This window comes from Sander vitreus, chromosome 15, assembly GCF_031162955.1.
Source record: "Sander vitreus isolate 19-12246 chromosome 15, sanVit1, whole genome shotgun sequence".
NCBI classification, from domain to species: Eukaryota; Metazoa; Chordata; class Actinopteri; order Perciformes; family Percidae; genus Sander; species Sander vitreus.
In genome coordinates this window covers 6,102,587-6,246,765 of record NC_135869.1, presented here as the reverse complement: position 1 = coordinate 6,246,765, position 144,179 = coordinate 6,102,587, and the positions used below count along the sequence as shown (strand labels likewise).

The 144,179-nt window shown below is 40.2% G+C and overlaps 2 protein-coding genes across 4 annotated transcripts in view; one reads left to right on the top strand and one right to left on the bottom strand.

The window, feature by feature from the left end:
• Positions 1-16,181, top strand: part of LOC144530715 (junction plakoglobin a-like) — a 136,637-nt gene extending 120,456 nt beyond the window's left edge. Inside the window, exons 14-17 of the mRNA XM_078270415.1 lie at positions 759-880; positions 1,722-1,761; positions 13,934-14,073; positions 15,925-16,181. Of these exons, the coding sequence (XP_078126541.1) occupies positions 759-880; positions 1,722-1,761; positions 13,934-14,070 (299 nt within the window). The 3' untranslated portion in view covers positions 14,071-14,073; positions 15,925-16,181. The remainder of the gene's footprint in view (positions 1-758; positions 881-1,721; positions 1,762-13,933; positions 14,074-15,924) is intronic.
• Positions 16,182-47,334: 31,153 nt separating this feature from the next.
• On the bottom strand, positions 47,335-120,484 carry rbfox1 (RNA binding fox-1 homolog 1). 3 transcript variants are annotated; one of them, XM_078270104.1, is made up of 13 exons: positions 120,380-120,484; positions 112,525-112,818; positions 99,255-99,401; positions 99,023-99,076; positions 96,291-96,383; positions 92,287-92,347; positions 87,078-87,131; positions 84,426-84,558; positions 76,122-76,161; positions 68,514-68,578; positions 59,277-59,352; positions 50,533-50,638; positions 50,141-50,215 (listed from the first exon to the last, which is right to left on the bottom strand). In XM_078270104.1, the coding sequence occupies exons 1-12, from the start codon at positions 120,416-120,418 to the stop codon at positions 50,588-50,590; spliced, it is 1,107 nt and encodes a 368-aa protein (XP_078126230.1). In that variant the 5' UTR covers positions 120,419-120,484; the 3' UTR covers positions 50,141-50,215; positions 50,533-50,587. The 3 variants fall into 3 exon arrangements, with proteins under 3 accessions (XP_078126228.1, XP_078126231.1, XP_078126230.1); XM_078270102.1 differs by lacking the exon at positions 50,533-50,638 and having other exon boundaries at positions 47,335-50,215; XM_078270105.1 differs by lacking the exons at positions 50,533-50,638; positions 96,291-96,383 and having other exon boundaries at positions 47,335-50,215.
• Between the last annotated feature and the right edge of the window lie 23,695 nt (positions 120,485-144,179).

Here is a 144,179-nt window from a genome sequence, read left to right as displayed (position 1 = left end):
GCTGCAGCCGTCGTGGTGCTGGGAGGGTGTAGCCTGTTTTCTTAGCTTGTCAGTGGTCAGTGAAGAGAAACTGATAATTTCTAGTGGCTAGTCCACTAGCGTGCAATGCTGGGAAGCGCGGCGACCCCTGCCATGAAAATAAGCATATATATGGGCACTCTGTGTGTATCTTTCCTCTGTCTCGTTGCTCCACCGGACAGCAGCAGTAAGGTCTCTCCTTCTTTTCGCCCTGTTTACATATGTGTGCGAGAGAACTCTCTCGGGGGGCGAGTACTCTCTCTTCCTATTGGTCAATGTCAAGGAACATGTCGTAGAACATGTCGCACTAGGCGGAAAAAGACAAAACATGTCGACATGCTAGACTTTGTGCGTCGTGGTCGTGAAGCGTCCCAGACTTTAGATCGCTGGTCTTTGATTATGTCACACTACAAGAGGTAAAGACAAGATCATCGGGCACGACTTTGAACGTTTGTCTGCGACGTGTCTGTCGGGTCAAAATGAGGCTGAACCCTGATGTGTAGTCTGATCCTGGCATTATATAATCTGCCCCTCTTTCACAAAACATATATTAACAAAACAATTAAATAATACAGCAAACTGATGATAAATGTTAGGATGATTATTAAAAAAATTGTAATAGTTCTTATGATCCATTTTTTATAATTCTTATGAATTGTTGCAGGAACTGAATATTCATGTTTTGGGTGAAGTGAGTGCTTGGCCTTTTGACTGACGGTAGCGTTGCCCTCTCCCCGCAGCCACGTACGCAGCAGCAGTGCTGTTCCGAATTTCGGAAGACAAGAGTTCAGACTACAGGAAGAGAGTGTCAGTGGAGCTCACACACTCACTCTTCAAACATGACCCTGCCGCCTGGGAAATGGTAAGCACGATGTGTTCTCACGACTCAAAGGTTTAACTTTGACAACACCCTGAGAAGGCACTGCTAAATTTGGATTTATTACTTAAACTCCGCCAATCAGAATCACACAGGTGTTAGTTGTCCGAGCTTAAAGTCCAACTAAAATGAAATGTCATGTTTTTTAGTTTCTTTGTTATTGGGTTTTTATCTACAGCATATATATCTGATCTGTAAACCACATGTCCTGTCTCATTTGAGAAATTGGTATTCCGTTGTATTTATCTGTTGGAACACATCAAAAGCTGATAGTGAAACGAGTCATTTCACAGGGGTTGTAAAGTACAATGAAATTAAGATTGCGACCTCCAATAAATGCTATACAAATACATAAATTAATTGGGTAAAGATAAAAATTTAAAATACGGCTAAAATAATGACAGCAATCAAATGACCGTAATTCCCTTTTTGAGTTGTATTCTAATCAGTTTCTTTGTTCTTTCTTTTATGTTTGGTCTAAATAAGAAACCGTGTATTTGTTCAGCATTTTCAAAGATATGAACTGTCTCCAAGTTTATTTTTTCATCCATTCGTGTTTTCCTGTGTAAGCAATTATAGTTGTTTAGTGGACTGACGTTTGCTCTGTGTGAGAATTGTTGTATTTGGTCAGTAACATTGGTTTGCAAGGTTTGCCTGTGTGTGTGTGTGTGTGTGTGTGTGTGTGTGTGTCTGTGTGTGTCCACCTTCACAACCTCAACTGTGATAACTACTTTATTGACCCGTCTGCTTTAGACTGAAGCCGTGCTACCATAGTGCTGTACAAAATCATTGATTATTTTGTTCATCTCTGTCTGTTCCTCAACAGGCCCATGCAGTTCCTTTGGAGCCTACATACCTAGCTGATGGTAAGTACTTTGATTGTCAGGGGAACACTCTGAAAACACTGGTAATGCAACTACAAATACACATATTTAACATTTTGTGTAGCTTTAGCATCTAAAACACACAAGACTCATGACTGGCCTTTGGACCTCTCACTGACGTAATCTATAAGACCAAACCAACAGTGACATTTTTTCAGCAGTTATTTTATTAGATTTGGCGATAGTTATTAGCCACGACAGTGACACTGTTATTGTTTTCACCACTTAACGCCCCTGGCCCGAATTAGCGCCGTGGCTGGTGTGATCCCATCACAAGATGTTCTCTAGTTATTGAAACACTGTTCTCACCACATTTATGGTGAGAACACAGAAACATCACACATATGTTTGTTTTGTGTGATGTTTGTCTCTTGTTTTGTGATTGTTTGTGCTTGTGTCACTTCATGTTTCACTGTTTTTACCTCTATGAATACTGTGTTTAGTGCATTTTAAGGCGACCTTGGGTGTCATGAAAGGCGCCCTAAAATAAAATGTGTTATTATTCTTATTATATTCATCATCATCATCATCATCATCATCATCATCATCATCACTGCAACTGATGTCCAAATCCAATTGGGCAAAGAAACAAAGACTATCTAAAATACTTTTTTATGGACGTCAAAATGAAAGTGAACACAACCAAAATGTTGTCTTGGTCTTGTTGAACTACAAAAACCCCACAGCCCAGTTGTGGTCTTAAGAACCATTTGGAAGGGATTAACTTTACAGGCGAATGTAGGAAATGAAATATTATAAAATATGCTCCTTAGTAATTTAACTCATTCTGGACGGCATTTTAACCATGGAGAAATACAGAATATGATCTGTTATAGACATGGCCATTCAGCAAGACAAAGAAGATTATTTTTTTGGGGGGCTTTTTTCCCTTTACAGTATTTCAAAGTGACAGTGGATAGACAGGAAAGGTGGGAGAGAGATGGGGGATGACATGCAGCAATGGGCCGCAGGTTGGATTTGAACCCGGGCCGCTGCAAAGGCCTCAGCCTACATGGGGTGCGGTATGAAGTATGAAGAATATGTGCAATGCACAATCGTGTGTTAATATAACACATGATGAGTTAGATTAGATGAGTTAGATTCGGAGACTGTGAACACTGTAGACAGCTGATCAGCAGTGTCCTCCATCCGTTTAATTTCTAAAAGCACAGACTATTTTTGGTCCCCTTAGTGTACTCCATCAAACACAAGCTGGTGTAGAGGGCCTCAAACAAACCATGCAGGCTCATCAGACAGAAGTCCCAGGGCGAAACTGAGCTGTCAACACAGCAGCAAACACAAGAACACCGTTAAAATAAAGCTGGACATCAACGTGCACAACAATCTCAGCCTGTACACCTACAGAGAGCTATTAGTATCTCACATACACACACGCACACATACACATACACACACAGACACACACACACACACACACACACACACACACACACACACACGACTCCCTACTGTTGACAGAATAGACTTGGGCTATGAAGCTGCTGCTGCACCATAGGGTGTGTGTATTTGTTTGTTTGTTTGTGTGTGTGTGTGTGTGTGTGTGTGTGTGTGTGTGTGTGTGTGTGTGTGTGTGTCATACAGAAGGATAAAATGTGTTATGGAAAGGAAGCAGGAGGGATGGATGGTTAGATGAGAGAGTAAAGTACAGAGTAATCATGATAAATTAAAGGATGACGATCAACTTTGGTATACGGAAACAATCACATATACTAGTTTCTGGCAAAAGTCTTTTTTATTTCATATTGCCATTTGGTAACACTTTATAAATAGTAACTTGATATTTAATTAAATTTAGGTTAACAGTTAGTCTACTGTTAAACAATGAAATTATGATTTATAATGTATACTATTAGTTATGTTACATTTTATGTTATTTTCACAGTTTATTGTTGCACACATCATAACATTTTATATATTGTATGTAGTATTTATTAATGATGACCAAATTATTTGTCAACCTTTAAAAAAATACTTTGTAAACCGTCAATAAACAATATTTGGATTTAGTTATTATCAGTGCACAAATAATCAATAATCATCTCTTCAATAGATCACTAAAATAAAATGTAATGGGACCAAATTAATGTTACTTGAAGCTGTATAAATCACTTATTACTCAATAAATAATAAAGATAAGCATTGCAACTTTATAATAGCAATCCAAATAATGTTTAGACAAAACAATTAACATTGACAAAGTATTAATCTACCTACAGTTATAAACTAGTATTTAATATTACACTAAACTAATGATAAAATAACATTAAATAATTACTAATCATTTGTAAACATTATAAAATCATAATTTCATTGTTAACAGTAAAATAACTATTATCTAAAGTTGAATTAAGTATCAATTTACTATTTTGTTAATATTAATTGTAATTACCTAAATAAACCCTAAATAAAATTGTTAATGATTATTAAAAAGTGTTTCCGCCATTTCTCCCATTTAGGCCTTAATGTCCAACCCAGTCTCACGGCAGTTCGTGAAATGTTCACGTAATTTAATCTATTGATTCGTGTACATGGACACGTTTATCTCTGGGTTTTTTTTCGTGATGGTCAGCACGTTTTTTAAACTAATGTATTTCAGTGGGAAGCATCTTTCGTGATCACAGCACGATTCTTTCTGCCAGTCGGGCTGCAGCAGAGAAGCTGTATACAGCTTTGCTATTGTTGGTATTTTTAACCCAATAACTGCTGTTTTAATCAACATTTATTCACGAGACCTTATCATGGTTTATATGTATTTTGTTTAATGTTATTATTTCGGTCTTATTACCAGGGAAGCTGTATTGCTTTGTCGTTTATTGATATTTAAAAAAAACTACAACGCTACATCTATCAACATTTATTTAGATGTTGGGTTAGGGTTAGCGCGGTAATTACTACGTCACTTCCGGAGTATTCTGCTGATTTTTACATTATTACGGTGCATAACTTACTGGAACAAAGCTGAGCAACGTCTTGTTGCTGGTGACAAAACCGCTGATTAAATATGTACATTGAAGCGATACTGGCGTTAAAGACCCGCTGATCACTGTCCGATTCTCTGATATGAATGCCGGCATTGCATTGTGGGATATGGGCTTCGCGTTCGCCCCGCTCGGATCATATCGTAGTAAAAGGTCAAGGTACTTTATTGTCACATACACATAGCAAAATTCATTCTCTGCATTCAACCCATCCCTCAAGGGAGCAGTGGACCGCCATTTACAGCACCGGGGGACCAACTCCAGATCTGAGCCAGTGTCTTGATCAAGGGCTCTGACTGGAGAACCTAGTACATGTTTTTTGATGGTGGGGGGAACCAGAGCACCCGGAGGAAACCCACGCAAACATGGGAAGAACATACAAACTCCACACAGAAAGTTCCAGAACGACCACCCAGAAACCTTGCTGTGAAGCCACAGTGCTAACCATTGGGCCACCATGCATCCATAGTGTTCCGTCTTATGGCATACTGTAATATTTCACCGGTAATAAGACCGAAATAATATTATTAAAATAAAGAAATTAATACCATGATAAAATCTAAATAAATGTTGATAGATGTAGCGTTTTCAGCAATTCAGCTTCCCTGGTAACAAGACCGAAATAATAACATTAAAAGAAATACCATGATAAGATCTGGTGAATAAATGTTGATTAAAACAGCAGTTATTGGGCTAAAAATACCAATAATAGCAAAGCTGTATACAGCTTCTCTGCTGCAGACCGACTGGCAGAAAGAATCGTGCTGTGATCACGAAAGATGCTTCCCACTGAAATACATTAGTTTAAAAAACGTGCTGACCGTCATCAATAGATTAAATTATGTGAACATTTCACTGAGAGACTGGGTTGTCATGTCATACGGTTATTGACAGGGTTGTCACCAGTGTCTTTTTGAACTTTTTGAACCCAATCAGCACTTAACCAAACCTGATGGGCATGAATCCATTAAAAAAATAGATCTGAAAGGGAGCTGAGAGCAGTCAGACAAATCCAACAAATTGAACAGTCCCAAACAGAGATACAACTTGAACACTGGCAGCAGCATAATGCTCCACCAATTAATGAGGTGAAATGCGGTGAAAGAAATGCAGCAGTACATGTCATTTTTCCTTCACTTCACAGTTCACACTCTGTCTGTCTGTTTTCTCCTGTGATGTTGATGACAATACTCTGCTTGATCAGAGCTGACAGAGAAGATCCACTCGGGTAGCAACATAATGACACACATCTGCAGCAATAGAACAGGACCCTATCCAACCTTTAAACTAAAAGGAATATGTACTGTATTTCATTTCCTTCCTTGTTTTGGTCCACATGGGCTTCAATACATACCAAGCCAAGTTATAGAAGTATGTACAAACAATTTCCATCTTATTTGCTGTAAATCTTGCTGCGTAAATCTGATCTTGTGGACACTTTGAAGACAGATTTGGTGTGCAGATTTGATGCGGTAACAACAGATCTGACAAGTTGCAATGTGAAAGTTGTATATCGTCTAGTACATGTTGTAGCATATCTAAAACATCAAAGTGCATCTGTATTTTTTTTTATAAATTTGCAATACTACAGCTGTAACAGATGATAACACGATTCAGACACAAAGGTAATTTAAAGTGCATTACATAAGCATACACATACAAAGCAAATAGGACATACAATTCAACAATCATAAAAACAGAAACAAACAAACAGTACATTTAAAAGACTTAAAAAACATTAAGGTGTAGGAATGACCATCTCTAAATGACCTCAGGGAAAGCAATGTCAAACAGAAAAGTTTTTGATTTAAAAGAACACAGGGTTGGGGCAGATCACAAGTGTTTCTCTAAGTCCTGTTGAGACATGAGTCCTTTAAATCTTGTGTTGAGATGGTAGTGGGCTGATTTTGTAATTCTGTTGATGTGGGTTTTGAAATTGGAGTCAGAGTCCAGAACTACACCAAGATTCTTGACATGGTTTTTGAGCTTCTAAACATTAGGGTTTCAAGATGAGCACTAACATCTGATTGTTGATTTTTGGCACCAAAAATAATTGCCTAAGTTTTGTCATGAGAAAATGATGGGACATCCAATCACTAATTTGTTCAATACACTTATTCTGTGACTGAGTTGATTCTTAATCCTCTGGGTTCATGCTGATGTTAATCTGTGCGTCGTCTGCATAATTATAGTACGATATGTTGTTTTTCAAGATGTGACCTATTGGGAGCATATAGATGTTGAAGAGGGCTGGACCAAGAATGGAACCTTGGCGAACTCCACATGTCATTGCCGTTCATTCAGATTTGTAAGGACCAATTGACACAAAATAGTCCCTTTAGTGATGTCCAAATGAAGCTTCATGATCCATGAGTTGTATTTGTTGACCCCACTTGATGATGCTCTTGGTTTAAAGAAAACGGCTCAAGGAATGATAGTTCACTGTACTTTCAACCCTTGAAACAGAGAGTGCCATCTAGTGGGCTCAGAAAATAAAGAAAATTCATGAAGCTTCTTGTAAATACTAGCTATTTTCCAATTCAAGTCCTTTAATATTGGGTATCTGCTAATACTAAGTCTGATCTGATACTTATATTTACCTGAATATTGAATGAAATCATGTGTGATGTGAAAAATATATTTGTGTGCACCGCTGATTGACTCTGAGTTTAGACTCTGAGGTTGGCAAAATGCACAGATTTGCTCAAATATGTGTCTAATTATCATTAGCAAAGATCAGTATAAAAACCTTTAAGGAGGCAGCTTCTCATGTTTAGCAGGTGCTGAGTGTCACTTTCACTGTCAGCTTTAAGCTGATTACAGGAATCCATGTTTTACTGTTAACCTTTTTTTCACATTCTCTCAATAATGAAACTTTTTTTTTCTAAGATAATTTTTTGGGCATTTTTAGGCCTTTATGCGACAGGAACCCAGCTCACGGTAGGAACCCGGGCCCGCTGCGTCGAGAAGTAAACCTCTATATATGGGCGCCTGCTCTACCAACTGAGCTTTCCGGGCGGCCAATAATTTAACTTATTTTTAACCAGGACCATTAGTATTTGGATCAAGTAGCTCATGAAAAATAAGGTGTGTCAGATAAAGTAGGCTGCAGCTGTTTTTTCAATGTGTCAGATACATATTTATTCAATAAATGAATAAATTTAAGTATGAGATCAGGCTTAGTATCAGCAGATACCCAATATTAAAGGACTCACTAGTATTTACAAGAATGACACACATTCAGTCTTGTCTTTGGATGAAAGTTAGTGTTTAAACTACTAAATATAAGCTATAAGACTATACAGCAGTATGCACCAATATTGTGTTATATCAGTACAATACGGCAATACAGAAAGTACCACAATTTATTTAATTGATATTTATAACTTTTAAACTACTAAACCCAATTCTAGCTATTAGCAAAAAATAGGGTATGTACTATAATTGAGGACACTGCAGGAAGAAATGAGAGGCACGACGGGAAGATTCAAAGAGGGATACAGAAGAGGAGAGGAAGAATACAATAAAGGAGTGGAGGAGAGAACTGAAAAAAGGATGTAAGCAGGTGGAAAGATAGGAGAAGAAGAAAGGAGAAGTTGAGGAAAGAACTTTGAACGAAGGAGAAAGAGAAGGAATGATCAAAGCCAAGGACAGAACACCATTCTCCCCTCTCGCTTCTCTCGTCAGTTTTTCTCCCCCTCCACTAAATTGTTATTTTTCTCTCATTTCCTCTGTGTACATACTTTGTGCAAATCCCTCCATCTAACCATCTTTAATTAATGCTTTAGTCTTCATCCTGTGTGTGTGTGATTGAGGAGGGTATTGGTCCTATTTAAAGCCGGGATATGCATGGGTAATTTTTTCCAGATGCATAATCCACCACAGCAGTGCACGCACGCACGCACGCACGTATACTCAGCTGTCAGTAGTTGTGATGTAGGTCAGTTGAAGGTGCCGATATGATGATTCATAGTGCAGTTGTCGGAGCCAAGTTAACTCATTTTTTCTAAGGTCTCTCAGTTACACCTTCCATACACACTTCTATTCAACCTCCACACATTCATCCATAGGCCTATGATTTTTCAGCCTGTTCTCATGAACAATACGTTCGAAAAGATAAGCACTGTAATTTTTTGCTGCGTGCACGACATTGACTGCCGCTGTATAAGAACATAGCTGGCCACGTAGGGAGCATGTCGGGGTGGATGGGTGGGGGTTAAAACATGGGACTTTCAAGCCAGGGAGCGGAGTTTGCTTCCTGAGGAAAACAAAAGACTTTCACCCTGGAAATGTGTGTTCCTTGCGAGTGTTTTAATCCAAACCACGATATTTTCCTAAAATTGACTAGTCGTTTCGGTGCCTAAACTTGATTTTCACCGCCGCGTAACGCACATTCTTGACCGTAATCTCCACCGAAACAACCGGCAGCTCGCGGTGCTCTGTACCCGGCTCACAGTCACCTATTCTGGCCCTATTCTCTGCCACTGACCTGACGTAGCACCATGCGGAGCACCGTAGCCGGCGTCACAGAGCTCTGTAGCGGCTAGCAACTGCCACTCGGCGTCATAGAACTCTATAGCTGATATCATGTGACCATCCGGCGGTCTCCTAGTTTTTGTATGTCATCATACGTTTTAGTGTGCATAACTTTTCGTTCGATATCATACGAAGCCGTTCATGAGAATGCGTTGGATTTTTACATTGCTAGTTTTGAGTGCCCACAGAATGCTTTTCACAATGCAGTCAATAACCAGGATTCACGTGTCCTGGAAAAAATTGAAAATCTGGACAGATGTGGATGAGTTTACTTCTCGCTGGAAAATGGCAGATTACAATTGTCATACATTTTACATTTCTGCTGCCTGATATACCAGAACGTACATTTAAAATCAACACTAATTGCTGCACTGTAACTAGTTACCATCTGTACTTATCAGAGATGGGAGTAAGTCACACATGGGCAAGTCACAAGTACGTCTCAAGTCTTAACCTTCAAGTCTCAAGCAAGTCCAAGTCATTTTTTGCGACAATCAAGCAAGTCAAGTCAAATCATAGCTTTGGTCAAGCAAGTCAAGTCATACAAAAGTTTCCATTTTTAAACAAGCTAAAGAGAGTGGTTATGCACTGCTGGAGTTTTATTTGCATTTTTCCCTACTCAATATTCAAAAGGCATTGCGTCCAAGCCACCCACATCTGAACGGTTTAAATGTATACAGATAAAAGCACAGCCTAAAACTGATATTAGGCCAACAATAAATCAACATACGTATTTGTTCAATATGCCTCAAACATGACATCAAATCATGAAATTCATTCAAACAATTTAAGTATAATGGTTTCTAGTCAAATAATATTCTTCAAACATGCCTCACTTTTATGGGACAGAAACACATCCTTTAACCTTTCCTTCTCTTAAAGAAAAAAACAAACATATTCTTTAAGTGTAGCTGAATCCCACCACCTTTTGTGTAATTTGGAGAGATTGACTGAGTTTATGTATCACATGGAATGGATAGCACATGTTAATATTTGTCAGTGTATTTGTGAGTGAATGTGTGCGTGTGTGTGAGAGAGAGAGTGAGTGAAAAGTTATTAATATTGGTGAGTGTATGTGTGCATGTGTGAGAGTGCAGTGTTGGGTGTGTATGTGTGTCTAGCTTTATTCACATACTTACGTCTGTGTGTGTGTGTGTGTGTGTGAGAGAGAGAGAGTGCAGTTTGTGTTGTGTGTAATATGTATGTGTGTGCCTAGTTTTATTCGCTCTTACCGCCACCTTGAACAAAGAGGGGAGTTCTGTCCATCACAAACGTCCAAATAGTGGTTCAGCTGAATATGGGGACTGGAACCGGAATCTCTCCCGATGAAATTCGACGTGGTGGTGGTTGACGTCGCAAATTGTTGTACTGCAGACAGTTTGTTTCTTCTTTGCCTGGTCAGATGTGTAATCCTTAAAGCCAAACTTTATTATTTTCGGGGCAGTGGGATCCATGACGTTAAGTTACTAGCCGTAGCCAGTCTCGTTTACTGCAGGTCTGCCGCCGCGTGCCGCGTCATCATATCAACGTATCAATATGGTCTTTGGTGTTTTTTGCCCCCAACGTCTCCTCCCAGGCAGCGCAGCAATGGTTATGTTTAGGGTTAAGGTTAGGGTTAGCTGCCTGGAAGGCGCCGTTGGAGGCAAAAAAACACCATTGAGCCCTCAATATCAGAGGGGAAAAAAAATATATTTATTAAACAAAATCAAGTCATTTCAAGTCATTTGACTCAAGTCTAAGGCAAGTCTCAAGTCATGAATATCAAGTCAAAGTCAAGTCTCAAGTCATGAATATCAAGTCAAAGTCAAGTCGAGTCTTTTATGAATGTTTATCAAGCAAGTCTCAAGTCCTAAAATTTGCGACTCGAGTCAAGTCATGTGACTCGAGTCCCCCATGTCTGGTACTTATGCTATAACTTAACTGAGCTGACAGTAAAAATGTCATCTTTTGGAGCATTAGAAGAGAGAACTTTTTTCGATTGCTAAACGACAGTGGTAACACCACAAGCTACATTTTCAAAACCACAGTCTGGATTACCAACAGTCATCTGAGCATAACCGTTCACATCACCTGCAAAACTCATTCCAGGCAACACAATTCTTCACACACATGTCTCAGAACAGGCTCAGTGCAGCCAAACACTATGAACAATCCTCACTGAGATAACACACACTGCCACTCAGAACACACTGAGAGTATAAACACCACCATCAAACACCAATACAGAAATTACCATTTTTTTTATCTTCACAGTTTGAATAATTTGAGTGACTTAACACAAATTGATATTTTCTTTAAGAAGAATGCCTTTATTTATCCCGCGAGGGGAAATTCAGAATTTTAACTCTGTTAGTACAGTTGCACACACATTGAACACAGGCCTGAATTACAAACATGCTCAGGATCTATACATGCTAAACACACTAATGGAGAGATGTCAGAGTGAGGGAGCTGCTCCTTGGAGGAGCGCCCCGAGCAGTTGGGGGTTTGGTGCCTTGCTCAAGAGCACATCTCTCCAGCTACCAGTCCACACTCCGTACTTTGGTCCGTACAGGGACTTGAACCAGCGACCCTCTGGTTTCTAACTCAACTCCCTACGGACTGACTGAGCTACTGCCACCCTTTAAAGAAAAGAGAGAAATTCTTGTACATAGAAATCTTTATTTTATAACATACCAGTTTTTTAGGTCAACAGGAAGGAATGAAAATCAGCAGTTTTCTTCAATAGATAGTATCCATAGTAATAAACGTAATTACTGAATACAAACTATAGGTACGTAATAGTAACAAAGAATTGTGGGGCTAATCCTGCCTCTCTCCAGCATTAGGCCACACATTTTCGTCAACATCGCAACGGATGTTCTCTCTTGCCAAGCACCTAGGGAACAACTTGTGTCCCTGCATCCAGCACTCATAGCTTCCAATCGCGACATTTGGTCATGTGGGTGGTGAGCCTACACATACTTTCCACCTCCAGGCAGAGAAAACCTCTGAAAAGGCAGGTACAACACCATAAATCTGCAGTGTGCTGCAAACCTCTCTGTGACAGCTGCAGCGTGGTGAAAAGCAACATTATCGCAGACTATCACAAACACTTGGGGGGTTCTTTCTGGTTCCCCTTGTTCTGCTGTTACTAGCTGAGCGTAAAGCTGTTCTAGGAAAGCTGTAAGTCTTTATGTGTTGTACTGGCCAATGAGTGGTGTGTTGAGAAGCAAATCATCATTGGCCATTGCAGCACACATGGTGATATTCCCCCCCCCCCCTTTGGCCTGGAACCTCCACACTGGCCCTCGGTTTTCTTGCGTTGTTGGCAACAACCATGTCAACAATAGCATTTTCCCTGCGCATGTGAAAATATCTTTCCTCTTCCTCCTGTTGGGGGCAGCCTTTGGGTCCTATTGTAAAAATACATTGACAGTAAAAACTGTTAGGCTATAGCTGTGTAAATATCCTCTAATTGCAATACAGAAATCAATTGCTGTAATGTTATAATTTACTGTTAGGATGCAACTCTCACCTGTTTGTTCGGTGGAAAATTCACATAACAGATGCAACTGTAGATCTTTGCAGATTGGGTTGCACCCTCAACCCTGCCTCTCTCAATGAGAGACCATGATTCACAACATGCTCTATAAGTGTAGCTCTTATTTCATCGGAAATTACAGCTCCTTGTCTTCTTCTAGGTCTTCCTCCACGCATCCGTACTCTCCCTGCCACTCTTCTCCCTCAACCAACCTACCGTCCTCGGTCCATTTCCAAAAAAAGTCTTTTTGAGCGTTCCCTATGTAAATTATATACCGTCACTAACAAGTCTAAAACAAGACACCTGCTTAGGCTTTCATCTGAAATTACGATCAGCAGTGTTTGAAATGCACCAGGCTGAAATGAATGCGTGAATGTGTGGTTAACAGTTTTGACAGCAGTGTGTTAGCATTTGAACAAAGTGCTGTAAATCCACAGTGTTGTGCAGGTTGTGGTTAAAGCCATGGAATAAATGTAGACTTTGGAAAACTGTGTTCCTTGCGCTATTTTCAGATGGTTGTCTTTTAAAGATTTTTCCTTTCTTCATAATGTGTACTCCTTTCTGTTATTTGAGTAGTTATCTAATCTGAGTTTTACTTCAAAACACACACACACTTTGTGCATTAAAACGGTGGTGGCAGCATCATCAAAGGTGTATTGAGGAAATGAAACAGCTGATTGATCTGCATCAGCGAGGGACGTTACCAGCAACTCGACTGACGTCATCACTCCCTCTGACCAATGCTGTAACTTCATCACTCACACAGCGACAGACTCAGCGACAGAGCAACAGAGTTTAGTGTTTATCAGTTTCTCTGGTCCAGCCAAAATAAATAAAAAATGCACCTTCCAACACCTCTAAGCTCACTAATGAACACATTCTATCTCATTTGTTTAAGCTATACTCAAACAGTAATGTAAAAACAACAATATGTGATTTTACAGGTAGTTAGAGATATAGTTGTGGCTACTATCATATCTCACCCACAGCTCATTCATGGAATATACACGTCACCAGTATGTTCTGGAGGATGTAGAGTGCATCTGTTAAATACATTTGGTTGATCAGTCTCTGCTCCTCTGTGTCTGTCTCTCAGAGTTAGATGGCTCTTACCCTCCCTATGGCTACGCTGATCTGTCTCTGGACAGCCTGCCGCTAGAGCCTGACCTCCACGAGCCCTACATCCCCGACATGACCTATGACCCAAGACAAGCCTACCCTGAACCACTCTAACAGGTAAAGACACACACACACACACACACACACACCCACCCATTGTGTTGGCAGTTGTACAAGTTTAATTCTCATTTTTGTAAAAACTTGGTGTCAAACTTGGTGTCAAACAACAACAACACTACTACTACTACTACTACTACTACTACTACTACTACTTCTACTTCTAAGGGGTGGCTGTCGCAAGGTCGGTCGTTCGATCCCTTGCCCTGCAGTCCCATGTGTCCTTGGGCAAGACACTGAACCCTGAATTGCTCCCGATGCTGCGCCATCAGTGTGTGAATGTTCATCTGACGAGCAGGTGGCACCTTTGATGGCAGCCTTGGCCACAGTGTATGAATGTGTGTCAATGGTGAATGGTATCTGTACTGTAAAAGCGCTTGAGTAGTTGTTAAGACTAGAAAAGCACTATATAAATGCTTTACATTTACTACTACTACTACTACTAATAATAATAATAATAATAACAATAATAATGTGTATTTAAATAGCACTTATTAAAATCAGGTAATTAATTACAAAGGCAATAAAATAATTCAAGTGATAACAGTGACATCTTTAGAATAAAAAAATGCCTTACACACTTTAATTAGGTTTTTATTTTAGCAGAACATAAACACAGTAGAACATGAACTAAAGTGTAGGTGAATGCAAATGAGAAACCAGAGTTGGAAGAACCTCCCAAGTTATCCATGTCATTTAGATCTTTCCTTTGTAAGTGTTATGATTTCCCAGTAAGTTATAACCGTTTGGTGTGTCCCTGGATCTATAATGTTTCTTCATGTGTGCATCATATAAACAAGCACACACTGCAGGAATTATCCACTGCCCCGACAGTTGCTCTCACCATTGACAGATGGACCTTGACTGCCACTTCATCTCAGAGCTGCTGCTGCTTCTGCTGCTGCTAGGGTAGGCATCTTAGAAAAGTAGGGCTAGTGTAGCTGATTGGTGTGACAGAACCTTAAAGGTGCTCTAAGCGATGTCACACGTCTTTTACACTACAACATTTTTTGTCACATACAGCAAACATCTCCTCACTATCCGCGAGCTGCCTTTCCACTGAACACACAAAAAAAACATGGTCTCTGTAGACAGCCCAGGCTCCACACACAGCAACAAAAACAAACTGGCCAACCTGCACCACCAAACATAACAAACAGAGTTCCAGTGTTCCAGCCAATAACCGACAAGAAGGATTTGGGGGTGGGGGTTGGGGGGGTTAGTGCGCGGAAGCACGGAACGGAGGGGATGAGGATGTGGGAGGGGCGAGCTAGCGTCGTTTTGTTTGAAAATACTTCGAACAACAAGTAGTGCTGTCCCCCAACATCGCTTAGAGCACCTTTAACCGATGTCATAAAGGCAATAATAGGTTTTGTTGTTAATATGGTTCTTTTTTCATTGTATTTTTTGTAATTGTGTTTCTTCTTATATTCTCTAAGAGCAATACACATGAATTAGTACTAATGTACTTGTGAAAATGGCAATAAACATTTTTTTCTATTCTTTTAGATATACAGTACTGTACTGTCCCTGCTTCAAAATTGTGCTTTATAAATTACAATAGAACACTACTTCATTATTCTTCTGCATTTAAACTCACCCAAAAACCCCATACACAAGTGGTTCCCAACCTTTTTCCTGCAGGGCCCCCTTTTTGTAGATGCAAATATTTCCTTACCATATCTGGCAACCTGCACTTTAGCCAGATGCAAATTAGTTTTTCCTCGGATGTCAAAGGAATTTCCCGCCCTTATTCTGCCTCTGATTGGCTTACCTTGGTATTCTTATCCTAACCAATCTGACATATTTATTTTATATTTTCTGTTGTTGTTTTTTTTTTTGTTGTTGCAGGAGAATAAAACAGAAATGCTGAAAGAAAACAAGAGAATGAGCAAATCACAGGAAGAAAGACTGGAGGAATGGATGGAGGAAGAAGGAGATTGGAGTTTTTAATCACAAACGGAATCAGCCCTTTCCAACGGGAGGGGGAGAAAAAAAAATCCCATTTGGCAATCAAGAACTATCAAAAGAGGTTGCTTATTAACAAGAGGTTTATTGTTGCTGTAAATGAAATATGTAACTTTGTTATAATGTTTTACTGTGGGGTGGAAGTGTGTGTGTGTGGGGGGGGGGTGTCTGAAGATTTGAGGCATTGTTACACGGGTAACTTTTTGAAGCAATCAAATTAGGCAAGAATGCATTATATTAACAGTTTGGGACGTGTGGAGCAAACAGGAGGGGCTTAACCAAACTCAGCTGATAATCCTTACCAAATGTTTTAGCATTTTATCTGTACAGGATCTACTAGTTAGAGAGAATTTTAATTTGCTGAAATATTACAACATCAATGTTAAAGCGGGATGTCAGTGATGCAATGCCTGTTGTAACATTAGCTGTGATATACAGATATTATTTTTCCCACATGTTGATACCTCATGGGAAACACCCATAATTAGTCAGTAAGAAGTTCCATTACATCATAGTTAACTATAACCCCCAGTTTAACCAAATGTTTTATTGACATCACTAAAACACTCACTATGATAACTTTTCACAACTTTTCAAAGCCGGCAGCATTTTACAGAATAGATTTTTTTGCTACCAAATGCTACCCGTGTATCCCAGCCTTTGGCTGCTGTCTTTTAGATGTCTCCACTGTGTATTTGATGGTGCACATGTCCCAGGGTGTCCATGTGTGGTTGTTGCATGGTAGTATTGTGTACTCATGGAAATATTCTTTACCTTTACATACTGAGAAAAATAGATATCCGGGTTGTACAAGCCAATTTGGATTACGCCGGCCATTTGGAAAACCTCAGTGAGGAGCAGGACTACAAATCCCACCATGTCCCAGCCTCACTTTCACCAAGTGGATATTCTGTTTAAATGGCCATAGGAAATGGACTACAAATCATCTTGGCATCTTCGGCATCAGACTACACATCCCATCACTTTTCAGTAATACCCAGTTGGACCAACATCTCCACTGGAAATGGACCACAGCTCTTTGATCAGTTTGTACACACCTTTGTGGGTGCCATGTAGTACACTGCAGAGTGAATTTGCAACTTGCACCATGCTTACACATACATTATGACAAATGGCTTTTGTACTACTGTGGGCGGATCATAGAAATTTGTTGATAACTGTATGTCACTGGTCACTGTCAATAGAGGAGTAGGGGGTGCAACCTCTAATACAACATATGTGCTGCTGCTCACAGCATGTGTTAAGATTTAGTCTTTGATTAATGTGCAGCTCCTTTTCTATCTTACCATCACATCATATTACAGTCTACATGGTCTGCATTTAAGTTGCTGCAGTTGGAATGTGGACATCATGGCACCAGGGGGAAATGTACTTATACAGTACAAGGCTGCTGTTGTCGGTTGCAATACGACAACAACTGCATTAGCCTGCAATGTTAAGAAAGCACAACTGCAATGACTAATCAATTGCTAAGGCAATCTACCACAACTATACTGTTCCTGAATCATTAAATTTTGTTATTTTCAACTGTTTTGGTATACATTTATTATTCTTGCATGGACGACTATCCAAAGCTATGAAAGATTTAAAATGCTCAAATGAAAACAACTCTAACGCATACGTATTTTCTTTTAATGTATTCCTTAAATTTTAAATAACATTTGAGAAAAAGTTATTTTAATGTGGCATAGAAAACTGTCACAATGAAAAACAATTTATTCAGATATCAAAGACAAAAAGCCAAATCATTTTGCTTTTAACAGAAATGTTCTCCTAATTATGGCACAGTAAATGCACACAAAAAGGAAATGCATAACAATATGAATTGTGTTTTACTTTATTTCTTTGTTGGATTAAGGCATCTCCAAAGTAAAGGGAAATTATGGTTTGTTAAAAATTGGGTTTTATCTTCTTAGCTCAGGAAATTTGTTCTGCAAGTTATATCTGACATCTGGGAAAGGCAGCAACATCACTAAAAATACTGTTAGTTCAATAAGGGCAAGTAACACAAACAGTCAGATGACAAGAATAGCTAAACTGTTGCTTTGTTTTAAACCTGGAGTATCATCTGATTGTTCATGTTTGTTGCCCCACTGGACATATTTTTAGTGATGTTGTCAGGTTCACAGATCTCAGCAACTAATTCCAATAGCTCTGATTGCCAGAGCTACTAAAATAAAACCCAAGTTGTTTTTTTTTGTAAGTAAAGGGTAACACCTTTCAACACAAACTTAAAGCTATGTAGTGCATGTGTTGTAGAGAAATGGGTACATTTTAGAGCCTTTCACAATACAGTCAGCCTGTAAAACTGTTGTTAGCTCTGTTAGCCTGGCACTTTCAGCTGGTTAGTTAGTGAGAATGTTTGATACAGTGATGGCCAATTCATCAATGCTTCATCAGGCATTTTCTTTATTTTCTGAGCCCACTAGATGGCACTCTCTGTTGAACAAATGGTTGAAAGCACACTAAATTAGCATTCCTTTTTCTTTAAACCAAGAGTGCCATCTAGTAGGGTCAGCAAATACTAATGGTTCATGAAGCTTCATTTGGATGTCACTAGTTTGATATAGCCAAGAGCTAACTAAACCAGAATCAACGGTCTATTTTGTAGGTGTCCTGTGCATGAAACCACTTAAGGCTAGCTAGGGTTAGGGTTAGGGCTAGCTACTTGAAGAAATTCCAAAAGGTAAATTTAAGTTAAATTAGTTAAGTTAAGAGTAATAATGTTAACGTATGCAATGTTTGTAACTTGCTAACGTTATTGTTAATTCACAATTGCAAACTGCCTTAGTAAACTTTGCAAACATTAGCTAGCAGCATAACGTTAATGTTAAAATGTAGCGTTACATTGCTGCCTGTACTGTAACAACTTTACTTAACGCTTTGTTAGGCAGTTACTTTATTCATGAATGTATTGAAACTCACCTATTTCAATGCTGTTGTGCAGGATAGCTAGATAAATATTGATTCCTGGTCAAAGCTAAATGCTAATTTAGCTGTTTCTTTTCTCCCGGTGTCTGTATCGCAACAGTATCCCATCCAACAACGAAGCATGGCACAATCTTCGAGAAGATGCTTTTACAGTGTGCCATTTTGATCAGACAACAAATTCCTGTATCGGAGTTTTCACGATTTCCCTGTTGATGAAGAAATACGTGCCCGTTGTGTGAGGGCGATCAGCAGAGATGAGGGACCAAGTTTTAGGATTCTTCGTGGGAGCACCTTTGTGTGCAGTCTGCACTTTTCCCCTTGATGATAGATAGGCTACACATCGGCCAGTGGACGGATCCATATTAAACAGGGATCGGTGCCGTCTAGATTCCACTGGAATGATTGGGGTAAGAGTAGGTGAACAGTGTTAAACTTAATACTAATCCATTAATACATTACTTGTACAACATGTTTAATAATTTAATCCTGATGCAATATAGCTGTTACATTTTGTCATTTTGGGGAAAAAAAAAAAGAAAAGTAAAAGTATATGGCAGTTAAGTAAAATTACTATTTTATAGCAGTATTTGGAGTAACTGGTCTCTCTGTGAAAAGACTTGACATCTTAAACCTCATCCATCTTAGAAGCTTCTTCAGTTTTATTGACTGGTGTGTGTTTGTGTGTGACCTTTTTAACCTCTTAAGTGTGTCACAACAGAGACAACAGCAACAGTCAGCTAAAATGAAGAGGCTTCTTGGATCAGTATCAGAAGAAAACTTCCACTTATTGATGAACTGTTCATGTTTCTGTGTCGTGTTGCAGCTGGGCTTCAGGAGAAAACCTTGTCTACCATCTTTGAGGTCAGCCTGTCCACAGTTGGCTGTATCATTTTAACATGGACTAGCTACCTTTACCAGGTTCTTGGCTCACTGCCTATGTGGATGACAAGAGAGCAGGTGCAGGTCACAATGCCTCATAAGTTCAAGCGAACGTTGAGAGTTATAGTAGACTGCACCGAGATCCGTTGTGAAACACCATTCTCCCTCTCACTACAGTCAGAAACCTTTTCGAGCTACAAAAACCACACCACCTTTAAAGGGCTGATTGGTGTAGCTCCATGTGGTGTTATCACATTTGTATCGAAACTCTACACAGGCTCCATCTCCGACATGGAAATATCACGGAAATGTCAGAGCTTGCATTTACTTCAGCACGGAGATAAAGTAATGGCTGACAAGGGTTTGCTGATTGAGAGGATGTTGTCAGAAGTGGGGGCAACACTCATCATTCCTCTACTGAAGAAATCTCCTCAGCTCAGCAGGGAGGACACCCTGAAGACCCAGGCCATCGCCTGGCTGAGGATTTTAGTTGAGATGGCCATATCTGGAATGGGCTTGTTGTTCTTTCCACAGTGGATTCAGTGAATCAGCTGTGGGCCACCTGCTGCCTCATGTCGAACTATAAGGGACCTCTTGACATTAAAGGAGACAAACCAGTCTGATGTTTTTCTCAACTTTAAGTTGCATATTTCCTAAGTGAGCTAGATGGACTGTAAATAGAAGTGCTTTTATATTACTGTATTGTATGTACAAAAAAATATGTATGTTGAAAGAAGTGATTAAAAAGCCATACTACAGTATGTCGAATAAGTGATTATAAAGCGATAGTATATGTCGAAAAAACCCATAGTATACTATGTTGAATTAAGTGATAAAAAGCCATTGTATGGTAAGTCGAAAAAATTGATAAAAAGCCATAGTATAGTATGTCGAAAAAAAGTAATAAAAAAGTCATAGTATAGAATGTAAAAAAAAGTGATAAAAAGCCATAGTTAAGTATGTCAAAAAAGCGATAAAAAACCATAGTGTAGTATGTAAAAAAAAGTGAATAAAAAGACATAGTATAGTATGTCGAAAAAAGCCAAAGTATAGTGTGTGTCGACAAAAAGTAATAAAAAGGTCATAGTATAGTATGCCGAAAAAAGTGATTAAAAAGCCATGGTATAGCATGTCGAAAAAAGACGTAATATAGTATGTTGAAAAAAGGCATAGTATATTTTGTCGAAAAGTCATTAAACTAGTATAGTACGTCGAAAAAGTGATAAAAACCCTTAGTATAGTATGTCTAAAATAAGAGAAAAAGGCCATTGTATATTTTGTCGAAAAGTCATTAAAAAGCCATAGTATAGTGTGTCGAAAAAAAAAAAAGTGAAAAAAGCCATAGCAAAGTATGTTGAAAAAGTGATTAAAAAGCCATGGTATAGTACGTCGAAAAAAGCAATAGTATAGTATGTCGAAAAGTTATTAAAAAGCCATAGTATTGTATGTCGAAAAAAGTGATTAAAAAGCCATGGTATAGTGCTGGCTTTTCTCCATAATTCCACAGTAGATATGGACATGTTGGGCATCCTTAGAAAGGTGAGGAGCTGTAGTATGCGGATCAGTTTTCAAATTCAACAGGAACCCATATTTGGCCGTTTGGGGGCAGCGCAAAGTCAGGAGGTTTAGCAACAGAATTGTCAAAATCTGGATTTGTTTGAGCTGTCTATTCTGGCTTTTCTCCATAATTCCACAGTAGATATGGACATGTTGGGCATCCTTAGAAAAGTCAGCAGCTGTAGTATGCGAATTAGGTTTCAAATTCAACGGGAACCCATATTTGGCCGTTTGGGGGCAGCGCAAAGTCAGGAGGTTTAGCAACAGAATTGTTGAAATCTGGATTTGTTTGATCTGCCGGCGAAGGCGAAACCCCTACTGGTGGCCGGCGGCGAAGGTGAAACCCCTCTGGAGGCCGGCGGCGAAGGCGAGATCACTCTGGAGGCCGGCGGCAAAGGCGATATCCCTCTGGAGGCCGGTGGCGAAGGCAGCATCCCTCAGGCGGACAAGCAGGACGGCTCAGGCTGAATCCCTCGGGAGACCTGGCGGGCCAGTGAAGGCTGAACTCCTCTGTGGGTCGTGCAGGCGAAGGGGTAGCTGGGCTGGAGCCATGCAATGGGTCAGCTGGGCTGAAGACAGGCGACGGGTCAGCTGGGCTGAAGACAGGCGACGGGTCAGCTGGGCTGGAGACAGACGACGGGTCAGCTGGGCTGAAGACAGGCGACGGGTCAGCTGGGCTGGAGACAGACGACGGGTCAGCTGGGCTGAAGACAGGCGATGGGTCAGCTGCGCTGGAGACAGACGACGGGTCAGCTGGACCAGTGTCTGCCAACAAGGTAACTGGAACAGTCACAGGAATCAAGGCAACAGGATCAGGAACAGGCAACAAGGCAACAGGATCAGAAGTCGGCAAATCCACCGACAGGGTAACTGGAGCAGAAGTCGGCCTGACCGCCGACAAAACACGGGGGGCAGGAGTCGGCCATACCGCCGACAAAACACGGGGGGCAGGAGTCGGTCGAACCACCGACAAAATACGGGGGGCAGGAGTCGGTCGGACCGACAACAAAGGCAAAGTCTCTGGGACGCCGTAGTTATTATTAAGTTAAGTTATTAAAAAGCCATAGTATAGTATGTCAAAAAAGCGATAGCATAGTATGTCGACAAAAAGTAATAAAAAAGTCATAGTATAGTATGTCGAAAAAAGTGATTAAAAAAGCCATGGTATAGCATGTCTGAAAAAGACGTAGTATAGTATGTTGAAAAAAGGCATAGTATATTTTGTCGAAAAAAGTCATTAAAGCATAGTATAGTACGTCGAAAAAGTGATAAAAAACCCTTAGTATAGTATGTCTGAAAATAAGAGAAAAGGCCATTGTATATTTTGTCAGAAAAGTCATTAAAAAGCCATAGTATAGTATGTCGAAAAAAGTGATAAAAAAGCCATAGCAAAGTATGTTGAAAAAGTGATTAAAAAGCCATGGTATAGTACGTCGAAAAAAGCAATAGTATAGTATGTCGAAAAGTTATTAAAAAGCCATAGTATTGTATGTCGAAAAAAGTGATTAAAAAGCCATGGTATAGTATGGCAAAAAAGTGATTAAAAAGCCATGGTATAGTATGGCAAAAGTGATTAAAAAGCCATGGTATAGTGCTGGCTTTTCTCCATAATTCCACAGTAGATATGGACATGTTGGGCATCCTTAGAAAGGTGAGGAGCTGTAGTATGCGGATCAGTTTTCAAATTCAAGGGGAACCCATATTTGCCGTTTGGGGACAGCACAAAATCAGGTTTAGCAACAGAATTGTCAAAATCTGGATTTGTTTGAGCTGTCTATTCTGGCTTTTCTCCATAATTCCACAGTAGATATGGACATGTTGGGCATCCTTAGAAAAGTCAGCAGCTGTAGTATGTGAATTAGGTTTCAAATTCAACGGGAACCCATATTTGGCCGTTTTGGGGCAACGCAAAATCAGGAGGTTTAGCAACAGAATTGTTGAAATCTGATTTGTTTGATCTGCCGGCGAAGGCGAAACCCCTACTGGTGGCCGGGCGGCGAAGGTGAAACTCCCTCTGAGGCCGCGGCGGCGAGATCACTCTGGAGGCCGGGCGGCAAAGGCAATATCCTCTGAGGCCGGTGGCTGAAGGCAGCATCCTCAGGCGGACAAGCGGGACGGCTCAGGCTGAATCCTCGAGACCTGGGCGGGTCAGTGAAGGCTGAACTCCTCTAGCTGGGTCGTGGCAGGCGAAGGGGTAGCTGGGCTGGAGCCATGCAATGGGTCAGCTGGGCTGAAGACAGGCGACGGGTCAGCTGGGCTGAAGACAGGCGACGGGTCAGCTGGGCTGGAGACAGGCGACGTGTCAGCTGGGCTGGAGACAGACGACGGGTCAGCTGGGCTGAAGACAGGCGACGGGTCAGCTGGGCTGAGACAGACGAGCGGGTCAGCTGGGCTGAAGACAGGCGACGGTCAGCTGCGCTGGAGACAGACGACGGGTCAGCTGGACCAGTGTCTGCCAACAAGGTAACTGGAACAGTCACAGGAATCAAGGCAACAGGATCAGGAACAGGCAACAAGGCAACAGGATCAGAAGTCGGCAAATCCACCGACAGGGTAACTGGAGCAGGTCGGCCTGACCGCCGACAAACACGGGGGGCAGGAGTCGGCCATACCGCCGACAAAAGCACGGGGCGAGTCGGCCGAACCACCGACAAAACACGGGGGGCAGGAGTCGGTCGAACCACCGACAAAATACGGGGGGCAGGAGTCGGTCGGACCGACAACAAAGGCAAAGTCTCTGGGACGCCGTAGTTATTATTAAGTTAAGTTATTAAAAAGCCATAGTATGGTATGTTGAAAAAAGCCATATAGTATGTAAAAAAAAGTGATTAAAATATACTATGGCTTTTTAATCACTTTTTTTTTGACAAACTATACTATGTCTAAGTGCACCTTGCACAATAGGTGTATCTACAGCTTTATCAATACTAGTTAAATAGTTGTACATTTTTATTCCCAACTTGTATATATTTTAAATTATTTGTTCTTATATTCTATCCTATTATTATTTCATGTATATTGTATCCTATTATTTCATGTATATTCTGTATGTGTGCTGTGTGTCTGATATTTTGCTGCTGCAACACTGGAATTTCCCTTTTTTTTTGGGATCAATAAAAATCTCTCTCTCTCTCTCTCTCTCTCTCTCTCTCTCTCTCTCTCTCTCTCTCTCTCTCTCTCTCTCTCTCTCTCTCTCTCTCCTCATGCTGGTCACCAGCCTGGTCACACACTGCTGTGGGATGGCATCCCATTCTTCAACCAGCATTTGTCACAAGTCAGCCAAAGTGGTTGTCACTCTGGCACGAACAGCAGGAGTCCTGCCATGAATGCCCTTCACCGTCAGGCCCGTTTGCGCTGGTGTCTGCAACATGTGCACTGGAACCTGAACACGTGGAGGAACGTTATGTTCAGTAGTCCTAACCTCAACCCCATTGAACACTTGTGGGATCAGCTTGGGCGTGCTGTTCGTGCCAGAGTGACCAACACAACCACGTTGACTGACTTGCGACAAATGATGGTTGAAGAATGGGATGCCATCCCATTGTTTGTTTCCATTGTTTGTCTTGTTTCTACAAACTTCAATCATCCAATCCACCAAACGAGTCAATGGCAGAATAAGCTGTTTGGCATTGGCAGAGATTTGGCAAATTTTTCATGGGCGCAACCCACAAATGCATGTTCCTTACAAATGGGGCACCATTTGAAAGGTAACTAAACAGGCTTTCCAACGGTATAAGATTTATTGCCAAAAAGCATTGTTACCACAGAGAAATAATCTACCAAACACTTATTTTTTTTTAAGTTTATTTGTTTTTTTTACTGTCAGTTTTTCTGTTGGCCCTGCCCCTCTCTGTGCCTCCTGTGTTCTCCCCCTCCCGCTGCTGCTGCCAGCTGATTGAGCGCACCTGGTTACCCTCTCACCGTCCCCTATCTGCCTTCGCCCGTCCCTAATCCCAGCTCACAGGCCCTCACCGTCCTATCTGCCTCCGCCATCCTACTCCCAGCTCCCGAGCCCTCACCGTCCTATCTGCCTTCGCCATCCTTATCCCAGCTCACAGGCCCTCACCGTCCTATGTGCATTCGCCATCCTACTCCTAGCTCCCAAGCACTCACCGTCCTCTCTGCCCTCGCCATCCTATCCCTGCTCCCGAGTCCCTCACCATCCTACTTGCACTTTTTCCCTGTCCCTGGCGTCCACCTCCCCACTCCCTTTTCCTTTGATCCAAATAAACCTTTTGCCTTGAGCCTGGCGTTCGAGTCCGTTCTGTTCACTCATCACACCATGGCTTTTCAATCACTTTTTTTAATCACTTTATTTGACATACTACAATATGGCTTTTCAATCACTTTTTTTTTAACATACTATACTATGGCTTTTCATCACTTTTTTCGACATACTATGGCTTTTTAATCGTCTTTTTCAACATACTATACTGTGGCTTTTGGTGACACATACTATGGTTTTTAATCACCTTTTTAGACATATTATACTATGGCTTTTAAATTTTTTTTTTTAACATAATGTACTATGACTTTTTAATCACTTTCTTTTCGACATACTATGGCTTTTTAATCACTTTTTTGACATACTAAACTATGGCTTTTTGATCACTTAATTCAACATACTATAATATGGCTTTTCATCACTTTTTTTGATATACTATGGCTTTATAATTACTTTTTGTCGACACACAATACTATGGCTTTGTTCAACATACTATACTATGGCTTTTTATCACTTTTTTTTCGACATAATATACCATGGCTTTATTATCACTTTTTCGACATACTATGGCTTATTTCGACATACTATACTACGGCTTTTTTCGACATACTATTCTCTGGCTTTTTTATTACTTTTTTCGTCATACTACACCATGACTTTCTTCGACATACTATACTATGGCTTTTTTCGACATATTATGCTATGGCATATTTTAACATACTATACTATGGCTTTTTTAATCACTTTTTCAACATACTATGGCTTATTTCGACATACTATGGCTTTATAATTACTTTTTGTCGACACACAATACTATGGCTTTGTTCAACATACTATACTATGGCTTTTAAAACACTTTTCGACATACTACTCTATGGCGTTTTTATGACTTTTTTCGACATGCTATAACTTGTTTTGACCTACTATACTATGGCTTTTTAATCAGTTTTGTCGACATACTATAGTGTGGCTTTTTAATGACTTTTCGAGATAATATACTACAGCTTTTATCACTTTTTTTTGACATACTATGGGTTTTTTAATCACTTTTTTCGACGTACTGCACTATAACTTTTTTCGACATAATATACTATGGCTTTTCATCACTTTTTTCGACATTATACTATGGCTTTTTTCGACATACTATACTATGGTTTTATAATCACTTTTTGTCGACATACTATACTATGGCTTTTTTCGACATACTATACTATGGCTTCATAATCATTTTTTCATACTACACTATGACTTTTTTCGACTTATACTATTGCTTTTTAATCACTTTTTGTCGACATACTATACTATAGCTTTTTTCGACATATACTATGGCTTATTTCAACATACTATACTATGGCTTTTTTGACATACTATACTATGGCTTTTTCATCACTTTTTTCGACATACTCTCTGTGGCTTATTTCGACATACTATACTATGGCTTTTTAATCACTTTTTTTCGACATACTATACTATGGCTTTGTTCAACATACTATACTATGGCTGTTTTATCACTTTTTCGACATACTATACTATGGCTTTTTATCACTTTTTTTTCGACATAATATACTATGGCTTTATTATCACTTTTTTGACATACTATGGCTTATTTCGACGTACTATACTACGGCTTTTTTCGACATACTATACTATGGCTTTTTTCGACATACTATATGGCTTTTTTATCACTTTTTTGACATACTATGGCTTATTTCGACATACTATACTATGGCTTCATAATAATTTTTTCGATATACTACACTATGACTTTTTTCGACTTACTATACTATTGCTTTTTAATCACTTTTTCTGGACATACTATACTATGGCTTATTTTGACATACTATACTATGGCTTTGTTCGACGTACCATACTACGGCTTTTATCGACATACTATTCTCTGGCTTTTTTTATTACTTATTTTCGACATACTACACCATGACTTTTTTCAACATACTATACTATGGCTTTTTTCGACATGTTATACTATGGCTTATTTTAACATACTATATTATGGCTTTTTAATCACTTTTTGTGGACATACTATACTATGGCTTATTTCGACGTACTATACTATGGCTTCTTGATGACATTTTTTCGACATACTATATGGCTTTTTTATCACTTTTTTGACATACTATGGCTTATTTCGACATACTATACTATGGCTTCATAATCATTTTTTCGACATAATACACTGTGACTTTTTTCGACTTACTATACTATTGCTTTTTAATCACTTTTTTTCGACATACTATCTGTAGCTTTTTTCGACATACTATACAATGGCTTCTTAATCACATTTTTTCGACTTACTATACTATTGCTTTTTATCACTGTTTTCGACATACTATACTATGGCTTTTTCATCACTTTTTTTTGACGTACTGTCTGTGGCTTTTTTCGACATACTATACTATGGCTTTTTTTTATCACTTATTCAACATACTATGGCTTATTTCGACATACTATACTATGGCTTTATAATTACTTTTTGTCGACACACAATACTAAGGCTTTGTTCAACATACTATACTATGGCTTTTAAAACACTTTGGTCAATATACTACACTATGACTTTTTTCGACTTACTATACTATGGCTTTTTAATCACTTTTTTTTCGACATAATATACTACTATTATAATATACTTTATTATCACTTTTTTGACATACTATGGCTTATTTCGACGTACTATACTATGGCTTTTTTCGACATGTTATACTATGGCATATTTTAACATACTATATTATGGCTTTTTAATCACTTTTTGTGGACATACTATACTATGGCTTATTTCGACATACTATACTATGGCTTCATAATAATTTTTTCGACATACTACACTATGACTTTTTTCGACTTACTATACTATTGCTTTTTAATCACTTTTTTTCGACATAATATACCATGGCTTTATTATCACTTTTTCGACATACTATGGCTTATTTCGACATACTATACTACGGCTTTTTTCGACATACTATTCTCTGGCTTTTTTATTACTTTTTTCGTCATACTACACCATGACTTTCTTCGACATACTATACTATGGCTTTTTTCGACATATTCTATGGCATATTTTAACATACTATATTATGGCTTTTTAATCACTTTTTGTGGACATACTATACTATGGCTTTTTTATCACTTTGTTCCATATACTACACTATGGCTTTTTTCGACATACTATACTATTGCTTTTTAATCACTTTCTTGTTGACATACTATACTATGGCTTATTTCGACATACTATACTATGTATTTTTTACTATGTACATACTATGGCTTTATAATCGTCTTTTTCAACATACTATACTGTGGCTTTTGGTGACACATACTATGGTTTTTAATCACCTTTTTAGACATATTATACTATGGCTTTTAAATTTTTTTTTTAACATAATGTACTATGACTTTTTAATCACTTTCTTTTCGACATACTATGGCTTTTTAATCACTTTTTTGACATACTAAACTATGGCTTTTTGATCACTTAATTCAACATACTATAATATGGCTTTTCATCACTTTTTTTGATATACTATGGCTTTTTAATCACTTTTTTTCGACATACTATACTATGGCTTTGTTCAACATACTATACTATGGCTTTGTTCAACATACTATACTATGGCTGTTTTCGACATACTATACTATGACTTTTTTATGACTTTTTTTTCGACATACTATACTATGGCTTTTTTATCACTTTTTTCGACATACTATACTATGGCTTTTTTATCATTTTTTTCGACATACTATACTATGTCTTTTTATCATTTTTCGACATACTATACTATGGCTTTTTTTTATCACTTTTTTTTCGACATACTATACTATGGCTTTTTTATCACTTTTTTTTCGACATACTATACTATGGCTTTTTTATCACTTTTTCGACATACTATACTATGGCTTTTTTATAATTTTTTTTGACATACTATACTATGGCTTTTTTTATCACTTTTTTCGACATACTATACTATGACTTTTTTTTATCACTTTTTTTGACATACTATACTATGGCTTTTTTTGACATACTATGGCTTTTTATAATTTTTTTCGACATACTATACTATGGCTTTTTATCAATTTTTTCGACATACTATACTATGGCTTTTTTATCACTTTTTTCGACATACTATACTATGGCTTTTTTATCACTTTTTTTTTGACATACTATACTATGGCTTTTTTATCACTTTTTTTTCGACATACTATACTATGGCTTTTTTTATCACTTTTTTTCGACATACTATACTATGGCTTTTTTATATTTTTTTCGACATACTATACTATGGCTTTTTTATCACTTTTTTTTCGACATACTATACTATGGCTTTTTTATCACTTTTTTTCGACATACTATACTATGGCTTTTTTTTATCACTTTTTTTTCGACATACTATACTATGGCTTTTTTATCACTTTTTTTCGACATACTATACTATGGCTTTTTTATCACTTTTTTTGACATACTATACTATGGCTTTTTTATCACTTTTTTTGACATACTATACTATGTCTTTTTATAATTTTTTTCGACATACTATACTATGCCTTTTTTATCACTTTTTTTTCGACATACTATACTATGACTTTTTTTTCGACATACTATACTATGGCTTTTTTATCACTTTTTTTTCGACATACTATACTATGGCTTTTTTATCACTTTTTTTCGACATACTATACTATGGCTTTTTTATCACTTTTTTACTATACTATGGCTTATTTCGACATACTATACTATGGCTTTTTTATCACTTTTTCGACATACTATACTATGGCTTTTTTATCACTTTTTTTCGACATACTATACTATGGCTTTTTTTTCGACATACTATACTATGGCTTTTTTTTCGACATACTATACTATGGCTTTTTTATCACTTTTTTTCGACATACTATACTATGACTTTTTTTTCGACATACTATACTATGGCTTTTTTATCACTTTTTTTCGACATACTATACTATGGCTACTTTTTTTTCGACATACTATACTATGGCTTTTTTATCACTTTTTTTCGACATACTATACTATGGCTTTTTTTGACATACTATACATGGCTTTTTTCGACATACTATACTATGCCGTTTTCATAATTTTTTTCGACATACTATACTATGACTTTTTTTTCGACATACTATACTATGGCTTTTTTATCACTTTTTTTTCGACATACTATACTATGGCTTTTTTTCATCACTTTTTTCGACATACTATACTATGGCTTTTTTATCACTTTTTTTTCGACATACTATACTATGGCTTTTTTATCATTTTTTTCGACATACTATACTATGGCTTTTTTATCACTTTGTTCGATATACTACACTATGACTTTTTTCGACATACTATACTATGGCTTTTTTATCACTTTTTTCGACATACTATATGTGGCTTTTTTAACATACTATACTATGGCTTTTTTATCACTTTTTTAACATACTATGGCTTATTTCGACATACTATACTATGGCTTTTTTATCACTTTTTCCGACATACTATACTATGGCTTCTTAATCACATTGTTCGATACACTATACTATGGCTTTTTTATCACTTTTTCGACACACTATACTATGGCTTTTTTATCACTTTTTTTCGACATACCATACTATGGCTTTATAATCACTTTTTGCCGACATACTATACTATGGCTTTTTTATCACTTTGTTCGATATACTACACTATGACTTTTTTCGACTTACTATACTATTGCTTTTTAATCACTTTTTGTCGACATACTATACTATGGCTTTATAATCACTTTTTGTCGACATACTATACTATGGCTTTTTTATCACTTTTTCGACATAATATGGCTTTTTTCGACATACTATCTATGGTTTTTTTTCGACATACTTCACTATGGCCTTTTAATGACCTTTTCGACACCATATTATACTATGGCTTTTTAAAACCTTTTTTCGACATAATATACTATGACTTTTTTCAACATACTATACTATAACTTTTTTCGATATACTAATCACATTTTCAACGTACTGTACTAAGACTTTTTCATCACTTTTTGACTTACTATGGCATATTTCGACATACTATACTACTGCTTTATAATCACTTTTTCGACATACTATACTATGGCTTTTTTATCACTTTGTTCAACATACTTTACTATGACTTTGTTACGAGTGAGACTGGAGTTGAACCCAAATGCAGACAGAGACACAGAGCCAGAGCGAAGTTTAACAGGTTTATTTAAAAGTTCTTAAGTCAGTCCGGGTTTCCAGAAAGGGAAAAGAAGTCTAGGTGTCCTGAGAGGCAAACAGGTCCAGGGGTTCCGAGCAGGAGTGGTTCCGTCAGAATATCCAGTGAGCAGTCTGAGGTGAGGTCCAGTTGAGAGCAGGTATGTTGGATGGCAGGAGTCAGGTTCCAGAAAAAACTGAAGCACAAGAAAATAACGACCAGGACAGGCAAAATACAATGAGCAAACAGGTAACAGGCTGGGTCATGAGCTAGACTGACTGTGGTCATCTTGACTATGACCTGAGTGGAAGGTTGACTGGGTATATGAAGCAGAGGTGATTGTGGTAGATGAGCGGCAGCTGGAAACCTGACACCCGCACACCAGACTCCACTCCTGCAATTAGAGCCGGAAAAGGGGGAGGGGAGAGACAGAGAGCTACCTAGCAGCAGCAGGCATAACAGACTTCTTTATTACTTTTTGTCAACATACTATACTATAGCTTTTTTATCACTTTTCTTGACATACTATACTATGGCTTTTTTCGACATACTATACTATGGCTTTTTAATCACTGTTTTTTTGACATACTATACTATGGCTTTTTTCGACATACTATACCATGGCTTTTTAAGAAGCCATAGAGTAGTATGTCAAAATAAGCCATAGTATTGTATGTCGAAATAAGCCATAGTATTGTATGTCGAAAAAAGCTATAGTGAATAGTCAGAATCAGGAAATTATATTTTCATAATTACATATGTATAATAATTTAGTTCATATGTATTTTACAAAGTCTGTTCCCAGGAGTCTTACTGTAATTCCATTGCTACTCTCTCCCTCGGTTGTGAATTTCATAAATATCCAATCAGATTTCTCTTCTGTGATGTCTCCAGGTGAAAAATCTACTCTGAGGATTTCAAGTGAATCCCTCTGCCGTCAAAGCAAATAGGGACAATGTTGTTTATTGTTATATTCTTTAGCAAATCAAATTGGGCATATTCTTTGACAGGCCAGAGCCTTCTAGCTGGCCCAGCAAGCTACATCGGCATTTTTCAGACCAGTTAGTACGGTGTCCAAGAGGCAAAAATAGCTACCATCACATAACTGTAGGAGTAACATTAGTTCAACTTTGTTTCGAGTTTTAGATGTAAACTTAATGAAAAAAAATGTCTGTTTTTGTCCAATATTGTGCAGTCAGACACTCACCACACATCAGTATCTTCTTACTATAATTGCCATTGTTCATCATACTAACTGCTATAATTACAATGAATCATATTTCTCTGTCTCTATGTCCCAACCGGCACCGGCAGATGGCCGCCAACCAAGAGCCTGGGTCTGTCTGAGGTTTCTGCCTAAAAGGAAGTTTTTCTTCGCCACTGTCACACTAAATGCTTGCTCTTGGGGAATTGTTGGGTGTTTGTAAATTATAGAGTATGGTCTAGACCTACTCTATCTGTAAAGCGTCTTTAGATAACTCTTGTTATGATGATGAAGTTTTTTAGCCTTGTACACTAGACCGGTGAAAGCGGAAATCAAACGAAATTTCATCATTATATGCTATGTTGTTATGTGCTTATGTGTCATGGCACTGATGAAACTATATTAAATGTGTGTTTGCAAGCAACTGCTTCCAATCCTTTTTGATTTTGGTAAGAACATTTACAACATTGCAATATTTTTCAAAATGTGTATTTCAATACATAGGAGACATACAGTATATAACACAATTAAGGAGCCAGTTGAGGCGGTTCGGGCATCTGGTAAGGATGCCCCCTGGGCGCCTCCCTAGGGAGGTGTTCCAGGCATGCCTAGCTGGGAGGAGACCTCTGGGAAGACCCAGGACTAGGTGGAGGGATTATATCTCCAACCTGGCCTGGGAACGCCTCGGGATCTCCCAGTTAATGTGGCTCGGGAAAGGGAAGTTTGGGGACCCCTGCTGGAGCTGCTACCCCCGCGACCCGACCCCGGATAAGCGGATGAAGATGGATGGATGAACACAATTAAGTTAAAGAAAAAAATGTCAAAGTTTCACCTTCCACATTTACCTTAAACTATTTACACATAAAATTCTGCCTTATGGTTTATAACTTCTATAAGACAGCCATGTACATGTTATAATAGAAATGATCAAGCTTCTGTCGCATTGAGTGGATAATCTCCTCATGCTCAAAGATTCTCTTAACTGTCAAGTCAGTGCGGGTATTGGCAATGAAGTCACACCACTGAAGGCCAGTTGGCCTTGAACCTGTGGCTCTTCTTAAGGCAGGCCTTGCCTTTACCTGTGATCAGGTGTTTAACTTGGGTAACGTTTTCAACATCGCAACCCTTGACCTCAGCAAGCCCAAATGGTGGTGCTTCTACTGGGCAGAAGACTTTAGCATCCGGGCTGGTTGCAAGGTGAGGTCAATCAGGGTCGATGACCCCGCATTGTTTCAGAGAGACATCACAAAAATCTGAATCTGAACCTCAGTATCTCAGGTTCCAGTTCCAACCCTCTTCTCATAGCAGCTGTCTGAAGAGTTCCTCTCAGTTTGCGGGTTGCCAAAGCCTTGGCAGACAACTCCCCGCGAATATGGCATATTTCACAGAATCTGCTGGCTGTCAGTCGGGGTTTGCGTACCTGGCTCCACAGCTGGCATTCTGACTGCATTCGTGTTTCTGCTTCAATAGCAGCAGAGATATCCTGTGACACAATCAGGCTGTCCAAGTGGCGTTGTTGCTTATAGTAGGGCTCAAAATCAATTGGAAATTTAAAGTTGTAACTTTCAACAGGCAACTGAGGAAACTCACTTGCACCAGTGTTCAATAATGTCTCTACTTATTTCAGGAGGGCACTAATAAGATAGCACAGACCCAAATGGCACATCGCCAAATTTAGAGTCCACCAAATGAAGGCTCTCAAGCTCGTGCAGCAATTTGCATATCCCTGGTTGTGGACGGATGTCTTTCAGTTTCTCAGCACTGGCCAGGACGTGAGGATCCGGAATAGGCCCTGGCATGAAAGTGAGATATGTCAAGTTTAGATTTCATTAAAATGTCACCTTATCTTTTAGACTAAAACAGACAACCACACTCATCAACTCTCTGTACATGCTTCTAATACAAATGTAATAATATCCACTGAATGTCTATATAAAAAGTAACAAATAACAATCACTTCTATGTTTGTGTTTTTTTAGAAATGCATTTAAGTCTTTGTACAGCCGGGGCTCATTCAGACTCACTATCATAGGCTCTGTTCAGTGTCACACCAGCTCTTAGCCGTTGGTTTACACACCACCATATCATTGGTGGCCTCTGGTGCAATTCCCTGTGATATAATAATGATGAACAATGAATTGTCAAAAGTCAATACAAACTTCAAAGGTCTGCATCACCTTGTATAACAAATAATAACATCTGACCTGTGTCCAAGGCCAGTGCCAGGTCTGCAGTGCGCTGGTGCATGACAGAGGCAATGGCACTGTCTTAAAGCCCATGGTAACATAGTGAGCACTTTGAAAAAGAAGTGCTACTATGTGATTACATAATGCTTTCACTTGAGACTGTTTCGATACAGTGATTGGGAGAAAAGGGCGCAGCATTAGCCACAAATACATTACTGCCTCTTATCTTGCAGTCAAGACTCTGTAGCGAACAGCAGTAATATTAAAAAGAAGCTGCAACAGAGTTTGCGGTCTGCACCTCATTTAACAGAGGAGCATGTTTAGTGGCAGACTTCTGTCACTGTCATGCTCAACAGACAGGTTGAGGAGGTCCTTTGTCCCCAGGGTCATACAACTCTTCAATACCACACAAAGGGGGAGGGGAGTAATGGACTTTTCAGCATGAGCCTCTCTCTCAGCCCCTACCATTATATCACTTTGTCTGCTGTACACCTGACTGTCTTATAGGCAATATTAGCCCTCCTACCTAATCTGGACTGTGGTCATAACATCTACACTTATTCCCTGTTATATAGTGTTCTTAATTCTATTATGCGTACATTCTTGTCTTTTCATAGTCATAGTTAATATTTAATAATAAGCTATTGCACTGTTCAATCCCTGCACTGTTCACTTTTGCTCTACCACCATTGCACACACTCTACCATAGCACCTTATCATGGTCATTGCATCACATGGTCGGTCCATACCAGACAGAGATTTTTTATGTATGTGAGCTAAATGTGTGTATGTGTGTTTGTTGTGTTATGGTTGTCTAAGCTACTGGATGCCTAACATTTCCCTCTGGATGAATAAAGTATCTATCTATCTATCTATCTATCTATCTATCTATCTATCTATCTATCTATCTATCTATATTTACTACTCAAAAATAACGTCTAAACACTGTTTATCTGCAAAACAGAAACTCGTCAGCTTATAACCTTCGCTAGCATAGGGCTAATGTTAGCTAAATTAAGCTAAACACATACCTTCATAATCAAACAGGTAACCTTCAACAAAGAACTTGTAGCCTTTATCAAGCTTTGATCTTGAAGTAAGGGACCACTTGTCAGCAAGTCGTCCTACGTCGTTAAGTCAAATTGGTGGCAGATCTGAAAGGGACTGGGTAAACTCAATAGCCATAATGATGTGCTACTGGCAGAAGCATTCCACTACGACACCGGATGTAAACATAACCCGCATCGCAGCAGAACAGAAGTTGTCTGACGTAACGTGAAAAGGGCTTATGGTGCGTTCCATTATTCTCAATGAACCGACTCGGATCTCGGATATGACGTCACTTCCACACTTCAAACGTTCTGGTATGTTTTGCGCGTCCGAGTCAGAGAAAAAACATGGACGCCACCCGGAAAGCTGTTGCTATGGTAGCACTGACCGAGTTAGCAACGCTAGCCACGTTAGCAAACAAGGCTTCATTCAATATTGCACTCACAACAAGAACAATTCCCATACCCACAGGCAGTGATACAGACGCAGTAAGGTATTGCAGTAATACAAGTGATTAAAATCTTCATTTAAACAGCCAAAGCGGTCCAAAAACAATTACAACAATTCATATGTAAAGCATAGACAGTATATAAGAAGTCACACAGGGCGCTGCCATCTTGGAATCCGTATTGGAATTCTTGCTCGGTGTCCTCACGGTTGTCCGAGTTCCGAGCTCGGAAATCCGAGGAAAGGGGGCGTGTTATGCGTGTTGCTAGGCAATGTCTGTCTTCCTAGTCGGAACTCCAACTCGGATAAATAATAGAACGCACCATTATGGTGCATTCTTAACGAACCGACTCGGACCTTGGATATGACGTCACTTGCACACTTCAAGCGTTCTGGTATATGTTTAGCGCGTCCGAGTCGGAGAAAAAACATGGACGCCATCCCGGAAAGCTGTTGCTATCGTAGCGCTGGCCGAGTTAGCAACGCTAGCCACGTTAGCAAACAAGGCTTCATTCAATATTGCACTCACAACAAGACCGATTCCCATACCCACAGGCAGTGATACAGACGCAGTAAGGTATTGCAGTAATACGAGTGATTAAAATCTTCATTTAAACAGCCAAAGCAGTCCAAAAACTATTACAACAATTCATACTACAAGTCACACAGGGCGCTGCCATCTTGGAATCCATATCGGAATTCTTGCTCGGTGTCCTCACGGTTGTCCGAGTTCCGAGCTCGGATATCCGAGGAAAGGGGGCGTGTTGGTGCGTGTTGCTAGGCAACGTCTGTCTTCCTAGTCGGAACTCCGACTCGGATAAATAATAGAACGCACCATTATTACAACACACACATAGGGAATGTGACGTCATTATCTTCTCAGGACCAAGCGGCAGCTTCTGTGCCTGAAAAATTAAGCCAATGCAGAAGTGCCTTAAACCTGCATTCTATCTAATTTCCAGCATGGGGCAACACCACTGGCTCCAAAAAGATGTTTGTTTCTTTAAAAGTCTATGGGGAAATGACCCTACTTCTCACTTGATTTTTTTACCTCAGTAAACTGTATAAACAAACCAAGGTCTGGACCAAGGTTCCTGTTTTTGTTACATTGTATACATTGTATCCGGTTAGTTTTGGTTTCACACTGCAGTTAAAGAACTATACATGACATAACTACATCCTGTTGTCATCTTATACGTGAGCCGTGTCTCCCGATTGATTGGATTGTAGACCGGCTTCCCCGTCCTCCCGTATCCTCTCTCTGGTGTTGGAACTTTTGTGAGTTTTCCTGACTGCTGCTCTCCCCGTGCTACTACGGCTCTTTTTGTTTTGTTGCGTTGTTGAGAAGCAAGACACGGGAACTTTACTTGGCTTTTGAGGAGCTACAACATTTATTGAGAGACAAACTAAAGCCTACACTGTACATTTACTACCACTTAATAAGTAAACTGCTAATTTATTCTCTGCTCTGATAGCCGACTGCTGTCAGCTTTAAGCGTATCCATCGTCACTCTCTCTCTCTCACTGTGTACACACTAACCACTGAGCGGTTCCTTAAAGGAGCTACGCTTCTCTTATAACACAACAATAACTTGCCAGAACTTGATCCGAAAGTCCGAACCCTCCAAAAAACACTTTCACACTAGAAACAAACCAGACCACGGTTCAGTTTGATCCTGACTGAGACCACCTCTTTTTCGTCGGACCATATTTAGGAGATCGGCACCTTTTCCTCTATAGCTCGCCCTTTTATCCAAACATGGTCACTTTTGGCTCCAAAATACCAAGATGTCGATAGCCAAAATGCAATCTCCTGGCTCAAAACGGTAACAGTCCACAAACCAATGGGTGACGATGCTATGACCATTATTTTTACAGACGCCTTTACTCCACTGGAACATATTAAATATTTGATGGCTGCTATATTAATGTTCTCTATGTCAAGTTTATATGAATATTTGAAGGAGTTGTACAAAGAAATTAGTACAGATCCCATAATTCATTTCGTTTGGGAAGCGGGCAGTGGCAATGATTGGGGGCTGGGGATGGATAACTAGGGGGAGGTTACTGAAAAAGAATAGCTGTGATGTAGTTCTACGTCCACAAGATGGTGGACAAGATCCAACTAAAGACAAGCCTCAGCACAGACACACTGAATGAATGTATTGCTTTGAAAAGAGAATGATATAAATGAGAATGATGTGTTATATATGTTAGTCTAGATATAAACTGACTTTACATTGGCCTCTAGCCAATACAGACCAGAGCCTACTGAAAACAGAACAGACTTAGAGGATTTAATCCAACGTCAGGTGTTACATAATACTGACTTAAATGTTGTAGTTTAAGTCCGTGTTTGTAATGAACATGTTTGACCACTGGATGGAGTTACAACACTGAATATCACAACCTGCTTGTACAAACAGTGCTGACCATGCGGCTTTGTCTGAGCTTGGCTCTGAATGCTGAACCAGCGTCTACAACGTGTAGGCATAAACATAAGTGAAACATGTAGTGGAGTAGGTCAACTAAACATCACAGCATAACGGCAAGAAGGTGGACCAAAGAAAAAAAACGATTGTATAACATTTGCTAAATGAAGTAAAATAACACAAAACAATTTGTGCACTGTTTGGAAGCAGATTGATTCTGGCCTTCGCTTCACTCCAAACACTGTCTGAGCACCCCCAAATCCCCAAATCTTCTGCCAGCTCACTGTGAGCTGTGTCACAGTTTGACAGTGCAAACAACTGCTGACTACTGACTTGTTTTATTGCCATGATTTGTGGAGAAAGCAGGCAGAAACAGAGGCTACACAACTTTTCCTTTTTAAGAAAAGATTTGGTCTGAAAAAAAGATATTATTTTGTAAACACAGTAGATTTATGTAAAGTTCTTGAAAATGGGTGACGGGTGACGTAGCAGCTACAGCAGCATCAACAGGTTGCTGCGCTTTGGTGGCCATTATGTTGAATAGTACAAAAAGCTGCTTGTGTCGCTGCGCTATCGTCATCGTGTCAAGCCCGCCTCAACGGTTGTGATTGGAATAATTGGAAATGGGCTTGAATGGGCTCTTGGCCAGACTGACTTGCAGAACAAATGTCAAATTTCGGAAGTTCGTCAGGGTTTTCCCAGGCTAACTGTTGGCCTAAAAGAGCCATTTAAACAGATTTAAACAATCTTAAATACTGGAAACAGCTTATGAATGAAAACTTCCCTCCCAGTTGCTAAAACAAATTAAACAGACAATGCTCTAAATGAATTATAATTTATTTATTACATTTCCTAGAAATAATCTGATATTGATATTAAAGTTCTAAACAATAAATGAATATATACTTGGGTTAACAGTATGAGGATTGTCCTAATAGTCTCTATTTTCTGTTTAATTACAGCCAAATGAAATCTATCCAAATGATAGGGAAAGACCTGTAAAAATAAATCATTATCACGGAAACCCAAACTGTTTTATAATTGGCTGTACTTTATTCTGCTGAAGTGGATCTCACTATAGTTTGACTTTGTCTTCCATAGTGAATAGTGTGCCTCAGTGACCTGATTGTATCTAGAACTCTGTTAGTATTTCTCTCTACCATCATCACTCTTCACACACATACTGATGGCACTAGTGCTCTCTGAGTTGTAAAATTGCATGTATGTACAGTATATATTGCCTAAATTCTTGTATTTATTTTCAAGATATCCCTCTCGCGCCATCTGCAGTGATGTTTAAGAAACTCGCAGCACTCTTCAGGAAATTTACATGGAATAAGAAATGTCCTTGAATCCGCTTATCTCTGCTGTATCTTCCATTTGATACTGGGGGGCTGGAATGTCCAAATCTTTATGGGTACTATTAGCAACACGATAGTCAACTATAATGTATTTTTCTTCTGGAGATGCTCCATCTTGGATGAACATAGAGTAAGGTTCCTTTACATTGCATTTGTACCTGTATTCAGCCAAGCTAAAGTACTTAAGAACACATACTGCTCATCCTATAGTTCTTAATATGGTTAATATATGGTATGAGGTAAACAAATATATCAACATATTGGACACCATGTCACAATTCAGTTTCATTTAAACCAGGCAAGCTGGATGCAGGATTCCAGATATGGGCAAAGGTGATCTCTTTAAGGAAGGGATTATAATGACCTTTGTAGAAATGTCTCTAATGTATGACATTCCAAGGACACATTTTTATAAATATCTCCACGTGAGTAACTTTATATCTTTTATGCAAAACCAATCAGTCAGGATTCCTGCATTCTCGTCCTTAGAAGAAATTATAACAAACAATTGCAATGATAGAGGTTTGATTTCATCAATATATAACTGGCTTGCTTCTGGCTCTAAAGAAACATCGATAGCTAGACCTGAGACATGGTGGGCGGACTTAAAAGAAGGCAATTCAGAAAACGATTGCAAGAAAACTTGTGACACATCTCAGGGAAAAACAGCAAACTAATTTATAGCTACTTCAATATAATTGGCTGACATACGCAACTGTTAAATTGAATAAATACAACAGTAATATACCTGACCGTTTGAGGCTAAAGGAAAATGTATTGTTGTTGAAAATTGTAATTGCAATGAAAAGTTAATAAAAACATTGTAATTGTAAAATTGCAAGTATGTTAAAGAGCCACATTCACTTCCATTATATGTTCATGTGCTGTTTAGTTTAGTTGTATGTGACAAATAAGAAGTTTCTGTTTGAGTTTTTTTTGTCTGTTTGCAGTAAAATATTGGGTTTTTGTTGTCATACAAGAGATGAAGACTCTGGGGATTTTGTCTTTAATTAACATCAGAAGGTGATGATGTGATGTCACAGTTTGATGTGGCAGGTACATGTCCACCTTTACCTGAGGAAGCCCATTTGTGGAGTTAAATAGTTGATTCATTGTTTACCGATTAATTTACTCATTTCTTTTCTCTTAGTATAGTTTGATACATTACATTACTCAAGTAATTATTTATTTCCAGTGTTGGGAGTAACGCGTTACAAAAGTAACGCAATTACAGTAATGTATTCCTTTTTGCTGTAACGCAGTAATATAACGCATTACTAATTACATTTTGGTAATATTATACCCGTTACAATCTCAGTAACGCGACTTACAGCGTATTTTAACACAACATTTAGTGGTGTTTGTTTTGTTTTTTTTAACACCGCGAAACATTTCTTCACAGGAAAAAAAGAATCTGTGAGCATTATTTCCTGTTGCTGTATTCGATGGTTGAGATGACTGCAGCGACAGCTTCATTTGCGACATGGACATGGTTGAAGTGAGGTGCTGTCCCGTCACTGTTCCCGTGGTCAGAGCCAGAACCAGAGACGGTACGGACAACATCTGTGTCCCAACAGGTGACGGCGCGGTGATCCGGTGGTGAAATTCACCAGCTACCTGACAGTCAAATCCGCTGTCATTTTGGTGAAAGTAACACAAAAGTAATACAAAAGTAGTGTTACAATTCAGAGACAGTAATATTGTAATATAACTAATTACTCTTAAATGACAGTAACTAGTAATCTATAATGTATTACATTTTGGAAGTAACTTGCCCAACACTGTTTATTTCTACTTGCTATTAATTACAGTACTTTGCAGTTGAGTGCAGTTCATGACTATTTTAAAACACATTTCATAGTTCTTTCTTAATTACTAGAATTAAAGGATCTTATTTTATGTCTATCTCATAACAAAACTCGCCCCTTCTATTCCATTAACAAAATTACAGTAGCCTGTGAAATAAAGCCTTACTGTATGTTTTAATATATCTGGTCATATCAGTGGTTATTAACACAATATAATATCACAATATGGTACAATATCATATGGCCAGTGTAACACTATTTATGGATTATTCATATTCAAAATAAAAATGTTCAGTTTGATCATTTTATAAAGTCTGCACACCATGTTGGTGTGGGTCACTACAGAAAGACCATGTCTGACAATGCAGCAGTGTAATAACATGCACGCACGCGCACACACACACACACACACACACACACGCACACACACACACACACACACACACACACTCACTCATTATATAGTTGATGTTGTAGTGTAGATGTATGAGAAAGTCTAATAAAGTTAAATCCCAGAGATGCTCAGTGCCTGCGTCTCTTATCAGAGAGGAGGAATTGAATAAAAACTCTCTCTTTCTCTCTCAATAATTTTATCCTGAATTGCACAATTAAAAAGCAGTTTAAATTATATCTCCATCACGTGACCTGCTATGCATTAATTATTGATCACCTGTTTCTGCGCTAGCGAGACATAATTACCTTCGGTAATGCCAACCCTACATCAAGTTTAAACATTTATATTGCTTATCTTTCTGCCTAACCCTCTGGCTAAATTTTTCTAATGACACTAATCAAATTCAGACGGAGAGTAATTCTTCTCTTTGCTTCAATTAGGAAGCAGGGATGACATGCATATTTCACTTGATCCCAAAGTACTTCACTTCCAACGAGGTGAAATGATGAATAATGACTGATGTCCCTCCTTCGTTTGTCTGATGGTGTACTGTAGGTTGGGAAAACATTTGCTCAGTAAATGTATTAAAAAGCAGCTACATAGATACACATTTATTTATGAGCCTAACTCTAACCTTCAAAGACGTGAAAACATTTAACATGAACAATACAAATACAATACATACAGTCTAATGTGGAGTGTAAAATGTATCGAAACTGACGTGACACCAACACTAAATCAATGAGTTTTAATTACAACCTCAGTTATTTAAAAACAAAGGATCATTCTGATCTTAGCATCATCACAAACATAAATTCACACTGAAAAGAACTTTAAGCATCTCACTTAAAACAAGAAAATGAATTCATAGTCCGTGCACATTTCTCCAGCCTCAATAGAAGATAATGTCACTCTTCAATCCTTAAAAAAAGAAACATTCCTGGAACAGACTGATCTCATTAAGTGGCGTATGTATGACACGCCAATTCACATGCCATTTTGGCGTGTTATCAAGACGCATACTCACTTTTTAGCAACTTAACTTTTTAGTTTATTAATGCCGTTTGGCCTCCATTGACTTACATTACCTTGCGATTGCGTGTGAATTTACGCCGTGGCGAGTAGTATGAAAGGGCGAAAATCCGCGTAGGGAGGTTGGTCGGGGTGGAAGATGGGTAAACAACACAGGATTTTCACCCAGGAGACCGGGGATTGTGTCCCACGTGTCACGTTTCCTTTGTGTCCCACGTGTCACGTTTCCTTAACCCAACCGTAGCTTCCTTCTTTTACTAAACCCAACCTGTCCGCCGTATATGGCGCTCAAAATGCGTACAGGTAACACGCCACTTGCCTTAAGAAAGTGGCGTGTATGTTTACGCGAAGTCATGATATCACGTTGCCTGGAACAAAATACTGAGGACATGAGGTCCAGTGCTCAGTGGCAGCTACAGCTCTGTGGCTAAGATGTGGTTCAGGCTAGGATACAAAGACTAGTTGGCTCAAAATAAAAGTGTCAACAAAAATTGTTGGTTTGAGACAGCATGTGAAGGCTGCCGAGTGTCATATGGGTGACCATTTTTCTTAACCATCCACCACCTGGACCTCCACACTCACACCTAAACACACACCTAATATGAAGTCACAATATTTCCTCAAAAGACACTGAATGCTGACATTAGACAACATGCGTCTTTTAAATGATCTGTTAAAGGATAGACCTACTGATGTTCTATATTTTTCTTAATGTCAACAAATCCCATGAAAAGGATTCTGTTACTGCATTGTCTATTTCTCGCCTCAAATGTTTTCAGAAACAAATTTTAGTGTACTGCTCCGGCTGGTAGGCGGTAATTGGTTTTGGCTCGACTTGGTCAAAATTAAAAAGTTTGTGACCAACTCGAGCCAAAACCAAGCACCGCCCCCCCAGCTAAACAGTATACTAAAATTGATTTCACACCTGAGCAGTTTGGTCCGTTTTAACTGAACCCTGATGCGTTTTGTTGGATAGTCCAGTTGGTTTAGGGTGGCCCACCCTCTCCTTCACTCACTGTCTTGTCAGCCTCTGATATTGTTGGCCTTCTTCTAAAATATTAGAAACACAACAGCACCACCAGAAAACCCAGGACGTTACAAATTTGGTGTTGTTCCATTATTTCTGAGACCACAAGTGTCAGCCAGTTTCCACTCGAATATTCTGTCCAATAGACCAATGACTGTTTTCGACCGTGTAGATAGATAGATAGATAGATAGATAGATAGATAGATAGATAGATAGCTTTTTATTGTTATCCAAACTGTACATACAGAGTGCACATATGAACGAAATGTTGTTCTACTGGCTCATAAATACTGCTTTAACATAATATATCTATATATCTATATCTATATATATATATATGTATATATATATATATACAAATGCTACAGAGTGTTATTTTAACATTAAAATATGACGCACAAAAAAGGAGTTTGAAGGCAGCATAAATATTAATATTGCATATATTGAATGGCAGCATATAAAAAAACATTGCACGAAAAATAGATATTGTTATTGCACGTTTATAAATAATTACTGTTAATGCAGTGTCATAGTCCACATGTGACATCTGTTTACAATGTTTGGTGTTTGACAAAGTGCAGTGTGAATGCAAATCAAAACAAATGAAAAATGCAACAATATTACAACTTCACCCCCGAATTGCACCGAGTCTACCAAACTATAGGTGTGAAAGCTACCTACAACAGATTTCTGAAAACATTTGAGGCGAAAAAATAGCAATGCAGTAACAGAATCTTGGTTCAAATGTGACCACTGCCTAGTTTGACGGTTTGATCGGAGTTCACGAGCTCTCACAAAGACTGCGTTAGAGACTTCTTGGCTCTGATTGGTTGTTTCCCTTCAGGCTCGTGGAAACTTGCAAACAGTGGCGCAGGCAGGATTCAATTATACAGTATGCACAAGACCTGTCCGCCCGCTAGTAGGTAGGTTCCTACGCACACACATACACAGTCAACATTGATTCATGTTTTTGTACTTACGTTACCAATACAGCACCACCATAAGACTCAACCCAACCCTCATTGCAGCTCTCATACAGTAACTCATATTTGCAGAAGAGTTATGCAGAAGGCCAAATACACCACACCCCACCACATCTGGCACGTGAGCCACACTCTAGATGTCAGGGTTTATCCTGGACAATGGACTAGACTAAATGCAATCTGGCTATTTTGCTATTATGTCCTCGAGGATCTCTTCACTTCAAAGCTTTCAAAAGAGGAAGCAGACGAGAACATCTTGAGAAAACAAAACTTTATTGATGGTTATTGATTTGTGGAAGAACCATACTACATGCACATACAATGACTAGGTAGGAAGCCTTGTTTTGAACCACAACACCTACTGGAAGCAGAGCTTGTATAAAGTAGTTGCGGAGTCAGACATTCAGCATAGTGAGGACTACGAGTTGTCCAGTTTCTGATGGACACACACGGACACAGAGCGGCCCCAGAGCTCTTACTGCTGCCTTTTTTTTTATGTGATGCATCTGAGAGTTGTCCCTATCTAATTAGTTATAAATACAAAAAAGGGAGATATGTAACAACACCACTAATTGGGATTAGCTGTAAACAGAATGTGGCACAGGAAGCGGCCCGTAGGCTGGCTTGCAATGCAGCCATAGCAGAGCTCCTGTTGCCCATGTAGTGCTTTTCAAATACACTGCAAAATGTATTCCATTAAGTTCTATTTACATCATACTGTAGATTAGCCTGTTCACAAATCATTTATTTCTCATATTTATTTAGCATTATAATATTCAAACAGTTAATTTTAGTAAAGGTTCAAAATAACAGAAAGGATGTTACATTAAGAAGGACATGAGAGTAAAAGAGAAGGAATCAGAAAATACAGAACTGATATAAAAAAAGTTTTTAAAAAAATTACAACTACAGCACTGATATGTCTAAGGTTTTATCTGAAAATGACAAGTTGCATGTGCAAAATGGTACAGTTGACAAAAAAATATTGATGAATGAGAGTATCTACATTGTGATTACATTATTTGTAAAGAGTTAATACAAATCAGAATATGATTTGATAGAAAATGAGATAGCTCGCCCTAACAACTCTTCTAAATCTAAAACATTATACTATTGTGTATGTCATATAAGAGAACATCTTCACTGCACAGTTCAAATATAATACATTGTTGGATTATTATACTGTACTTTACCCCCCTTCAATTTTAATAATGAAAAAAAATGAACAAAAAACAAGGCAAAACAAAATTAACAAAGAGATAAAATAGACACAGTGGCTTTGGCCACTGCTATATATATATTTTTTTTAAATCTCTCCTGTAATATAAAAATCATCAATTATACCAATGAATATATTGGAAGTTTATATAAAAAACATCTACTTCTGGATGCCAACACTACTCAGTACGGAAGAGGACAAGTGCCACACAACAGTTCATCTTGGGATCCTAAGTTCTATGATAAAGTTTGACTTTCTTCCCCAGGATCCTGACTTTTTCCTTAGAATTCTGCAATTATCCTAAGTGATATTATCAAATCTTTTTAATTCATATGGCCCTAATGTTTTTCATATCACAGCATGTGGACAACGCAATGAAATGGTTGAACAGTTTGGTTGCCATGGCAATTCTTTTTTTTTTTTTTCTTCTCATCTCATATCTATGTAGAATGTTTACTATACACATTAACACGCCTGATATGTCCGTCAGAAGCTTTGGCTTGAAGTGACGTAAGACATAACCACATTATTCAGTCAGTAAACATACAGGCTGAATGAGGTGCTGACTCACACCATTCTCTCCCTACAAAGTAAACTAAACTACACTTTGACTATCTCAGGAAGCTCAGAGCAGCTGTGACTGCTAATACTTGCTGTAGTTGTATTTTTTTTATAAAGCGATTGTGACTTAATTACCCCATTACCTCAAGATAACTTATGAAAAAGCAGAAATGCCCTTATTAGAGAAACATGTTGCATTTTTGTCATAACTATAGAAACATCAAACAAGAAAACACATTGCATTCACCAAAGGATAAAAAAAACTGGAGACCTCATCTTGTAGTTATGACTTAGTATCTTATAATTACGAGATGTTCACCTTCAGTAATTATTGTTAGACTGTCTAATCAACGTAGCCATATGAACTGATGTTGTGAGTTGCTGTGCTAATTGTGTCAGTTAAAGGGGCACATTGAGGTTTTGCATAAGGTCAACAGCTACATTTTGCTGTTGGAGTGTATTGTGTGAGTGTGTTGGATGTGTGGTGTGTAATAGTTGTGCAGTAAGATGTTTAAGGGTAATTTAGGCATTTTTCTACATTCAGTGGTGTCTAAGTGACTAATGTGAACAAAGATCTCTGTAACTGGTCCAGTATTGAGCGAGAACGCTGCAACCGCAGCTGTGAACTGAGCTGCAATGTAACCCTATAGCAAACGTTCACCGCCAATTTCCGTCCACTAAATGTTCTGTTTTTGCCACTGACGGGCTCAGATTGTTATAATTGTCCGACAACATTATGCAAAGGATCCCAACAGAGATAGACATTTTTGTTAAAGAGTAAGATTGTTTTTGTTTAACCAGAAACAGCTCAGAAATCGTCCAAACTTACCAGACTCCATTTAAATAATCTGTACTTTTAGCGTGTATAAAGCCAGCATATTTCCACATGTAAATGGGTGAATTAAGGGGTTATTTCCACCAAACCAGAGTGCTGATTGTTGGAACAGTGGGAAGACGAACCAAGACGGCTTTTGATAGTTTTGATAGTTCTGATGACTTTGAATAAAGTGTGTGTTACCATGACAAAATTACCGTTTATGGTGTCTGTTTTAGCGATAGTGATTTTGGGGTTGTTTCATGTTAAACAAAAAGGATCTACCTCTGTTGTCAGACACTTAGAGCATGTTAGTGGCAAAAACAACGCTTTTAGTGGACGGAAATTGAAGGTGCGCAATTGCCCATTAACGTTACATTGTAGCTTGTTTCGCCGCTGCCAATTGCAGCGGTCTTGCTTAATACTGGACCAGTTTAAAACAAATGCTGATCCCACTAGTCACTTAGACATAAAAAACCATAGTAAAATAGGGTTCAGGTTAAAAAATATCAAAGTTACGCGACTAGCGGTTTCATTAGATTGCACTGCTATAGAAACAGCTTGGTCCCAAGTTGTTGCCATCCTATATTCAGACCAAATCAGACTAATCATAGTTGACTTTTCAACATCTATTTCCAGGCTAAACAACATGAACGACGGGCCAATCTGATTTAACCCAAAAAGAATGTCTTTAGACATTGAATGTTTGGTGGATAATGCTTATGTTTGAAACAGAGATGGGATTTTGTAATTATGAGATACAAAGTCAAACTTACATGAACATTGTATTTCTTTTTGTATGCACTGCTATTTTATATGTTACAAAACCAAAACAAGAAAACCACATGTTGCACTCAATGCAGTTGGGCTACAATACATGCAGTTTTCATGACTATGCAGACACTACATAGGATTTTGTCTTGGGAAAGAAGTATTATCTTGGTTTGGCGGAATAACTATAAACATATAATAGTAAAGTTTCAGTCACAAGTAAACAGCTTGTTCTCAACGTAAGAAAAACAAAAGTTGACATCTCAAGATGATGGAATAGCAATAATTGCTGTTCTCAGCTTCTCTTCAGGTTCAGAGACTATCTTCATGTTTCCCATGGCTTCTTTACTTCCTCCCAAACCAAAGGGAAAACAAAAAAAGCTATCATTGCTAAACGGACAGAGGAAGTGCCAAAGGAAGCTGAGACAAGAAAAACAACAACACTGACTAGCATAGTCACTTTAACACTCTTACAAAACATAAAAACCCCAAAGTGTGACTATGACCTATCTTACAGGGTTGGAGTTCTATACAAGCCCTAACAATTTGAAATCTGATAAATATTTCATTTGTGTCCTAATCATTACTCTAGCAGCTCTCTATTAGTACCATGGAAAAACCTCTACAGCTGATAATCTAGGTTTAAATCTTTAGAAATTAAAAACCCACAATATCAAAATACACAGCACAAAATATCTGAGGTATAAGATGAAAAATATCAGCTGTCATTGTATTCTTTTGTTTTTCTGTACTTCTCTCTTAGGAGATGCTGAAATGATCCACAAACTGCATGTATTGCAATACCCAGGCCTCAGTAATGTCTCTCCTCGGATAACTCATTCTCTCTGTTGTTTTCATTCGCTCACACACTCGCTCGCACATACACTTTCTTTCTGTCCTGTTGGAAGGTTGAGTATAGGTTGGAGGTGTTGCTAATAGGGTGCAAAGCGGCTGTAGCCTCCCCGGTATATACTAGCCTGGAGAGAGGACAGCACTAGCCCCACGTCGTCGGCATGGCTCCGAGTTTTCGCATCTGTCAGTGGGGTGAACGCGTTCTGAAACACACACACACACACACACACACACACACACACACATACATGCATACACACACAGGATAATGCACAAACACACATCCATATTCATAGAAACACACACACAAGCACACACAGGCACATACACATACAAGATAATGCACAAACACACATCCATATTCATAGAAACACACACAGACACACAGACACACACGCACACACACACACACACACACACACACACACACACACACACACACACACACACACACACACACACACACCCTCGTTAGCCCCCCTTAGTCCTGCACAAACTACAACTAGAGATTCAACATTACCGTTATTCCGGTGCAAACCCATGGGGGATGAAAAGACCAATGACCGGAGCAACCGTCATGCAGCAAGCACAGCGAGACGCTTCATGCCAGGGGTACATGCCAACTGCTATATGAAAAAAATCCAGTCAATACAACCATGAAAAAGTGGAGTAAAAGATGAATCAAAGAAATCAAGTCCAAAGGTGGTTTTAAGCAGAATGTGAACCAGGATGAGCTAAATCTTGTGGATGGATCATGCTGGTTTTCACTGGGTGGAGATGGAGATTTTAGCAACATTCGTTTTAGATACATTATAAAATGTACTTGGTTTGTTTCAGTGAAATTTGCAGTTGAAAGTTGTGTGTGTCCAGATGAAACTGCATTTATGAATCTTTTTATACCAAGCTATTTATCAAGCTTTTCAGAGTAGGAGTGGAGTTCTAACTGGCCAAACATTCTCAGTGATACATGTTTGCTCCTACTTTTAGAACATTTTCATCTGCACTGTATTAATCTAGAAAATCTGTCAATATTTAGGAGAGCCCCAAAGGTTTCCCAATCTAACAATGTAGGCAATAATAACCTCGACTTTGATTGGTTGCGTGGTAATGTTGGCTATGTCCCATCATTTGATGGTAAGGGTGCTTCGATGACTGACCTGGAGAGGCCTTTTGCTAGCACAGGTAGCATGTGTCTTAAGAGACAGATGTTAAGCCAAACAGTGTTTTCTTGCTTAGGAGGGGTGTCGGTGCAGGTGGTTCTGTCAAGCTGGAACACACACTGTTGAGGACCCAACTCAACAAACCACCAGTTGCGCCCACTTGATGACCCTACAGATTTGCCTGCACTCTTACACTCACAAACAAATTCATATTGAAACCATGTTCTTTTCTTTGGTAAGACATGTTAAGGGACGTTTCTGATACCAGAGGATGCTAATTTATTGGATATTTGTAAGATTAGTGGAACTAAACATAAAGTATATGGTGGATAGAGCCGCTAGACTACTGAGCGGGCCATGACATTTAGATGAAACTTCCCACCAAGCCAGTTGGGCCAGCTATTGTAGCAGTTGCAATGTCGTTACATAGTCTGGTTAGGCCCTTTGCTTGGGTAAGGGTTGGATTCAGGGACAGTTAAGGTGCATTAGGTCAGAGAATGGTGTGGAAAGGTTTTTGATACCAAAAGGATAGGCTAATTAGTAGCTATTGTAAGACTGGTGGAACTAGAAAAAACAGAGGGTACATCCCAATTACCTTTAATGCGTCCAGGTTTCCCTCCCTCTATTCTCTGCAACTTAGTCCCTCCCACTGAAGACACGAGGTGATATGCAGGAAAATATGTGAGGAGAGACGAAACGAGGACACACGTTTTAGGAGAAATTAGACCTTTCTTTTTTTCTTTTTTTTTGTCTCTCTGCATGTTTCCCCTGTTGACAGGCATCTGCACCGACCTACAGTTAATACAGATCCACAATTTTTAACCACATCGTTAGTCAGAAAATAAATAACATCTAAAACTTAATTGATTCTGTTGTTTGTCAGTTCACTTCTGTAGAAAACTGTAGTAATATTGTGCAGCAGCCTGATCAGCTGTCACTAACCCCTAAATTCCACTGAGCTTGAACTTTGGTCGAGTAAAGTGGTGAACTTTTTGAAGTCAATCGACTCACACAGTTGTGTAGACATCCCAGTATCAATCCACATACCAACCCACGCTTCCTCCCGCTTTTGGTGTTCCTGCGTATTTACTAACCAGCAGCTATCAGGTCGAAAGCCCTCCTGTAGTGTTCTCTGGGTAACACTTTAGGTATCTACATAAGAGTGACATGACACTGTCATGGACACATGACACAGCCATGACACATGAACCCTAACCCTAACTCTCACTCTAACCCTAACTTGTCATGACAAAAACCGAATGACACTTAATGACAGAAGCGTTATGTCATAAACGTTTATGACTTGTTTATAATGTTTATGACATGTTCATGACAGTGTCATGTCACTCTTATGTAGATACCTTCAAGTAAAGTGTAACCGTTTTCTGTCCTACAGTTGTCTCCGTCATGCTGCCTGGCCCTGTATCCATACATCCATGCCCTGTACCGGGGTTAGCTTCTGTTTCGGGGAAAGGGGGCTTTGCGTTCTCCTTTACCTTGTTAAGGTAAGCTAGGTTAGCCTCCTAGCTTGTGTGCGCTTCTCAAATGTACTTTCAAATTCGTGTGATTTTTCCCTGTAATAAATTGTCCACATATTTTACCACCTTCCACTGCGAGGCGCTTTTATCTGACACAGTCATAATCAAATAGGACTGCCGCTTTCTTCCGACTTTCGGTACCGCCATGATGCCAGGCGAGGGGCACAGACTATGTTGTGTTCAATTGGACATGGAATGTCAGAATTTCTGGGTTCCCAGTCGGAAACTATGGCATAGACTGTATAAAACAGGTATTTGGTCGGAAATGTCAACTCAGAAAGATATAACGTCATTTGCCCTATGAAAGACGTTGACAAAGACGAAAACTAAGGACATTTACTCGATTATTTCATTTTATTTTAGTTTTGCAAACAAACATTACGGTTTAAGTTAGTTATCTTTTTTTTGTAATGCCTCGTTTTTATTTTAGTTAACGACAATGTTTTTTCCCCTCTTAGTTATCGTTATTTTGTTTGTTTTCGTTAACGATTATAACCTTGGTTTGCATAGGCCAGGCAGGAAGTGGATGACTAGAGCATCCAGTTAATTTTTAAAACACCCTGTGAAGACTCCCAATTATTTTAACAACTAACAGCTGGAAAACACCGCGCGCGCAAGTGTCACGTCGCGTAGATACGTGCCTGATCGTGCGCCTGGCCTTTCATCACGTCTCTCTCTCTCTCACTCTCTCTTGCTCGCTCTCTCTCTATCTCTGATAGAGACAGGGGGAAACTGTGGTAATTGTAGCCTATATGTGGCTGTGTGTGTGTGTGTGTGTGTGTCTCTCTGTCCATCCGTCGGTCTCTCTCTCCATGTGCCTTGACTTCTCACAGCGAGACACGCGTGTCTCGCTGTGAGAAGTCAACACTCCACCATAAAAACACCATAAATCACCATAAACCTGGCTGTTAAATTTTGAAATGTGTTTATTTTGGTAAAGTATCCGGCTGCACTGTGGTCTTCCTTTATGTGATTACCTGCCTGGCTTGACACATCCGCTCGCATATCGCGCAAAAAAATAGAGGAGGCGGCGAAACTATTGCTGCAGCGCTGCGCCTACGCGGAAGCTACGCGCCCGTTGTGGCCGGACAGATTGGATAACATGGGCGCCGAAATAAAAATGGCTCATTTTGATCCATGTCATTCATAACTGGACTAAATGGAAGAAACCATTTAACTTACGTAAACTACTTACTTTTATGGTAGGATCACAAATATCCAGGAAAAATGGCCAAAACAAAATCTGCGAATCGGGCAGGCATGACGCTCCGTATCCGAGACTCTCCCGGTGTGGTATGGTGCATGGTGCATGGCGCATGGCGGACGACGGAACAAAACCGCAGTGCAGCCAGAACATGGCGCATCTGCACCTGGAGGAATCCAGGGGTGACAGATTTCTACTAAAGGGGTGTGTCGGTCTGGTAAAAGACTTCCGCCAAGGCTGCTCTCATGTATCCTCGTTCATGTCTCCTCAAAGATCCTTCCTTGCTTTTTCGATCCTTAATCCTCAGAAAAGAAATAAGCATTATGGCAGACTGGAACTATTGCCAGGTAAAACAAGGAGTGGGGAGCGATCAAATAAGGGAATTGGGAAAGCTTAATACTGCAGGGCCTAGTGATAGCTCAAACCTAATTTAACATTAGCAAAGGGCTTCAATAGAAATGCTTAACCAATTTGTGGCACATTTCATATGTATTGTCGGCGATGTAGACATGTACAATATCATAACAATAGAAATAATGGCCAAGACTAAGAAATAGAACCTAAATTAAAAAATAAATGCTTTTAGCTTGTAGAGCAGCATATGGAAGGCAGTAGAAGTGTTTAAAATACTAGGTGTGGCATATTGTATTTGACACTTGACTGACACTTTAAACCTTATTTGAAGAAATTAATTTTCTTTTGTTTGCAAACAGTTGTTCAAATTTGGAGGGTGTTGATTGTAGCTAACCAGTAAGTTTGGAAATCTTTCCCTCCAGCCCACACAGCTTTCTTGTTCACTCCTTTCCTTCCTCGCTTCCTCCCTGCGGCTGCGGCATCATGAGGGATTTAATTATCAAAATGACTAATTATTTCATTACCAGCGAGTGCGGGGTGAGGTGGTATCCACCAAATTAGAAATATAATAACTAACATGGACTGGGCTGCCAAGGCATGAAGACATTCATCACCTTTTACAGGCGGGATTAATGTGTCATTTGGACTGCCGTTAGCAGCACAGACAAATTCAATTAAGTTTAAGTGAGGAGATGTCAGCGCTGCAGAAAAGCTTATGCACAGCAACTGAAGAAGAGAATGGGGTGGGGGAGGGGGACAGTATGGAGGAGATGAAGCGTGTGGAGATTGGGGAGTGCAGTTGGTGGAATTAAATATATAGCTATCAATGCAATTGTTTCTAGCGAATGAACCAGAAGACTCATTTAAAAAAAAGCATGATCAATCATTTTTTTAGGATCATGGAAGATATGAGCTTAACGAGCAGTAGCAAGTGGTGTGGCGAGGCCTTTGTAGTTTTTTTTGCTACATAAAGGCTGCGTTATCTTATTGGTAAAGGTTGTTGGAGCTGTATGCAACCTGAACGGAGTACCTGCACTGACGACTTTGTCTCTCTTGTAAGATTTTTATCTATGTACAGTCAATGGTCTCTTAAAAAGAGGGTAGAATAATCAGACAAAGACCAAAGCACAGCGCTTTGGCATATATAGCAATTGGCATACCAGGCACAGGCCAAGGGGTCCTTTCTATCAGTCAGAAAAAGGGGCGTCCCGATCCTGTTATTTTGCTCCTGATCCAAATCAGCATTATTTTAATAATGAATATTTGCCTATAGTTAGTCTGATCCATTATTTGGTTTTTTGACTACATGGGTTCGAGTCATGAGTGCTAATTGTCAAAGTGCTTGGCATTATGCGGTTTGTTTGCAGGAAGTTTACATTTCCCTGCCATGGTCGCACCAAATCCTTGCTCTTGGGTGTGGTCTAGACCTACTCTAACTGTAAAGTATCCTCAGGTAACTCTTGTTATGATTTTACACTCTAAATAAAATGTAATTGAATTATTGCAAAGAGAGAATTTATACTTAATAAACATTTAATATTTTATGCTGTGCACCTGCTACAGAAATGCCACTCCATACCCATTTTACATTCTCAGCTAACACAAGGTGATTGCACATATTTTAGTTATTTATAACTTGCAAATGTTAAAGGGACTTGAGATGATTCTGGTTTGATAAACAGATTCAATACTGGAATTGTACGACTCTGGAGGCTTAGACGGAGAAACATAGTGTCTTCCTGTGCTTTCTGATGGTCGGAAAGCTGTAGCAGGAAAAGTTAACACTTTCCTTTTCATGTTGTTTACGGAGAAGGAGAACCCGGAAATCAGGGAGAAATGCGACACTACCAAGCCACTGCCAAGCGGACCAATCCCAGTTGTTGCGGTCTGCGTAGCCGAGATGTGTAGTTTCATTTTTTGAGACGTGCACGTCAGGCTACAGCGTAGGGTCCGATCTACATGTACCTACGTATGCACCTACGTACGTACCTACGGTGTAGATTTAACGCCCATAAATTGGGCTTAAAGAATGGATTACCTAAACAAGCCTTCTGGGCACAGGCCAAGGGGTCATTTACTTTTAGAAAGTCATAGAGCTCGATTGAAAGTAGTAAAGTGGCCTTAGTCAAATCTCAGTTTTAGAAGGAGCGATGTGAATTCCAGCCTGGTCGTGGAACAGTGGACCAGCTGTTTATTGTCAGGATACTGGAGGGGAGTTTGCCTAGTCCAGTCTACCTGTGCTTTGTAGCCTTGAAAAAGGCTATGTCCCCCAGGGTGTCTTGTAGGGAGTGCTTCAGGAGTATGAGCTGCATGTCTTATTTAACGTTGTGTCCATATTTTCGGAAACAATTCAAGCACATTCCCCATGGCCATTGGGCTCTTCCAGGGTTGTACCAATTCTGCTGGAGATTATCATGGACAGAATGGATGGAGAGTGTCCAAAATGATGACCTCAGGATTGGATCTCTGCGTTTTGCAGATAGTGTAGTTCATTAGTCCACAACCTCCGGTGCAGAACTAAGTGAAGGACTTTAAAGCCGTTTTCTCATATGAACTCCGGACAATGAAGAATCAAGTCCGGACATTCTCCAGAGTTTCCCTTTCACACATGTAGCCCACAACAGGAGATTGCAAGTGTCATATGTGTTTTCACTCTCTCTTTCTCTCTTTAGGCGAGGGGTGGTGCCTGGGTAGAGCGAGCAGCTGGTAGAACATGAAGTGGCTTACACAGCGGTAACATAGTTGGTTCGTAATTTGGTCAAACAACAGAGTTTCTTGCCGTTCTTTGAATTTCTTTGACGGCACTTACTGACAGAAGTTTCCGGATGTCATAGTCTCTCCAGTTAGACATTTTTGTTGGTGTCGTCGTGTAAATTAAACCTTCTTCTTCATCCTCAGATGATTGTTCTCTTCCGGTTTCCGCATGAAACACCATCAGCATGCCTGCTTGCTGTAAAATTCTTCAGACAATGAGCTGCTCTATTCACACATGGGCTAAATCAGACATTACACAGACTATGTACTTGGTAGCTGGCAGGGTAAAATCAGTCTATTGTCCAGTCCAACTGATTTGGGCATTTGCATTCTCACATACAGCTCCTCCAGGTATGAGTTCAGGATTGCAGTGCAAAAGGGGCCTAAGTATCTTGGAGTCTTGTTCACGAGTGATGGTTAGATGAAACACAATTACTGCAGAGGCTGTACCGCACTGCTGTGGTGAAGAGGGAGCTCAGCTTGAAGGTGAAGCTCGCAAACTCGCAGAGCAGATACTGTGTGTGGAGCGGAATAACCCAGACTCCCTTGTTATTGTCCTAGGTGACTTCAACAAAGGTCATCCCTCCATGAACTCCCCAAATACAGTTTATTAAATGTTCAACCAGAGAGGAGAATGTTTTGGATCCGTCACACTGACCTCTGTGGTTATCAAGTCTTTTGAGCGCCTTGTTCTGGCTCATCTCAAAACCCTCACCAACCCCCTCCTGGACCCTCTGCAGTTCGCCTATAGAGCCAACAGGTCTGTAAACGATGCAGTCAACATTTCATCCTCCGGCACCTGGACTCCTCCACTTTGTGGACTTCAGCTCTGCCTTCAACACCATCCTCCCCACTCCGCTGCAGGACAAGCTGTCCCAGCCGCATGTGCCTGATTCCACCTGCAGGTGGATCACAAACTTCCTATCTGACAGGAAGCAGCGTGTGAAGCTGGGGAAAAACTCTGACCATCAGCACCGGTTCCCCTCAAGGCTGCGTCCTTTCCCCTCTGCTCTTCTCCCTGTACACCAACAGCTGCACCTCCAGTCACCAGTCTGTCAAGCTTCTGAAGTTCGCGGATGACACTACACTCATTGGACTCATCTCTGGTGGGGATGAGTCCCCCTACAGGAGGAAGGTTGACCACCTGGTGACCTGGTTCAGTCAGAATAACCTGGAGCTAAACTCTCTGAAGACGGTCCACGGTCAACATTGTGTCCTTTCGCTTCCTGGGCTCCATTATCTCCCAGGACCTCAAGTGAAAGCTGAACATTAGCTCTCTCATCAAAAAAGCCCAGCAGAGGATGTACTTCCTGCAGCAGCTGAAGAAGTTCAACTTGTCAAAGACAATGATGGTGCACTTCTACACTACCATCATTGAGTCCATCATTGAGGCGTATCATCCGCTCTGCTCAGAAGGTGATTGGCTGCAATTTTCCGTTTCTCCAGGACCTGTTGGCCTCCAGGACGCAGAGGCAGGCAGGAAAGATTGTAGCCGATTTCTCTCACACCCGGGACACAAACTGTTTGAACCTCTCCCCTCTGGCAGGAGGCTGTGGTCCATCAGGACCAAAACCTCACGCCTTAAACAGTTTCTTCCCCTCTGCAGTCAGCCTCACCAACAAGGCCCCAGTCCCCCTCTGTCACTGACACTCAACCCCTCACCCCTAGTCACTACACTTTGCACTAACCTCCATCCTGGACTATGCATCTGCCCATTGCACACAGTGCTTAAACTGCATAAACAGTTATTTTGTATATATTTGTCTCTGTTTCTGTATTGATTGTTTGTTCTTATTAATGTTTAATATGTTTGTTGTGTATATATGCACCAATCATCACCAAGGCAGGTAGGCACCAAGTAGGATAATTATTGTGGCAATTAACTCCTTTCTGATTCTGAAATCTTTTTATACTTTTTAATATTTTAATATAAATATGGCCACTAAAACTCAGTTGCTGTAATTAATTATCAGGCTTATGTTGCCATCGCCCTACTCAACCACACCATATGCTGTGACGATTGGTCAGTTAGTCTCACTCCACTCAAGCCTGTGCACCAAGTGCAGCTCTAAACAATGTACAAGCATGTGACATGCAAGACACGCAATGTGTATCTAGAAGACACATTTTTGGAAATTAAAAAAGTAAAAAGTTAGATTTTAGATACTTTGCAGATAAGAGAGTGGATTGATGCATGGTCTGAAGAGGACCAGGAATGTAGAACAGAGATGTGTCGCAGGCATGATAGTCTTACCATGGCACCAACGCTGTATGTGGCTGCTGGAGTGAGTGTGTGGTTGTAGGGGTCGGCAGCATATACTCGTCCGTAACTGTAGAAATACATAAGATAACAGATAATGGTTAAATCATATTACATCCTGGCACTCATGAGGAGACTCCAAATGACTACACATTAGTTCTTCCTTGATTTACTTACCAAATATGTTGTGATATAGCCTACAGCGGAATTACATTACATGTTAATGACTATCATGTCAACAAAAAGTCACTATAAATTATAAATATCTAATTCATAATGAGAATTATCAAGTCTGCAGCTCTATGAAGTTTTATAGGCTATTTTATCTCACTGTTCAGCACATTGAGGCTCATGATAAAGCCTCACTGGTAGTCCCTTGAGGGTGCAATTTTAATTATACCTCACAGTACAAAAGTGTTGGAATGGACATATGGGTTTTGCTATTCTTTTTAACAAAAACTAAAAACAAACCTGGAAATAATGAGTGAAAAGTTTGTAAAACATGGAAATTCTAACTACCTCAAATGATAAGATAGTGACTCATCCTTAATAGTTGTGAATTGTGAAATGTATCATAATTTATTGTCATAATTTTAACTCAACACAGCACTTTGGAGATAGGTCTGGCTATGTAAGACTATAGTGGCACTGTAGTTTCAAACTACATCACAGCTAGGGGTGGACATAATTACAACAGGCCAGATTAGTTTAGATTAAAAACAGGTCATTACTGGACATAGTGTGGAAGAGCTTTGAGTGGACCAACATTTTACTTTTCATTTTGTGTCCACCTCCTATTTACAGAGTAGACCCATTCAAATAAATAATCCCAAGGGTTGTGATCAAATAGTCTAGGAAACAGTCAGATTCTGCCATAAAAGACTCACTCAGAGTTCACATGATACAAAGATAAAAATAAAAACCACAAAGCATCATGAAAATAGACTAAATATATAAACAATCAAAGAATAGAGAATCAACAAGCTTTCTATTTTTAGAAAGAAATAGACAGCAGCAGTGTTTATTCAAGTGAGCAGCCATGCTGTGGCCAACCAGTCCACCCCCTTCTCCCTTCCTCCCCTCTGTGCCCTCGCCCAGTCATGATAAGGGCCAATCAGGGGCCTAGGCCTGTGCCCATAATTGAGCTGATTTGCATAGCGGCCCAGTGGTTGAAGCGATTAGAAGTTAATCCCGATTAGTTTTGGACATTGCTATTCACCATGCAGCCCCCCCAACACCCACACTCAGCCCAGCGCCGCATTTGACCTATCTTATCTCACAGCGCAGAGCCCTAACCCATCATCAGTGTGTGTTGTGTGTGTGTGTGTGTGTGTGTGTGTGTGTGTGTGTGTGTGTGTGTGTGAGAGAGAGAGAGAGAGAGATATAGAGAGAGAGTGTGTGGTAAGCTGTACAACATAAATTCAAATGCAATTTGAGTCAAATGCATTTTTAAATGACCCTGAGGTGAAAAGATAAACATGGAAACAACATTTTCAACAGCTCTACAAAACGGTTGGGAGCCAAGCCTGGTCAAATGCACAAGGTTTTTGGATAGAGTGAAGAAAGAAATCTTTCCAAAGACATACACAGTTATAATATTGTCTTTTAAACATCTAAAGTACTGCAGGCTGATGACCTCAAACTGCAGTTTTCTTGGTCATGTTGCAGAATAATAACCAATTTATTGGATTTTGATGGAATTTTCTTTTAGATAAGCAGCAAGCACTGTCTTTCTGAGAGAAGATCTCTCATGTCTGTGCATTGTGTATGAAGCTGAAGACACATTAGCAGCCCTGTGAGACTGTACTTACACTGTACAGTAGGGCTTTGAGCAAAATGCTAACACCAACATACTCGCTATGACAATGCTAACACGCTGATATTATTGACCCTTTGCACGTGACGTCACGCTCCACTCGCGCAAATTATGAACGCCATGACGGCCGGCGGAAGAGCTATGCTGTAGATGGACGGCAAGCTAAACTCGTACGTTTTTGTTCGTGTTTGTGTTCTCACATTCACAATCTGCAGAGTAATCCTCACCAACACAAGCATGCAGAGTAATCCTCACCAACACAAGCATGTGTATGTATTGCCTTTCTGTTTTAAATGAGTGATAAATAAAATTATCCTCAACCAGCTAGCTGCCGTGCTAACCAGCTGTCCTGCTAACAGGTCCAACCCGATGATGACCCACATAACTAGCTAACATCGGTTATTCACTGACCTAGCTACATATCCAAAAAAGAAAGCCATTCCCTTGATCATTTAACTTAACACACATACAAAAAATATTGGTTAAATTAAAGATGACATGGCACGGAAACTAGCTTCAAAAACGAGTTAAATGCGGGTCTGCAGAGCTCCTACCCTGGCTAGCTGACGAGCTAGCTGCAGCTAGCTTTGGACTGCTCGCTAGCTGCTGCCCATCGCGTCATAATATCCACCGGTCAAATCTAAACATAGGCTACACAGCGAATATAATCACAGATAAGAGGATGGCTAGATGTTACAATTATGTGTGGTTACTACTGATCATAGACACTCCGTGATTTACTGCATGGATTAACGTGTGATAGATAATTAATGACTGCACTTCCCAGAGCTGGGATGTGTTCAGGCATCCATTAGCTAGGAAGTTGCATTGGCACACCCAGTAAACAACGGTATGTGGGTAGCCACGACCGACCATGTCCTCTAAAAACATGGGCTACGTGTTATATAAATCTTTACTTAAGTAAAGAATAGATGTTAATACAAAATAAACTCTAGATTGATATCTTATCTTTGCCATGATGAGGTGATGAATCTTAAGGCTCCATGAAACACCGTGTTCAAAGCATGAAGACACTGGGAGGTTGAATACATATATAAAATGTCACCATAGTCCAACACAGACAAGAAAGTTGCATTTACAAGTTGTTTTTTTGCTTCAAAGGATAAACAGGACTTGATTCTAAAGAAAAAAACCTAACTTCAGTTTTTTAATCAAACCTTGGACATGCAATGGAAAAGACAGTGATTGATCAATAATAATGCCCAAGTATTTGTAATGTGACACTTCTTCGATTTCTGTACCTGAAAGTGTACAAATGGTTGGGACATTGTTTTTAGATGGTTTTCCCTTAGTGAAAGTCATGACTTTAGTTTTTTTAGAGTTTAGAACCAATTTTAAAGTAGCCAAATTATGTTAAGCAGAATTTGTGATTGCTTGACCTGAAGTGGACCCAGAACAGTAAAGAACAGTATCATCAGCATAGTAATGATAGTTTGTATTATTTATATTATTACAGAGGTTGTTTATATAAATGCTAAAAAGAAGCGGCCCAATGATTGAGCCTTGAGGCACCCCTTTTGAAATATTTAGGGAGGCAGAAGTGAAACCATCTACTCGCACAAGCTTCAGTATCGTGTGGACTGAAGTCGGGCAGACTCGGTGATTTAATGAGGTCCGTGACAACGAAGGGAGAACAAATTAAGGGTCGGTATGCAATCCTGCTATCTCCAACTTCTCCAAATACTGCTCTTTGTGAGCACCTACCAGATGCCCTACCTCGACCGATAACGGCACAACAACTTGTTGTTCAATAGAAGAAGCCATATGAAGCCATAAATACAGTTTATTTAGTGTTATGTATTTCAAACTGATTGAAACTATGAACCTTTCCACTCGTCTACTACTGTTGAGCCTGTGCTTCCGCCGTCCATCATGGCGCCGTCACGTGGTCGTGTGACGTGTTTGCAAAGGGTGATCACAGGGATAATGTTTAACATAATGTTTACCATGTTCATCATCTACTATTTGCTGATTAGCACAAAATACAAAGTACAGCTGAGGCTGATGGGTAATTTGCCAAAGAATTGGTGCAACTCAAGTTCTGACCTGATGATGGTTAAGTTAAGGTATCACCAAAGTTAAAACAAATTCACAGTAACATGAATGTCACATATCATTGCAATCCATCCAATAGTTCTTGAGACATTTCAACCTGAACCACACATTTCAACCTCATGGTGGCGCTAGAGGAAAAGTCAGCGAATCACCAAAGTCTTTAGGATGTATCCTCTGAGCACCATGAATTAATGTAGAGAATTTATTGCCAATCCATCCAATAATTATGTTGGACTTAAATGGCAAATAGAGTCATCCCTGCAGACCATGGCTGAAAATGTGCTTTAAGACCACAATCAAGGCATTTAGTTTGGTTAACTGTGAGTTTTCAGGTGACTATTGAGGCCTATTTTGAAAAGGTTATCCCGCCATAATGGCATTATGGATTGTAAGACAGTTCCAGTAGTTCTTACTTTTTTGCTACTCATTTGCTCATTGCTTCTAATGTCAATTGTGTATCTGCTGTTTAAGAACTATGCCTTGAAGAAGAACATACAAATACTTGCTGGGGCATTCTTTGTAAATATAGTGACCAAAAGATGTCAACATGCATGTAGTGCATGGTACAAATAGTACTTAATTACTGAATAAAAAAAAAAGGAAAAGTGCTGCTCTGGTAAAGGGCTAACAAGTCTGTGCTCACCCATGTGCATGTGTGTAGTAATTTGTGAATGCTCATAATGTGCTTGAATGAGCATATCTGCATGAGTGCCTGCAATGCATTTGCATTGGTTTGCATGCCACATGAGCCAGACTGGGACTAGTCAGGCCTCCTGAAAGCAGCTGTTGGTGCTTCCCATCTGTGACCCTTGTGGCATAAACATGGGGCCACACTGGCACCACAGATGGGTGCATCAAGGCCACACAGGTACACAAGCAAGCCCTCAAAGCCACACCAGACCTACGTGAAACATCAAACCGGCGCCCAGTGCTTGTTTAAAGCTCTATTAATTGATTGTTTGGCCACTTGAACAAGCTGAACAAATAACATCTGATATATTATCAACTTATAAAATAATTGGTGAAGATGTTAGTAAACAGTTGCCTATTTACACAAACAGCTCTGTAGAGTCCAGGAAGTATGCCAGGCTTTAAAGCAAATTACATAGCATAGGGGCCAAACGGTGGAATTGCAACTCCTGGGCTGTCACATGATGCCCTCTTGCCCCAAAAGACTTTTTCCCATGGACTTACATGGCAAACATCACAACTGGATAACATTTGGAAAGTCTAGAAGAGATCCGCACGATTAAATCATTTAATCCCTATTCAAGTTAGTGGAGTGCTAAACCAGAAGTAGCTGGCTCGACCGGCAGAGGTCTCTAACGCGCCTGCTCTATGGGCCGCAAAACGTTGCCTCCATGATGCCTTTATGCGCCATGAGCAACTGTCATACGAATGAACGGGCCTCCGCCTCGGACGCTGTATTCAGTTCTTATAATACATCCATGGTTGAGCTGAAATGTACTGCTGGGTTTGTCACTACGAGCACCTTTTTACACATTACAGACAGTCAGGTGAGCTCTGCTGTACCTGTAACCACAAACTGTGATGTGAAGCTGTACAGACTATAAATGTATATTAATAACTGAATACGGGATCCCAAAATGGCACCTATTCAGTTCAATAGAGTTGCTCGCCTAGCGCATATGCCAAAAAAGGTGTTATTTTGGTAATGCCAGCTGGCCCTGCCCATAGACTTTACATTGTAAACAGGCTTTTAAATAGCTTTTCCTGGCTCAAGGAAAGTTTTTCAAATATAAAAAGTTCATGGATTTAAAATGAGTCATAATCGACCTTGTTTGCAGTGTAACCCGCAATTTCCACCAACTGCGGAGCGGCTGCGGATCCGCTCCGGAACGGCGGCGGAGTCAGTAGGTTTCCATTAAAGTCAATGTGTGTATTTTCACTGACTGCCGAACAGCTGCGTTCCGACTCCGTCCCAGCTCTTGCGGTCCGCAGCCCTCCGGAGCAGATACGCAGAGCTTCTATTTTTGCCAGACGCCGGAGAGCTCCGCAGCAATTCAGCACAGGGCAGATTGTCCAGGACAGGAAGTCAAGCACAGAAACAAAATAAAACATCCGGTTAATTTTCAAAATAAAATACACTGTGCTCACTGCGGATCATATTTCAGCAGGTCAGCACAGAGTTGTTACCCCTCTACTCCTCTGGATGTAAACAAACTGTTGTTGGTTTTGTGGTTCTGTTTATAGAAACTACATCCTGTTATATCGCGCGATCATACGTGAATTCACGAGATCTCGTGGGTCCTCGTGACTTCAGCTGTCAGTCATGGCTGCAGCCGTTCCGCAACAAATCCGGACCTGGTCGGTATTGAATGAAGGCGGAGCACGGAGCTGATCCGCAGCTGTTCCGCAGTTGGTGGAAATTGCGGGTAAGGAGTTTTACAGACATTTCTTTTACAATTGCTGGGCTGCAGGGGGATTTATCGTTGCAATACTGCAAGTGGCCACTGTAAGAAATTGGCTGCAAGGCTGAGTGCACTTTCTGGGGGCTTGGTACATACCACATTCAGTACAGCCAACACAGTGTATTTGATGAGAATGTGAATCATACGAATCAATCAGCATCAAGGCTTACACATTTTCTTCAGGAAATGCTTCTCTATTTATTGCTTATTACTTAATATTCTTAATGTCACCTAGATTTTTGTCAATGAGTGTTTGACATAAAAGGTTTTAAGAAGGACCTCAGATATAACCTCTTTTTCTTTTGCCCATGTATCAGTTTTCCATGTCTGTCCTGAATAAAAGTACTGAGGCTGGGGAACAAATCTCCACTTCTAAACTTGGCTCTCCCTTAAGTCACTCTTGGCTAATATAGCCAGTGTCATCATTTAAAAGCATGGTAGCTCCTTTTCAAGTGAAACTACTGTGTATCTACTTCATCTGCTAATATATTAGCTGCTCTATTGTCTAGAGCCAAAGCCCTCTCCATAATAATTGTACATTACGCCACTGAATTAGATGGATGGGATTTCTGCCATCCAAGATTGTTAATTCAAACCCAGCTCATAACAAAACTGAAGTTGGGGAAAGTGAGACAGAAGGTGAATAATGCATCAAAAAGCAGTTCCATGCAATTATAACCTAATATTTCACACCAGTGCTTACTCATTTAACACAAATTATTCATTGTGTTGAATATATGAATGAATATATATATATATATGAAATATGAGAGATAAACACCCTCTAATATAATTTCAGCCCTAGAAACCACTATTTCATCTCCCTTTAATTTGAACAGCCCTTTTCAAATGTTCATGAGGCATATTTTCTATAACCAGAGCTGTGACTCTGTTGTATTTCTAATGTTTACATGGTGAAGTTTTATAGAAAGCAAATGCTGCAGTGCAATCCAATGAAATGGCCCTGTAATTAATGGTGAAGCTTCTAATGTTCTGTTTTTGTTGAGAGTTTCTCAGGTAGGTATTGATTCAATGATTCAACTCCATGGTCTCCACAAGTTTTGAGCCTTACTATTGTGGTTGCAATTTGATACTACTGGTATAGATCAAAGACAGTATATAAGAATGGACCAACAGATCCCGTTGCTCTGGACGGAGACCAGTGAAGGATATTAGAAGCACTTTTCCGGAGCGTTACTGCGCAGCCTCCAACTGAGAGAGACGACGTAAATGTGACGTGAGCCACCTGTCTGAAAGTTGTAAGTCTTCTGGTAGCTGTGCCAAGAGAAATCTCAATCATTCCCAATCTTGCAGAGATGGAGAGCGTAGGTATATGTAAGGAGGTAACATGGACACTAATGGCTAATTATTGCTAACTAAAATTCAAATTAACATTAGTAATTAAACTTAAACAGCTAATGTAAGTCAAAACTGGCTGCGAGCCTCTCCTGTACTATACGGTAATTCCTCTACTGTGCGACAGTAAGTCATGTGGTTATGACACAATCGTTAGCCTATTTTTACAAAAACGTCTACTACGGAGCCATAACGTGAGACACAAGGTAATGGAACCTTTTATACATTGTCGTGTTTCTTTAGAAATAAACAGTGGACAAATAAAGTCTTTAAACACTTCAGATGTAAAGTTATTCGCTGTCAAAGTGACGTCAAAATGAATGGCAGTCAATGGAATACTAACGTCGGGTGATCGTTTTGTAGCATCAAAATGGCGCCATAGGAGGTTCGAGCTCTGAAGCGAAGCTTACCCCCTTGGTATAGACCCTTTGCAAACACGTGACCACGACCACGTGACGACACCATGATGGATGGCAAAATCACCGCCAATAACAAGCTAAACAGTGTAGTAGACGAGCGGAAAGTTTCATAGTTTCAATCAGTTTGAAATACATAACACTAAATAAACTGTATTTATGGTTTCATGGCTTCTTCTATTAAACAACAAGTTGTCGTGCCGTTATCGGTCGAGGTAGGGCATCTGGTAGGTGCTCACAAAGAGCAGTATTTGGAGAAGTTGGAGATAGCAGGATTGGATACCGACCCTTAATTCTTCCTCCCTCCGTTTTCACGGACCTCATTAAATCGCCGAGTCTGCCCAACTTCAGTCCACATGATCTGTACCACTATGTGGTAAACTGGGTATCCCCATACTGGTGCTGATCTCAAAGCTTTTAAAAGTCTGGATGCTTACCAGTTCTTTGTAGCTGGCTGGGTTACAGGTACGCGATGCTACGCTAACGGCGGAGGGAGGTACCTCATAATGGCAAAGATAAGACATCAATCTAGACCCGGTTTCCAGACCCGCATTTAACTCGGTTTTTTTTGGCCTTTTTGAAGCTAGTTTCCGTGCCATGTCATCTTTAATCTAACTGATATTTTTTGTATGTGTGTTAAGTTAAATGATCAAGGGAACGGCTTTCTTTTTTGGATATGTTGCTAGGTCAGTGAATAACCAATGTTAGTTAGCTATGTGGGTCATCATCGGGTTGGACCTGTTAGCAGGAACAGCTGGTTAGCACGGCAGCTAGCTAGCTGGTTGAGGATAATTTTATTTAGCACTAGTTTAAAACAGAAAGGCAATTCATACACATGCTTTTGTTGGTGAGGATTACTCTGCAGATTGTGAATGTGAGAACACAAACACAAATGAAAACGTACGCATTTACATTGCCGTCCATCATCATGGCGTTCATAATTCGCGCGAGTGGAGCGTGACGTCACGTGCAAAAGGTCAATAGCAAATGTACGCGGTGGGGGCTGGGTAGGAGGACAATATAAACGAGTATGGTTTTGAGGCTCATTAAATAACCAGTGTTGGTACCCAACCCTATCACTAGAAAAAGGGTTAATATTGGTTTCAACTGGTTTTAATTACTTCTTTCTTCTTACCTGTCACTGTATGCAGCAGCTGTGGCAGCAGTAGGCTGGGCATATCTGTAGGCAGCGTAACCACCCTGAAAACACACACACACACACACACACACACACACACACACACACAGACACACACACACAAATTGTTCAGTTCATCTTAGCAGATGCAGCACACATCCTGTATACTGTCTGTAATATGAAAGCATAACTAGATCCACAAACACACTTAAATACATACATGATGAAAATTCATGAGGTGCCAATTGTGTTGACCTAAAAGTGGCCAATTATACCTTTTCGACAATAGTACGTGTAAGTATCACATATATTTCACATACATTTTATGTGTAAAATATGATACTTGATATGCGATATATCTGACATGTGAAACTACTATTTCACATGTGAATGTTCCAAATGCAATACAATCATGCCCTTATGTGTGAATTCATTACATTTGAAATGCTCTTATGTGTGATAAACCGCACATGCCAATATGTGATTTGTTTCACGTGTGATTAAAATGTGAGCCACCAGCATTGACCCAACATGTACAGTAAATAGTGTACCTCTGTGGTCCTATGGCCCTGTCACAGTGTTCGTATACATTTAAAGGTTTACCTAATCTGTTTATGCATCTGTGAGTTTAATCAACTAACCAAAAACTGTAAAGAAGAGGCGGTTAGATTATTAAAATGGACACATTAAACTCCAGAGCTTTGTTTTTATTTCATTTTTTCATGTATTTTAAGCTATTTTGATATGTTGCACCCTCTTAGTGAAGATTGTCATTTTGAAACGTGGTGTTTTAAAGTGCAATAGAATTTTACATATTATGTTTAGAATAAACTAGTATCATGCTTTTGAAAATCTGAATTTATTATAAAAAGTGACTGGAATAATGTAAAGGGCTGCATATCTATTGTATTACCTTTGTAATGTTTTTTAAATTGAATTTTCTAAACAAATGTTATAATGGAAGTAACATGACTAAACAACTTTGAAAACTCATACCACAATCAAATTCAGAATAAGGATTAATATATGGATTTTTAGGCTTGGAGGCGAAATCCTTTGAGACAGCAGTATGATCTAAGATCTTTTGAAAGGTTTTTCTTCATCGATCTCTGCACTCTGAAGTAGTTTGTGAAGAATGTAGAAAAGAAGAATGACTACATTTGGAATAAGAGATAATATTTTCCTTAAAGTATGTTTACCTGTATGTACTTTTGAGAGCCCACTGAAATCTAATTATTCCCTACTTGTCTTATTTAATTATTAATTCATGAAGCATTCTGTGTGCCTGCTTTGAATGTTATCAGCCAATTAAATGGGCGTTATCAGTTGTTGGCCCCACTCTAACTCCTAGTTGGCCGTTTGCATCTATTGGTAAGCTGGATCACCCATCCGCGCCAATATGGGATGCTCAGCGTACTGTTTGCCTGCGGCGCTGTAAGATGATGTCGTATGAAGAGCAACATGGTAAGGAGTAGTGTAAAGAGCGAAACTCTGTGTAAGTAGAAATGTTGGGTTGCGCCCCCGGCGCCACAAGAGGGCAAAAGTTGTATTGTTGTATTTTCTAACCCCCTTGTTTCAACATCATACATCTATAAAATGTTCAAACACAACAACACAATTACTATCAGGCTACAAGTTCTACTTGGCGTCTATATCGCATGGGGGCTTTCAACAAGGCCTACTAACAACAATATAATCCCATCTGCGGCGATATTTGACACAGAGAGCAAGCGTTTCAGCCGTCCTCTCACTTCATTAATAAGTCTGACTTTAGCCCTTAAAAAAAACGCCGGTAGCCTAGCAATGCGTATTGTTTACTTGTCTTTTGACAAGGCGGCTGCATTATCAGAAGCTAGAGCAAGCTAGAGCAAGCTAGATTTGGACATTAGTGATGGAGAATGGGATCGGGGAGAGATCAATGACACGTCACTTTAACCTGATGAGGAATCTTCATCTGATGACGAGGAGCGTCCTACCCGTATCATCACAGCGCAGCCACCCTCAGACGCTGGACGTGACTGGTGCCTCAGTTACAGTCAAGCAATAGCCTACACATCCTAGTTTGACATATCTTGTGTAACGTTAGCAGTTTCTAACGTTAGCAGTTTCTAACGTTAGCGTAACATTACTGCACTAGCTAGCTAACGTTAAAGTTATTATAAATATTTTATTTTTAATTGTCGGCTCAACCATTACGGGACAGAAGTGTCTACAACCGGGAGCACGCACTGGGAGAGCGCAGTCACAGCCGTGTGTGTGTGTTCGATCTGTAATGTTACTGAAAACCTAAAGCTCATAAACTGACTTTTAAATAGTTAATTTGTCAACTCGTACTTATTATTTAAAAAATGTATAAAAATGGACAACTCAACGCCTTTAAGAAATGCCATATTTGCGAGTGCTGACCCTGTTGCGGCAGCGTGGGTAAAGCCTCACCCCCTCGCAATTTTTACCTGCCCCCTTAGTCATTTTACCCTGGCGCCGGGCCTGTTGGGTTGGGTGGGTCAAACAAACAGGACTTTCACAGGGAGACTGGTGTTCGTGTTCCTTGTGAAACCAAAAGTCAATGTTGACAAAGTCACGTAGGTTTAGTAAGTAAGTTTCTTTACGTAACGTTCATAACTAATGCCATGAATGTAAGAATTTTAAACCAACCACCTAAAACCACCTTGCTCTGTGGCCAGAGGCCTTTGGACTTTTTGTTTAATATGATGTGTTTAAGGGCACCCGGATAGCTCAGTTGGTAGAGTGTGTGCCCATATATATAGAGGTTTACTCCTCGACGCAGCAGGCCTGGGTTCAAATCTAACCTGCAGCCCTTTGCATGTCTTCAGCGGTCCTGTCAAATAAAGGCCTAAAAATGATCTTTCATATATACTGTAATGTGTTTAAGGCCATGTGAGTATTTCTTTGGCTCTTGAGGATTTTGTGTTTTGGGCATTCATTCAGTCAGCCTGCTTTAGTGTTGCCCCGTTGTTTTGTTCCCCAATCACTGTTTCCCTCCTTATTCCAGTAACCCTGCCCACTCTAGCTGTACCTTGTCTTGTGATTAGCTACTTGTGTATTTAGTTTGTGTGCCCCCTTTGTCTGGTGTCAGTTCGTTGTATCCCAGTGTTCCTGGTTTTTCCTAACCAAAAAGTTTTGCTGCCTAAACCTAACCAAGTAACATTAGCTTTGTTAGAATTCACAACGGGACTCCCAAAGCGTTAAAAAGTGGCTGACCAAGTTAATGGGCAATAACGCGCTTCTGAACCCATGTATAGCAGGCCCCTTTTAATCCATACAGTGTCTATGAGGCTGATAACCACTGATAACGCCCCGTCAATGTAGTGATAACATTAGAAATGGGTGCATTAATGCAGGTTTTCTTTTAGTGTATGTGGAAACTGGGAAGCTAGCTGTAGCAGTGTTTGTCAGCACTATGTCACACTGTAGTGCTGACATAGTATGACGACAGCATTGTTTAGTGTCAGCATTGCAGTGACATCCAATATACTCAGTAAATCCTACACTGTCTCCAGACCTGCCGGATCAGTTCCCTCTGCACATCCCAAGTACAAATGAATACACAGCAACTCACGTGGACTCATGCACACACAGGACATGCCAGCCGCAGTGATCACATAGAGCAGTTCATGGTCAAACAAATTACTGCATAAATAAATAAAAAACATACAAGAGAAAGCTGGGTTTCTTTTTACAGATTCAATACAGAGACAAACAGCAAACATTAAAGCTGCACTAACCAATATATTTATTTTTTGTATTGACAACGAATCAAATCTGTAATGTTTAAGGTGTTACTCTTTGTGATAAACCCACAGAGAATAATCGCCAACCCTGGAGGTGTTTTGCCACCTTTTGTCTTAGCTCACTGTTTTGGTTTTATAGCCTGAAAACACCAACCTGATTTCCAGCTGTGTCTAACCTCACGTGAGAAAATAAAAGGCTCACAAAAACATCCCCGTCTACTAAGTTGGATCAAAACAGGCAGGTACAAAAAATAAATAAAGTGTGAGATAAACTGTGATGGCTCGGTGGAGGCTATGCGACCCAAAGCATGTGCTCCAACGGGAGTTGTCTGGCCGCTATCTGCACTATCAGTGGTCAGTGTGCTGACTTTATGTTCGATGCCCCACTGTCTGGATACTTTCGGAAAGTGATCTGCGCACGCATCTGGGTCAAAATAATGTGCTGTGACCCCGGGGTAACTGATTACTGAGAGAAGTCGAGTCTCCGGTGAGTGAAGCTCTTACTATTGTGGTTGCAATTCGATACTACTGGTATAGATCAAAGACAGTATATAAGAATGGACCAACAGATCCCGTTGCTCTGGACGGAGACCAGTGAAGGATATTAGAAGCACTTTTCCGGTGAGCGCTGAGCGTTACTGCACAGCCTCCAACTGAGAGAAACGACGTAAATGTGACGTGAGCAACCTGTCTGAAAGTTGTAAGTCTTCTGGTAGCTGTGCCAAGAGAAATCTCAATTATTCCCAATCTTGCAGAGATGGAGAGCGTAGGTATATGTAAGGAGATAACATGGACACTAATGGCTAATTATTGCTAGCTAAAATTCAAATTAACATTAGTAATTAAACTTAAACAGCTAATGTAAGTCAAAACTGCCTGCGAGCTTCTCCTGTACTATACGGTAATTCCTCTACTATGCGACAGTAAGTCACTTGGTTATGACACAATCGTTAGCCTATTTTTACTAAAAACGTCTGCTAAGGAGGCATAACGTGAGATACAAGGTAATGGAACCTTTTATACATTGTCGTGTTTCTTTAGAAATAAACAGTGGACAAATAAAGTCTTTAAACGCTTCAGATGTGAAGTTATTCGCTGTCAAAGTGGCGCCAAAATGAATGGCAGTCAATGGAACGCTAATGGGAGGTGATGGCTTATTAGCATCAAAATGGCGCCATAGGAAGCTTACCCCCTTGGAGTGAAGCGGTGCTGCATCGCTTCCTGATTTCCCAAACTACGGAGCGGCCCGAGGCCCAAATCACAGAATACTTGTGCATTAAAAAAATGAGTGCCGTTAAAAAGAATTTGCTTAAACTCGTTATTATCGTGTTGATTTTGACAGCACTATTTTAAATGTAAAGTTTATTTGAAAGGTATACATACTAATGCAATTGACTGTACATTGTACATTTAATATACGAAATGTTATCTAACTCTCTAATAATAATAATAATAATAATAACATAGCCAAATATATAATAAATTAAATCAAGGGCACATAATGACAGGTTTAGGACTTGAACTTCACTTGGTGCTTACTTGTCTCAATTTAGGGCTTAACTGTGACTTGCAAAACAATGATTTTCTCCCCTGAAAAGTTTGGTTTTGCTGTACAGGACTTGCATTGTTTCTGTACTTGCTAATATGTTCCCGTCTGCAGTGTGTTTCTTTCTGCTGTATATGTGTTGTGTGTCTTTGCATGTTCAGACGTTACAGTGCATTAAGCTATATTGTATTGTACTGTGGTGGAGTTTTGGACTTCTTTTACTCTTTCCATTGTTAAAAATGTAAGGAGTTATATTACAACTTGGTAGTGTTTGTGTTTCAACTGACAGCCCGTAGACTGTTGCCTCTAAATGGCACATGACGCAGAACCCCTGCCTTAATTTATCATAAAACAATAGGCATTTTTCTCTCCTCCAGGCTCAGTGACAACTCCAGCACGTCTCACATCATTTCACCTTCCACCCTTCCATGCTCTACGACTGAGACAGTGTGTCTGTCCTGACATGAGCAATGTATTATTACCACTATAAACTGTGGAGGCGAGTAAGTGATACTTAGTGTGTGTGATGATGGGCCGTGGCAGGAAGATGAACAGGTTGGCCTGTGTAAGTCACCAGCCACTGTGGACTGTCACTGCTGAGTGAGTGACTAATGGCATCCCTACAGCTCAGTGTGCAGACGTGTGTGTGTGTGTGTGTGTGTGTGTGTGTGTGTGTGTGTGTGGGGGCTTCATTAACTATATTCGTGGGGTCCAAAAACCGGGAGTCCAGTATACTTGTGGGGTCCCGACAGCTTTGTGGGGCCAAAATGCTGGACCCCACAAGTTTAAAGGGCTGTTTGAGGGTTAAGACTTGGTTTTAGGATTAGGGATATAATTAGGTTATGGTTAGGGTGAGGGTAAGGGTTAAGGTTAGGCATTTAGTTGTGATGGTTAAGGTTAGGGTAAGGGGCTAGGGAATGCATTATGTCAATGATGGGTCCCCACAAAGATAGTACCACAAACCTGTGTGTGTGTGTGTGTGTGTGTGCGCGCGCGCAGATTGTGTTTGGTAAGGAGAGTGAATAGTTATTGTGTGTGTGCATATTGTCAAGCTTTGGCCAAAGATCCTTTAAACTAAAGATAGCACATTTCAAGCAGTGCCAATGGTATGAAAGGGTACACACTTCCTGTCTCCTAAATGGGCGTGGCCTCGTTTGAAAGTGTAGTGAAGTGTTGATGAATGAAAGTTGTAAAAAAATGTGTATAATTTATTAATTCTTTTGTGGATAATATTCAATATTTACACAGCTAAAAGAGATATTTAGCATCACTGAGATTAGTTTTGTTGGTTGCTATTAATTTAGTTACAAGTACATTACATTTCCTAATAGCTGCTTCCCAAAATGCTATCCTTTTTATTTATGAAACAATATTTAATTTGATAGAAACAGATGCTACATGTTCTTCTACTTTTGTATGACTTACTTTTTATTTGTTTATGGTACCGCAGATGCATTGTTGTAATTATTATTCATTTTGTTTCATTAGTTTGCCCTCCTGCCCTCTGGGAGGCGCTTCAGGAGTGTCCGGACCAAAACCACCAGGTTTAAAAACAGCTATTTCCATACAGCTGTCTCCCTACTGAACTCTGCCCACCGACACCCCACACACATACCCACCGTATTATTTAATATGTATTTAATCACTGTTTAAGCACTACTGGTTAGACACTAACTACATTTCATTGCTCTGTACTGTATTGAATCTCATCTAATCTAGTCTTATGCAGGCAGGATACTGCAGAACAATTTTTAAAGATATTATACAAAATTATGCATTTACTAACACATCTTTCTATTCTGTGTTTGGTTAGACATGTGATATTACAGTTCAGGGGACTAACAGTGAATGGTTTGGCACACAGTGCACTGAAAGTGCTTCTTTCTATTTATTGAATCAAGAATTGATTCTGAATCAAATCATGACACCAATAATCAAAATCAAATCAAATTGTGAGACTCATAAAGAAGTCATTTTTGCCACTTTTTAAGTCTCATTTTCTCCCCCCGTGTTGGTAGTCCAGTGTGTTTTTTACATCTGTAAAAAACGCTTTTATTTGCATCTTGGTTAGAGTGCAGCTTGTGCCTCGCTTACAGTGCCTGATGATTTTGTAGTCTATATGATCTCTTTACTGGGGCCATAATGTGAACTGCAGACTGTCACATGACCGGCTATATGCTCACCCAGCAGAAAGTGAAGCCATGTATGAGTATGTGGGGTTGGGGTCTTGCATGTGCGTAGTAACAGGGCAGAAACCATGGAGATGGTGGTGTAGCATGCAATGTCATACCAGTAAATAATACTTACATAAATATCTGCACCATAAAATCCATCCTGGTAAACAACACTGCAGAGGATGCAAACACAAACAAACAGACAAACACAATAAAACAAAAACATCCATATTAGTGCATGTTGACATGCAGGCACTGGGCTAGCTACCAACCAACCCCCCATCTCCACAATCCCAGAAAAACAACTAAAAATAAAGACATAAGAGGGGCAGAGGCAGAGGGAACTACAGCAGGCACCACTCTCTGCTCTCTAATGACTGGGTAAGGAGGCTGGGAAGGTCCAAAACTCTCTCTCACTAGGTCATGTATACAAATATTATACAGCAAGAGTTCAATCAGCAGCATTAGATTTATACTAAGGTGTGTATGTAAAAATGTATATACTGATTTTTATAGCATGATAACCTAATGTAAGCCACTGGAGAGAAATGGGAGAAAAATAAATAAATATATATATTTACAGTGGGGAGAACAAGTATTTGATACACTGCCAATTTTGCAGGTTTTCCCACTTACAAAGCATGTAGAAGTCTGTAATTTGTATCATAGGTACTCTTCAACTGTGAGTGACGGAATCTAAAACAAAAATCCATAAAATCACATTGTATGATTTTTAAGTAATTAATTTGCATTTTATTGCACGACATAAGTATTTGATACATCAGAAAAGCAGAACTTAATATTTGGTACAGAAACCTTTGTTTGCAATTATCATACATTTTCTGCAGTTCTTGACCAGGTTTGCACACACTGCAGCAGGGATTTTGACCCACTCCTCCATACAGACCTTCTCCAGATCCTTCAGGTTTCGGGGCTGGCGCTGGGCAATACAGACTTTCAGCTCCCTCCAAAGATTTTCTATTGGGTTCAGGTCTGGAGACTGGCTAGGCCACTCCAGGACCTTGAGATGCTTCTTACGGAGCCACTCCTTAGTTGCCCTGGCTGTGTGTTTTGGGTCGTTGTCATGCTGGAAGACCTAGCCATGACCCATCTTCAGTGCTCTTACTGAGGGAAGGAGGTTGTTGGCCAAGATCTCGCGATACATGGCCCCATCCATCCTCCCCTCAATACGGTGCAGTCGTCTTGTCCCCTTTGCAGAAAAGCATCCCCAAAGAATGATGTTTCCACCTCCATGCTTCACGGTTGGGATGGTGTTCTTGGGGTTGGACTCATCCTTCTTCTTCCTCCAAACACGGCGAGTGGAGTTTAGACCAAAAAGCTCTATTTTTGTCTCATCAGACCACATGACCATCTCCCATTCCTCCTCTGGATCATCCACATGGTCATTGGCAAACTTCAGATGGGCCTGGACATGTGCCGGCTTGAGCAGGGGGACCTTACGTGCGCTGCAGGATTTTAATCCATGATGGCGTAGTGTCTTACTAATGGTTTTCTTTGAGACTGTGGACCCAGCTCTCTTCAGTTCATTGACCAGGTCCTGCCGTGTAGTTCTGGACTGATCCCTCACCTTCCTCATGATCATTGATGCCCCACGAGGTGAGATCTTGCATGGAGCCCCAGACCGAGGGAGATTGACCGTCATCTTGAACTTCTTCCATTTTCTAATAATTGCACCAACAGTTGTTGCCTTCTCACCAAGCTGCTTGCCTATTGTCCTGTAGCCCATCCCAGCCTTGTGCAGGTCTACAATTTTATCCCTGATGTATTACACAGCTCTCTGGTCTTGGCCATTGTGGAGAGGATGGAGTCTGTTTGATTGAGTGTGTGGACAGGTGTCTTTTATACAGGTAACAAGTTCAAACAGGTGCAGTTAATACAGGTAATGAGTGGAGAACAGGAGGGCTTCTTAAAGAAAAACTAACAGGTCTGTGAGAGCCGGAATTCTTACTGGTTGGTAGGTGATCAAATACTTATGTCATGCAATAAAATGCAAATTAATTATTTAAAAATCATACAATGTGATTTTCTGGATTTTTGTTTTAGATTCCGTCTCTCACAGTTGAAGTGTACCTATGATAAAAATTACAGACCTCTACATGCTTTGTAAGTAGGAAAACCTGCAAAATCGGCAGTGTATCAAATACTTGTTCTCCCCACTGTATATAATATAATGAATATTTCCTTGCATGTATCGATTTATATTTTAATGTCATATTTTACTCATCTACAAAAACATGGCTTTCATTTATTTAAACAATGTTATTTAATTAATGTGTTTGTTTCAAATGTGCAATTTGGCATATCGTTTAAAAAAAAAAGGGCTTGGTTTTAAAACAGAGCTTCTAACAAAGGGACGGAGGATTTACGACTCTAAATATACAAAGACGATTATAACTGCATTTTAACTGTGCAAAGATTCTTTGGGGAGAGACGAGAGGCGACGTAGTGATGATAATTGGAAATAAAAAAACTAAAACTACTACTGTAACTTTTTATTAGAAAAATAATCCACACACAACATTCGATTATTAATGCATCTCAGTCAGAAATAACAGATAAGATAAAACAGAGCCTCTCCTCTCTGCTTTGGCAGCCGAAACGCTCTCACATTAGCTTTGACTTTTTATTTGCCTCACATATTAATAATAGTTTGTTCCTCTTCAGACAAAAAAGCAATACATACTTTTGATATTTGGAATTTATTTCTAGCATTTCTACAGCTTCTTATTCTATGTCTTTATATTGTTTACATTTCACCTTGTTGAATATAATTTGTGCTGTTGCAATAACCAAATGTCCCCGCGGGTATCAGCATTTCATCTCATGTCATGGTTCTCATGATGTCATTTATGATTAATTACTGTGCATCTTGCACGTGATCATGCTCATACAGTAGCTAGATTGGGAGATGCAGAGTAACAGAGCCAGCATATCCAGGATCAGCCACTTTAGGCTCAGTGAAGCAGCTAACCCAAAGAGAGACACACTAGGTTGAACGCTTGACGGTGTTTTAACACCCCCAACATCTCCTTCCAGGCAGCGCTGCGACCGCTCCAAGGCACCTAACCCTAACCTTAACCTTAACCCTAACGTTCTCTGGGATCTGTTTTCATGCTAATCAAATGTGTCTGTAGCTTGAAACTAGCTACCGCAAACCAGTGTTTAGCTGCTGACGCTAGCTTTCGGGGCACAGGGTAAATCACTATTTCTATACCACTAACAAGGCTCAAAATAGCACCACACTTAAACGGTAGCATAATGAGGGTCCCTACATGCAAACCGAAGCATTGAGAACTTTGTAAGTGTACAGACAGTTTATTACAAAGATAGATTATAAAGAGAGTAGCGTTCATGTTTACATGCGGCCGCCATCTTGGATAACGCTTACAAAGTTCTCAACGCTTCAGTTTGCATGTAGGGACGCTCATTATGCTACCGTTCAAGTGTGGTGCTATTTTGAGCCTTGTTAGTGGTGTAGAAATAGTTTTAGCCGGAATTGTCCTTTAACCCTAACCATAACCATAACCATTGCCTAATCCTAGTGCCTTCCAGGCAGAGCTGCCTGGAAGGAGATGTTGGGGGCTTAAAACACCGATAAACAGGTTGAAGCTGGTTCATTATACAGAGCTCAAGTAGTTATAACCTAATGTTATGTACAGTATATTAACAATAAAATCTGATATTTTTTGTTTGTTGTTGTGTATATCTGGTTATTCACTTGTATTTATGTGTGGAAAGATGTGTAAATAAAAGTATCCCAAACCGACATTTTAATTCATGCCCCCTCACTCTGACAATCTTTCCATTAGTGTATATATACGTCCTGTTTGTGCATGTGTGTGTATTTCGGGCCTGTGTGTAATGTGTGTAATAACTAAGAACAGAGTGAAAAAATTTAATTTCCCCTTGCGGGATCAATACAGTATCTCTTAATCTTAATGACTGTTAACTGAATACTTCTGCTACTGTGTTACAGGTCATTAAAGTAGGTACGTAAGTCCACAGTGATCCCACGGGCTGCACAAGTTACTACACATCACACCAATCACTCATTGTAAGAAGCTTATGGAGAAAATCAGTTTGTAGGGTATTTAATGGTTGAAGGATTGCTCTTCTATAACATTTGGGGTGTTTGTGAGAAAAACAAAAAAGTGTTTGAGAATTGAACCAACAAAGGTCAATATATCCTTGTTTTTAGTCTCTGGTGTGGTCAAACTTAAAGAAACTCTGAATCCTGACTCCAACTTGAAACAATCTTTTGTGTTATGATATCAGTTTAGAGTCTTTAGAGAAGTGGGTGTGGTTAACTGATGGACAGGGCCCCTGCTGACATGACACATAAAGGGGGCGTGTTGGTTGATCTGATTTAACCCAGCCATTGCAGGTGTGTGGGGTGAAATAGTTTCCACACGGGGAACACTATTGAAGACTATTGTTGTTTTCCCACAACACAAATTTTGTAAATACACCTTTTTTAAAGAGAGGTGTGGGGGGGGCGCTGACAACAACGACGACAAACAGGAGAGACAGATGCCAGCAACCATCTTCAGACGTGAACTCAAACAGCGGCTGGGTAAGTCAGTTTAACACAGCACAACCCCTCTTAGGTAGATAAGTATACACTCATCGAGGCCAGTTTAGGTCTCACTCTAAAATTAAATACATCACACAGCGAGAGAAGACTAGTTAGCCTTTAGTAGCTGGGTTTCTTTGTTATACGAGCCCAGGCTAGCTTAGCCTTGTAATATCTGTTGAGAGCCACTTTGCCTGGCAAGCCAACACCTCCAGTTTATAACTTAAGCTTTCTGTTATAAATCTGTAGTCTCCAAACCAAAACTGTGATAAGATTGATGACATCAATATGACATAATTAGTGTTATACAAAAAGAAAGCACTTAAAGTAAATCCAGGGGTGTATCCTTAAACACCAATGATACCTCTCCTAACAGCTGGATATAAGGTTGCTGAGACAAAGACATTTGATCATAATCTCATTACTGTAGGTTTTCCATTCGTTTGTCCGGATTTGATTCTGCAGAATCCCTCGTCTGATGATATGAAATTCCTAGATGAATTCTGATGAGTCCTGAGATTAAAAACCTCCCTCTATGTGCAGTGTATGCAAGTCTGTGTGTGTGTTTGTGTGAGAGAGAGAGAGAGAGAGAGAAGGCATTCCTCATCTAGCCTCCAATAAAACCAGCAGGGCGCTGCTGTCAGCTCTGCATTACGATGGAGTTCCATTTAACAAGAAGAGCTCCTTAGAGGACCAAGCATCCAATTTCACCAGCCAATAGACTGGTCTCACACCATTTGTTCTATCTCTGATAATCAATAATGTCTCAAATGTCAAGGTGGCCCAGAGAGCCGTTTCAGTCATTAAAATGTATTCTGGGGGCCTGCAGCACAGCTTATACACATATTGTCTTATTAATATTATAGGCCCCCTTAAATAGATGAAGAACCATTTAATGAACACACACACACACACACACACACACACACACACACACACACAGCAAACTTGGTTTCCTAGCTGTGTCACAGGTTTTTCTTTGGAGTCAGCTTGTCGCCACTTGAGACAGTTTTAATAAAAATACATCACGGCCCACATTAATAATTCACCATCCGACTGCCACCGGAGCAATTAAGCGGTGCAGCAGCATTAATGAAAGTACAATCTGTAGCACATATCTCTTTATCAAGACCATGCCCGAATGTTCACCCAAACACCTATCTCCCTTATCCTATGTGACACTTCCTCTGCGACTCACAGTGACAGTGTTGTTGTGGGTGAAGCTCTTATTCATTCTTTCAACAGAAAGCCTTTGGAAAACAGAAGCACCCACACATCTGCTATACATCTATCTTTGTTGGAAGGAGGGTGTTTTGTATTGGGTTATTTCCATTTTATAAACTAATAAGTAATATACCACATTTTCTCGCCTCGCAGATTTCCTGGATCGTGTTTGCAGCTGCTGCCGTGGTCTACTATAATTCTACTATAATTATTAGTATTAGTCATACCGTAGTTCTATAATCTTTACTGTTACAATAAATGCCACTTTATCATGTCATTCCATTATACCCACTGCTATCATTATTATTAGTCATATCTCTCTCTCTCACTCTCTCTCTCTCCCCCTTCTATCAGGTTGCGTCAGAAGGCCACCCATCTAGAGTCATGTTCTGTCCGAGGTTTCTGCCTGTTAAAATTAAGTTTTTCCTATTGTCACACCAAATGCTTGCTCTTTGGGGGAATTGTTGGGTCTCTGTAAATTATAGAGTGTGGTCTAGACCTGCTCTGTTTGTAAAGTGTAAAATTTGACACTATAAAAAAAACTGACTTTGAAATATTCTCAAATAGCAGCCTCTTCTGAATAGAGAATCAAGCCTTTATTAGAAACAGGCTTACATTAGAGACATATATATATATAAAATATAAATATAATTATATTTTACTAACAAGCTGCTTTTGTTTTAATTTGCTGTTGATGCTGTTTGATGTTAATACAAATTTAACACTTATCCATGTTGTCTTGATAAATTCAGTGTGATGTACATTTCCACTGGACTAATTCCATCAGTCCAACGACAACAACAAGAGTCATATAAAAGAAAAACTCAATCAAAAATCAACTGCTGATCAATCTCAGTCTGTTCCACTTCAGTTTTTTTTTGCAATCGGGGTTAAGCTACTGTGAGGTAAACTCAACACTTCCTAGACAGATGTTTCTCATTAAAAGCCTTTCAGCAGTTCAAATGGCATAATCCCTCCTTTCACTGATAGTGGTGGGCTTCACTGAACGTAAATTGAAAAACAGCAAAGTAGAAACAATTGACATTCATTTGTGAATGAAATTGATTTAGTGCTGCAGAAATGTATATTATGCTATTTATTTATTTACATGAGTCATTCCAGCTAATTTCCCTTCAATGTTTTTATTTTTTTCTGACCTGCCTTTCCTACTATTATTTGAAACTGGCATTATTTGAACACCAGTCAAATCCAACCTGCGGCCCTTTGCTGCATCTCATCCCCCCTCTCTCTCCCCTTTCCTGTCTTCAAGATATCCTGTAAATTAAAGGCCATAAAAGGCCCGAAAAAATAATCTCAAAGCTTTAGTGCGTAGTTTCTGTCTCCCCCATGAGGAATTCTAAGTAATGACAACAAAACTGTCAGCGCGTCCACATGATACAAGCCTTCCGCAAATTAGCTTTGTAGCAACTTATTTGGCAATGGCTTGAATTTAACGGATGTTCATTAAAAAAAAAGATTCATATGGGAAGTGTAAGTGCAGTGCATGAAATAAAACTGGTAAATAATTGTTGTGAATTCATTAAAACCTGTTAACAATAACATTCATTTATATATTTTTGTTATCTTTTGTTATAAAAATGCATATACTTTTGCTTGGTATGTGTAAAAAAAAAAAAAAACATGTATTTTTTTGTTTTTTAAAACATGATTTTCTAATGATTACTTTATTAGTGCAACTTTCATATTTATTTTAAATATAATGCTAGTGGGTGTTAATAACTTATAAATGAGGCTTCCACTTAAGAGCTGATAACATGAAATCTGTGTGGAGCAATGAAGAGACTGTAACCTTCCTCACAATAATTCTAAAATAAATCATGTTTCACATGGTTTTCCATTGTTTGAGCTTTGACTGGAGCTTTTTAGCTCCACCAGCTTTATTTAAAGTTTATCGTCATGAAGCAACTCCTAATATTGACATAACAGTAGTGGATGAAAACTCACTTTAAATCGCATTTTCTTTTGTAATATTCTGGAAAGGATCACTACATTGGATGAAAATGTACTGACGAGTGTGAGCAGGAGAAAAAAAAACTGCTCCCATCCTTAAATAGACTCCCAGCCAGCCTCCTTAGTGTCAATTTGCTTGCAGTCATAAAGAGCAAAATAAATAAAAAAGAACCAACAGAATAATGGCAAATCAGATCTGACTGCCCACAATCCGTGCTTGGCTGGTCTCCAGAGCATTCAGCGAAGGAGGGTCAGCCAGAGCTGATGCTGGGGCTGGGAAGATGATTTTTCTTTTCTTTTTTTTTCTTTTTTTTGTAGCAACTGGGTAAACTCCAAAAGTGGTCACAAAGTGATGGACATCCCACCATTAACACAGCCTCTCGCCACACACAGAGCACAAGGCCAAATTGACAATCATTTCCTATGAGTTCGTGCAAAGGCACATGTCTTGGAGAATGCCTGTTGGTTGATTCAGCATGCTGTGGAAGCGGGGGAGTGTGTTATCGCTGTGAGGCGAGGCTGGCATGCACCGCTCCGCTGACTCTCAGCACAGAGATTCAGGAATTGCCATTGCATAAAGGAAACACAGAAGGAGAGACCAAAGAGGAAGAAATGACAACAGGACAAGATGCAAGGAAGAATGCTCACCCTCCGTAAGCTGGAATGTGGGGAGGCGGAGCCGCCGCCCTGAATGTGTTGTACACGGTCCGTCCTCGGCCTCTTAGGTGGGCTCCTCTATACGCTGCTGCTGCACTGGCTGTTGGGTAGGGAAAACCTGGTACTGGAGAGAGAGAACAGAAAATGATTCCCAAAATCCCCAAAAAGAACGCACAATTTCCGCTTCAGTAGTATTCGGTGCATGGTGTAGTTGACATTAGCATTTGAATTCTGGAGAGAATGTACAAAGTGTTCTCCCATTTTCAGGTGTGGAAAGAAATGTGAAGAGAAAAAAAGAATAAAGAGAGGGTTGCAGTGGAGTGGAGCCATTGCACTGGTGTTGATATTAATTTATCATTAATCTTAATTGGGGACGACTGACACAAAGCTTAATTTGAGAGCTGGGGTAAGTGAAGGTTGGGAAGGAGATCGAGGTGCCATATCCAACCCTAATTATACATCTCTTCAAAAAGGAGATCTAATAAAATGCTAATAGAAACAGTGAATCATTCATTGACCTGATAAAAAATGGAAGGTTTAAGCCAAGGGATAAGAGTTTCTCAAAGAGAGACAAGGAGAGGAGTGAGGCTGGTAATTGTTCCTATTCATCTTTTGTCACCTTGATTTTAGGGCCGAATGGCCTGGCTGCCCTTAAAGTCACAGTGATGACTCTTCCCAACGCTGCTCCACTCTGCTCTTCATACGGTCTACATGAAAAGGAGTGCTTGGCATATACAGATAGAGTACAACTAGGACTCATTAGGACTTATACCATGGTCCGGGTGAATACTATGTCCGATGTCCATTTAAAAGTGATGTAGGACACCTACAAACAAGTTCTGGTGAAACGGACTGTTTAGCGTTCTAAATAAATGTGCTACATTCAAAGAAAATGTGAATCTGTTATTTCCAACACTGAGTGTACTCTTTCTGTGGCTTGTCCTCTGAACACTACAGGATGGCACTAACACACAAGCTGCAAGAAGTAAGTTATACTGCCCCTCTAAACTGACTTTGTTTCACAGCAATCATCTCTCATCCTGTTCGCTGTTCAGGTCGCTACTTCAGGCTGCGGGCGACAGTACACATGGCAGATCCTTTGTTTGTGAAGGTCTTTATTATTTTGGGGACAGTGATATGGCTGTATAGCTAGCTTGTTAAACATACTGTCAAATTATATCTACTGAACTGTACACAATGTTATTGACTTTGAAGTGTGTTAGCATAACTTAAGTTTTCTGGCTCGTAGCTGTCTGAGCCAAAGGGTTCTATGAGCTGAGCGGACTAGAAATATCTCCTGTTGCTAAGCACAGCAAGTTGTATCTAAGGTCCATCCTATTTACTGAAACAGTGAACAATGTTTGCATTGCATGTTCAGAACAGCTTGAGACATGGTGGGACTTCACTTAACATCTGAAACATACTGAGACATTTAAACCTGTTTATGTTTTCCTGACAAGCGATATCTTGCTGTGCACAACACGTTGACCATCCTCGAAAGTAAAGGCAGGAGTATTGTGATCGTCTAACTTTGACATTACTCACGAGAGACCACTGTTCAAATCCCGTCTCAGTTAGTTTCGACGAACTGTAACTAGAAAATAATACCCATATTGTTGTTGGTTGTGTATACTACCCATATTCAACTCCAAAATGTGGGCAAAACCAGCATACAAAAGCTGTCTTTTTTTTTTGACAGTTTACAAAGATATTTGCTGTGATAATTTGTGGAGTCTTCAGCACTGCCTTGTGAATCCTAATCTGCTCTGTGATGAAAACATCCGAACCAATTAACCACAAGATCAGGTCCTGGCCTCTATACTGAACAGCTGCAACCATAACCTATTAATAACATAATAGCACAAATTACAAATACAGAAGAAGCCTAAAAAGCTCATACACTCCTTGCACATGTGCACATCCATGCAAAACACACACACACACACACACACACACACACGCCCCAATGGCATTTTGGATACTGGAAAGGTGAAACAAAGGTAAATCAATACAAAGCCACTTTGTAATTAAAAGAACGTGGGGGTGAATTAGGCAAACGACTGTCTGGAGAAATTGAAAATATTGATTTTAATTTACAAAATATATTTCACACCTTTTAATGTCCTTGCAGAAATGGACTATTAGATTTCCTTCTCTCTTGTCCTTTGCTTTCTTTCACTCCTCCTCTCCTCTGCCACACTCGTTTATCTGTCTCTCTTGCTCTTATCACGAAAATCCAGGAAAATTTTACCCTAATGGCCACGGTAAATGACAGGGTGGGGAGGGGGGTTGGGCAGTGGTTAAGGGTTGGTGGGAGGTGAATGCCGGGATGACCAAGATTGAAGATGGCTTGCGGGTGGCAGTGTGGGTTGCAGAACGTACGTTGTTTTGCAGCAGAGGTGACAGTGTGATTTAACATTTGTGCGAGTCAGCATAGATCTCCAGGTATAAACAGACTTTTACTGGTTGCTGAGGAGAAAGAGGTGACGAAGGTTAAAACGAAGGGGTTTTGGCTGGCTGTGGGGGGGTTTGGGGGGGAGAGAAAATGAAGATGTCGAAGAAACTGAAGAACAAAATGGATGAGGAGGAGGAAGATAATGACAAAGGGGATGGTGACAGATGGAGAAGGGCATGTCCTCCTACCTGCATAGAATTCTGGGCTGTAGACAGCGCTGACCACTGGATTTAACTTCCAGCCTGAAACAAGACGGACAGCAAGACAATGAAAGGAGAGGAAGAGAAAGAGGCAGAACAGGAAACAGTGTTTTAGGGTGCTTAGTTTATATGAACATATATTATGGTATTTAGAACACACTATGGTTACATTAATGGACTAAACGTTTTGACTTTTGAGTTTACACCTCCTTGACATTTTTTATTATCTAATACAAATTAGGCCCCCTACACACTGGCTGCGTGGCGTGAGTGTGTCAGCTGCGTGGCGTGTCCGTTTTGAATTTGGCTCCCATGTTAACAGGTTAGAGCTTGCACACTGACTGTGTGACACGCACGTGTCAGGCGCCGAAAACGCGTGCATGCTAGAAATAGGGCCGACGCCTATTTTTCACTGAAGCGTTTCCAGGCAAAATAGAGTACGAAAAGATGTTTTATATGTCATTTTGACAGATTTTTTTTTATGTTTGAAAATCTCTAGGTTTTGACATAAATGCAGATATAAATGTAATTAAAAAAAAAAAAAAATAATAACAATTATCGATTTTCAAATATTGCAGAACAAAATATTTTGTAGCCTATTTTGCTGTCAATACTGCTGACGTTGTCTTTGCTGTAATCAAGTCAGTATATATTTATGTTTATGGGAAACATACAGTGGCACTCATAAGTTTATGAACCCATGCTAAAGTTGACTAAAAAGAGGAATAAAAATATCATCTTTTGATCTTAATGCCTTAATTAAAATAATTAGGAAAAATACAACCTTTAAGGACACCAATTTTCTTTGTGAATGAATTGTAAATAAATGTTCTTCCTTAAAAAACAGGGGGCATAAGTAAGTACACCCCTATGTTAAATTCCCATAGAGGCAGGCAGACTTTTATTTTTAAAGGCCAGTTATTTCATGGATCCAGGATACTATGCATCCTGATAAAGTTCCCTTGGCCTTTGGAATTAAAATAGTCCCCCCACATCATCACATAGCCTTCACCATACCTAGAGATTGGCATGGGGTACTTTCCATAAAATCATCTCTCTCAATGCAAATCAAACCAGCTATTAGGCTAACTGAAATAAAACCATGCCAATCTCTAGGTATGGTGAAGGGTATGTGATGATGTGGGGCTATTTTAATTCCAAAGGCCAAGGGAACTTTATCAGGATCATAGTATCCTGGATCCATGAAATAACTGGCCTTTAAAAATAAACATCTGCCTGCCTCTATGGGAATTTAACATAGGGGTGTACTTACTTATGCCCCCTGTATTTTAAGGAAGAACATTTATTTATTTACGATACATTATTCATTCACAAAGAAAATTGGTGTCCTTAAAGACTGGATTTTTTTTTTAATTAAGGCATTAAGATCAATTTCCAAAAGATGATTTTTGTATTCCTCTTTTTAGTCAACTTTAGCATGGGTTCATAAACTTATGAATGCCACTGTACATGTGTACAAAAAGGCTATCAGCAGCAGCACATTTCTGGTGTGCAAAGACATAGAAAATGCCACGCAGCCGTCACGCAACTGACACGCAACAGAAACGCCACGCTCACGCCACACAGGCAGTGCGCAGGGGGCCTACATTCATATATGGCTAATTTTTCAATTGCCAATATGTTTGCCTCTATTACATTTTCTAAAGACAACAACAAAACATTTATATGGAACATATCTGGAACATTTTCCCTGGCAACACAAAATGTTCATATTGAACATACTGTCTCTGTAAGCCTAGACAACTCAAAGCACTTGGTCAAAGGGTTAGAAAAGATTAAATTAATTAAATATACTGTACTTAGGTAGAGCAGGTAGTACATTTTCACAATGGCAATGCTAAGTAGGTATAATGTTCACCATGTACAGGTTCACTATCTTTAGCATGACAGCATGCTAAGGTTGCTAATTAGCACTAAAACAAAGTACAGCTGAGGTTGATGGGAATGTCATAAGTTGTGCAGGTACTAGAATTAAAATGAATGAAACAGAGTTAAACACATTTACATTGTGACCAAAAGTTAAAGATCGAGAAAGTGATTACAATGTATCCTATATGTCTGAACCAAATGTAATGGCAATCAATCCAACAGTTGAGACATAAGACTCAAATTAATCTCAAATATATGTGAACCTCATGGTGGCGCTACAGGAAAAGTCAGCGATCACCAAAGTTATTCGGATAAATCTATGGGGGACAATGGATGCGTGTATACATGGCAATCCGTCCATCTGGGCAGCATTACATTTACTCCCTTTATGTATTAGCCAATGCAAATGAGTTGCATATGAATGGAATTTGTAGAAGACATTGTTGCCATGTGAATGTATTTATGCAACCTTGTGTTTTGATCAATGTTACAAAGGAAATACAAAGTGAACAACAAAGTACAAAGTAAACCAGCCAGCAATGACTTTGACAAAAAATGAGGCAGAGAGGATTATTATTATTATTATAATAATTATTATTATAATAATATTAATAACAAAAATGCTAGCTGCTTGTTTCCTCAGCTCCTTCCTTATCTTCTTCCCACTGGCCCAAATCAGTAATTACAGTGGTGTATGATAATCAGCCTGAACTGCCTGACTGATTTTTCTCTCCTCTTCATTAATCAGTCTAACATAGCTGTCCACCTGACCCATGCTTGTTGCCTTGTGGCAATTTCTTTCTTTCTGTCTTTCTGTCTGTTGTTTCTGTTTATCTTAATTCTGGCACAGAAAGAGAAGAGGATGTTGCCATAAATGTGCACAACAACAGAGCTTTTTGAAATACAGAAGAAATCTGGGACAATACAGGCTGTATCTGTACAAGTATGTGTAAAAAACGTACTTGGCAATAAAGCTTTTCTGATTCTGATTTTGAGTGGAGGTTAACTGTGTTTAATGTCAGGGATACAGGTTTCCAAAAGTTAGATGCAACAGGTTAAGTTGTCATTCATCAGATGAGCTGTTCGTTTTAATACATTATAAACTGCCCCTTGGTTTTTTACACAGGTTAGCATTTTATTTTTTTAATATCTTTATCCATGGTGTTGCGGTTTTCCTTGGTTTTATCATACACACAGTAGGCAATTTGAGGGGGGTTAAGAGGAGATGCCAACCCCTTTGTAGCAAGTGGATAAAAATGCATGCCCCTTGTTAACCTGCCATCCCCCTCTCCATCCCCTAGTAACTAGTAGAGAGAGTGCAGGGGCAGAATAGGTTAGTCTAGTCTACCTGACTCATTGATCCCTTATCTGATTAATAAATCCATGGCGCTGCAAGACGGATTTGTAATTTCTACTTTTTCTGAGTCGCGGCCTTCTGTCAGTTTTTATTGTGTTTGTTTCATGGTTTTTGTGTTATTATGCTACCTTGCTGCAAAAAGAATTTCCTCTTGTAGGAAAATAAAGGATCTGAACTGTGATTCCAGGAGCTGGAACTAGGCTACAGTAAATTAAAATCCAGACTCTAAAATGGCCCTTGAGAAACTTTGTGTGATTCCACAGATGTACCATGCATGTTATATATGTGGTCTATGGGTGACTGGGTGTCAATTGGCCTGAAATCAGCAGTCGGAAGCTTTCGTGTGTAATACATCCATGTTTACAGTGCCTATAAATAGTATTCATTGGAAGTTTTACTTCCGATGTAAAATGATATTATGTGACTTCTACAATTTACATTGAATCAAGGTAGAGATAATGTGGCTTTTTGACACTGATCAAAGGAAAATTACCTTTAATGTGAAACAGATCTCCAAAAGTCTTAATTGATTACAAATATAAAAAAACATGCTTGCTTAAAGTCATAGTGCGTAGTTTCTGTTGCCCCCATTAGGATTTCTTAGTAATGATAACAACGCTGTCGGAGCATTCACATGATGCAAGCCTTCTGTGATCGCGCACCACCCCAACTCCGCGCAGTTGCTAACACGGATTAAAAAAACATAATGGACTCTTCAGAAGAAGTAAATATCTTGTCATTTTGATGTTCTCTTTGTCTCCAAAGCTGAACGCTGCTGTTGTCCTTTCTCAGCGGTGATGTAAAACACATCAGTCGAGCTGCTGCGCGCGAAGGTCACCGGACAACACCCTTTTGTAATCAAAGCCATAGTGAGAAATACTGAGAGAGTTGTGGGGAGCTGATAGTCTTAATTAGCTTTGTAGCAACTCATTTGGCAATGGCTTGAATGTAACGGACGTTTATTAATATAAAATAGTTGCGCACTATAGCGTTAAGTCAGTATTTAGCTTTGCCTTGAAAGTGGAAAGGATTTTATCAACTTTGCACATCTGAACACTGCAAATCTTCCCCATTTGTCTTTACACAACAGTTAAAGCTCTGTCAAGTTGCATGGGGATCAACATGCTTTATGGTGGGGAAGCAATGTTTATGATGATGTGCAGTGTTTGGCTTACACTAAACATGTGTGTTCAATGTTGCTCCAATCAAAGTCTCCCACATGCCCTCTTCAAACAGTAGCTGACACGTCATGGCAGGTTTTTTTAAGAGTGGCTCTCTTATTGACACTCTCCCATAAAGCTGTGAGTGGTAAAGCATATATAGGTATATTTAGACACACAGTATCTGAAACCCCTTGACTACAAACAGGTAGCATATGTCCTTGACACTCCACTTCCGGGATTGCTCTGTTGCCGACAGAAATTCCGCAGGATTTCACTCATTTAGGCCGGATAGCCGTTGCCTTGGGCTTCCTTTGTGTTGACATTTTAAACTCCGGTGGATTTCTGAGGACTGTGGTTAACTGCTCCTCAGATCTCTGCAGGGTAAATCCAGACAGCTAGCTAGACTATCTGTCCAATCTGAGTTTTCTGTTGCACGACTAAAACTACTTTTAAACGTACACCACCAAAACAAGTTCCTTCCCGAGGCTATTTTGCAGAGGCGCCATTGCTATGTACGCTGTATAGCACCGATTAATATGATGATTTCTGTATGTCTTATTAAAGCGGGTGAATCCTGGTGCAAACATGTATTTTGTAATTCAGATTTGTAATTCATTTAGATCGATTTGTAAAGATACGTTTTTACTTTTCTGATGATTATAGTAAAAAAAAAAAAGCCACAATAAATCTACATTGATTTAATGTTGTAAAACAATAAAACATGAGCAATAACAGTGGGGCGATACTATACTTTTTATAGGCGCTGTAAACGTTGACTTAGCCTTACCATTTGCATATGGGTTGACAGTCTTCTTATTTGTCATTACTCGGGCTGTTGCGTTGTTGACCTACAGCAGATAAAGAGAGGTCCATGAGTTATGATACTTATACGTTAGTATTAAGTGCTACACTTGTTAGAGTAAATCTGCATGCATAGTTTTCTAATGTTGTAAACAAAGAAAGCAGTACACTGTATCACGGCAAACACCCATGTCATTTGTGTGTTTTCGGAATCGCATTCAGAAACACTTAAAACACATCCAAAACAAATCAGTTTTCTTTCTCATTTGCATATTTTCTATCTTATAACATTTTCTGGCATGCTCTCCCCAATTATAGTGACATTTCAATAACATACAGACAAAAGTAAAGAAACAACAGATGCACTTGGCAAAATTATGTTTTGTAAATGTATAGATGCATGCGGTGGCGAGGGAGAAGGAGAAAAAACAGACAAAGGAAATGTCATTGGGGGAAGGGGAGAAGACAATATGTTGGGAGCATTATGCAACATCCAGTCAACCTTAAAACGTGAGAAGAACTGTTGTGACGAAAGCAACACAAAGCATTCACACTCAGACAACAGTCTCTCTAATTCATTGCAAGAATAATTATTAAGATCAAAAAACAACCAAAGAAAATAAGATGTACTCAAATAACCAATCAAGTCAATCAATCAACCAATCAAACCATTCCAAATTCAAACAACAGCTAACAGGGTAAAAATAAAACTGGGGTGCATTGTCTTCCAAAATAAAAAATAAATAAATTAATAAATGGGTTTCCAACAATCTCAGATAGATGTGCAAACGAATTCAAGTCTCAGTCAGTATCGCTCGCACACGCAGCTTCAGGAGAACACTTAGTGAATGGGCACGCACGCCGACACGCAAGAAAATATGTATGTCAATATACAGCATCAACTCAATCACAATTCAAAAAGAAATGTCACGTGAGTTTTAGCGTTGCAAACGTTCCAAAGAGAGAGGAAGAGAGAGAGGAAATGCTGGCAGAATGGCTTGTTCGCCCACACTTACCATTCCGCAAACTTGTTTGTGTACTGTTACCGTTGTAACTGTGTTGGATGGGGCCCTAAACAAGCTACCGTTGGAAAAATGGTGGGGGAGGAGGGGATGAGAAAGGAATAAGCAGCATCTTACTCAGGTGGCCAAGAAAACTTTGCAATCATTCCTCTGCACAAACGCTCTCTTTCAGCTCTCTCTATACAAGCAGTAAGCTGCTTTCTTAAAGCATAACTCTGACCATTTTGTCTGGACAAGCGGTCTTCAGCCATCTTACTGATTCATTAGGCCAAAAACATCTACTTTGCTTCTCTACAGAGATAACTACATATGGGCTCCGCTCTCAAATAGAGTCCTATAGAACCACTCTGAAGGCACCTGGAGCATTTTCTTTTTTTCCAACACAGATTCATTGATTTGTAATGTAACACAAATATGTGTAAATGAATGTCGTCTAAAATTCTATTTATTTTTCACAGACATACTACTTCACTAGTACATAAATTAGTGTACGTACTATAGTTGTCAGATCATGCTATCTATTCAGTAGGAATGATTTAAGATGAACTATAAGAATAAAAAGTTGTGTAGTGTATTGCAGAGAGCAGGTGGATGGGGGCTGAGAGGAGTTGACCTTTTATGAGGGTTTACTTAAAGTGTAACTTTGGTCTTTTTCAAGCTGGACCTTATTTTTCTATGGTTTTGTGTCTAAGTGACTGATGGAAACAACAATGTTTGAAATTGGACCAGTATTAAGCAAGATCGCTGCAGTCTGCAGTGGCGAAACAAGCTGCAATGTAATGTAAATAGGCAATTGTGCACCTTCAATTTACGTCCACTAAAAGTGCTTGTTTTGCCACTGATGGGCTCAGATTATTGTTATTATTTTATTAAGTGTCTGACAACATTATGGACGTTTTTGTTGAAGACTAAGGTCCCTTTTGTTTAACATGAAACAGACCCGAAATAGCTATCACCAAACCCACCAGAATCGTTTTCAATGAATTTTTTATCGTAGAACACATTTAATTCAGAGTCGACAGAAACTGTGAAAATATGCTGGCTCTATACATGCTAAAAGTGTTGTTTGGCGATTTCGCTGCTGTTTCTGTTTAACGGGACTCCAGGTTAAAAAACAAAATAAAATTACCCTTAAAATATTTAGCTTATAGCTAGCTAAAGAAGTCAAGACTCCACTGAGCCATTAGCTTAGATTGTTAGATTACATAACATGATCAAACTTTATTGACCCAGAAGAACATGTTTTTCATAATAATAATAAGTTTCCACATAGTCCCTGTATGGGCCCACATGGCTTACATGAAGATGCAGTGTTCTTCAAGAGTCTAGAGGTCTGGAACAGGTACTGATGTGGGCCTATAAAGCCTCTTGAGATTTGGGCTAACTTGGAAATGTGAGGATCAAAGATTTGGAAGCTGTGTGAAATTGAATAAATCTGGCTTCAATCCAGCTACAATCCAGTCTATTACAGCATGTTTGACTATTTTGATTTTTCAATTTAAGAGGTGCTATAATTCTGTTCGAGATTACTGCTTCCCAGTGACACAGCATAGTTGCCACACAATGAAGGAATGTGTGGTAGAAACGTTGACTGCAATTCTTTTGCTAAATAAATATGGCTGGAGTCAATACCTCAAGTGAAGAAGTTTGAATACCTCATGCTTTTGTTAACATGTGAATGTAAAATGGAACGCAAGGTCATACCTTACGTACCAGACTGTCTTGGTCAAAAGGTAGCTCAGCCTGAAGGAAAAGCTCTCCATTTACCACTCAATCTAGATCCCAAACCTCACCTATGGTCATAAGCTTTTGGTAACCACCCAAAAAAAATAGTTTTTTTTGCAGGTTAGACATAGAGGGAGAAAATCGGCTTCTCTGTCACATCAAAAAGAGCTTATTGGGGTTCTAATCACGATTCCTCCTGGCCTTCCTTCATTTCTGTGTAGGTACTCTGGGGAAGTTCACTGGGAGGAGACCCTAGGGAAGACCCAGAACATGCTGGACGGATTACATATCCCATCTGGATCCCCCAGTAAGAGCCAGAGGAAGTGGCATCTGGGCCTCTGGATAAGCGATTGAAAGTGGATGGATGAATGGAGGAGACTTGCTGTGGTGCCAGGGTATTATAGCCTTTGTCAGAGTACAACAATAGAAATCATTTATTTTATATCTGTACATACAACAAGTAAAGTAGACTTTGCCTGGTATGAATGATGAAAAATTCCAACTGTGATTTGATAAATGGACAGAGTTATGCTTCAAGGCTGGTGTTGTCTAGCTGTTGTTCCTCTGAGTGGACACAATACATTGAAATGGCACTTAAGTATTGTCATGCTACTGTACTAAATTAGGTTAGTTGTGAACCTTGCATTTTGCTTTCCAGGTGTCTCTCCAATTCCTACGTACTTCCTCTGTCCATGGATAAGCAAGATTTGAGTACTTTTTGGGGGCAAGCTCCTTCCTTTATATATATATATATATATATATATATATATATATATATATATATATATATATATATATGAACATCTTTGCTTTAGAACATTTATGACCAAACTCCAAAGAAATCTTTGCACCTTTTTAAACACAAATATGTTCATCTATAATGCTAGGTAGTGTAGATTTTCACTTTTAAACCGTTGGTAAGGCCAAATGCTTTGACAGTACAAAATAAAGTAAAACAGGAAAAGGGAACAAAAAATTAAACAAACAAAAAATAAAAGTCTTTCAAATACAATAATGTTGTACTAGTAATATGTGGACATTTATTTGTGTTTGGGTTAATGAAACAAGGAAAGGGAAATTACGAGGCTTGGATGACTTGACAGTTTGATGTCATGGGAAAGATGTCAAAGTGGGATGTGGCAGTAGACTGTCAAACGCTCACACACACACAACTACACAATGATGCACATACAACACAGAGGAAAAGGACAGGGAGAAGGAAGAAGTATTTGAGAACATGCACCTCTATTTTACGGCCTTCTACCACGGTGCCGTGTAATTTCTCTCTGGCCCTGTCGGCGTCCACGCTATGCTCGAACGTTACGAACCCAAAACCCTGCATGCAGGACGGAAAGAGGCAAGAACAACATGCACATTATTTTTTGACATATCATACTTGACATTACAGTGAACAACTGCTTTCGTGAATAGGATCACATTAGATAATACAATTTTCTGCTTCTATTTCTGTATCCTGTAATAACCAATAGTGTAAATTATTACACAAGTCTGGAAAGAAAAAGCTAATTCATTAATGAGAGGAAACTGACACTCCGCAAAGCCCTGCCCCCCTTAGGTACTGTTACTATACTTGTCAACCTTTCCTTTCTAGCATTGCACAAATTTAGTTGCAATGTTAGGGCTGTGTAGATAAAATGGACTAGTACTACTACACCCACACAGTTATGTTTATACTGCACTGGGTGCCTGCACATTTCAGACAGATGTAGACTAAATCAGGCTTCTCATTCTTAGTCAGTAAACATTAATATATTTTACATTTTGAGTTGGTTGGAAACTGTCTTTGGCTGACTCCTTTTGAAATGGGAACCCCGCTAATGGGTATTCAATATGCACCTGAGGGCCACATACATGATAGCATGCTAAAAGACTAAGGCTAAAGCTGCATGTTCCAGGCAAAACATTGAGTTTAGCTGGGGTTTTTGGAGTGTACATTTTCAACATCAGGGCAACGCTCCTAAAGTTAGCCTGTACGCTGATATGGCATAATCCAGGACCATCTCCCATGCAGTGATGTTCCAGTCCTGAATGGGGGTTTAACTAACATGACCTGTAACCATACAAAATAATATAGGTAGCTAATCATGTGCTCTTTGGCCTTGGAAGTAATGCTAACATTGCATTGCATACTGCAGATAGTAAGCGACTTAGCATGCTAATGTTAGTGGCTTATGTTAGAACAGTCAAACACCCTATTTGATCCTTTCCTTACATTTTTGCTCTTATGTTTTCTAGTGATGTCCAAATGAAGCTTTATCAACCGCTAATTGTATTTGTTGACCCCACTGGATGGCGCTCTTGGTTTAAGGAAAAAAGCTCAATGAATGATAATTCAGTGTGCTTTCAACCCTTTGTTTAACAGAGAGTGCCATGTAGTCAGCTCAGAAGATAAAGAAAATGGTTAATGAAGTTTCATGAAGGTTCAACTGGCCATCACTAATGTTTTCTGGTTTTGAAAGCTGAATAAAAGATACAACCCTGCAAACTCTTTGGATACTTAGTATCGCTCTTACCAGAGCCCCATGTACACTGCTTTTTTATATTCACAAATGCAAATCTTGACAGACCTGTTGCCCCTTGTTTAGGTTGCTAAGCAATGATTGGACAATTGCTGTTCGAGGGAAGGGTAATTTTATTCACAATTGTTAGTTATTGGAATTTAAGCCTCCCACTCTTTTTCCCATTCATTACCTACAATGTCCCAGTAAATATAGGGCTCCAGGGTTAATAACATGGCTCAATAATAAATGCCTGATTTTAAAGCAGAGGTTTATGACAATTGCATAAAATGTATAAATCATCTACTGCAATATTCCCGTATTGTAAGGTGGTACGGCAAATAGACTCCTTTGATGAAGTCATAAAAGAGTAAATTAAATCTACCAAAAGAATAAAGGGAAAATGAACTTCTTTATTGCATGGCTTCAGCAATAAGAAAAAAAGACTATATAACCAAAAACAAAGCACATCAGTCAAACTAAGATCACAAAAACAGCAAATAATCATATTTTAAAAATCTCAAAGGAACTTAAGGACTTTAAGGCACTTCATCTTTGATAGACAATACGCAAGCTCAGTATAAAAGAAGGAAGGCATTTTAATATTCCAGTATTGATCAACCACATCTCTTTGGTTTGCTAATGAAATAGAGAGACAACATACTGATTGAACTTTGAAAATCAATCTACAACATTTTCATTTATATCATATTTTCCCTCATTAATGTGGTTTATCATTAAGTATATCATTGACCACACATATATATGTTTTATAGCATTAAAATATGAGCATTTTCTCTTTAAGCATTCTTGTCTGTTCTTGTGTACTCATGGACTCGTGAAAGTCATTGTTGTGTATGCAGTCCCAGTTCAAAATCCACATGTATGGTCCAGATGCCCTAAAGTGTTCTTGCTCTGCACAGTTAATGGAGGAAGCTTTGAGACATGGCTTGAGTAAACTAACTAAACAAATATCCTGGTTACTGTACAAGTGCTATCATTTTTGCAAATGGTATTGTGTCCCCAAATTAAGTTTAGATTTTTTTCAGGTAAGAAATCAACCATTTAGAGTTCAAAGTCTATAAATCTAAAATTATGCCTACTCGAACAATGTTTTCAGAGAAGTGGGGGCAAGGCTGGTTGGTTATCTCAGGAGCTGGCCTTCTAGATGAAGTGTGGTGTACGATATCAACTATGGTTTGAATAAAAATATACATTACAGTGATAAACAGCTGTACAGGTACAGTATGGTGAAATGTAATCACCTGAGCCTAGCTGATGTGGTGATGTCAGCAAGAATGCTCTAGGGCAACGTTCCATCAAACAAGAATTTAAACCTGTGTGCTGATTGATTTTACTGGACTAGACAAGTCTGAAACAGTTACTACAAAAGTAAAACTCCACAGCAAGTGTGTCTCTAAATTGTTTTCTAAAAAAAAACAGAAACACTACGTACCTTGGAACCACGCTCATTGAAGATGATTTCCACATCTAAGATTTTGCCAAATTGCTGTAAAGACAAACAAAACAGAAACATCTCAATGATTGATTTTTCTTCTTGTCATCAATTCAACAGAAAATTAAAACCCAACCATTTTTACTTCTTGTTTTCGCTGATCCAAATGTCTTGTAAAACATCAACCTGTGGTGTCTCAAACTTTTTCATGTACCTCAGATATTGTACTTACGCCGAACATTTGCCTGAGGTCTGGGTCTCTAAACCTGAAGGGGATGTTTGAGACATGAAGTCTCTTGGGCTGGGCCTTGCTGTCTGTGCTTTCAGGTACAGTCTGTGTTGGTGGCTGAATGTCCGTCTGGGCTGCATCATCTGTCTGCTGGAAAACAGAATAAAGGACACTGAAACAAAAGAAAGATGTACTTCCTGAATATAATTTTACAAGATCATTGACATTCTGTAACATGAAACTATTAAGTTTGCTTGACATCAAGATTAAATGTATAAGTATATAAGTAAGCATCGGAGCTCACACAACAACAACAACAACCTCCTCATAAATGTGGATGTGTGTTCCAAACTTTGAGAAATGTATAGTTCAGATGTTACGGGTTCCATTTGACACCCTTTGCTGCCACTTAAAAGTGTTACCGCTGTGACGGTAGGCGGGGGATTAAATGTTGGCTGCACTTGATAACTGTAGATGGTAGGTGGCAGCAAAATGCTTGAATCCTGTTGATAAGATTTCAGGATTTAAGAATATTTCACCCTCCGACCACAAAGTGGGTTACAATAGCAGAGTGGCGCTGTCCGTATTTCCACTTGTTGACTCCACAGGAAGTGAAGCAACTGCAGAAGCAACTAACTTCGGTGAAAACTTTAGCCAAAAATATGAGACACTTGTGTCTTGTTACATTTGTAATAGTCTTGCATTGCCAGACCTTCTGGCAGATTAGTTCTGTTGTGTTAGGTTGAAGATTTAGTTTTTTATTGCTTGGTTTACCTCCTTTGAATGTGGGCCCTAATTCTTCTAGCGTTTTTACTTAGGTTATTATGTTATATTAGGATTAATTCATTTTTGTCATTTGTTATCAAACTTTATTAAAGTAATGCTTCTTTTTTTCATCATTGTCCTTTTGCCTTTTTTTACTTGGTCCCTGACAGTCAGATTAGTCCTCACATTAATAACTCATATTATTGTGAGAACACAGTAACAGACCTCAGGCTACAGTTCCTCAGAGCCCGTGAATTAGAAAGAAGGTATAAATGGTGCATGAGATGAAGGAATTCAAGTATCTTATTCACGAGTGAGGGTAAAATGGAGGAAAAAGATGGATGTGGTCAACAGTGATGCCGGCGTAGTACCGGACCGTTATGGTGAAGAGGGAGCTGAGCCAGAAGGCAAAGCTCTCGTCTTATCCATCTACGTTCCAACCCTCACCTATGGTCATGAGCTTTGGGTAATGACCGAAATAATGACATTGCGGATATAATCGAATGAGTTTTCTCCGTAGGGTGGCTGGGCTTAGAGATAGGGTGAGGAGCTCCGACATCCGGAGGGAGCTCGGAGTAGAGCCACTGCTCCTTCGTGTCAAAAAGGGGTTAGTTGTGGTGGTTTTTTTCACGCATGTCCAACTTTGAAGAGACTCAGGGGTAGACCCAGATCACGCTGGAGAGATTATATATCTCGTCTAGCCTGGAAACACCTTAGGGTTCCCCGGGAGAAATACCTTGCTTAGCCTGCTGCCCCCGCAACACAGCCCCGGATAAGTGGATGAAAAAGGATGGATGGAGACAAAATCAAGTTTGAACTGGAAAGAATTAAATATGCAAACACAGACATAATAAATGCTCATGCACGCATATAAAGAGTACCAGCAGCAGTCAGTGTTTGTCCTTTAGCTCACAGTGTGAGTGAGATCAATGGCTGTTAAACAGGAGAGGACTTCACAGTCTGTTACACTGCAAGCGTGTATGTCTGTGTGTTACAAAAGCTGTTGGTGTGTTTCTTTGCTGGCATTAGAGCTAATTTATTCATGAACAAGTCTTCATCAATTAATACACCCCTATATAGACAGGGGAGGATAACATACAAGATAAGGTTAGGCTATTATAGAAGGTTAGGCTATAATGCAATCCAATACAAAACATCCAAAACTGGCCTAAAATAATTTAAATGAAGCAACAGCTCCCTGACAGTCAAAAAGGTGTTTTTTCAATGCAAAGTATATGATATAAATGTGACATTATTTGGGTTATTTGGTTTGTAGTGATCATGTTTCCATGGTTCTTGTTTGGTTGAATAATACATCTACTGAACACGGAGACTGCTGCCATACCCACACGTAACATACTAAAATCATGATCCTACATGAAAGACAATGGTTTCCATTTCTCCTCTCTTTCTTTTGCTCACACACAGACCCAGGCTTTAAGTCAGCTAGAAATACAGCGTGTGTGTGTGTGTGTGTGTGTGTGTGTGTGTGTGTGTGTGTGTGTGTGTGTGTGTGTGTGTGAGCTTAAAAAGAAGCAGCATAAGGCAAGCAGACTGCAAGTCGTTCATGCAACGCATAGGTATATACCGGCACATATGGAAAAGAGTGTACACACACACACGCACACACACACACACACACACACACACACACACACACAGCAGCGATTGCCATCTGTGCAGCACTCCTCTTTGGTGGCGACATCCGCCTACACTCGCAGTGAAAAAAATAAAACAAACAAAGAGTGAGACAAAGCATCTCATCTCATCCCTTTTGGCATCAGAAACTGATATGTGAAGCCAGGCCAGGCTGAATATAGCGTGGTCTGAGACATATTGGAGATATCAAACAAAGATGATTTCTAACATCAGGTTCTCAGATGAGAGACAATGAAATGTAACCTGGAGTAACAATGTAGTGAAAAGGCGGCCTGTTAAAAAAAAAAAAAAACATATAAATGATAACTAAAAAAGGAAGAAAAACAGAAATAAAAACCACAACCCTGAGTCAAAAGTCTCGCTAGAGCTTTAAGAGACTGCAATGTACTTTACATGCTACTAGTGATGTCCAAATGAAGCTCCATGGACCATTAGTTGTTTTTGTTGACGCCACTAGATGGTGGTCTTGGTTTAAAAAAAAAGGATCAAGGAATGATAACTTAGTGTGCTTTCAACCTTTTGTTGAACAGAGAGTGTCATCTAGTGGGCTCCGAAAATAAATAAAATGCTTCCTGAAGCTTCAACTGGCCGTCACTACATGCTACATAAGTATATTAGCATAGACCACACAACATACCAACCTCTGGAAAAACGGATGGACCTGTGAGTTTTCTTGTCAAACACATTCTTTTTCACAATTCTACCTACCAGTACCGGGGATAAAGATATCATTGCCCTGAAGGAGGTGCCAGAGTTAAGGTCATAGAATCATTCAAATGAAAATGATTAATCCCATTAGTAGCATGAATGTTTTCAGTAAATTTTATGGTAATCTGCCCATTAAATTGTGTTTAGATATGTGTCTAACAACAGCAGACGCCTGCAACAATGCTGGCATCTGGGTGAGGCCGAGGGTGATGTTTAAGAGGAAATGTTTCCCATCATCAGCAATATATTTTAGCATTACCCTGCTAACATTTGCTATTTATATTTAGCCATGGAAGCAGAAAACAAACGAACGGGATTAACGGCGATAGATTCTAAAAAACCTCAGTGTTTCTAAACATTTGCATTACCAGAGACGTAACAAACCCCGGGTAAATATTGGAGATGTATTTGAAAGATGGAGACAGCTTGGAGCCCAAAAGGATGTTGAGTTGGCTAATTTCCTCCTGAACAGGTAAGGATTAGCTTCACGCTAATTTATCACGGCTACTAGGGACGGGCAGTTTATGTCATTTCAACATTCGTGTACTCACATATAGAGTACTCAAGTTTGTTACTCGCAAAAACAATTGAGCCAGTGAAGTGACCCCGACTGGTCCTGGCTAACGCCGCCATGCTAACACGCGATAACTGCTAACGTTACCAGGCACGAGGACCAGGCAAGCGGGCCACAGCTGTTTACAACCACCTTCACAGATTTATGACAGAAACCGCAAGTTTGACTTCCTCACAATTGAAACATACAATTCAACTTTGGCAAAACAACCGTGTAGCCTGTTCAGCGGCTGTAGCCAACCAACGATAAGTAATTTTAAGCCAAGATAGTGTGTCTGTCAGACGGGTAGAGAGGACCGTGAGTTTGCAGTGTGTTTAGCGATTGTTGCTGTAATTTTAACCCGAGAAAGTGTGTCTGTTAGTCGGGTGGAGAGGACCGCGGGGTAGTGGTGTTTTTAGAGGTTCTTACTGTAATTTTTAAGTTGAGACAGTGTGTCTGTCAGTCGGGTGGAGAGGACGGCAAGGTAGTAGTGTTTCTAGTGGTTCTTACTGTAATTTTAAGTTGAGACAGTGTGTCTGTCAGTCGGGTACAGAGCTCCGTGTGAGCAGGGGCTTTTATGTCAATATAGCCAGCATCTAACGTTAGCTACTCCGCTGTGCTGTGGAGTAATGTCTGGCTATGTGAGACTAGCGTCTAGCAACATTGTTGGATGCTACGGTCTCAATCTGTCTCAGTCTGGGGAGGAGGGGGCGGGGGAGACGACTCTCTCCAGTATCTTGAATTTGGACTGCAGTAACTACTTTAAAGCTGTCAGTATTACATATTGCACCTTTAAAGCCAGAGAACTCAGATGGGCTCATCCATACATTTTCACTTTTGTTTTATGTCTGGATGGAAATATATATTGAACTATGAAATATACATCAGTAACGTGGGTTTGATTGCAAATTTATAAAAATCCAGTTTCTCTCTCTCCTACCCCCTCTCGCATGTGGGGCTCACATTGAGGGGAGAGGAGGTTGACGTTGCTCTATAAACACTCCACCAAGATGAGGTCATTCTTCCTGGATGCATACACAGCATACACACTTACAGTACTGAGAGAGAGAGAGCGAGAGAGAGAGAGGCAGAGAGATGCCAATTTCCACCTCCAGCCACAAAACATTATGCAAATAAGTCCATCCATTAACAGGTTTTTACAATTTGTCGTAAGCTTTTTCCGATATTAAGTTCACTTTTTATAGACACTTGTAATGTTGCAAGCACAGGGGTATTCTATTTTTTCATTACTTTGACAACAAAATGTGCTTGGTCTGCAACATTTTTAAAAACAGTCTCTTTCAAAATCAATCACCACATTCATGCATATCTACAGCACACTATACACATTTCTGAATGTTTTTTATAAACTATGACATTTATGTCCAAAACGGTGACAGTCACTGTTATGGTAGTCTGGATCAACGGAAGTACATTTCCAGGATAATTGCCTGACATCCGGCGTGTGGCTCAGGCACCATATGTCCTTCCGCTTTCGCTCTGTCTGTGTTGCCATTCTCAAAATCATTTTGCATTTTCAGCATGCTGAAAATGGCATGTTCTAAAGTAGCTTTGGATCGTGCAATAAGGCAGGCCTGCTGGGTTCTTTCATGGGAATGATTGTAAAGATTTACAAAGAACATGTTTACGGCATTTACCATCTAACTGGGACGTTTTGGGAACGATTGGTGGGATTGCTGTGGACAAAGTACACACGGAGATACACTGGTAAGAGCTAATGGGGTTTAACCATGTATCAGCTTATTTAAATTGCTCACGTTACGGTATTGTGTCAACAGTTAACTTCATTAAATATTGTATGTGGTGTTTTCTTTTGCGGGATGCAAATGTTTCACCAAAACAAGTTCCTTCCTGAGACTATTTAGCAGAGCCACGGTCGCTGCGTCCGGAGCTTAGCGCCGTCCAAGACAATTGTGATTGGTTTAAAGAAATGCAAACAACCCAGAGCATATTTTTTTTAATATTTTTTCGTTTGCCAGAAATTAGGAAATTAACCAAATATGATAATATTATTACAACATGATTCCACTAATAAGAGATCAACTAATGCCTGTAAAGTTTCATGACTGCATCTTGCACGGTTATCGAGCCAGGGGTGTAGAGTGGGGGGGGCAAGGCCACTTCCCTACTTCCTAACCCCCTACTTCCAGTGCCCTTGCTTGGACCACACCCGTTTTTGAACTCTGCCTTCATTTTGATCTCAGCTACACACCTGTAAACGTTTCATGGCTGCATCTTACACGGTTGCAACGCTACTGTGGTGACAAAATCTGTCTGCAGACAGACGGACACTTATAAAAACCTACTTAAACTGCCTCTGTGGTAGTTCCCACTACAGTAAATATCTCCAGGAACCCATTTGCCATGATGACACAGACTCACAATGTGAAAACAATATGTAAGTCACTGTCGTGGCTGGCAACTATCACCCTACCAGCTAATTACACCTATTGTTAGAATTTTTGTATCCATTATTATTTTTGCTTTGTGTGTTTTGTAGTGATGAGGTCAATTTAATTATAGAGATGATTTACATGAGCATTTAGTTTTTGCTGAAAGATTAATTGTAAGAGTTTCTTTTGGTTTATTTTAACATTGTGATGGCATGATTTAGATATTGTAGCATATATATATATTTGCATTGCAAAATTGTGTTAAAAAAATTAATTTCCAGGGTGTGAGCTCTTAGGGCCACCATAGTTTTGCCTAGGAAGAACATAACGCTGTATCATTCTGAGGTTTGAAAACATATGGCATCCTGTTTAAAAAAAAAAAGACTTAAACCTTTATAGATTAAACCTAGGATAGATAAACCTTTTAGAGTTGGGTCACGTTATTTTCAGTAGTTGTCGAGTAATATACCTAAAGTATTAAAAGTAAAAGTATTCTGCAAAAGAATGATCCCTGTGATATAATGCTGTATATGACATAAGAATATTACATAAGCAGCATTTAACTGTTGTAGCAGATCGAGATAAAGTAAAGTACAACTACCACACAATTGTCAGAGTCTGCCAGTTAGTTTTTTAGGCCAATTTTTAATGCCATGATTATAAAAATAATACTTATTAAGTTACTATTTTAAGTGTACCAATAATGTTATGCTATTCCGGCCTGGTGTTTATTTCAAAGGAACAATTGCAAATAGATATTTCCATCATGTTGTTCAGCCTTATGTTTAATCCTGCTCTTAAGCTTTTGTCCTTATTGTGATGACTCTGTCCTGTAATGTGGCATAAGCATATAATATATTGGAAAGTGTCCAATGTAGACACAAATAAGTATGTTGTACATAAGATCACAAAAGTTCTCAGTATCTTGCTTTCATTATCATTTGGGGATGGAATTTACTGTTGGGGCAAACAGCTGAAGCATGCAGGATGAAGAGAAACACAGAGTCCCAGACACAGAGAGACACACCGAGTAGATGTGGCTGAAAGAATGAGGAAAAGAACAGAGAAATAAAGCAGTGAGAGGGAGGTTTGATGATGTGGGGGAAGGAGTGCAGCAGACAGACTGACTGAGGGAGAATTGATGAGACTTCCAGATGTACAGTATGCCGTCTCACTCTTTCCTCTGGTAAAATAGCCTCGGGGTTGTTTCAAAGAAATCCTCACACAACATTCTCAGCTTCCAGAACATAAACAAAAACTGCATTTCTGATAAAGCAGATTATAAACATTTAGACAGATGACAAAATATCTTTGCAAGTCATTATCAGTGACTGATTACTACCTGTAAACTGTAACACAATGCTCAACAATGGGGCTATGGTGCTATCAGGTGGAGTCAGGTCTTCTTGTTATCCTGGGAAGTTATCTGTTGTAATTCTTGTGATTTCTTTTCTACCATGGCATCAAATCAAGACAGGGTGTCTGACTCATCCTGCTTTTTGGACACAGTGATGGAACCTTGACTGATCAATGGTCTTAATCTCATGATTGACACGGCTTGATTACATACTGGGCAAAGCCGGTATCTGTCCCTGGTTTACTGTGTGTTGGCTGGTTTGTGCATATTTGACAAAGTGCAAATTCAGTTTCTGACTATGCATTACAAAATCACATCATTAAGAGAATTGATACTGAAGGATTATTCCGGTTAATTACAACTTGAGTCTTGTTTTAGTAGTTCCATAATTTGTATCGATTATGATGTCAGTGTTGAGATCTGGAAACATGGTGACATGGAAGAAACTCGAGCAGTGAAGCAAACAGACAGGTTGTAAACAAACCAAGTGTTCATCCAGAATTTAACCACTTCATTTGGAAATAAAATAAGGGTGTGTTTTCTACTGTGCAAGGGGATGGGGACATGTCTCCCTCACTTTTTAAAATCCTATTTCTGTCTCCCTCATATTTATACTTTCACATTGATTTTCTTACTAAAATCTCTCCAAACATTGTCCTCTTGCTGTCGATTCATCAGCAATGAGCTGTGTGGCGAATAGTGATGTCCAACTGAAGCTTCATGAAACTTCATGAAGCATTTTCTTTATTTTCTGAGCCCACAAGATGGCGCTCTCTGTTCAACAAAGGGTTGAAAGCACACTGAATAATCATTGTTTGAGCCTTTTTCTTTACACCAAGAGCATCATCTAGTGGGGTCAACAAATACAACTAATTCATGAAGCTTCGTTTGGACATCACTAGCAATGATTGCAAACCAGGCAATAAAGGACATAGGTCCTAAAAATGTCTCTATTAAGTTAAATAAACATGATTTTAAGTAGGGTAACTGCACTAAAAATAAAGCAGAGCTTATATAATTCTTTTTTATATAAAAAATATTATGGAAAACACTAAAACCAATGTCATCATTATTTCTTAAATGCTGGTTTAAGTCTAACACAAAATACGAATTCAATTTTATATTGATTTATTTATTTTTTACTCCATTGTGTCCCCACCACTTCTGAAACCAAACCTATCCACCCTTAGATTACATCTTTAGCCTTTGTTTCTCATCCAATAAATGTGACTAATCTGAATGGTTTGTATGATCTTGTGTTTCTTAACTCGTGAAATGTAAAACCAGAATTATCCTTTGAATCTTTTGAGAATGTGAATCTTGTCACAGTTCGATATAGTTTATAGTTCCCTGACTGAGCTGAACAGAGGCCTGTGCTACGAAGCAAGATTTGGCGTTAACGAGTAACTTCAGGTTCAACCCAGGGTTTTCTGTACCACGAAGGTGGATTAGTTGTTATCGGGTTCAATCGCCGTGGTAACTCATGCTGAACACCTAACCTGGTCGGGAGCAGGTTAAGTTGGAGATTAGAGATCAACCGGTGTTAAAGCACCGCCTACTGACCAACCAATACTCAATTGATAACGGCATCACCGTTCTTAGATCAGGTGGAGCTCGGTGCGCGGAGGGAGAGAGAGAGAGGGGTGCGCTCATAAAAGTTAAAACATTTAGAGACCGACAACCCCGTTAACATTTACTGATGGGTATCTTTATGAAAGATTTAGATTTTTAAGCGGGGGGAATTACAATATATACATATATTTGTCGGCTTCTTCAGCCGTGTGTTGCCAATACGCACATCGGTTAGAATTATGTTTTGATATTGTTTTATTTTCTCTCACGATCGCTTACCACTGCCAGGGTTTCAACTGAAATAAAAGGCTAAAGCAACGACAGTTCATGGAAAGCAAAAGTGTAATTATGGTCAGATCTTGTGCCTGACTGATGGGGAAGTGACCAGTGTAGTCTAATGTATACTATTATAGTGGGTGTACTGTAGCCTACTGTATATTGGCCAGAATCTGCCTTTGGGGGAGGAAGGGGGCATATCATAGTGGGGGGGCCTGGGTGTCCTCCCCCAGGAAAGTTTTAAGCATCAACGACTTCATTTCCTGCATTCCGATACACTTTAATGCACCAATTTACGGTAAAAATACCTTTATTCAGCCTATAGATGTTAAGAAAAAAGCACGGATGACAATTCAAAATTTATCAAAAATATAATGGAAAGTAGCCTATGTTGTTACGTGTCATTGGGCATTTTTAAGTGGGTAGCCTATATAGAAATCCTGGAGCTTACCATCACGTAGACTACACCACTGGAAGTGATATTGATAGGATAAGCGTTGTGATTTACGTAAAACAGCGCCAGCTTTTTTTTGCCAGCTTTCCTTCCTGCATTTTGCCTGTAAAATGTGTTTGTGTTCTTCATATTTATGTAGAATTATAGTTTGCTCTTCTTGTTTAAAATATGCGGCTCTGGTAGATGTTTGCGATTGGTCGTGGTGCGCAAACACCGCCTCTTTTATGTGAACGCGCCCGCTTGCTGGATTGGGAAACCCTGAGTTGACTGAACTAGTAGTTAACCACCGTCGTGACACAGGTTATGCGGGACGGCGGTTGTTAGGGTTAGTGAAGTCGGGTAACTAAAAGAAATCCAGGACATGTTGATCTTGATTCGTAGTACAGGCCTCTGGTCAGTAAGGTTCAGGTCATTCTGTCCCTACTATTTCAAAAGATCTGTGTGTAAAATACTGCTAACTAACTTGTTTTACCTGTGTATAGGTTGGCATAGGTGTTTAGACCCATACAGAAAATTGTTATTGTTATTCATTTTGTTATAGCATGTCATTATACTTGTGTTGTGTTTTCATCTATGTCTCACGGCAGACGTGTTTAAATATCTACACAAGTAATCACCTTTTTTGTAGGAGGATGTCTTATCAGATTGCTGTTTGCTTTATACTGACTTAAACAAACAGCTGTAAAGTATTTTTGGAATTATTCTACTTTAATCAGGCCCGTCCATTCATTCGTCAGTGGAGGTTAATCTTTGATTCAGATAAATGTTTATTGTGTGAATTAAGTTTAAAAGTCCAGCCAAGAAAGAAAAAGAAAACTAAGCATTTGTTGCAGTGGAAAGGGAACACATTATTACTATGCAAAATATTATCCATTTTTATGGATGGACACTTAAGGCCAATGGTGTAATAAATATTTATGAAAACGAACTAAGTTATAAATCCAGAGATCAAATGACAAGCAGGAGTTTTGTCGCCTGCACCGCTGTACTCGCATCTGTGGCATTATAAATTGTATGAATTCTATTAAAACAGTGACTCAAAAATGGCCTCTAGAGATCACTGGCAATAGTCTTTAGAGAGCTGGAGTGTTGGTGTGATAATCAGATGACACTCAGGAAATAACCCTGTAGGGTCTGTTATAGTTGTACTATACAGCTAAACAAAAACACAATGGAGGGGATAGTGCCTTGGAGTGGAGCTCACCATCACCTGAATGTACACAGATAAATCTGCTCTGTAACTGGTTATATTGGCATAAATAGGTAACTACTGGTTTGTATATCTTCAAAAGTGAGTAAGATTTACTGTAAACCATTACAAAACATGACATAACAGCAGCTTTACTGACTATGAAAGCCTGAGACAAGCAAACATCCCCCCTTATAGACCACACAATCACAGTGTTTGTTTACAGAAACTTCCGGGTGGAAAACTACTGCCGTACAATTTAACGGGTGAGGAACAACTGGATATACTCTCATCTCATTCATCTAAAATGCATGTTTGATATGTTCATATGTCACCACTTTCACTAACATTATGTTGGAGACCTAATTTACCTTTTGCACCACAGACTAAAGAAAATTACACTAACAAAACTAGCAGTTAGTCCGACCGGCGCTGAGATTTCGCTGTTCATAACTAGGGTTGAGTACCGAAACTGGTGCTTCCTAATAGCAACGAGGATTTTGCTGCCTCATTTTGGTGCCACTTAAATGCCTGCATTGTTCTCTGATGCTCCGAAACGGAATTAGAAGCAACAGAAGCATCACTGCACGTGACGCTAGTTAACATTACGCTTGGCAGCAGGTAACGTTAGCCTACCGTTAGCTAGTAGCTGGCTTAAACACAATTAAAATGCTGACAGCTAAACGGTCCAGCTAAAGACACAGACGAGACTAGCTACACTTTGAGACACCATGGCCACTGTCAGAGTCGGAGAAATCGGAGAAAGAACACGGACTCGCCAATCTTGCGGTTGAGGGCGACCACTCTACCTCCGAGCCACAAATAATAAATAAATCATTTAAATTTGACCATATGGCCTTAGCGATGAACAAGCCGTTCTTTAATTTCGCCAACTGCTGCTATTCTTTTACTTCTTTTTTAAAGTATCGGTTCAGTCGGTTTTGGCACAGGCACCATTTTAAAAGTATAATTTTAGCACCGGTATTGGAAACACCCAAACAATATCCAAACCTATTCATTAGATTTGGTTTATCAAAGACGCTAGCAAAGTAACACAGTACATATTATAAGCAGCGCAAAAACTTTGGATAGGTCAGACCACCGTGTTCACTTACATATCTTTAAACGTTACAGATATGGCTGAAAAATATGATCACGTCCTATAACCTTTTGGCCATGATTACACCCTTATAACTACAGCTTGTGGTCTAGTTTAACCATTTCTTCAGGCCACAGTCTTTTACCCATGTTTGCTTGCCTTGCACACCACTATTAATATATTAAGTTATAAAAAAAGTATGCAGTCTATATGTAAGAACCACACTTCTCCAAGCTTCCCATAGTAACACCCTGACATTTGGGAAAACTTACCAAAACTAAAGATAGATGAGAAGCCTGATATGAGTTTCATCGCTGTGTCCAGTACCGAGATACTGTAGGTGTGAGGATGTTTACTCTAGTTTAACATAAAGACTGGAAGACCTCAACCAAACCTTTAAGCCCCTATCTGGAGGATATGAAAATGTGTAGCTACAGACTCCAAGTAGTAGTATTAGTAGTAGTATCAATTATGACACACTTTCACTACTGCTTTTACATGATGTATAGAATATTAACCACACTTAATGACTTAAATCATTTGTTTCTTGTTAAATGTTGGCAACTCATGAAGTAAATATGTAAAACATTGGCATTGTGGTTTGAATTGCATGGTTGGAGCAATCTTGAAAACAAATCTCGCCAAACTGCATCTCTGCATCTTCAGCAACAGCAAGTTAACAATACTGCACTTATAATGTTAAGTACTGTAGATCTTTTTGAGCTGGCTACCATTCTGTGAGGACAGGACTTCTGAGTCACTGCATGTAGTCACTGCAGCCAGTAACTACCACTACAACCAGCCTTTCCTTCCTTTTTCCGGCCTTGTGTGTGGCTTCTATACGATGACCTGTGATTGGGTCCGAGCAGGTGGGGAGGTAAGTGTTCCTCTAAGTTTGGATATTGTTTGTGTAACCTGTTATTCTAGGAACTACCTTTTGCTTTCTATTTTATTTGAAAGCTAGTGTACAGGTCAATAATCTTATTTCATTTTGAACGTAGCTGGGTATGCAAAATTACAAAACAAATAGAGACAAAACATTTTACAAACTGCTCCAAAACCACAATGTCTCAGTTTTATATTTATCCGCTGCATGTGATAAATAACCAAGTTACAACATGTATATAGGACAGGATTTAATTGTTTTAAATTAATAATTAAGAACATTAAACTCTGAAACCCAAGCTATCGACAACTTAAACACCAGCTTTTCCCATGATGCCTTACTGTGGCTGTGCCGGTGACCGTCTGACTGACAGAGTCTGACCCGCTCTGCTCGCTGTGGCTCTGTGAGGACTGGTACATGTTGAGTGGATGCTCACTGATGGAGGCCTGGACGCCAGTGTAGTCCTGTGGTGCTGCTGGATGCTGGTGTGGATGTGGGTGGGAGTGTGGATGTGGATGGGGGTGTGAAGCTGTGAACTCAGCTGGAATGCCGTTCTGGGGAGGGGGGGCAAACTGGGCTGATGGGTAAGCCTGGGCCATGGATGGGTCCGGGGGTGCCGGTGTGTCCTGGTTACCCTGTATGGACAAAGAGATTCACTTTTTAATTTAAAAGACCATGTCAACATTCCATCAGAGGAAGATTTTGGAGATTTTGATCTCTTCCTGCACTCCCTACTTTAAAAAAAGAAAATCAGTTATTGCAATGATTTTTGCCATGCTAGTGGCAGGGCAGGAATGACAATGTCAGTCGGTCGGCCACTTTGGTCCAGACTAAAATATATTAAAACGACAGATTACCGTAACATTTTGTACAGACATTTGTGACCCCCAGAGGATTAATCCTAAAGTTCTTGGTAATCTTGACTTCTTTTGAATCTTTTCATCTAGCTTCACTAGCTGGTTGGCATTTTTCGTTCAGAATGAAATGTCTCGACAGGGATAGTTTCCCATGATATTTGGTATAGACATTTTATAGTCCAGATAATGTATCCTAGTGACTTTGGTGATCCCCTGGCTTGTCCTCTAGCGCCATCATCAGGTCAAAATCTTAAATTTTTCACTACTTTGGTTTTTGACGAAATACCTGCAAAACTAACAAAACAAACTTACAGCTTTTCATTTGTGATAGCATGCTAACATGCTAAACTAAGACGTGAACATGGTAAACATCACCTTCTAAACATCAGCATGTTAACTTTAGAGTAGTACAGCCTTACAGAGCTGTTGGTATTTTTCTTAATTTTAATTTGCCCAACAAGCTGCAGGCCTACAGATGGTGATGTTGGTTGGTCTGTCTTTCCAACACTTTGTTCAGTATATTCCCTACTGTCTAGATTGCAATGGAATTTCGTAGGAATGTTATTGGTCTTCAAACGATAGTATTTAATGCCTCATTTCCACCGCATGGTTTGGTTTTGGTACCAGGTGCTTTTCACTACTTTGTTTTCCACTGTGGATAAAAAAAAACAAATCAATGCATAATTCTCAGATGATTGCTATAGCTGTGTTTGCTGGATCCTTTCATCTAGTGATGTCCAAATGAACCATTAGTTGTATGTGGTGACCCCACTAGATGCCGCTATGTGTTTAAAAAAAAACGCTCAAAGAATGATAATTCAGAGTGCCATCTAGTAGGCTCAGAAAATAAAGAAAATTCATGAAACTTCAATTGGCCATCACTACTTTAATCAGCGACAATGTCTGCACTCAATTGAACGACATAGTGTACGTTGTAGTTTTGCGGGCAGCCATTTTTAAAAAAATCTATGGTTAATGAATAAAAAATTGCTTGGCTATTTAAAAATGACCGTTTGGTGCAGGATGTCCTGTGTCGCACTAGTGACGTGTTTTAACTCCACCTTCTAGCATCGGCTCAGCTGGCTTGCAACGTTGACCAAGGTGGTACCAAAAACAGAACTAGCTACCATACACAAATTTTGCTAATGGAAAGCCAAAAAAAAAAAAAGTGTTAGAGTGAAGGAAGAGCTGCGCTGTACCATACAGTGGAAATGTTGCATTAGTGTCACCTTGGGCCAAAAGTTCTACCTGACCACAATTTGCTCAATAACAACTTACTGTTGCTACTAATGTTGAAAACTAATGGCTGGATTTCTGTGAAGTTTGCTGCGGATATTATTTGTCCTCAGAGGATGAATCATTTTGTGTGTTTTGATGCATAGATTGTCTATTCTTCAATCAAAGCCCCCTACTTCTGACTGTAATGAGAAACAGTTCAAACTCCACTCCATTGAATCACTGCCAGCACACACTTACACATGCACTTACACATACACACAGTAGTCTACTCCATGTAGAGGAAATGTACTTAGAGAGCCGTACTGTCAAATAGGAGCCAATTTGTCCATCATTGAGAGAGCAGGGTTATCTACATGATTATAGAGGATACTCTACATCACAGACACACCAACTGAACAACACACACACACACATTACTAAACTTAAACACAGGTGAACACTGTGTTAACTGCACTGTGTTAAAGCAGCCTATGGATGCCTTCTAGGGACGCTAATTTAGATTTTTTCCCCCTGATCGATAGCCAACTCTCGTTAACTAACTATTAAATGACAAGCAGGCAACAGAGTCCCAGTTCACCCATCCGGGACGCTCGGACGTACTTTACGCGCTCAGCGTCCGCGGACAATTGCACACTTTTAGACTTGAAAGATCATCTAACTCTGCCTCTCCCGTTCTCGTGCTGAAAATACCACGTTTTGAAGAAACTTTGGATTGTGCATTAAAGCAGGTCTGCTTGGTTCTTTTAGTGAATGATTGTAAAGATTTACAAGGAACATGTTTAAGGCATTTACTATCTAACTGGGACGTTTTGGGACCGACTGGTGGGATTGCTGTGGACGAAGTACACTGGGTGATACACTGGTAAGAGCCAATGACGTATCCATGTCTAGACGACACATTCTCACCCATCGAGTGAAATACGGATGCTTGGTCAGGTGCCTTTGGCGTTTTTCCATCCATCTTCGTCCGCTTATCCGGTATCGGGTCGCGGGGGTAGCAGCTCCAGCAGGGGACTCCAAACTTCCCTTTCCCGAGCCACATTAACCAGCTCAGACTGGGGGATCCTGAGGCGATCCCAGGCCAGGTTGGAGATATAATCCCTCCACCTAGTCCTGGGTCTTCCCCGAGGCCTCCTCCCAGCTGGACGTGCCTGGAACACCTCCCTACAGGCCCCCAGGGGGCATCCTTATGACCCAGCCTTCATGACCATAGGTGAGGCGTTTGGCGTTTTTATTGACGCTAAAAGTCTCCTTTAGCGTCAAATCTAAACGCGCATTATCCAAAGGCGCTGGATCGCAGGTACGTTTAGGAAAAGATGGTGGGTGGGCTTATAAAAGGTACGTTTACGTGACACGCGGGACAACAAAGGGGACAGTTGGTTTAGGAAAAGATCGTAGGTGGGTTTATAAAATGCACGTTTCTGTGACACGCGGGACATGAACCCCGGTCTCCGGGGTGAAAGTCCTGTGTAGTTTGACCCTTCCACCACCCCAAACAGCCTCCCTACGAGGAATTTCGGGCTTTAATACTACTCGCTACCGTTGTCTCTCCTAATACTATGTCATTTTCACGCGCCGCGGAGCTGCTGCTCTACCCGGTGCGTTACATACACACGCCGAGGGGTGCATATTGCGTTGTATCTGACGCTGACAGCCAATGACCACGCGTCCGTATTTTACGAGCTGGGAGTGAGAACGGGTTGGTCCAGAGCTTAGCCCTGCCCAAGACGATTGTGATTGGTTTAAAGAAATGCAAACAACCCACAGCATTTTTTTTTCTATTATCCTAAAATCTATCTGTGGTGTAGCCAGACTTGACTCCACAGCGCTGTGGAGATAAGCCTGGCAATGCGAGACTACACGCTGCCCATAATGCTACCTATCAAAAAGCTACAGACGACCCCTTCCTACTTCTCAAAGTACAGACCAAGGTCCGCATCTGGACCGAACAGCAAGTCAATCCCGACCCAGCCTACTATGTGTTATAAAAACAATACCTTTTAAAGTGTAAAGTTTTTTTTATTTTTAAATACATTTTGACACACATTGATCATGAAAATTGTTAGTGACATTGAATATATAGTAGTGGTGTTAACGGACTGTAGTTGATCCAGTTAAATGCTATTTTGTTAATGCCAAATGTTATTTTGTTAATGTCAAATGTTCCGGACCTCTGACCTTTGAGTAATAAGTTTGAGAACCCCTGCTCTATAAAATAAGTAGAGCCCATACAGCAACATCACTTCCCTTCACCTTGGACACATCACACCTGCCATTTCTCAGTTCTGCCTCCCCTTTCATTATTTATATTGAAATAAAACACTTAATAATACAAGTGTAAATGCACAGACCTGTGATTAGATATCATAACCAGATGTGTCAGGGCTCATAGAAATCAGTGCAACAATGTTTTTCCTCTACACAAGATGTAGAGTGGAGTTGCCCTTTTTAGAAATAAACTCCCTGGACTGAAGGAAGACATTCATCAACATTGAACAGAGAAAAGTATATGTCCTGTATTACAGTGATCCCATACAATATTTGTAGTAAGAGGATGTACCTTAGCAATCATCACCAAAGATGGCACAAACTATAAAATACCTCAAATCAAACAAAAAACATCTGTTTTAGAAATGTGGTTTCAGCTGGCTATAGCTATGATTCCCAGAAAATAGTGGAGATACGAAAGAAAGAGAGTCAAGGTGCCTCAAAAACACTTTAGAGTGTGGTGTGTAAGTGTGTGTGTGTGTGTGTGTGTGTGTGTGCGTGAGAGGTTACTCCTGTGGGATATTTATATCTCAGCCATTAGAGAGTGTAAGCGAGAGAGAAAGAGAGAGAGAGGTGCAGTCATATGTAGGAAAAAGAGAGAGAGAGAGAAAGGGATGCAGACAGTGAGTCTTGGCTGAATGCTCTGCCGTGTAATGAGAACCACATTTAGAAGGCTGAAATATGCTTTACGTGGCAGAGCACTGCGCACGCACACACACACAAACACACACACACACACACACACACACACACACACACAAACACACAAAACTAAAGGAATAAAAATAAAATTGGGAAAAAGCGCACAGAGAGGGAAGGAATTTCTCTCCTTCCTCAGTAAAATCATCACTCGGTATGCTTCCCTGTGTGTGACTCTACTCTTGAAGTATCTCACTATTTCTCAAAAGACGATGACGATTCTACTTAAATGTGTGTATGGTGTTTTAAACGTTGAATGCCTTGGTCCCTCCTCCGTTGATTGAATGTATATCTTACCTCTGATAAAATGTTATATTGACCAGACTTCCGAGATATTGTACTGTTGCCTGTTGTCAAACTGCATTTATGAAAGTCAGTGGCACACTTTACCAAATGACATAACGAGTTGTAGTATAGTACAATTTGGGCTTTATTTTCATAGATCTGGCCATCAGTTCCATCAGTTAGGATAACATTGCAGTCAGCAAAAAGATTTCTAAAATCTTGCAAATCTGCAACATCAGTAATAATAGTTTAGTCCCAAATGGACAAGAATCACGTGCAGTTAGATGACGTTGTTTATAAACCCTGATTGCACAGTAAAACTGTGTGTGCAACTACAGTAAATATAGAAGGTCAAAGAGAAAGCAGGAAGTGAGTCTGTAAACTTCAATGGATGTTTACAACGGGCAGTTTAGGTAATAATTTTACTGTTGCCTTTCTTTAAAAATCTGGTTGTTTGTTTCCAGCCACTCTTATCACCTGATCACACTATTTTAAGTAATGTTGCCGTTAAGTAATTACTTTGCTGAGTGCGATGTAAAATCTGAGTTGGTATGTATTCCTGTCGGGGCAAAGTTTGGAAAGTTGGCTAGAAGCTACCCAACTCTGGAACCACTAACTCAGCCTTCTTGCATTGCACACACATTTCCTTTGATTTTTGTATGCTTATCATGCTCTTCTTGATGATGTAATGTATGTGATGTACTATGATTCATCATATTGTTTTGTACATGCTTTGTCCTGTGTGTTAAGTGTCTTTGTGTGTATGTTTAAATTATTACCCTTTGGGACTTCAGATAAACATTTGCTTAAGTACTAGACAAGATCAAGATTAACCTTATTGTCCCACAAGGGGGGGAAATTTGTCTTGGGCCCTTAACCCATGCTGCAGCCATAGAAAACATCATATACAACATGATACAAATACAATACAACAAACAATAATATGACCCTAATGGTGTGTAAGAGTTTTGGCCAGAGGAAAGAGAGGATCACCTCACCAATTTGTTTGAGGAACAGCCATGTCCTTTGTCACATTGCACAACAGCTGATTGTTTGTGGTTTCCTCAAAATTAGGCATTAGGAAATTAGGTTTGCTGTCGGCTTCCGGAATAGTTTAAAGAAAGAGAGAGATAAAGAGAGAGAGATTTGCGCGAGCCAGTGGCCACACTGAACTGCAGGCTGCAGACGTGTGTCTCGGGCGTGCAAGCGAGAGAAAGAGAGATCAAGGTGGTGCTGTGAATGAGAAATAAAACCTTAATTTCTGATTGTATCACAGCGGTTACGTTCTAACAACAGAGACAAAATCTATGTTGTTTTCTTGTTTTTTTAGGTCTTTTTTAGATGGAATGGGCGGGCACACTGAACTGCAGGCTGAGTGTGTTCAGTGGTCTTTAGATCGTGGTGGAAACACAGATAAGAATGGGCTGGAAGGAATATTTTAAAAGTTGTTCCAAAAACTAAAAAGTCCCTTAAACTCTGGGTCGAAAAGCGACTTGATAGTGTTTCCGCATAGAACATGGGGTTAGCGTTGAGGTTAGTTTGTGATTAGAAGTTGCAGAAATAAATAGCTAGCTAGCAAGCAAGGTGTCATATAGCGTGTGATATGTATGTAGTCCACTGAGTGGTTTTACACAAAATCATCATTAACATCTAGGACCTAATGAAAATGTTGTTCCTTAAAGGCCACTGAAACTTAACTTAAATATTAAAGCTATAGTGCGTAGTTTCTGTCGCCCCCATGAGGAATTCTAAGTAATGAGAACAACATCCCCCCCCACCCCTGCTCCACACAGTTGCTAGTAGCCAAGCAGGACATGGAAGATTAAAAAAAAAAACATGATGGACTCTTCAGAAGAGGTAATTATCTTCACCTGAGTTTTTGGGTGCAAAAGTGACCGGACACCATAATCTTCTGAACATAGTCATTCTGAGAAATACAGAGAGAGTTGTGTGGAGCTAATAATAATTAGCTTTGTAGCAACTCATTTAGGAATGGCTTGAGTGTAAAAATGTACGCACTAAAGCTTTGAATAAACAATGATATTAGATTTTTTTTTTTAAACTGACTTCTGTATTTAAATATATTTAGTGAGCCACAAAACATGTGATACCGAGGCTATTTTTACTTATAAGCGTTGTTATAATTATCAATGGGATTTTAAATGACTTTTTTTTTTTTAAGGAAGGGATCCCCTCATGAGCAATATGTTTACAGCAATAAAACCCTCTCAACATACATACATTTGAGTATTGTAATAAAACAAGCTATCTTACAACACAGTATAATAGACCAAATGACAAAAATGTTGTTTAATTTGTACATGTAAGATAAATAAATAAAAAGTAATATTTATCTCCATCCTTCTTTCATTATGCCTCACTCTGTTTTTCTCTTACTGCTGAACAAACAATAAACCTTTTCAGCTTGCAAGGTGTCTTGGTTTCATTTTCAAAACAAAGCTACCTCTCTCTCTCTAATGCGAAAATTCATCGACTCTTGCTAGCATGTACCGTAGATGAGATGGAAAGAAAATGAAATAGAAAAAAAGGAGATACAAACCGACACACACATACAGTAAGCAGAGCACACAGCCCTGCGAACCCACTTGCACCGCATTTATACACTCACACACAAACACGCATAAGCACACACACACACACACACACACACACACACCACAAAAGGAGCATGCAGCATGCTGCCTTCTGCAGTCACAGCACAAACAGTGTGGAGCGAGAAAACGTCAATGAGGAGAGAGAGAGAGAGAGAGAGAGAGAGAGAGAGAGAGAGAGAGAGAGAGAGAGAGAGAGAGATGGAGGAAATAACAGTGTGTATTCTCAGAAGTACCTGCTCTACCATCTTGCTTTTGCCTTCCTCCGTGAACATCCAGCTGTGCTGTAAAGTCCAGCCCGCCAGTGAATGCCTACAGCTAGCATCAATTATGGTTTTGTATGTGTGTGTGTAGTGGAGGAATGAGCAGAAGGAGGAGGTGCCACTGTGAATGAAAGTAGCATTCCCCAAAAATGTTTTCACCACTCTCTTCTCTTTCCTCTCTCATAATCCTTCACTTCTCCTTTATATGTAGACTACTATTTTTTTCCCCCTGTCCCTTCATTTTTGTGCTTTTTTTCATTTTGTCTACATTGAACTATATGGTCAAAAGTGAACACCCTGACATACTTTTGTGTCCCTTTGGTCTGTCTGTTTTTCCTGGTTTAGGCCCTTTAGCTCCAATGAAGAGAAATCTTAATGTTATTTAATAATATTGTAGACTACAGCAAGCTTCCAGCTTTGTGGCAGCTTTGTCCCTTTCCTGTTTCCACTGTTTCAACGTTGGAAGATATCCACAACAGTTGAGTTAAGCGTTGTCACCAGCTTTCACCACAAGAGGGAGTGTACCAGTGGTGGGTGGTGATAATTATTTTTAGGGGGGCGCTTTTTTTTGGTAAAAAGGGGGGGGGGGCAATACAAAGCAGTACTTTGAAACTGGGAAAAACAACCAGCACTGCTTTATTTAAACAACTATGTATTTTGTATTTAAGAAGAGCAAGACAATATGATACAAGATTGAAGTTACAAACATAAGAAGATAGTGACTCTGACTTGAGATTTTTTTAACTATATCCTCCCACCCACTACCAAAAAGCATGTTAACTACTTGAACATACATTTTGCTCACCTTTCCTTCAGACATACCTGACAGTATTGGGGTCAAAGTCAAAAATTTGAAAAAATGAGATCCTTGACCTCGGGGTGACCTAGGCCAAGGTATTAAGTTCTGGTGTCGCAAGATTCCGAGTGACCAAGACCTCTGGCGGTCATCCAGGATTCATAGAACTGTAGTTACATTCGTAACCTTCGTTCTATTTCATCCTTACTGACCGCCAGAGGCAGTGCCTAACACTGGATGACTCATACCAATAGAGTCACGAGGAAGCCTGAGTACCCACCTCACAAGGATGTAGCAGAGGACCTCGGCCGGAGAACCACGCCAAATGGATGGGGGGTGGCAACATTCACCCTGTAATAACGTGAGAATGTGCTCAGCGACGCCCATGACGTCGCAGCACATCTTTCCTCCAAGGGCACACCTCTCAAAGTCGCCCATGACGTGGAGACACTCCTGGTAGAGTGGCATTTCACTCCGGATGGTAGGGACTGACTACTCGCTCTGTATGCAGAGGCAATGGCCTCCACAATCCAGTGGGACAGGCGTTGCTTCAAGAGAGCACAGCCTTTCAAAAGACAACCATAACAGATGAAAAGTTGCTCAGACTGACGTATGCAGGAAGGGGGGTCAAAACGTGCCAGGTGGATTGCTGATTGAGGTGTGAGCGTGCCAGCACTTTAGGGAGAAACGCCGTATTAGGCCACAAAGTGACACCTGAGCCATCCGAGTTCCATCTCAAACAGGAATCACTCACGGACAAGGCATGTAGCTCACCAACACGTTTTGCGGTAGTGATGGCAAGGAGAAACGCAGCCTTGGCTGACAACCACCTCAGCTCTGCCTGTGCCAAGGGTTCAACGGGAGGCAAGCATAGAGTGTCCAGCACCAGGGGCAGGTCCCATGCAGGAGCTTGGGGTGCTTGTGGGACGCAACCTCAGAGCCCCTTTTAAGAAGTGGGATACAAGCCTGTGGCACCCCACAGTGTTATTGTCAACCGCAACATGCTGCGAAGAAATAGCAGCCACATAGACTCTCAGGGTAGAAGGATACCTTCTAGGAGTGTCTGCAGAAACTCAAATATGGGAGGCACAGAACAACTCACTGGGTCACAATTACGAGTTGTACACCACTCCAGGTAAAAACATTGCCCAGAGACTGGTCAGGCGGGGGTCAGCCCATGTCAGAAGAGCCTGGGACACCTGCAGTAACTGGGCGGATCTTGTGCCCCCCTGGTGGTTTATGTGAAAGACTGTCGAAGTGTTGTCCGACCTGATGAGCACGTGCCTTCCTCTCAGGTACAGTAGGAAATGCCGCAGAGCCAGGTGCACAGCCCTTAGCTCCAAAACATTGATGTGCTCGAGGGTCTCGTGAGCAGACCACAGGCCCTGAGCTGTCCTGTTTTGCCACACTGAAAGGCAGGCGTCTGTCATGACAATCTCTCGTCGAAAGGGAACAGAGCCCATGGGCACCCCTTCCGACAGATATGAACTCAGCCCCCATCGGGACGGAGCCATCAGGCACTGCCGCGACACCTTGATCTGCCTGTGCCTGTGCCACTTGGCATCCAAGTGGAAACCGTTCAGCCATCTCTGCAGAGGGCGCAGGTGACAGTAAGCCCAAGGGAACGACAGCCGAGGCAGCTGTCAACTTGCCCATGAAGCGAAGAAACTGGCCGTAGGGTAACACCCTGCCCCCTTGGAAAAGGGGAAGGAGGCGGAGGATGTCGTCTATGCACTGAAGTGATGGACAGGCCTTCATAGTGACGCTGTTCAGAGCCCCACCGATGAAGGTTATGCGCTGAGAAGGAGTCAGAGAACTCTTCTTGAGTTTCATCTTGAGACCCAGTCGGGCCACATTTGACAGAAGGCGAGATGTGTCCTGGGCCGCCTGAAGCCTGGACGGTGTACAAATCAACCAGTCATCCAGATACGGCAGGATCTTCATGCCCTGCGACTGCAGGGGTGAGAGGGCTGCCGCCACGCACCTGCTGAATACCCGTGGAGAGAGGGAGACTCCGAACAGGAGGACCTTGAACTGATAATGACTGCCCTGGAAGGCAAAACGAAGAAACTGCCTGTGAGGCACAATAGAAACATGAAAATAAGCATCCGCCAAATCAGTGGATGTGAACCAGTCCTCTTCGGCAACAGCACAAAGAACATCTGCTATGCTCAACATGTAGAACGGCAACATTTACAAAAATGTGTTCAATCCCCTTAGATCCAGAATAGGCTGCCACATTTCTGGACCAGAAAATAAATCAAGTAGAACCCCCTGGGCTGAGACAGGGGATCCACCGGTTCTATTGCACCCTTGGACAGGAGGGAGGACAACTCCCGTTCCAGGGCTAGAGTTTTTGCCGGGTCGCTGATGATGATCATTTTGACACGGCATAAGGTTGGGGGCCGGCATCGGAATTGAAGCTTGTACCTCTGGGCTAAGGTGGAAAACCACCCAAGGATCCAAAGCAAAGACTGCCCAACAGGAAAGCTGCTGCTGGGAGAGCGTCCGACAGCCGACCCCAAGGCTTCAATGCCTGGCCCCCCGGCCTCTGAAGCCCTTGGGGGGGCGACGATTAGGCTCCACACCCCGAGGTTGCGGAGAGGGCAAGCGAGCAGGTTTGCAACGGTAGCGAATTGGTCTCTCATTGGGGCGCTGAGGCCCATGGGGGCAGATGCGGACCCCTTGGCCAGCCAGGAGGGGGCATGACCCTGTGAAGACAGTCCGCTCAAGCACTTGTAAAGCAGCCGAGCCGAAAAGTTCCCCGGGTTCCACTGGAACAGTACGGAGGGTCTGCCTACACGTCTCAAACAGTGGTGACTGTGCAAGCCACACCTGGCGGCGAGTCTGAACCAAAGTGGATATTAGGTGCCCAAGTTCCCTAGACATTAGAGCAAAAGCCTGCAGAGAAGCATCACTGAGGCTGGTGGAGGAAGCGTTGAATACCGCCTGCTGCAGGGAAGCCAAGAGGGCAAGCATGAGGTGAGAGAGGGAGTTACCAATGTGGCCCACATGTGCCGCCGTATCATACGCCTTACACAGAAGGTCATCGGTGACCCGACAGCAGGCATGCGATCCAGGCCAAATTTTGCCACATCCTGCATGGCTGCCAGAGTTCTGGCATCAGACGTAGGATGGGAGAGAGCTTTAGTATCCCTCCAACATGCATGTAGCTCCTTGAGATATTCGTCAGAGGGAGGAACATGAAAGGCGGCAGGGGCTGGAGTGTGCCTTAAGAAAGCACTAGCTGGCACCAGCTCGGGGTGCCCACATCCAGCTGCAAGCGAGCCAGCGCCGTGCAAATGATGGACCCCATGGAGCTGGCATCGGCCCCATCTAAGGAGCTATGAGCCGAGGAACGAGAGCCAGGCCCTGAAGCAATGGAGGGCCCCTCTTCAGCATACTCATGAAAGAGAGTGGCTGAAGCCACCAAGGAAACCATATCCTCTTCAGCCACAAGTTCAGCAGCGGGTGGACAGGGTGAAGCAGCATCCACCGTTCCAGCACCGGAATGGAGGGCCAGAAGGAGAGACTTCATCTAGCCCACCTCAGCTGTCAGCAAGTCTACCTTAGCAGCCTGCTAGATTTAGCCTTCTTCCTGGAAGGAGCACCCACAGCCTCCGTGGTCCGACGTTTGGATAGGGTAGGTTGGGCTGGGGTCAACTGCTCTGCAAAAGACAAGTCAGAATGGCCCCCCAGGAGATCCACCTTGGCCAACCATGTAGCTGCAGTTCATGCAGGGGTCCTCTGAGAGGCCCTCCCTTAGATGATCGACCCCAAGACAACGGAGGCAGAGGTCGTGGCCGTCTTCGGGTTGAAGAGGAGCCAAACAAACACTACAACTATGAGAGTCCATCATTAACGGTGAAGAAAACCCCACCACGATTGATAGCCAAGGGCAGTCAGAGCGAGAGCACTATGCTGAGAGAAAAAAACAAACTCAATTCAACCTTTAACTTAAACTGGCAGAGCCAAATAATAAACAGTACATGCAGTGAGAGGGAAGCGAGAACACTTTCTGCACTGGCACAATCTCGATAGCGACCCACCAAGTTAGCCTGAGCAAGAGCACTCTGCTACCTGCGGGCCGATGGACAACGGTACAGTGAGAGGGGAGCAAGGACACTCCCTTCACCAATATGTTAAACTGGTGAGCAGGCAACAGTTACAGTAATTAATAACATAGAGCGAACACGCTCACGTTAGTAATTGAGGTTACACGTTTAACAGATAAGATATTAACGTCACTTAGCATAGCTAAAGCGCCCAGCCACAGTGAAACAAACAATCGTATACAGGAGAAGCGGAGGAAGCGAGCACACTGCCGTCACTGACACAATATGACGTGTAGGTGAATACGTAACACTGGTAATTAATACAGCTACCGTAAACATTAAGTACAGCGAAAGCGCTGAGCCACAGTGAAACAAACAATTGTATACAGGAGAGTGAAGTGAACACACAACCGTCACTGACACAATGTTAACACAACGAAACATATCTTACCGAGTGTAGAAGCTATGAGTGGGTCCAGAGCGTCCGCCAGTCCGGGGCTTTGTCTGAAGCCGAACGGCAAATACAGCGTCCCCTTCCCTGAAGAGGGACAGCTTGGCCGCAGCCTTTGGAGGGCGAAAATTCCGCAACTCCGACCAAAATCGCAAGGCTATAAGCGGAGAGCTTAGAAACAATCAATATTCCACAGTTTTCAACTAAAGCAAATGCTAATGCTACCACAGATGGCAGACGACCTGCGTAGTGAGAAGATGAAAAAGGAATGAGCTTGGTGTTGACACCGGAACTTAATACCTTGGCTAGGGTCACCACGAGGTCACAGGTGACTTTGTTGATATAAATACTCGACCTGCGCAAACGCGATACGGAACATATTCAGTGTTACCCCCAATTTCCACCGGTTGCGGAACGTCTGCAGATCCGCTCCGGAACGGCGGCGGAGTCATTAGGTTTCCATTAAAGTCAATGTGTGTATTTTCACTGACTGCAGATCGGCTGCATTCCGACTCTGTCCCAGCTCCGGCGATCCGCAGCCCTCCGGAGCAGATACGCAGAGCTTCTATTTTTGCCGGATGCCGGAGAGCTCCACAGCAATTCAGCACAGGGCAGAGAGTGCGGACAGGAAGTCGAGCACAATAATAATAATTACAGCAAAATAAAACATCCGGTTAATGTTCAAAATAAAATACACTCACGGCGGATCATATTTCGGCGGAGTTGTTTCCCCTCTACTCCTCTGGATGGAAACAAACTGTTGTTGGTTTTGTGGCTCTATTCTACGTAAATTCGTATAACTACAGCTGTCAGTCATGGCCGCAGCCGTACCGCAACAAATCCGGACCTGGTGGGTATTGACAGACGGCGGAGCACGGAGCCGATACGCAGCGGAGCCGGTCCGCAGCCATTCCGCATTCGGTGGAAATCCAGGGTTAGGCACTGCCTCTGGTGGTCAGTAAGAATGAAATACAACCCCATTTTACTTTTTTTATCAAATAAACTAACTTAATTTGTGCTTCATTTTCTGTCACTATTGATAATGGTAATCATTTTAGTGGCTGGTCCATGGCCTCCAACCCTCTTAAGTGATGCCCCTCTTTTTGTAAAACACTGCATTCATCTGTCTCAGCTTCTCTGTGGTTCTGTGGCTTTTATAGGAAGGCCTATCAGTCGCAGAGCAGAGAAAGAAAGAAATCAGAGACAGAGAGAGAGAGAGAGACACACACACACACACACACACACACAGACATGGCCTCTAACTATTTGATCGCCCATGAACACAGAAAGACATGGAGTTGTGAGGAAGGAAAAGCTGGCGGGATGTGGACCGGAGAGTTCCGGCCAGATGTCTGTATGTCTACATGATTTCAAACACTACATAGATAACGTGGATTGGACCTGTTATCTATTGGACTGTTATTTACAGCAACTACAAAGGTTTCCTTGTTCCAGGTTATAAATGAAATTACATGAATTAAGTTCCCATCAATGACAAATCAATGAGAGATGTGACAGTGTCACACTTAATTAATTCAGTCAAGTTTTCTGAAAGAACTGCGGCCTGTAATTAAGGCTTAAAGAGTGTGTCTGCGTGAGGTGCGTCATAGGAAGATTGTGTGTATTGCTTAACTCGTACATAGTGCATATTGCTGTGTGTGTGTGTGTGTGTGTGTGTGTGTGTGTGTGTGTGTGTGTGTGTGTGTGTGTGTGTGTGTGTGTGTGTGTGTGTGTGTGTGTGTGTGTGTGTGTGACCCTGCAGCTTCTCTTTTCTGGTGTGTAACGCTTGTTCATTTGCCTAACAAGCCCACAGATGTTGTTCTGTTGTCAGGATCAATGTTTGCACTTTGTAGTAACTGAAAGCCATTCCACTGGCACATACAGCGAGCTGAGAGAGGGCGAGTGGTTGTGAAAACACAGATGATGGCTCGGTAATATAGAGCCATCTGTTAGCTGTTGTCATTGGGAGAGAGGTGTTTGTATCTCACACACAAAGCTGTGAACAGTCCTGATACATCTTCTTATGTAATAGTTTTATTTATATGTGTTATGGCCATGCAATATGTTTATGTAACATTTTGTTACTCTTATGATTCAACATTACTTTTATGGTATGTGTGTATTGTACCACAGAGAGAAATACAGTATGTACTGCACTGTGGGCTCTAAACTCGATTTCAGTTATTATGATTTTAAAAACGCTACATTATTCAGAGGGGTATAGACTCATGTTCAAATGGCTACGTTTGTCATTGGCTTCCAAATCGACCCATATGCTGGGTACATCTTACTGTATCAAAATCATATGTCAATGACAATTCGCCTTGCAGCGTCAGTTTTTTTCTTTTTCGAAAATAAATGGGGCTGCTGTTTTAATAAAATGTACTCTAAGATTCCCAGGCTTCTCCCAAAACTGCATCCAATAAATTGCTGTTTTTGGTGTTTCACAAAATCAGATTTGGAAGTTTACATTACATTTACAGTACAATTATAGAATGTCACAGAATTGTATTGGAAATCTCTGCCTTCACCAAACTGTGCACACAATTAATATTTTATTATAATTATAATATAGAATTTATATCTGCATCAATATTGAAACGCACTTCCTTGCAGTGCTCATCTACTGTAAACACATACACACAATTGCATTATTAATTAATGTATTTGCCATGTAGCAAATGAAGTGCCTAAATTTAGGAGAACATGGCCCAAAAGTAAGGGGAGTACAGTGGAAATAAACACTAGGAGCACTGTAGTGACAGTGAAACAGAGTGTAGATCACAGCATTATGCAGTTGACTAATCCCTCACAGACCCTCCCACCTCTCACACACATTGGCCACCTCTGGCAGGCTCGCTTTCTCCTCCTTTTTCCAACATGAAAAAATAAATAAAGTCATCAAATTTGCAGGTTGCACATGCGCGACTATCGAAATAAACTGGTCACAAAGGTGCGTGCGTCGATCCCTTTAAGAGAATAGCAGAGCCGGCATGTGTGTGTCTGTGGGGAGTGTGTGGTAGAGCGAGTGAGAGAGTGACGCCGATTAGCTAGAGTCACAGTGAGAGAAACAAAGTGTCTCCCCTGTTCTTTCTGAGCACGGTCGGACATCTGTAGCAGGAAAAGTTAACCCTGTCCTTGATTTCGTGTTGGTTATGGAGACGGAGAACCAGGAAATGAGTCGGGGGAAATTCTCTATTCCGACACACGTTATGCAAATCTACGTATTTTTGTAATCGATTACGTAGATGAATCGTCCCAGCACTACATACCACATTTTTAATCGTAATGTTTTTTATAAGGCACTGACAAAAGATGTCCTCCTGCATTTGTGGTTTTTGAAGGCAGTCACATGTGTTATTGTTGTTGGGAGTTCCTTTTTAAGGTCTGAGATCAGTCAGAGGCTAAGCTGTCACAATCACACCCTGGCACATGTACATTGCTAGCTGTTACTAAAACCTACAGCTAATTGGCTGTTGAAACACTGAATAAAAAAATATGGAGCACCTTTGTAACAGGATTAACAAGGTGTTTGCACTGACACACGTGTCTATAGATATGTGTATATAAAGCCATTCCCATGGAACAGTATTAGTAACAATACGTACCAAGTCAGTCAGTATTACCACTCCATGGTCGAGATGTTTTCCTCTGGTACCCCAGGACGCAGCTCAAGTTTATCTCAGTCTGTTTAGAATTGTGTGGGCATGTTTTCAAGGTTCATTTCACCCGTTTAAATTTTGATTTCTGACAGAATGCCCTGCCACAAACTGTGACGTGACCTTGGCTGACTGCAACAACGGTCATGCAGATGAGCCCGAACACGCCCACGCACACTTTGTACAATAGGCTCTCCGGGCTGTGTTATGTGTGTTTGAGACTGAATGCCCATGGTATTGCTGGGGTTATTCGAGTTGTTTTTACCTACCAAGTATTTCGTCTATTCACTAATTCATTCTCCAGTCATACTGTCACTCTGTGTGTAAGTGAGCCTGTGTGTTTTGCACGTCAAGTCCAAACCAAAATCACAGTTTGTCATAAGGGCCTGAGTCAGTCGGCAAAGGCCCTACTGGAATTGCTCCATTTATTACTTCTCTGCCAAATGAATCACATTTTTGAGGGGCTTAACATGAACTTTCTCCATCTGCATAGACAAAGAATCAATTGAATTCTGAATGATTAATGCACAAAATGGGGGCCCCATCATAGAACCAAGAAATATAGAATATTCATTTCTCCCTTCAGGACATCTAACTTAGAGTGGATCTGTATGCTAAAAAAAAAACATGCAATTGTATTAGTCGTTGGACTTAAAGGTTCAACTGTTCAGAGGTAGAGGACTTCACTGGAGTCTGTTTTATCATAGACTATACAGTTGTGGTGTATTATGGGTTAGCATATATATATGTAACAGAGTAAATCTACTGTACACAACTACAAATATGCCTCACCCTTTCCCCCCCCCACACACACACACGCATTACAGGTCCTCCAAGGACATATCAAACATTTTCTTCCTACGTTTCCAAGGCAACATGAAGATGAGCTTCCACCAGCTTTGCTCAAAAGCATAATGGCCAACACTTTTAACTGATCCAAAACCCAATTAGTGTGTGTGTGTGTGTGTGTGTGTGTGTGTGTGTGTGTGTGTGTGTGTGTGTGTGTGTGTGTGTGTGTGTGTGTGAGTGAGTGAGTGAGTGGGTGGGTGGGTGGGTGAGAGCAGGAGAATAAAAATAGACAAATCACATCACTATGAGAGAAGCAGTTGAGCAGAAGGACGTGCTGCAGAAACTTTAACTTGAATTCCTGGAAGATCATTGAATCTAACAAACAATGTGGGGAAATCAGGGAATTTTGGGGAAGGCTTCTTTACAGAAACACAGAGCTAAGTGTATTCATATATGTGTTATACATGTGTATTACATGAGATGTTTTAGAGAGGGAAAACAGAACAGAGTATGGGGCTACAGGGCATTCTCTTTATCCATCCCACAGAACTGAAAGCACAAAGAAACATCGAAAAAAGCTACTGTATACGGCCGTACATTCTGATAGCTCAGACTCTTTTAGAATGTAAGTCTACCCACTGAATATCCTACTACTAGTACATGTTCATGTTGTTTAAGGCGAGACCCGGCAGGCAAAAACATCATTTTCTTTTTTTCACTGGTCAATTTTGAGATTTTGGGCTATTTGTCTTCAATAACATGTATTCTTTCAGAAGTCCAAAATACACATTTAGGTCTTTATTTTTCTACACTTTGTCTGTTTGCGTCTATAGATTTCTCCTAAATTCAACAAAAGTTGGCGTTCTAAATCATCATGCAGCTCCGCGATCGCTGTCTGCACCCTGTCATCACATATACCATTAGAAAGCTCTTATCTTTAAGTTTAAAATCCATATTGGCTAATACAACAGTATTTTCATAGTGATGCTACTGCAATATCTGCAAACATTTGAAGGTAAGCTTTAGCTTTTTATTTACATAATCTAAAAAAACAGACATAGTTGCATGATGGCCCTGAACTAGACAGTTCAACTTCTACAACAAAAACTACATTAAAACAACACAGAACAGAAACAACTCAGTATAATGAGCAAACAAACCTGTTTCCAGTTTGTTAAAGCAGCTAATTAATAGCTGAAAGATCTACAGCATGTCTGGAAAGCAATGGAGCAGAAAAAGCTTACGTACTTTGATACTGACATACTTGGTTAGTATTATAAGTTTGTGTGGTCACAAACTGTACCTCCAACATAAAAAGGTGTAGCCTACATGGGAGGAAAACAGGAAGAGTGATTTCTTTTTTTTTTGAATTATTCAAATAGGTATGTGATGTGCAGCAAATGCAAAACATTTTGAAGTATCAGAAAAAAAATCAGTCACCAGGATAGTATGGACGTTTCAATTAAATGAAAATCGCTTGTTGCTTGTTCTCACAGTATAATCTTGACCCAGTAGATGAAGCCTTTTTTCGTGGATGAATTAAATAAGGTGACTCGTGCCATTCAGTGCCTACTGCCAAAATGCCTCTAGTAGTGAGCAGAAGGACACAGCTCTCACTGGCTCTCCAGCAAGTGGCTTCTAAGCCTTGGCTGGTGAAGTTGATGCCTGGATTTTCTGAGAGCTTTAACTTCACCCTAGCCTCCCCTGCAACCCGGCCTGCTAGCCTTGGGAACATTATCCCAGAATTCCATCCGGCACGGATGCATCTGCGCCGCGTTCCGTTTTGTTCTGTCCGCCGTCATGCGTCATACTACACCGGGAGCGTCTTAAAAGCGGAGCGTCTTGCCTGCCCGATTAGCAGATTTTGGCATTTTTCATGGATAGTTGTCCTTTTACCATAAACTTAAGTAGTCTACATAGTTAAATGGTTTCTTCCATTTAGTCCAATTATGAATGAGACGGATCACAGATTTATGGCTGTGTTTTAGTTGTTGAAATAGTGTAGTGATGTGATATACAGTACGATCGGGAAGTTTCCACAGGGTGTTTACTTTGAAAATTGACCGGATGCTCTAACCCTTCTACTTCCTGCCCGGCCTGTTAAACGCCCCGCAGGTCCTTCAAAAATAGACCTGCTGCACATTTTTAGCACAGCAGAGAGTCACTTCTGGGACGCACTGCATTGTGGAATCACAAGAATTGTCTTAAGTAGTTGTCATTGCTGCCGGCAACCACAGCACCGCTGGAATGCAGACGCGCCTGGTGGAATTTAGTGGTTGGCGTCCGGCCTGCCTGCCCTGAGCCGAGTAGCCTGCCCTGATCCTGTATCTCCTGAACACTATGAGCCTTTGAGGAGCCATCCCAATGTCCAGCGGCCATCTCTCATTGGGTCTCTCCCGATGACAGATGGCTCTGTTTACCAGAGGATGAACCCTTTTCATCATAATGATTACTTTGCTTTTCCTCTACTTCCACCTTTAGGATAAACTCAACATTCATAGTCCCACAAAGCCTGGTTCCTCTGACATTTCAGTAGTATCTGATGTAGCATGACGACCACAAAAGTTAGAGATCATTTTTGCATCACCTAACATACACAGAGTATTCATTGGTGCTACTCAATTAAAAAGCAAAGTCCTATAATTTATGTACACATAACTGTAAAATGTAATGGAGGTAATAAAGATTGAGAACGAACCCTCTTTGTGTGTGTGTGTGTGTGTGTGTGTGTGTGTGTGTGTGTTGGGGGTTGTCCTACAGTACAGTATGCTAATTCTACATCAGAAATGTACTTAATTTCCATCACATCTGCTGCAGGCATTAATTCTAATACTTGGCTTTGGGGCTTGTAATTGCATAATTTGCATTTTTCTCTTTTATACATAATCCATGCTACCCACACACAAACACACACACACACACACACACACACACACACACACATACAATGTACACATTTACACAAACGATGATGATACATATGCAAGCAAACAGGAACATATGTACTTGTTCACATGAACAAACACTGTGCTAAAATGAACACACGCACAAAGAAAGCTGACATTCTGGCACACAGTCAGCTAGCCACTGTGTGACCAGGGACTTGGTTCATTGGGAACTGCTTTGTCAACACACCACAGTTCGTCTGCTGCAGTAGCAGCAGCAACACACACACACACACACACACACACACACACACACACACACACACACACACACACACACACACAGTCTTCATCTCCATGCAGTCATTTCCATAATCTACAAAACCAGGCTTTTCTCTCCACCGCAGCAGCTCTCCCATGCAAACAAGGGATATTCCTTCACTAGAACACAGTGTGTATGTAAACCCGAGTCTCTCTGTGTGTGTGTGTGTGTGTGTGTGTGTGTGTGTGTGTGTGTGTGTGTGTGTGTGTGTGTGTGTGTGTGTGTGTGTGAGTGTGGTTGTTGGGTGCTGTGTTTTTTTTCTACTGCGTACCTTTTACTGTATGTCTTGTCAACAATATTTATATGTTTCTGTGTTGTGTGTGTTTGTACGTTCATCAGGTTTTCTCTCGGTCTCGGGAGATGCCAACACTTGTGGCCTTTGTTCACGTGACCGCAGGTAGTAGGCAAGTGTGTCCCATGTGTGAAATATGCCAACACACAGTACACTTAACCAACACTTCATGACACTGATCGGGCCTCGGAGGGGCAAACGGAAGTGTCATACTCAGCCCGGCAGCATGACATGAAGCATCCGGTTACACTTGTTGTGTAAAGAAGCAACTTACTGAAACTATTTTTTTTTGAGCTAATTCACCCTGGTCCTGAACTGGGATTGCTAAAATGATGTGCGTAATCTTGAACACATCCAAAGCACAAGTTATTTGTGTACATTATGGAAACAAATTATAGCTGAACCTAAACTAAAGGCTTAAATTGGCGTATCCCACTGGGAGAAGGACAGAATGAACACCCTTTACACAGCCAAGGCAACATTTGTATCCATTCAAAATGAACAGTTTTTTTTGCAGTTCTTTTGACAAGAACTTATTTCTGAACCTAAACGATCACTGACTATGAGTTACTGAGCAACCATTGCACCGTCAATCAAGAAAGAAGAAAAAAAACGTTACAATAATGATTAAGAATCCACAAAGACTATCAACTACGATGAACACAGCTCAAGTCAAATGTTGACTTTGTATCTCAGCATCTAGTGGCCATATGACAAACTACTACTCAAGACGCCACCCCTCCGCCACTGTGGTCTTTCAATAAAAGTCTTGCAGAATGCTGCTTTAAATACACACACACACACACACCACATCTCCTCATAGCCATAATTCATCAGCAGTATCCGACATCAGGAGGATTTGTATTGCAGCAGTGCTCCACACAGCCACAGCCCTGAAGTCACACGGGACTGGAAACGTTATGCAACGGCTGTGGTGAACAGAGCTGAGCTGCGCTCTCCTTGCACGCTTAACACCCACGGAAAATAGCAGGGTTCCCAAGCAGCGCAGGCAGGCTGTAAATAATGTATGTCGGGCAAGAGCGCACACACACACACACACACACACACACACACACACACACACACACACAGACAGACAGACAGACACACACACACACGGCCTCCCTGGTTTTAAAAAAAAATGTGTCGTCTTGGAAACAAAACCATATAATTTAGGATACAGTTCATCAAACAGACTCAGAGAATGTGTTTAGAATTTTCTGGAAGCTTCTCTTGCAGGCAGACCCCAGACAAACATAATTTTCTAGTCCTAAAACCTCCACCATTCAAATGCACATATTTGACCTTTTGTATAACAAAAAATGCAGTCCAGGATTTGCCATAGTTGGCTGAATATTAAATAATTGAAGCATGGGTAACATTTTATAATAACCATCATTAATAGATGGTAAATTGATAGTTAATTAATCATTAGTTAATTGTCATTTAACTGTTAGCAAACAGTAATTTTACTGCTAACAAACAATTAAATTATAATTAATAATGTTTACTAATTATTAGTAGTGCTGTAAATTAACAGTTTATTGTAACACACATTATATCCGTCATATACTATATTAGGTATCGGTTAATGATTAAAAAATGTTTGTAAACCTTTAAGAAACCATTTTTAAATCATCTATAAACATTACATCGATAGATGGACCAGATATTCCTAACACTAGCACTACTAATAATTAGTAAACAGTATTAATTATGATTTAATTGTTTGTTAACAGTAAAATAACAATTAACTAAAGATTAATTAACTGTCTATTTACCATCTATTAATGATGGTTATTATAAAGTGTTACCGAAGCATGTACAGTAGTGTTTGAATTATGTCCATAAACCTTAGAATGGATGAGGTCTATTGGCAACTTAGTAATGTTAGAAGGACATTACAGAGTTAGCGTTAGCTAGCTATTGTGTTAGAAACAATATTAAAGTTAAATGACTGTTTGTAGCTATAAGACATAAAGTCAAAAGTCAGTGAGTGTATCTTTTTTGCACTTAAGAGTTTTAATGCTGAACAAACAATTCATATGTAAAATAGTGCATCATTCATTGAAGATAAGTAGATTTTCTTTAAATGTATTTATACATTTTGAATGATTAAGTTTTAAAGACAGTCCAATGTCAAAATGCTCAGTATTGCACTCCGACCAACTGAAGTTTATCATAATATGGTCACTGATTTGCCAAAACTCTTGCCAGTCAGCATCAGTGGTTACAGCAATCACGCACATTCTCTTCAGGGAAGAAACTAAATGCACAAACCTGCAAATACAGAGTGTACAGGTAAAAACTTAAATATACAAGCTTACAAAACTAAGATGGCAAGTATACAACTCCATATTCAAGCACACCGTTGTGGCCGGTTTAAAAGTTCACAACTGTGCAGCAGGTTTGTAGCCCTGAGCTATTAAATAAACATGCTGCTTTAAATCTCTGTGTCTGTTTGTGGTGTGTTCACGTACTGGTATGAATATCTGGACATCTAATATTCACAAGCTAACAAGCTCAGAATTTGACATTTCATTGCTGTCTCACTTGATGTCTAGCTGCCCATCACCTAGACATCAAGTGTTAGGCATCAAGTTAGAGACCTTCAGCAGTACATTGATTTCATGACGTGTCAGCTACACACGCGGTGCGGCCTGCAGTGGACCTTTTTTAAAAAAAAAGCAGGAGAAAACAGAGGAGCATGCAGCATGAACATGGTTCATCAGCAGTTTTTTTTTTCATTCTATAGTATCTGAACATGAGACTGTATATACACATGTTTGCTCAAGTCCTCAGTGGACATACTGTCTGTAATTCAGTAGTGTCTGCTGAGTACTGTAGACAGTGCCTCATTTATGTAATTCACCTAGCATTAGCTGCTGACAATATTGAGTATGGGTGATTAGCATACAATTAGCGTAGCATTAGCAGAATGACCGGGTGGCTATGTTGTTAGAGGGACTCCCACATGCTTGAGATGGACACACACACACACACACACACACACACACACACACACACACACACACACAATTGGCTGTTGGCACAAATGCTCATTAAACTAAATGAACACACACCTACACTGATTTACAACATTTGGCTTAGTACGGCATGTTGTTTGATTATGTATGTAGTCTTCAAATGTGAGGCCTTTTTAGGTTGGCTGTTGTATTTTCTAGTGCCATGAAGCTTAAGTCTGCTTAAGAAAGTGGATGGAACAAATAACATAACAGAACTTTTGGTATTCTAATACTGTGGTGTTCTAAGCTTAATGTGTTCACACTAGGGGTGTGCAAAAAAATGGATTCACATTCGTATTGCGATTCGAGCTCTACCGATTCAAAATCGATTCATATTTTTATTTTTTCGTTTTGTAATGGCGTGTATACTATTGTCCTGAAATGAGTTTAGCTCGCCAGTCCCATAGATGGCGCTACGTCGAATTCACACTTGACGCCTGGCCACTCGTGTCATAATCAAAAGAAGAATGAGTGCAGCGGAAGTAGTTTAGTCAGCGTGAATAAAAGGTAGCTAATCCTACGCAATCCTACTAATACCTAAGCAGAGCTCATTTTAGCATATCACTATTACTTTGATGAGTACAATGTTGTCATGACAGATAGAGTTGATGGCCAGAGCTACAAAAATACAACCCAATGTTCAATAAACTGTTTTTCTTTTAAGATATTTCAGGTAAAAGAGAATGGGAGGGAAGTGGTTTTTTTTTATGATCGTTCCCCTTACGGGTGGTTTCTTATATCTATTCTACAACTCAGAGACATGTACTGTATTATACATACAATATGTATACACTACACATTTTCTTATATTATGACTTTCAGTCATTATTACACTTGTATTTGCTACATGACTTGATTATGTTTCTACTGTTGCCATTACAGCTTTAAAATGTATGTGATGAATTACAAGACAAAGTCAATAACCAATGTGTGGCGTGCAGTCTATTTAGCCCAGCAGGCTAAATAACACCATCATATTAGTAAAACTATACCAATTATCCCCATGATTTCTGTGCTGTTGTTGTTTTGCTGAAGAGGCACATTTACAATGCAAATGTCATTATCATCATTAGAGCCAGTCATCAATGTAAGCAAGTGGCAAAAACAGCAACAACAAGAACTCTCCGGCTGCTCAAATTAGCTGTCATTAAGTCCAGCGTCCCCATGCAATCAATCTCACACAAACACACACACACACACACACACACACACACACACACACACACACACACACACACACACACACACACACACACACGTACAGCATATATGAGGAGAAGCAGCAAATTGTCACATTTTCAAAGCATAACCTAGGCTGGACTACCAACCGGGAAGTCTCGCTTTGCCAGACCTTCCTCCACAGCGCTGCGGAGGAAGGTCTGGCTAGTCCACACAGCCATCCGGGATGGGAGAGAAACATGCTCTGGTTTATTGGCATTTCTTTAAACCAATCACAATCGTCTTGGGCGCTGCTAAGTGCCGGGCAGAGCCGCAGTGCCGCTGCAAAATAGCCTCGGGAAGGAACTTGTTTTGGTGGAACGTGTTCTGTTTTAGTCGTGCAACAGAAAACTCAGATTGGACAGATAGTCTAGCTAGCTGTCTGGATTTACCCTGCAGAGATCTGAGGAGCAGTTAACCATAGTCCTCAGAAATTCACAGGAGTTTAGAACACAAAGAAAGAGGAAGGAACCGAAAAGAGTGAAATCTGGAGGAATTTCCAGCGGCAACGGAACGGTCCTTCTACCGACCGGGCTGACTGTCCCTGGAGTTCCAGGAGTAGCATGTTAACCACCTGCTTTACTGCATCAACTAGTTTGTGCAAATTAAAGTAGTTTGTGTTAAAGTTAAGTTTCGGAATATGAAACAATAAAGCAGACAACACCAAATGGTGACTCGCGGTCCATGTTGGTTCAATCTGGACCTGTGACGAATTTCAGATAAAGTCATGAGAATAACTAAAACTTCACGGAGCGCTGCTTCTTGTCAACGACCACGGCTATAGACAGCACAACTGACCGCAGCTAATCCTGTTCATACGGGAATAGCTTCACTCAATTGAACCAATCAAATCGATTGTTGACCGTGTGTAGACAGTTCGCTGGAGAGGACAACAGCGTAAGAGAGATGTGAGAGATGACTGCTACCATTGTCTGCTAAGATACTTGTACTTTTACCCAAGTATCGCTTTCAAGTACTTTATACGAGACTGCTGTTAATACACAGATATTTCTTTAAGTGTGCATGTTTGGATCTACTTACAGCTGTGATTCCTGCATTTTCCACTATGAACATTATTAGTCAATTCATTCATTAGATATTATTTGTGTTGTGTGAGGTGTTACATGTATGTTCTGTTACCTGTAGCATGCTGCTGATGTGTAAGTGTGTTTAAGTTGTTTGTTTTAATAAAAAACATTTGATCTTACTTTATTCAAGGCAAGCTTCAACCTATACTGGCATGGCAGTCACACGCCTATTTCTCTCAATAGAAAAGGAAATAGAAAGAAAGAAAGAAAGAGAGAGAGAAAGAGCTGCTCCAAGGTGGTTGCATTTTTGCCTTAGGTCCATTGTGCTAGGACTCGTTTTGTTTATGGTAAAGCTGGCTATTTGTTTTCCATACAAGTTCTATGTGTCTGTATGTTAAAAGTATCCTACTTTGAAAATTGACAAAATAAGCTTTTGTTGAAACGATATGGAAATGCGCGTCGTTGATTTTATTTGATAGACGTTGGGGCAGGCTATGAGAAACAATTTAGACATTATGAGGTTCAGCCCTTTGCTGGGAGGCTATTTTACTACCTGGACCTCTTTAATTTTTAATTAAATACTCCAGCACTAAAGCATAAATCACCTAACCTGATACGGGCCTTTAGGTAGCTTTATGATCTGATCTTGGGGCCATCTTGAAGAGGATCATTCTTAAATTAATTTGTGTTTAATCAAAATACCATTTAACGTTGTGCTCAAGAATGTAATTTATTGCGTCATTGTTTTTTCCGTTTCCCTACTGCCCTGACCTTTCTTAAATACCTATTTTGCATATTCCTATATCGTCATAAAGATAGAATAACATTTAAAAGCCAAATAGATGCCCTGACAGCATCCTCCGCCCCAAGCTTTTTTCTGAATTCCCCAATTGGCTCTGAGCCTATATTTAATTATGGGCCATGTCAAGTCTTATATTGACGGGCGAGTGGGGTCTAGATTTGATTTAGTGATAATTGTGGCACTCTGGGTCACTGGATTACACCTGGTAAGTCTCATTTCTCAATCACATTTGTATTTTGATGCACATATCACTCTGCAGTAGATGAAATAAATGTGTAGCGAACTGAAAAAACTCAACATACATGTAAGGTGTTGATTTTGGAGGGGTCAGTATGAGTGCGCCTCTGTCAACAAAAGCCACGAAGATTCCCTTGCGTCTGCGTTTGAGCAGGCTTTAACGCAAACACGATTTCATGCATTAGCTGCGCCTCTCCTCCCACCTCGGCACAAATAGCTTTGTTTGTTGTCAGGAAATTACCAAAGACTGACCTTGTACTCAAGGTAAATTACATGAAAAACTACATACAGTAGAGCCCTGGCCTTCTTCTCTTCTGCAAATAAATTGCCTTCTCGTCTTTGAGTGCGACCGTCCTCTGTCACCGTTAGTCAAAATAACGCACGATTTTTCAGAGCGCGGTGGAACATCTACATGTACGTTTATCTGTGCTTAAAATTTCCCATTCCATGCTTGAATTGAGACAAAGTACTCTACATGCTAACCACTGAGCGCCTTATGAAGTTTCAGTGTCCCATGCAACCGCCACACACATGCGCACACACACTACACAGCCACAGTTTGATAACACGACACAGATCAATTTAAAGACCTGCTTTGTTGCAAATCACCCGTGTTGTAAAAGATGAGTGTGTGTGTGATTGTGTGCGTTTGGTAATATCAGCCTCTGCTCTGGCCACATTATCCTTTAGGGAATCTGTCACTTCCCATTTTGTTTAACGCAATGCTGAGGAGGGCTCAAACACACACCCACACACACAGCAATGCTCACAAGTCAGTCAGTAAACCAGTCTACTACAGTTGACTAAATTAGAGGTGTGGCTAGACTTTTACTGGTAAATGTGCAGTATTAGTTTATCAGTGCGCCATCATGATGTACTGTATGATACTACATTCTAATCCTTTGTAACAGAAAAGGCTAAACCTTTTCTTTTCTGAGCCACTGTTCTGGTTCAGTCTCAGTCCTTGTCGTGCTCTATCACTTGGTAAAAAGGAGAAATCAGGAATCATTTGTTGAGACAGAGGTACCACTCCAGACATTGAAGCCAGTGTCTAGTCATGACATCATTGTGTAGCCCAGCCTGGGCATTAGTGTCACTCAGTGTCCCTACTGTCAATCCCCAATCTAATTTCTGCATTGAGTTTTTAATCAGTCACACTGACACAGTTGAGGATACAGTCATATTAGCCTTCAATGAAATCCCCCCCCCCCCCACTCTCAGCCCCAAAAAGAGTCAAGAGCAGAGCGATAACTTGCTGTAAGCGGTGCATGAGAGCAGTTTCTAGTCTTGTCTAGTCTAGTCTAGGCATTATATACCAAACAAATGTATGACACATCACTAGAATAATTACATCTCCATTTCCAAACCCAATGCATCACTTTCTATTGGCTAACTGTGCAAATTGAATTGACTCTGTATTATGAGTCCAACCTTGTCTCCTACAGCATACCCCTAACTAACTTGTTTTCCCAACTGAATCATGCCTGGATTATTTTTTTGAGTGAAGGAAGTGTTACATTTTTTGTACGATACAGAAGTAGCAGTGGTTGGGGTGGATGGTGGGTTTACAAAGCACAGGACGTTAAGAATAGGGAAAGATTGTGGTTTTGATTTAATGGTTATACAGAATACATGCAGTCTTTTTCTGTATTAAACTAACACCACGATCGATCCTTAACCCAAATGCTGTCAGTGCCTAAACATAACCATAAAAAAGTTTCAAGAAGTCCTTCAAACCATACGACCACAAAAGGTTATTTGTTCCTACCCTCTAATACAACCTGTAGAAGAATGTTCCTACGATTTTCAGTTACATATAATTAGAATATAAAAGGTTTCCATAAGAGACCAAGTGTGTTTTGGTGTATGCTTATTGCACAGAGTTGTGTGTTGTCATAGAGACGGTGGTTCCCCGAACAAAGGAAACTCTGACGCACAGAAGGTTTAGCTCAAGCCATAACTAAAGAGTAGTTAAAGGTCATGAGTTGCAAGCAAAGTCAGTAATAAAAACAAATAAACAGGAACAGAATGTACCCCTTCGCGTGAGAGCAAATGGGGATGAGACATAATACAGTGGCCCCCACTCTGGCGTGTGTTGTGTGAAGATAACAGTCCCGGTGCGGGACAAGAAGACAACGCCCCAGAGCGAGGGGGGTATAAGAGTTTAGGAAAAGGATAGAACGGGGCTCACAAGATCTGACAATCTAGAGATATGTGGACCGGCTCCGGATTTTTGTCTGTTGCTAGGGAAACTTAGTCTCTGCATGCTTTGTGATCCCACAGATCTGTGTATTGAAACTCCGATGCTTGACTGATTAAACTAATGTATTTGACTTAATCTTATTGTCTTATTTGGCTCTTGCTTAGGATCAATGTAATACCAATTTAACAAATGTGCAGGATATATAGGTCTTTTATTGGAGTCAGACACATTGTCCCAAAAGGGGTGACACAGAGGAGGAAATCCCCAACAGACCCATAGGAGCATTTCATAGATTTGTGCCCCTAGCGGTGGTAGGAAATACGACCCAGGAGCATTTTTCATCCTGATATCTAAACATAACGGTCACAGTTTGTAACATGTCGTTAACGTTGTTAAACAGTTGCAGTTTTGTTAGGTTTAGGCAAAAAAAACTACTTAGTAAAGGGCGCCTGGGTAGCTCAGGTTTTAAAGGTCTATCTCTGAAGGGATCCTTTCCATAATGTTGTCAGACACTTAGAATATTAATCTCAGCCTGTCGGTGGCAAAACGAGCACTTTTGTTAAGATAAATACAAGCTGCACAATTATCCTATTAACTTACATTGTAGCTTGTTTCGCCGCTGCCGACTGCAGCGATCTCTCTTAATACTGGACCAATGTCTAAGATTGTTGTTCCCATCAGTCACTTAGACACAAAAAAATAGCAAAATAGGGTCCAGGTTGAAAACAACTGTAGTTAACCTTTAATGTTTCCTCATTTGTCAATAGAAAATGCAATCCAAGCGTGCTTCCTACATGTACTGTTGCACATTTCACATCTGGAGACTGCCCATCGGAGCTTTTGAGGGTAAAGGGTCTTGGTCAAGGGTACCTTAGCAGTGGTGGTCCTGCTGGTCCTCCAACCTGCAACTTCTTTGTCAGAAACCCACTTGTGTATTCCTCTGCTACCCCACATTTTGTTTTAACAATATGAGAACCTTTACTATATTTAAAGTACACACATTATAAATAGAAAGATGAAGTGTTTTAGAGTTTATGGTTCATGTACTGTAGGGGGGGAGCCTTTTATAACTTCAAGCCCAGCTAGTATTTCAGTCTGCCATCTGCCATCAAAACAGCCTGAACACTATAACATCAGCATTAACCAGTCAGCCAATCAATATTAACCAGTCAGCCAATCAATAAGTCAGATGGCAGACATAGTGAAAGCCCAGTGGTGACATAATGCGAGAGATAGACAGTGGGAAAAAGGAAGTAGAAAATGTATTTGGTCTTACCTTTATGAAGCAAAATGCATTCATGATGTCCAGCAGAGAGAAAACAAAGATACTAAGCATTAATACTTTGCTTTACTAATGCTTTCGCAGTCATCATCTTTCCAATGGAATGTAACATTCATTTCAACGTTTATGTGTAATCATGTAGATTATGTGAATTTCCAAGCACAAAAACAGCTGCACAACAAGTGGATTATGTCTGCTTCACAGGAACAAAACCTTTTTTTAAAGAGGTATTGTTGATTAGCAGTTTCCTTTCAGAGTTTGAGCTGAACTCCTAGCCTGCTACTTTGAGGTTGGTGTGGACAGTCAGACATTCTTTTATTAGTTTTTATTTTGTAATTCACTACAAAGGACAAGGCTCACCAAATCCCATCAATACTGTCTGACTTTGTTACCCTGTGGCTCTCAGCTTCCTACTGAAGATAGAAATCTTTAAAAAAAAAAATCCTAAAACAGCTAGTCACTGAAGTTTTTATCAAACATTACTGAAGCTCGCGGCGGATTAATACACATTAGGTGCTGAGTATTTCTGGCAGCAGGTGCATGGGAATGAGCCAAAATAAACAGTGTGTGTGTGTGTGTGTGTGTGTGTGTGTGTGTGTGTGTGTGTGTGTGTGTGTGTGTGTGTTCATGGGAATGGCTTTGGACTATAGGACTATCAGAAAAATATAGAACATCAGAAGATTTCTCCTTGAACCTGCCTGGAACATGCATTTATTGAATTTAGGAAA

What these genes read in the sequence shown, in the direction of transcription:
- rbfox1 (XM_078270102.1), bottom strand. Translation starts at nt 120,418, where the DNA reads ATGTTCACGGAGGAAGGCAAAAGCAAGATGGTAGAGCAG. An exon ending in TCAATGAGCGTGGTTCCAAG is followed by an intron (nt 96,384 to 99,022) that starts GTACGTAGTGTT and finishes TCCTGCATGCAG; the next exon opens with GGTTTTGGGTTCGTAACGTT. An exon ending in TGTCAACCCATATGCAAATG is followed by an intron (nt 87,132 to 92,286) that starts GTAAGGCTAAGT and finishes GTCTTGTTTCAG; the next exon opens with GCTGGAAGTTAAATCCAGTG.